General features: G+C 34.7%; 6 protein-coding genes across 10 annotated transcripts in view; 2 read left to right on the plus strand and 4 right to left on the minus strand.

Moving 5' to 3' along the window:
* LOC144446143 (myosin regulatory light chain 2, smooth muscle major isoform-like) overlaps positions 1-6,676 on the minus strand; it is a 9,549-nt gene extending 2,873 nt beyond the window's left edge. Inside the window, exons 1-4 of the mRNA XM_078135864.1 lie at positions 6,521-6,676; positions 4,860-4,970; positions 2,035-2,110; positions 1,248-1,349 (exon numbers count right to left, since the gene is read on the minus strand). Coding sequence (XP_077991990.1) covers positions 1,248-1,349; positions 2,035-2,110; positions 4,860-4,970; positions 6,521-6,523 — 292 coding nt within the window. The 5' untranslated portion in view covers positions 6,524-6,676. The remainder of the gene's footprint in view (positions 1-1,247; positions 1,350-2,034; positions 2,111-4,859; positions 4,971-6,520) is intronic.
* A 20,630-nt stretch (positions 6,677-27,306) lies between these two features.
* Positions 27,307-54,303, minus strand: LOC144446197 (uncharacterized). The gene is made up of 8 exons (XM_078135951.1): positions 54,041-54,303; positions 47,022-47,081; positions 45,133-45,369; positions 38,670-38,810; positions 33,485-33,584; positions 31,727-31,873; positions 29,736-29,797; positions 27,307-27,834 (listed from the first exon to the last, which is right to left on the minus strand). The coding sequence occupies exons 1-8, from the start codon at positions 54,287-54,289 to the stop codon at positions 27,307-27,309; spliced, it is 1,524 nt and encodes a 507-aa protein (XP_077992077.1). The 5' UTR covers positions 54,290-54,303.
* On the plus strand, positions 54,255-75,287 carry LOC144446634 (nucleolar complex protein 3 homolog). Of its 3 annotated transcripts, none has more exons than XM_078136442.1 (17): positions 54,255-54,323; positions 56,610-56,922; positions 57,477-57,754; positions 58,409-58,572; positions 60,370-60,531; positions 62,453-62,546; positions 64,660-64,850; positions 65,467-65,595; positions 66,234-66,356; positions 68,371-68,451; positions 70,382-70,555; positions 71,571-71,706; positions 72,430-72,611; positions 72,876-73,004; positions 73,774-73,871; positions 74,217-74,307; positions 74,992-75,287. In XM_078136442.1, the coding sequence occupies exons 2-17, from the start codon at positions 56,684-56,686 to the stop codon at positions 75,223-75,225; spliced, it is 2,505 nt and encodes an 834-aa protein (XP_077992568.1). In that variant the 5' UTR covers positions 54,255-54,323; positions 56,610-56,683; the 3' UTR covers positions 75,226-75,287. The 3 variants fall into 3 exon arrangements, with proteins under 3 accessions (XP_077992568.1, XP_077992567.1, XP_077992569.1); XM_078136441.1 differs by lacking the exon at positions 54,255-54,323 and adding an exon at positions 54,601-54,626; XM_078136443.1 differs by lacking the exon at positions 54,255-54,323 and adding an exon at positions 54,601-54,626 and having other exon boundaries at positions 56,610-56,914; positions 57,481-57,754; positions 58,433-58,572.
* A 1,326-nt stretch (positions 75,288-76,613) lies between these two features.
* On the minus strand, positions 76,614-79,858 carry LOC144446570 (large ribosomal subunit protein mL43-like). The gene is made up of 3 exons (XM_078136364.1): positions 79,678-79,858; positions 78,868-78,977; positions 76,614-78,061 (listed from the first exon to the last, which is right to left on the minus strand). Exons 1-3 carry the CDS (start codon positions 79,806-79,808, stop codon positions 77,778-77,780), a joined length of 525 nt encoding a protein of 174 aa, XP_077992490.1. The 5' UTR covers positions 79,809-79,858; the 3' UTR covers positions 76,614-77,777.
* Positions 79,859-80,355: 497 nt separating this feature from the next.
* LOC144446511 (coiled-coil domain-containing protein 125-like) lies at positions 80,356-106,011 on the plus strand. 3 transcript variants are annotated; one of them, XM_078136287.1, is made up of 11 exons: positions 80,356-80,904; positions 85,344-85,426; positions 85,702-85,788; positions 90,263-90,334; positions 90,553-90,638; positions 91,393-91,475; positions 93,158-93,273; positions 95,189-95,299; positions 96,852-97,050; positions 99,851-100,005; positions 100,577-106,011. In XM_078136287.1, the coding sequence occupies exons 1-11, from the start codon at positions 80,466-80,468 to the stop codon at positions 100,688-100,690; spliced, it is 1,545 nt and encodes a 514-aa protein (XP_077992413.1). In that variant the 5' UTR covers positions 80,356-80,465; the 3' UTR covers positions 100,691-106,011. The 3 variants fall into 3 exon arrangements, with proteins under 3 accessions (XP_077992413.1, XP_077992414.1, XP_077992415.1); XM_078136288.1 differs by having other exon boundaries at positions 95,192-95,299; XM_078136289.1 differs by lacking the exon at positions 95,189-95,299.
* A 4,367-nt stretch (positions 106,012-110,378) lies between these two features.
* Positions 110,379-116,138, minus strand: LOC144446198 (metabotropic glutamate receptor 3-like). Its single transcript, XM_078135952.1, has 2 exons — positions 114,153-116,138; positions 110,379-111,278 (listed from the first exon to the last, which is right to left on the minus strand). The coding sequence occupies exons 1-2, from the start codon at positions 116,136-116,138 to the stop codon at positions 110,775-110,777; spliced, it is 2,490 nt and encodes an 829-aa protein (XP_077992078.1). The 3' UTR covers positions 110,379-110,774.
* Positions 116,139-144,179: the final 28,041 nt, after the last annotated feature.

Raw genomic sequence — 144,179 nt, forward strand, 5'->3', positions numbered from 1 at the left:
TTTCTTCCACCATAACGATAATAACGTCATCTGGACGGTGCCGTAAAAGAGGCTGTGGTTTGCAACGATATTCCCCTTTTAAGTACACTTTGTAACCCAACAAGTAGGTCCTATAAACATTGTAAATACAGAGAACCTGTGTTTATGTGTAACCTAAGGCAAAAAAGGATAATTCTGTCTGGTCATCACTGAAATACCCTCGGTGTCGGTCTTTTTTCTCCCATGTTTTTCCAGCCCATGCAGTCTGCACATCCAGGAGGAAACACACAAATACCCCCCCCCCCCACGTCAGTGAAGACAACTGCAGAATCAATCATGAACAAGCAAATGACATCTGCCCCCACATACACACTTGCTCTAAAGTACTAAATAAAAAGAACAGAAAATGTCATAATATAGTAGATTAGTGATGGGTTTGTTGAGAATAAAAAATCGCGTCGTCTAGAGAGAGAGAGAGAGAGAGAGAGAGAGAGAGAGAGAGAGAGAGAGAGAGAGAGAGAGAGAGAGAGAGAGAGAGAGAGAGAGAGAGAGAGAGAGAGAGAGAGAGAGAGAGAGAGAGAGAGAGGGAGAGACAGCGAGAGAGAGAGAGAGACAGGGAGAGAGAGAGAGAGACACAAAGAGAGAGACAGAGAGACAGAGAGAGGGAGAGAGAGACAGAGAGAGACAGACAGACAGAGACAGAGACAGAGAGAGGGAGAGACAGGGAGAGAGAGAGACAGAGAGAGACACAAAGAGAGAGAGACAGAGAGAGAGAGACAGAGAGAGGGAGAGACAGGGAGAGAGAGACAGAGAGAGACACAAAAGAGAGAGAGAGACAGACAGAGAGACAGAGAGAGGGAGAGAGTGAGACAGAGAGAGAGACAGAGAGAGGGAGAGACAGGGAGTGAGAGACAGAGAGAGACACAAAGAGAGAGAGAGAGAGAGAGAGAGAGAGAGAGAGAGAGAGAGAGAGAGAGAGAGAGAGAGAGAGAGAGAGAGAGAGAGAGAGAGAGAGAGAGAGAGAGAGAGAGAGAGAGAGAGAGAGAGAGAGAGAGAGAGAGAGAGAGAGTTCTAATACTGAAGAGTTAATTCGGGTAAAGAATATCAACTTTGTTGTGAGTGCCACCGAGTCGAGTAGGCATAGTGACACCTAGTCCGTTTATCTCTAGAAGATGATATTCTTTATATTCGAAATAAATAACAGGAATCGTGATAAAATGTGTTGTCTGTGTCTTTATGATATATACACAGGTAGTTATTATACTTACCGTTTAATTTTTCACCAAAAAGCGTAAGGAACATGGTAAAGTTGATTGGACCTGGTGCATCTCCTACCATCTCTGCGAGGACGGCCTGTTGTGGATCTTTACCTATATACATCAATATGTACAGTCATTGGTTACTTATTAAAACACAAAGGTATTTAAAAACACAAGCAAACAAACAAACAAACAAATACACACACACTTCGATCGATGAAGTTGATGACGTCAAACAAGTTATTGTTTTAGGATGATAAATGATTTTGAGATCATAAATTACAGAGAAGATTTAGTTCTATTCTAGCAAAGAGTTTTGGTTTGTAAGCTTGGCACTGTCAGTCCCTAGAAAACGACATTAAAACGTTACCACCAAATAAACAACAACATGATTGTGAATGCCAAGTCTCTGGGCTAGTACTATGCCTTTCAACGTTTTGTTTAGCTTTAAACTTTGACTACATACCAGCCCACACTACCACATCATGCCACAGGGAACTAGTTATGTTTATGAAAGCAAACAAAGAAACAAAGAAAGAAACAAAGAAACAAAGAAACAAACAAACACACAAACAAACAAACAAACACACACACACAAACAGCAGCAACAACAACAACAACAACACATACATACATACATACATACATACATACATACATACATACATACATACATACATACTGACAAACATTAACGTCGTTGTTTGTTTGTTTATTTTCATAAATATAACTAACTAAGCCTGACCCCCTGTGGGCATGCTAAGTCTAAAAGTATACACACACTCTGTCAACTTACCCATGGATGCAAACATGTCGTGCAGATCTTCTTTGTCGATAAACCCGTCTCTGTTCTGATCGATCAATGTGAATGCCTGGAGATTACAAAGAAAAGACAAAGTGTGAAGAGTCGAAATGGTTGTCGTGCTCTGATAGAGAAAATGACAAACAGAGGAAGAAAGATAGAAAAAACCATGAACCTGTGTGTTTTCTGTTTCATCATTATTCATATATCGTGTGTAAGAAGTCTCCACTGAATACACACTCCAAAAGAGAGTAATTATAATAGAAGTCAGATATGAAACCTTAAATAGTGTGGCCACACAAAGTCTTACCAACAACACATTTCACCCTCTGGCACAACGTATTGCCTCAACTTTGCTACATTTTCTTTGGGTGATCTACGCACTCGTTTACAAGAATTGAAATGTAAATACTTAATTTTTTGACCATAAAATGTAGTAATGTTAGTAAGATCGCTTCCACAAGATAATGAAATATTAAAATATAGCAAGATTTTTGTTGTCAAACAATAAAATATAGCGATAACAGTAAGATTTTTGTCGTCAGTCATCAAATGTAGCAATGTTAGGAAGATTTTTGTCGCCAAACGATAAAATGTAGTAATGTTAGTTAGATATTTGTCCCCAGTAGTGAAATGTAGCAATGTTAGTAAGATTTTTGTCGTCAAACGATAAAATGTAGTAATGTTAGTAAGATTTTTGTGGCTAGACGATAAAATGTAGTAATGTTAGTAGGATTTTTGTCGCCAGACGATAAACTGTAGCTGCCAGACGACAAAATGCAGCATTATGACTGATAGCAAGATTTTTGTCGTCAAATAATACAATGTAGCGATGACAGTAAGATTTTTGTCGCCAGACGATAAAATGTAGTAATGTTAGTAAGATTTTTGTCGCCAGACGATAAAATGTAGTAATGTTAGTAAGATTTTTGTCGCCAGACGATAAAATGTAGCATTGTCAATAGGAGTTTTGTCGAGTAACGCGACGTTCGGTTACATGATACCTGGCTCCTATTGTATAGTGTACGATATCATTAGCTTTTGCTAGACAAATATACAATTCTAAAAGTACATCGACCTTTTGAAATCCAACCACCCTTTATACGTAGAGTAAGTTCAAAGTTGCTGACTAAAAACATGGTGCAATTTAATCTTGGGTTACAGGGTCATATCCTTCCCGGGGTCATCCTTATGTGTGCAAACATGCTGTACTCGCACATTTGACCTTGATAGGAATGTCAAAAATTCACATCAGTGCCTGTCTGTGATATGTCATTTGGGACACGTGCTCGGAAAGCAGTCTAGTACATTAATTGCATCTCTCATGGCATTATATTATGCAGAATATGCAAGGAATGTGAAAAAAATGTGAAAAAATGTGGGAAAAATGTGAAAAAAATTTCGAAACTTAATGAAAATAGTAAATTTAAATTTAAATTTCAAATTTTGCTAAATCTTGAAGTCTGACGATGGAAAGTGATATTTTCAAAAAAAACCCCGTATCTATTACAAATTGCCTTCAATGTATGACGCTGTTGTTAACCCTTGTAAGTTGTCATTTTCAATAGCGACCGATATTTCTATCTCACCAAAATGTGGCATTTCACTTGGAAAGGTTCATATACACGGACTGTGGTTTACGCGGAGAAGTTAAATGTTATAAAACATCGAGAGAAAGCTTTCCTATCATAATTGCCACCACTCAAAAAAGGTGTGATCTAATAACGTGTGTGTATATTTAAAAAAAATTTCTAGTATCCTATAGTTAAGTATCAACTATTAAATAAAATAACACGAACTCTACAAAAATACGGGAAACGACTGTGCATAGCCACACTGACGAAGAGAGTGCGTTTTAATTATTCATGTGGGTAGTGCCAATGAAACTAAACATTCACCAAGAAAGAAACGAACTTTTCATGTTCTATTTGTTTATCACAATTTAACAGGAAATACCGTTTTCTATGAAAACAGCTTGATAAATATCAATTGACAGGTTAATCTCATTTTTCACGGATAAATGCTGAACATTTTTTCTCACGGATGGTTAAAAATATCGAGCGCGGATCGGACGCCTTTTATTTTCAAAGCTTTATTTTCAAATTTAGAGCGCCCCCTATAGTTATGACACAGTCGAAGCGATGACCTACAAAGAATGCATGGCATCCGGAGATTCCCTGCTTGGCCTCTACGGCTAAATATTGAATACAACAAAACTTCGAGTCGAACATATATATATATATCCATAAATTAAAATATAAAAGAAATAATTAGGTCGTATCGCCACATGAAAATAAATAAGATTTTTAAATTTTATATGATTGATGGTTTTTTTTTCACAAAAAGGTGATAAGTGATGAGAAGAGCTAATACTGGCAGCTGACCTTTGTCGATATGTCATTATGATGAAAGACATGCCTTTACTGGAATGGTATTCAAACTATCTATTATCTTCGTACTCGTACCCTTCTTTGGTTTCCTTGGCTTAATTTAGCTGGTGGGCTTATCAAGTATCACTCTGCATCTGTTACAGACCTCATAGCGGGAATTTGTTGCATGCGTTTACCTGTTCCATGTCATTTTATCAGAGGGGGTGATACCAACCACTAATATACAGTAAATAGATAGCAGACACTAATTTGCCATGGAGATGCCTACATACAGCTAACACAGCAAGAAACCAACCATAGCGCAGAAATATTTTGCAAACCACTACAACACACACATTTGCAGATTGACATTATGTACACACATTTGGAACTTGATAGTTTAATAGAAAATGACATTGAATTCAAATCGTTATGTTTTGACTCTCCTACCTCTTTAAACTCCTGGATTTGTGACTGGTCGAACATAGCAAACACGTTACTCGTCGCACGCTGTGCTCTTTTCTTCTGCTTTCCACCAGACCTGGCTTTCTTTGCTGCTGCCTGCAAATATGAATGATATGATATATTAGTTTCACTTTAACTTACCCTCCTCATACAATCCCTCTCCTCAATCTTACTTAGCAATTATTATTATACTTATGCCGTCCTCGAATGGTTACATTTATGCAAGCGTTAAAGTTGGTGGATTTTAGTGGCCTGGTTTGTGTATTTTGTTAACAACTACTAAATGGTCCCCACATGCTGTGAGACCTCATCACTGCCGACAGTGTGGCAACCTTCGTCAGTATAGACTTCTGGTACAAAACCTTTGTCATCAGACTGATTTTTGGAAATGTTAACCATTTGCTTCAAGTTCCCCCAAGTTGTCTTTATACAACCTTATAATTTGCGTGGTTCATTATCAAATGTTATCGAAGAACAATCCTTTTTTTCAGGATGAAAATTGGTAAGAGCTACTCACCGTGAAATATTATTCCTTAGTGCAATTTAATTCAAAATTCATGCAGTATACTTTCGTGTGAAAATGATGGCAACTGATCTGTGATATGTCCATAATATCCGACATCAGATTTTTTTTATACGACAGAACTTCCATAACCTGATCAGGACATGTACAGGCCAACTCTTGTATACTTTTAAAAACTGATAGAAGATAGGAAAGTGGTGCAGTGAAACTAAGTTTGTTTTACTTCATAATTTCTTTGACGAGAATCTATCAATATCAAGATGGCGGACAATTGGAATTCACAGGATTTTTTAAGAGAGCATATTTTGTTTTCACTATTATCATCATTTGAAATCAACTTTAATATTGCTAGAGACGATCTGCCTTTAAAACTATACATTCAGTTATGTATCTACGCTTCTCAAATAATTAATTTTGTGATATTTTCTAAATTAAGAGTAGAAGTTAGAGAAAATATTCCAATAGCAACCAATGTTAAGAAATATCTTGCAAAGTATACCACGTTGGGGGCGCTGCCTATATAGTTCCAAAGTTAAATTCGCGATTCATAAAATATCTGTAAACTCTTAAAAAGTTTTACAATCCTGCAAAAAGCCTTAACTTTTTTTAATTATAACATACCGACTTTCATTTAAGTTGGTGAGCTGATCTGAAATTGGGTGAAAGAACACACTTAACTAGATAAACATAAATTGCGGTCCGTGTCAAGAGTGAAACACCCCTAGCAATCCCATGACCCTCTCCAGAATTCCATACATACCGACACGAAGAACAGCTTATGTTTCGAGTTGACTTTTAGATAACTAAGGAATATTTACTCAAAATGTACAAATCAATTATCCGCATCACTAAACAAGCGTTCAGTCCACTAAATCGGGTAAAATTAAAAACTACAGAATATCACTATGGGTTGTACAACTCCGGCACCATCATCCTGTTAGTTGTGGAAGGGAGAATGCTCTCAGGAATTCCAACTATGGTTTCTACAGTCTTTTGACGCTGTATGTGTATCTTATCTCTCGTACAAGCGAAAGTCAGACCTAAAAATCACCAAAAAACTACACCCTTGACATCGCTATTCTTTAAGAAAAAAAGTTAGAAGAAGAAAAAGTTCAAAACTTACCATTGTTACTGTCTTTCTTCAACAAAAATCCAAGAAATGGGAAAGCGGATCAGATAGAGACGGGCACTGGGAGTCCGATCTTATGCCAATGAGGGAAGAGGTCTCGGTAAACGAGGGGGGTCTACTCTGGAAGCTACCATTTTACACAGGATGGGTATGCATACTTCTACGGAGGGGACTTTATGGTAATATCCGAGAATGTTGTAGTTTTAGTCGCGAAAACTAGATTTGCTAACGTTTACATCTACATCAAGTGATTTGGTATACAATAAAGAGTGGGAAAATGGACAAAGAAGGAACTGATACAAAAAATGTCGCCGATCCCCCGTTCTTAAAATCCACTAGCCCAAGTTATAAGGCCAGAATATTACGAATGGTTTATGTCCTTATTTAGCTATGGATGGGTAACTTAATCCCAGGACAACGCCGCAGACACAGTGTAGTAAGCATCTGGCCTACCAAAACGACAGCAAAAAGATGGCTGGCGAGCAATAAGGCCTTGCAGCTCTTCAAGGTCGGGAAAATTTACCCTTTGGCAACTTTGCCCATCACTGGAAAATATGTCTGCAAATATCGTGTTAAAGTGGCCTTGGTATGATGGATTCTACTTATAGATACCCATTTCATGTCAGGAGTGGTGCATATATTTTTATGTGGTTTCCGTGTTAAGGAGCGTTAGTATGCGAGCAATGAAAGAGCTGTGTAGCTCTTTAGTTTCTTTTTTTAATAGAATGTGATGTTGGTCGTTCAGTGGCCTGAAAGTGATATCAGCAAGATAATAAACCTAGAGAAAGAAAGACTTGTTTGGTGGTTTCTAGATGTTCCATGTTAAACATACAACTCCGTGTAACTGAAGAGGAAAGGCCACTCCTTTTTATAGGTCAATATATCACTTGGTTCATTTCCTACATTGAGTCAGGAAAAGGGAAATCGCGTTTGTATTTCATAAAAAATGACCAAAGCTATAAATAATAAGTGCCATACGTCAAAAATTATCACCTATAACTATGATGATTATAGTTCAAATGGATGTCAACAAAAGACCAGTACCACTTTTAAGTTCGTACCCCCTCCTCCAACAACACCAACCTCACTACACTGTCAACTGTATAACACGTAACGACATGTGTATCCCTGACATGACCCTAGACATCAGACCACTAGTGTGTGATGATAGTAATCTAAAATTTAAAGACTTTACATATTTATATCCCTGACAACTAGGACAGGTACGAGTGATGTTGTTATATTTTTGCACCAAGAGCAAAATGGTGGGTATCTTGTATCCATGCAGTTAAAATTATAATTAAAAAAAAATCGACAGAGAGACAAATGTAGATAAAACTACATACATACATACATACATACATACATACATACATACATACATACATACATACATACATACATACATACATACATACATACATACATGCATGCATGCTGATTGCTTGATTAATTAATGACGATTTTGCAGTAAATATGAAATTCGATATGGTACCCATTTAATACCGCAACAGTAAATAAAGCTGACCTGGTATCACCCGACTGGGTCACCAGGTCATTCCAACCATTCTAATGTTGCGCTACGTCATTTGTCGATTAAAATGTCTGACGTCTGTGATTTCAATGTGTTTTCAACAGCGAAGTAGAGGTTGTTGCCCAGATGGTCATTCAAGTGGAAAGGACGCTCAAGAGACAGAGGAGGATCAACCATATGCAGGATCACGATTGAAGCGAGTGGCGGAGGAAAACAGTCATTTACAACTGTATTTTTACGTACATTTGTATCATCCCATAAACGATATCATTCTAGAATTCAAGATTCATTAAACAGTAACTTTTTATACTTTAAATATCATTCATCAACCACTAGCGATAACACCCCTTTGCGCATCAAGAAAACTTGCGGCTCTTTAAAAGCACATCAAGTCGCAAATGTTCTGTTCCCATATACGGCCATACACATAGACACCCTTGACGTCAGACGTTCGGCAAAACCCACTACGCATCGGGTTCACGCATCGAGCAATGACGTGACCTGATCGTTGTGAGTGAGTGTGTGTACGCACATGATGTGTGGCCAACGCGTCGAACTCACGTACGTTTATGACGTCATTGACGACAAATATATTTTCTACCCAAATTTTAATAATTTTGATATCAAAGCAAAATGATTTTCGAGGAACACAAACGTCAGAAAAGAGATCGAATGCTGAAATTACAAGGGACCCATGCTTAACTGGTTGGTTTATTAACAACCAACCAACCAACCAACCAACCAACCAACCAACCGACCGACCGACCGACCGACCGACCGACAAACCGACCAAACAAACAGACAAGCAAAACGAGCAAAACAAGCAAGCAAAACGAAACAAACAAACAAATAAACAAGCAAACAAACAAACAAACAAACAAACAAACAAACAAACAAAACAAACTAGCAAACAGGCAGACAGACAGACAGACAGACAGACAGACAGACAGACAGACAAACAAACAAACAAACAAACAAACAAACAAACAAAAACTAAATATTAGTCAGCCGCATAGAAAAAAATGTATCAGCACTCGTATACATAACATACATGAACAGTAAAGTTAATACCACAATACATAATACACATCAGTGTCATCTATACGTTCCTATCGTACAATGGACAAAGCAATGCATTGCGCTCACTATATACATTGTGTAATGGCCAATTATTGCGAAACAATTGCATGAACGCGAAATCCTATCGTCCATAAAAAAAATGTCTTTACATAAACTAAAAAGTGCAAAATATTAAAAAAGATATTTGAGACTAAAATATCTGGTGCCAGTCCAATACCCTTTTTTTGCATAGACCATTTACATATATGTTGATATAGTTGACGCGGTACTAGTATAATGTTTGTGAGTGTTGCTATATTTTATTTGTTGTTGTCAGACTTGTTATGTTCGTTTTGAACAAAGCAACCAACTGAGCCTGGTTCCTCATTGATGATAGATTTAGGACCAGGATTGCCAGACTATATGTAGCATTAAGGGTATCACGATTTGTTCATCAAATTGCAAAAAAACAAAAAAAAACGGGCAAAGGAGTAAGGAAGAAAACAGATGAAAGCAAGACAAATAACAAGGTAGAAACATCTTGAACCCCTTCAATACAATCTTCAATCTTCTTTGTCACTTATATCAGATGACAGTAAACAGAAAGGCATAGTGAATCACAAGGCGCTCAGGCTCAGTTAGTGTTGTTTACAAAAACAAACAAACAAACAAACAAATAAACATACAAATAAATAAATAAATAAATAAATAAATACAAACAAACAAACAAATAAATAAATAAATAAATAAATAAATAAATAAATAAATAAATAAATAAATAAATAAATAAATAAATAAATAAATAAATTAAACAAGTAAAGAAACTGAATTGATAGTGCGGGGGCATATGGCAGATTTTTGGGTTTCGTGTGAAATTCATGTTAATTTTTGCCAACATATCTCATTGTGTTCCCAATCATCTGAGCAATTAAAAAATATATGTTGGCAATTTTTATTTCAATATTAAGGATAATTTTTGCAGCAGTTTCATAAATGATGTAAGATCGTGGTTTTTCTGTATATTGATGGCAAATTAAAATATGTGAACTGTACGATTGCTTTATATCTGTATACATGTACTTATGGGCATCCTGTAGACTATAAACTTGTAGACAGTTGTATAATTTTGCATTTTAATCACAAAATGATAAATTCTGGCTTCTTTATTTGCATATCATGTGCATATTATGTATGATGCTTCCAGTTTATTTGATTTCCTGTATTGTTTGATGTTGGTGATTGTTATTCTTTCAAAAATGTATGCCAACCATGAATTATTTCAGTTACTATGATATGAATACTTTGGTTGGTTTTTATCTTTTAAAGCACTAGTAAGTCCACACCTTGACTATGCTTCCCCAGTGTCTTCCCCACATATATACGACTAGGGATATTGCATTTTTGGAAAAAGTGTAGCGTCGTTTCACCAGGATGATTCCGCAGCTTGGTGGCTTAAATTATGAGGACAGTTACGCATATTGAAACTGACAACTTTAGAAACTAGATGAATTAGAGCTGATTTGCTTGAAGTGTATAAACTTTGCCATTTACATATTCTCCTTGATCCAGTTGTATTTTTCAAAGTATCTACTTCGACAACAAGGGGATATAGATTGAAATGATTTAAAGACAGATCCGGATTGGATATACCAAAATATTATTTCAGTCGACATGTTGTAAACATTTGGAACAGTTTACCAGAAAGGGTTATTGTTATTACTACACCAATTAAATCATTGTAATTACTTAGTAATTCTTTTAATCCAGATTGGACATACGTAAATATTTTTCCAGTCAATATGTCGTAGACATTTGGAACAGTTTACCAGAAAGGGTTATTGTGATTACATCAATTAATCATTTTATAGTGTACATTGATAACACCTCAGAACAGTAAGGGGTCTATAAAAGCATCAATGGCTTCCTTCCCCATGTACATTCATGGGTACATGCATCGTAAAAAAATAAAGGCATTCATTTATTGCATAGAACGACCCTTGCCAAATTATCTGTCCTTTTGACCAATTTCGGCGTATTGGTGTGACTTGTTATCAAGTGTACATACACACATTAAAAATATTCCTTTTCAAATCTGGCATCTGGTTTTAATACGTATCTACACATGTAGTATTGAATCCTGGACAGGTACATTCTACACAGGATATAGAGTCCAAGTTTAGGTCTACACAAAATTGAAATTTTACCTCTCAATATTAGCATACAAGTTACATAAATTGGACCTCTTGCAAATATTAGATAGAAAAGAAACATCACTCAGTAAAACACCTTTAGAAACCTTCAGAATGTTTTACCCCCACTTTGGACCAATTGAGATACTTTCTAGAGCAATGGAAAAAGTCCATATGGCAGTTACTTTAGAACGTTTTTGTTTTTTGTTCTGTATGCAGTTCTTCCTCTACGTTCTGTAGAAATATCATATTAAAAAGTAAATGAATCGTTGTTAAAGGCATTTCATGAGTGCTTATTAATTTCCCACTTTGCAATGGTGTCAAAATGAGATAGGCTTAGTCAGCAAGTTGGCATGTGACTACTTATTCCCAGCAATGAAGGTTATTTGTGTATGAGACGTTTACGTTGAGGATTTGAATGTCAGATTTTCTTTGAGTACTAAAACACGTGGAATGATAGCTAACAATGCAATAAAATTTGATTTAAGATACTATTTTCTGGTGGGTTGGGGTTGGGTGGTACATTAGAATCTGTCTCTGCTGTTACTTTCAACCTTTATTCATGACTGACCAAGAGGAAGTTCGTTGCGTAATCGAATGTAAGAGTGCCTTCACGCTGAATAACTAAACTAAATATGCATATATTCATATTGTTCCTTTGAAATATTATAAAAGAAATTCTTCAGATACTGAATTTATCATCTTTATTTTATACTACATTGTCCTTGATCTTGTTTTATTTTAGAATTTCGATGAAATAACGTAATCAAATGTAACAGCGGAGAACACGTCTATTCATGTTGTTCCTTTGAATTGACATGTAACGCCACCCAAATAGCTATACTAGTAGAAACGTAGACAATGCATACGACATAATGGCGCGAGTAGTTTTGAATAAAAATAATTGGGTCTATTCACTCGAATACATAACTTTGTATAGTAACAATTCAATTGATGCTATGCTATTGATCAAAAATATGTTTATATCAGATGTAAACTGAATGTCTTCAATAAAGGCAAAACTTTAGATTGTTGTTCCTTCACGCCTTGTCGAAAGAAAAATTCTGCGCTACCAGACATGATATTGCATATCCATTAGTTACTACATCAATAAATAAAACGTAGCTTTGGAACTCATTTTTCATATCCTCTTCTGTAAAAGTTGAGTTTGCTGTATTTTCAACCCACTGTAACTTTCACTAGAGTTTAGTTCACTATACGAAATGTCATATTTGACCATGTCTTTCCACCGGGGTAAATCTTTAGCAGAGGATGTGTAAATGTGGTGAATATGAGACGAAGTGACACTTTTGACTTAATTCACCTCCAGTGACCTCTCCCCTGGGGCTGTGAAGTCAAAAGTGTCACTTTGTCTCGTACTACCCCTTGACAGAGATGGTAGTTAGGTGGGTCACAGGTAGGGTAAAGGTTGGGTAAAGGTGGGTAAATTTGACTTTTCGTATAGTTAACCTCAACTGAATCTCTTCTTTCGTGCCAGTAAAATCAGGCAATAATTTTGAAAAAAAATATTAATCAGGTCTACCACTCAAGTAGTTGTTTTGTCAACTATTTTTGTCCTTGTTACGACGTCTACTCAAATAAAACCTACCTAAGAGTACCCATTCATTCTCATTCAGGCTACTAGCCTACCATCCACAGATCTAGACACCACCACGATCTAGGTTAGTGTAATCTGTTCACCTTATGAGATTCGCCAAGTTTTATTACAAAAGGGCGATGGATATATTCACTTGTTTCAAAGATGGTAAATGTAATTTGCTAGTTAAACTTCAGTAATTGTACGTGTATTAATGTCGTACAGCTCGGTGTAGTTTTAGTGGAGATTCGACTAACCCTGGGCTTCGCATCACCGTTTCATAGCTGACCCCCACAGGCTACCTGTTCCGAATATATGCATGAACCGTTTATTGTTTCGATACTGAGAGGTATGACATGCAAAAATATACATGTACTAGTATACAATGATATTTTCTCTATTTTATCGATTAAATAATATATCTATTGCGATCAGAAGTGCTTATTTTTAATCAGCTCACACATCCATATAACACCAGAGGATGAGTGCATCCTTAAGTGTGCATTTTTAAGATCTAGCCTAAGTACTGAAAATCACTAATTATCACTAATAACTCATTACAATTACAAGCTATACGGTATTATCAAACTTGATCACACATGCACCTTGTTATCATTAATGTATGTACTAAATTACATTTTATTTTAAGTTTGCATTCTTAAGATATAGCCTAATTACTGCAAAACCATTAATTATGTAAATAACTCATTAATATTGCAAAGGATAACAATAGGGTTGGATAGGTAACTGGATAAACATTCTGCTAATGAACACCTATACATAGTTTATCCACTTGCCTAACCATCTTTGCAATATATATCCTCATTTGGAAGTTGCTATGGGTGTGGCCTTGTTGCTAGGGCCAGGCATATGTAACACTGTCCAATTTTTGTATGTTTATCCACATATGGCCCTTAATTCTATGTTTGCCATTGTAAAATCTTTAAAATGGTTGGTCTGCAAGTCTGTTAAAAATTAAAAATAATTTTTTTTAAAGATAGTAAGTTTATGAGTACCTGTTGGTGATACTTTCAATTCATAATCATATTTTAATATTCTGAATGACTTAGAAATGGCAAGTAAAGTCAGAAGGAACATTTGAATTGTTTGTTTTATTGAATTTGCCCAAATTTCAGCGATAAACAAATAATTTTCATTCAGATATGCACTCATGGGTTTCCTAACCCTGCCATAGAGGGCGTCAATTTAATTTTTTTCATCTAATTGAAGACATTTAGGGTCGTTTGGGTCATGAGAAACAGAATTAAGGCTGCCCTTATATATACATACCAATTACTGTTATCTTTACAATATACATAATGTCAGATCTTGTGTTGCAGTAGATGGTTTTATATCAGATCATTTTATAAGTAAAGTAGGTTTAATGCAAGGGGAAGTTTTATCTCCTATATTATTTTCTATGTATATTAACGACTTAGAAATGGGTTTTCTAAACAATGATTGTATACCTCTAGAGTGTAAATCTCTAAGTTTATTCTTGTTGATGTATGCTGACGATTTAGTTTTATTTTCGGAAAGTGTAAAAGGATTGGAGCAACAGTTAAATTACCTTTTGGATTACTCGAGAAACTGGAATTTAGAAGTCAATATTGAAAAGACAAAGATTATGGTTTTCAGGAATGGTGGTAGACTGAGAATTAATGAGCAATGGGTTTATGATGGACAATTTGTTGAAGTTGTTGATAAGTTTACTTATTTAGGAATGTTGCTGAGTTATAATAACAAGTTTTCTTGCACGGAAAAACAATTTGCGGACCAGGGTAGGAAGGCACTTTTTGCATTACACCGTAACACCTCTTCACTATCCCTGAACCATGAAACTTTGTTATTTTTGTTTGACTGTTACGTTGGTAGTATTCTCTCATATGCGTCAGAAGTTTGGGGATTACACAAGGGTCAAAATATTGAAAGAGTTCACCTTGATTTCTGTAAACGCATTCTTGGAGTAAAAAAGTCGACATGTAATGTTATGGTATACAGTGAGTTTGGTAGATACCCTCTTAAATATACCAGAACTTACAATATGATAAAATATTGGAGTAAATTGTTAGTTTCCAGTAACTGTATTTTGAAATCTTGTTATGAATACATGTACGTTGAAAACTACAGAGAAGTTAACTGGGTTTCGTTCATAAAGCAGGAACTGCTATCTCTAGGTTTTAGTGAAGTTTGGATAAATCAGTGTACAAATAAAAGTCATCTTCAAATTATAAAGCAACGCATTTTTGACCAGGCACAACAAAATATCAGAGCTCAAATTAAAGCTTCACCAATGTGTATATTATATAAGCATTTAAATGATTTGTTTTGTATTCAATATTATTTATGCAAATCCCTACCACTGCATTTAAAGAAGTTAATCGCTAAATATAGATTGTCGTCACATAGTTTAGCCATAGAAACCGGACGCTATCAAGCTACAGCCAGGAATTTGAGAAATTGCCCAAAGTGTAACAATGACATTGAGGATGAGTACCATTTTGTTCTTAAATGTCCTTTCTACACCGACCTTCGCTCCAAATACATTAAACCATATTATTGGGAGAAACCATCTGTGTTCAAACTTGTACAGTTATTCTCTGTCCGTAATGTAAACCAAACGTATAACTTAGGACAATTCTTGAGACATGCAGGAAATTTAAGAATCCTGTAAGGTGTTATTTGCAATATATATGCTTTTGGGGTTTTTGTTTTTGTTTTTGTTTTTTGTTTTTTCATTCTCCAGATGTTTTCCTGTGTACAGTCATGTATATTTTTCTTGTTTTTTTTGTACGTTACTAATGAGCAGTAATGCTCAATGTGAATAAATAATGTTCTGACTGTTGCTGTGGACATGGTCTTGTTGGTAGGCATATTTGCATACATGTTTTGATATTTTTTTTTGCCTGACTAACCAAAAATGTTGTTATCTTTACAAAATATACTGGCATTGTTGGCTGTTGCTAAGGCCATATCAATGGAAGTTGACTATAATCACGGATTCATGGGTTTTCAATGCCTAACCAATGGTTAAGAATAGGGTCTTGGGGCCAAATTTTATTTTAGCTCCCTCAGACTAATTTCGAAGTTAAAAATTGCCAACATGTATTTTTTTATATGTGGTCCTATAATGAACGTAACCATATATGTTTCATAAAATTAACATGCATTTCACACGAAAACCCATATGCCCCTGCACTATGAATTGAATTGAACTGAATTTAATACACTAGCTGCGTGTCTACCGATGTTTGATCGTTTTCCTCCAACAAATAGCTGTATATATTCATAGGAGTCAAAAATCGATGTCTCGATGGATAGGTCTAAAGTCAGTCTCGCAGCTTGCAGTCTGAACAGTGAGAACACATTAAAAAAAGAAGCGATGTCAACTCACACATTAAATATAGAAGCAATATATTAAAAACTAACATAGAGCCCACAGGCTGCTGGGACTGGGTGACTCCTTGATAGATCATGTTATATATATATATATATATATATATATACTATAGTAAATATATATATATATATATATATATATATATATATATATATATACACACATATACATATATATATATATATATATATATATATATATATATATATATATATATATATATATATATATATACACACACACACACACACACACACACACACACACATACACACCATATAGTATATAACCGGGTAGCTTTAAGGGAGCCTTCAGTAATTACGGGGGAAGGCGGTCCGTTGCGTCAAATATGGCCTTCCCCCCTTCTGTTTTCTAAAAATGGCCATCATTTGACCTCCATTGTAAAAAAACATGACCCTCCCTCTGTTCAAATGTTTAGAAATGAATCCAGACGTGAAATGACATCAATGAAATTTCCTCGAAGGTTCATGTTGCAAAGATGAAATCAATAATCAAATGTATCGATTACCGTTGTTGTTATGCCACGAATGTACGGAACAGGATTATGTAGATTTTGCGAGGAAAAGTCATCCAAGTGAACGAGAATTATTAGAATTATTAGAAGGAAGAATTTACGATGTTTTGAATTATTTCGCATTTTTGGGAAAGCCTATGGAAAGTATCTAAAAGATCTTTTTGTGTACTTTTTTTACACGATTTCTGCATAGGACTTGCATGCGTTGCTGTTTGATATCCACAATGGTCGTTAACCTGGCAAACTGAGGCATTGCTAGAGTCACTTTGCTTATCTCGATCATGCGACGGCACCCCTGATACTTTGTTATCAAGACAGCAAATTAAGAGACCGTAAATTCCCAACTGATTCTACAGCCACAATATCATATATTTTTTCTGTATTTTCCGTTGATAAAGTTTGTCAATAATTATTCAAATGCTTACTTAGGAAAGGTATACATACCAGAGACGCAATGCCTCATTATTACAGAGTTTAAATAGCTTAATTTCTACTTCTGAATTCTTTGTCACAGTGTCAAATCGGTAGCTTCAGTTTAAGTGTAGCACTATGCACCGCAAATTTATACATCCATTTCCCAACCTCTTGACCGCATTTTATACAATTGTTTGCACTTATATATACATACATGCATACATACATACATACATACATACATAAATACATACATACATACATACATACATACATACGTACATACATACATGCTTACATACATACATACATACATCCATCCATACATACAAACAAACACATTGATGCTTTGTATTGTTCAAAGTACAATTAATGCATACATGTAGTATTGTTTGCTGTTGTATTTAAGACTTTTCGAAAAAAAAGCGAAAGGAAGATGAGTCTTGTTTTTAAATGTTACTCATTATTCTGCCATCAGAGTTGTGTAACCCTACAAAGTCTAACCCTACATCTAACCCTAAACTGTGTTTTACATGTAAAGGTTGAAATGCTGCTACATCTTAAAATACCACACTACTTGAGACAAAACCTTGGAACAAACAACATCACATTTTATGATGTCCTCTATTAACTTTTATTCTAAGCTATTTAAAAGCACATTAACGGAAGGAGAACAACTTTGTAAGAGTTAGAGGTCAGGCTTTCTAAATTTCTTGTACGAGGGCAGTGGTTTAAGCTAACCGATTTTCTCTAGAAAGACCCCTCCCATATTCAATGGTCAATGCTAAATTTAATGAGTGGTTAGTCTGACTTCAGTTGCGAGAGTGACCCACACTGCATGCACATGTGACTTGCACATCACTGGTTGTGTGAACGTATTTATGAGCTGATTATAACGCTGGTAAAAGGTTATGGACATATTTGTGGCCGTTGCAGGGTCAAATGAAATCTAATGAATCTACCTATAAATTTTTTATAGCTGTGTAGTCGCTCTGGGTTTGTCATCTCCCTACGGATTTTTCGATCATATATATTGATATATACATAATTTTTGTTATTCGTTCAATGACTGAAACAACTCGTTCTGGGTTTCGCAATAGCCTAGAGTCAATCCATGTGGTGATATTGACTATCGTTTCTCTCCGACCACTAGGGAAATGCATAAGCATAGCACTGTAGGGAGTTGGGGAGAGACGCGATAGTCAAAATCTCCACACGACTTGTTTTGCAATTGGTTTCTACGACTTTTTCTTTGCTTTGGGTAGGTAAATGTTAGAGTTCTTTCAATCGTTCTGGGTCTGTCTGCGTCTGTCTGTCTGTCTGTCTGTCTGTCTGTCTGTCTGTCTGTCTGTCTGTCTGTCTGTCTGTCTGTCTGTCTGTCCGTCCGTCCACCTGTCTGTCAATGGAAGGATATCTAAATAATTGCTGTATCAACTCACTTGAAACTTGACACATACATGCCTTATATAATTATCATTGGTACATGGTTAAACTGTGGTCATTTGCATAAATACTGAATTTTGTCACTTTGTTGTATCCCGGGAGTGCACTTGTGTACTATCATATAATTTGGTACATACGTTGAAGATATTAAAGTGCATATGGTCTAAGCATCTTGTTGATGTAGCTTTTGTGTTGAAGAGTGGTGTGCATAATAAATTATATTTCTGATTAGGTAATATTTTGACAATGCTTGTTTAGAATGATAAATCCCTTGCAACATAAGACATATCATGCATATTTCGGATGTGATATGCATATTTCATGACTTATTTGCATAATAGATGGTATTTTTGATACGAGAATATATTGTTAATGGTGGCGCAGACTTTTTAAATTTGTGTACTTTAATAATGAATTGATGATACTCTACCACATAAGCTTATGGGTGTGGCTTGCATACATATAAGACTGATTTGCATATTGAATGATATTTACCATAAAGATTATATTTCCTAAAATGAAGCACAGGATTTCATCAAACTTAGTAGATATAATGATGAGGTCATGGCATATATCAATCTTTATGTAGGCCAGATAAGGGTTTTACAGACCGAGTTTGTATGGCAGAAGGGCTTGACTCTAGGAAGGCCCATCAACCGTACTCCGGAGGTCCGCAAAACCCATATCCAGGCCCTAAATTTTTTAAATAATATACCTTGGTCATGGTTGCTATGGATTTTGTTTTGGTTATTGTTTGTCTAACCCAATAATCGCATTTTCTCTATAGTACCTCTCCGATGAATACGATGAGTATATGGCCAGTGCATTTTAACTTTTTAAAGTTGTTTTATACATACACACAAATCAAGACATGTACTTTGTCACGCTCCTAACAATTCTGAACCTTGTTTCAGTAATGCCAAAAGAAGTGCTTCAACTTGAAGAAGTCTTGGTAGAAGTCACAGTCTCCCTCAAATACTGTACTTCTATGTGATTGAATGGTGACATGATCTACAAGAAATTAGTGGCAAAAGATCTATACTAAAAAGTGTCTGTCATATGCACGAAATAGCTGGATTTCGATAATTGACCATGAAGGTTAAAGTCAAGGTCAAACATCAAGGTCTCAAAAGTTTACACTGAATGAATATGGGATAGACACTTGAATAGAGTATCTCAGTATGCTTTTGATATTGACCCTGAAGGTCAAGGTCAAATGTCTCTATGTTACAAGAAATCTCGCATGTGATTATATAGGTTAAGACACTTGAATGAAGTCTGTATGTATTGAAGTTATGAGTTATGAGTTCTGTGGTAATAATATCGATTTGTTACTCCAAATATGGCTGCCATTCGATAAAAAGGGGACATGAGCATCAAAAGTAATCCTTGTGTATATTTCTTTCCTTCCATATTACCTGTGACCATGATTGAAAAGAAATTGGCAGCAAAGAAAAACTACAAAGTGTCTATAATGGGCAAGAATGACTTGATTTTGATAATAAACATTGACGGTCAATGTCAATGTAAAAGTCTTAAAAGAATGCTTGTACTTGATAATATAGTGTTAGACACTTGAATGGAGTCTGTATGTATTACAGTGTTTGAGTTCTTATGTAATTATTGATTTTTACAACAAATGGCCACCACTCAGTCAAATTTGCATATATTGCGAAACAAAGTGATGGGCATGTGTCCCATATGACATGGCACCTTTGTGCCAGATTTGAAAGAAATTGGAAATTGCATGTCTGGGAAATGACTTATTATGTATGGACAGACAGATGGACAGACAGACACATGCACGGATGGATGGACAGAGCCAATTGTAAGAGTACCCCCTTCAGAGGAGTAAAAACTCACAATCATTCTTTAATTCCACTGAAAATTACATATAAACAGTTTTATAATTTTGCATACCAACAGCTAAACCATGGTGTTATATTTAGATGACACACGTCAACACACTTAACATTCAGCTGCTTTCTATGTACACACACACACACTCCCTGCCCTTTTATAAGTTAACTTTTAATAGGTCAGGAGTACGGCTGGCCGCTGTGGGGGCAACGACTGGTATCAATGTCGTCTTTGTCATCCTGTACGAGGGCAGCTGGTTAAGATTAACACTACATGTAAACAAACATTGTGATTATTTTACTTGTTTATTTTTCTTATAATATAAATACTGTACCCTGATTACAAAACATTGTTGTAAATACACATGACATATTCTAATATGAACTGCAACATTTTTTTTTACACAACATTGCCAATAAATACTATATAAACTGTTGATATATTAGGCAGAAAACTGCACTGACATTTGACATTCTAAGACCTCTAAAAACATACTATAAATTGGTTATCTAGGTCAGTAACATAGTCATAAATTTAAAGTTTTTAACAAAGTGTTTTTTTTAATATATATAACTTACAATAAAATGTTTGCAAAAACTATATACAAGAAAAGTCATTTAAATATAATATTAATAAATAGAACAAACGACAGATGTGTCCTTTTGTGGGTGGTGGTTTAAAGTTATGATTGGGATTTTACATTTAAAACTCAACTGGGAAGAGATTGTAAAAACTAAATTGGCTCTATTGAAGGTACCAAATGGCACCCATTCGGCTTGTGTTAATGTTTACTTTATCCTTCTCATGGAACATAAACAGTTTACAACTATTTTAACTGATGTCTGACCCTATGTGACACCGGATATTTATCATGGACACATTGAGTATTGGCACCTACACTGTTGTGATGGGGGGGGTTAACATTTTTTTTGATAAAGTGTTGAATAATTCTCGATACCTGAAATAGAGTTATACTACCATAAATGATAATTATATAATGATATAACACTCATTCAATTTCTTGGTCAACATCATGACTTCCACTCAGAGCATACATGAGAATACGTTGACCTTCTTGTTCTATTTCGACCCACTAGTATGAGGTAAAACGCTATGCAGTTACCGAGAATTGACACTGATCTTAGATATTAGTGGTAGTGGATGGAAAAGGGTGGTGGGGACAGGAAGGGTAGACACCTTCAAATTTCAAGACTGGCTTACCCCGTCCTTATCTTTAAATGAAATAATTTAGAAGAAACTGATAAGTATTATTAAAAACAGTCACAATAATAATAATAATAATAATAATAATAATAATAATAATAATAATAATACACTATGATCATGTAATACACACTTTTGGTCTGTTCTCTCATGTTTGTTTTCTGTCAAGCAACTGAGTCTAGACTTGTTGTGTGTAATTCTGCCCTCATTGGCCAACTCTTCAGGTGAGTGGTGGCTGGTAGGGCAGCATATGACATGTCACATCTTACAGACTACAGACAACCTTGTCAAGGACATGCACAAGTAGGACATGTTATGTCCGACAGGGTTAAACAAGCCAATAAAAGTTAATTTGCATGTAATGAGTTGTAACAGAGAATGTATAAACACTTATCGATACATCAATAACTGATGGGATACAATTTTTAAAAATATAATTCAGATATCACCTGCTTAATTCCATCTTACGATAAAAATTACATAAAATAATATTAGTATTCAACCCTCAAAAACAAGAAATTTGAGTAACTTTCTGAATGTTGCATGTCAGGTCTGAATGATTGATAGTGCTGTGAGAGACAGGTTTTATGATTTGTAACATATCCTCATTTTATGGAAATACATTGTAGTGCCTCGGGGGATCAATTTCATTAAAAAACCGAAGTCACGAAGTCTCTCAAAACTTAGCTTGTTCTGGGTTCTTTTGAAATTTGGGTAATCACAATCTTATGTTGAATGAATTTAACAATATATTGGACAGTAAAATATAGTTACTATGCAACGGTAAATTAGAAATGAATTGCCATATTTCGATCCGTCTACTACAGATCGTGATCACGCAATGATTTAATTATTCAGTGTTAAAGTCTCTGAAATTGGCAATATATTGGATTCTAAAATTGGGGGAAAATTGGTTCATTTTAATATCATGCATTGCAAATATTTCCAAGGTGACCTTATATTTTTTTTTCTTGGTTATGAAATTGGGTTGGAGTTTTCTTGATCAACAGAAGATAAAGATTATTAATTCTGAGGCACGCACTACCAGTACATTAATTTGGTAAAAGGTAAGAAGTGAAATTGGCTAGATAAATCAAAGAGGTTAAAGAATGAGCAGAGTTTACGAGTGGGGGTGGGCATGAGGAGAAAATGGGGTGGGGAAGAGAAAATATGGGGAGGTAGCAGTGTGTGCTATACAACTGAACATATAACAATCTCTGTAGCATTCAGTCTAAATCTCTGAATTCTTTGAAAGTGCTCTGGAGTGGGTAAGCTTATTCCCTTATATTTAACCTTCCCTGTTTATACAACTGATGACTTGACAGATAAACGGAAATGATTTTCATATTTTGCACAACACAAATGTCAAAATTAAGAACACGAAGAAATGAACATGATGGAAATTTTACAACAATTAAGAAAATTCAATATTTCTGTTAAAGAACTTTTATATGTGAAAGACATTTTAAAGACGTCTCATCCATTCTTGATTAAAATATGGACAAGCTGTTAATAAATTGAAATTTTGAAGACAATTAGATATTATTCCTCAATATTTTTCAGCGTTCAGCCAAGGAAAGTACGAGTGACCTGAGGGGCCTTTGTTACTAGAGTCGCTAGACTCGTAGTGACAAACCCTTAGGTAATGAGTATTTTCCAGCTGAATGAAGAATAATATTGGAGAATAATATAATTATACCAGCGCCAGTAACATCAATGAAAAATAGGGAAAGTAATGGCAATTTTGAATGTTTTGACTCATATTTCGAACACAGCAGAATCAGTGACATAGACATGCATTGTCGTGACATAGACACATGAATAGGTGAAGATCATTCAAAAGCTAAGAATGTAATAATGTCTCTATCTTTCTTTAGATGGAATGCATCATATTACATACAACGTAATGTGACTTTAACCTTTTAAGGTACAATGGGCTTCATGGACAAATTACCCTGCAAATCAAAATTCGTCAAATCTCTCTAAACTGAAAGCTTGTTCCTGGTCCTTTAGAAATAATAAAAATGAATTTAGGGGTCCGTCATCTTGTTTTCAAGAAAATCGCCAATCTTGTATTCTCTCATAATATCAACACAGTGTTCGGCAGTCGTATCGGATTATAAAATGACCAAATTTTGATATCATTTCAAACTATATTTAAAATATTTGTATGGTAGCCCTTCTAAGTTATAGACTCCTTTTTTATTGATTATAACTGTGAGAATAGGGTGGAATTTTCAGGAACAAACTAACAGCAAAAATTTAAACAGTTTATTTGTGAGACGCACTCTACATTAAGTTGAGTTTGGAACTGAGGTTTTAGTTTGACTACCTGAACATGAAAATGGCTAATCATAAGTATTACAGTAACAACCACAAAAAGATTTGATATGCCTTACAAGTGGCACCTTGTATGTACATCAAAAATAGCTGAAATGTCTACAACGTTTTCAAAATGCATGGCATATACATACAAAATACTGCATATGTTTACTAATGCCTAGACTGAAGCTTATCATTCTGGGTAGCTCCTTTAATCACACACTGTCAGACATGACAGTCTTGTCCCGCATTTGACTAAAGAAACACCCATATGAAGAATGATAATGATCCATCCTTGTCTACATTCCCTTAATCACTTGATACAAATCTTTTACCTAATGGTTCTAAGTAAATAATTCTAAGTAATGACATAACAAAAACCAAGGCAATGTGTGATTAAAGTGGTGAGATGTTTTTAGTGTTTTGGCTTGAAAGTATTTTTAGCATTTCCTCATGGAAGATCAGCTTTAATACACACACACAAAAAACTTAAACTAAATGTCAGGACGGATAAAGCATAAATTTCTCCTTACAAATACACAACATTGCAGATGATTCAAGCACTGTGTTCAAACTTTTTTGAAAGTGTTCTTAAAAATCTACATCCTCTCCTCTTGACACTTGCCATTCAATATATATATTTCAGAAATCCGAAATCCATTTTAAAGTTAGTCTTGAGATTTGTTATACTGTACTTACAAAAAGGACTTGAACTCCAAAGTTAAAAAATCTCTTGTTTTTCTATCAGTCTAATACTTATACTATACCAAATTTATTTAAATATGAATAAATAATTTATATATATATAATACATACATTACAACACTCCTCATGAAATACATTCAGTGCATTGAGAAGGTGTATAACTTTTTAACGTAACACTTCTTCGTAAAGCAACAGTTCAAAATTTTTTTTTTCAATGACCCTGTCAACATAATAACATAGACTTCTATTAGTGACAGCCTCTGAATATTTCAATAGGTATACAGTAATAAAATGATTAATTTTTTGCTGCCACTTTCACATCATGACAGCTGCCTGCAATTTTTTTTTCAATGTGAATGTTTCCATTTTATGCTATTTTCTTTGTTATGCAGCTCACCTTTTTATATTTGTTACTTTCTAAAAGATGATATAAATAATTGTGAATTAATAAATCTAATCCGTTTGCTTGACGTTTAAAACGCTGACGGCTCTTAGAAATGGCCATACCCCGCAAGTCCCAGACTTTTTGTTAGTTTGATTTGTCATGCTGTGAATAAGAGGCTTTTATCCGGAATCCGATAAAAAATACATGTACAAAATGTACTCCGTCCTTTGGGAGTGTAGTTACTTAGTGACCAGCTTCTGCAAGTTGTATGTATACCGCATTGAATTATTTTGCCTACTGGTTGAAAATAATAGGTCAAGGCTTCTCTCCATACCTCTCTGAAGAAGTAAAATCTCCTATATGACTCCTCACAAACACTTGAGGTAAATTTACAAAACATTCTCATTTCAAATGCAGATCTTTTTCATTATTATGTTATTAGCTATTGGTGAGAAAGTGAATCCTGCTTCAAAAATTATGGTTCTTTTTCAGCTACCTTGATACAACAATTACTTGATACTTCTTTTAAGAACCAAAAAAAAAAATTATCTACAATTTAGCCTGTCATACAAATAATATCTTTGGAATGACACCCTCAAGTTTACTGTACAAAAGCGAAAAAATATCTTGCAAATAAGGGACTAGAAAAGGAACGTAAAAAAATGAAAAGTGTGCAATATAAAAATAAAATTTCTTATTCTTCTCAAAATTTTTACTCCAAGCACCAAAATAGCTTTTTTACTTATACTCACACAAGATGAGCATCGAACAAGTTTTTGTTTACCACGGCAAGAACTTTTCTGTATCAAAAATTTGTTTTTAAAAAGAAAGAATTTTTTTCAAACTTGAAAATATCAACAAATCATTTAAATTTAGTTTTATTGTTGTTAAGCAATTGTTTTTAAATATAACATTTTATAATTCAACAATTATTCAAAAGACATGGAACAATTAGTTTAATTTCTAAAATAAAGTTAACAATTGTTGCTTAAATAATGGTTGAATATTTTGAAATCCAAACAGGGAAAGTTATTTTTAGGAAGATATCTGCGATTTCAGCCAAGCTAATTGGTTATAATGGGAACAGTTTTGTTTATTAAGAGAAACTAAGCCTTTGTGGGTTATATTTCTAAGTCAGTGTTATCTCATACACTAAATAGACAGAGCAGAAATAATGTGTTAAATGTCATCCATCACTGAGGCTTAGATACTCACAGTTTACGGTATTGTTTCTATTACCTTATCTCATGAAACATGATGAGGCTATTACTTTTAAAACTCATACTGTACAACTGGCTAAATGCACTTGGTAGCTGGAAAGACTGGTAACGAAGATGCACCCTGTTTTTCTCTCTGATTTACGAAAAAATATCCCTTTACAAAAATTTCCTACCAATCAGCTAGGAATCAACTTTAAAAAGTAACACTGCTTCCTGAGTAGGTGATTATGGGTTGGAATTTGGAAAACATTAAATAATAGAAGGTTACGATCGTAATTAAATCGAATCATACTCAATTAATTTTGTAAACTAAAATATTTACACTTGAAATAATCAAGCTTATTGCGAGAGGTTTAAAAAACAAATAAATAATCTCTCTTGATTTTAAGGTTTAAAGCGTTTAAGATGATTCAGATGGTTTATAAGACAGAGGCATGCCATATGGATAATACACCAGCAAATTATTGCCAACAGGGGTATATTAGGTAAAGCCTATATCATAGGAAAAGCACATGTTAAAACTAGAAAGGTTAGGAAAGATCAGCCTCAGATTATATTACTTTTTGGTATGAATATCATAAAGTTGATGATATACATGTACAAAAGTATCCGCTAAACATCAACTTTGGAAATTGAATTTATGAAAATATATTTTCAGTCATACTTTTTCTTTCTCATCAGTTTCTTTCAAGGTATCACTGAAAAAATACAGCTGAAAGGTTTAATAGTACTGTTCTTTTTTCTTTTTTTTTAAAACCAAAACACAAAATGATTAGAAAATAAAAGGAGATTTCCAATGGTCAATATTTTATGTTAGGATTATTAGTTACCATATTGGAAAATCAGACTCCTTTTCTTTTCTTTGTATCTGGTTAGATACTGGATATTAGCTGTCAAAATGATCGGCGTACAGGTTTCAAGTCTTCAGACATTATTTCCAGAGTCTCTGTCGTCAAATTGAGGGGATGCCCAAGTACAACTCGTCTTCTCATTCCGGCGCTGTAATCCCCATGAGGAAGTATGAACACAACGGATGTTTCCTTAGGAGCTGTCACTCTGATGTTCTCATACTGGGAAAAATTGTGCAACCGGAAAATGAACCCGATGGCAAAATAGACGGCCAGTTCCGGGATTTCAAATGTCAAGGCTTTAATCCATGTATATTCACTAAGGAAAGTAGCTAATGTCACAATGACAGCATACAGCATTGCGTATGTGGTACACACAAGTCTCAGTTTAATATACATGCCAAGTTTTTCTTTTAACTGGTCTTGCACTGTTATCTGTCCAAGATACTTTAATTCCATTCGACTGACAAAACTTTGGGCCTCAGCCAGCTGTCTTCGGAGATGTTCTATGTTGTAGGAGCACCACTTGAGACTGCGATACATGATAAACACCACACTACAGACAGCAAATGCCTACAAGTCAAACAAAACAAACAAAGTTTACATAAATACTACTGCAGGTAATATCTGCTGTTGCAAAAAGGTCATATTAATCCAAAAAGATTGACTGCGATTATAACGTCCCTTCTCATTTCATATGTACGTACATCAATTCTTATTTTTCAAGCCTTGTGATGTGTGTAATTTTGTTCTCTCAGCAATGTATTATGGTGGTGACCATGAGAAATAAACATATTCAGTTCAAAATATAACTTTATTACACTCATTGGAAGTTGCTCTTTGGCTTAACCCCAAAGAAACAAACATTCAATTTACATGCAAAAAATGCACACAAATGTACTTATTAATTAAATTACTGTAACGATACTCAATACAACTATTGTGTTTTCGATTTGGGATTTATTTTAATTTATCTTATTTTTTTTATATTTTTGAAAGATATTGCTTCGACCCAAAACCAAACCAAATGTCAGTCAGAATACCCCTTCCGTGATAGTTTGATGAAATGTGTACAGACATCAATGGGGAAAGAAAACAGACGTGCATTAAGGTTGAAGTAGATGAAGAATTTCTCATATTTTTGTTTCTAATGTTTGGCAGCTTAAAGTAGGGTTGATGGGGTTATTAGAAACACAATTTTTTATTTTATTTTACTTAATGGTTAAAGAGATGTTGACATACTGCAGTCTAGAAAGATTGAGTTTGTTTCTTCTGACTGATAATAATTTAGAAATAATTTTCTATGTACTTATACATTATTTGTACATAGTTTTGTCAAGCAAATTATCATGAAAAGGTACATTGTCTGCCACTTTGTTTTGATCACCTCACGGTGAAGACTAACATTCCTCAATGTCATATATCAAATTGATGAAAATAAACAATTTAGATGTTGTTGAAGGTGCAGAGATAAATCATGGTATGTATGGTCTATCTATAATAGAAATTAGGCAAACAAAATTGTAATATATTATATTATATTATATTATATTATATTATATTATATTATATTATATTAAATAATACTATATAATACTACATAATTATACCATATCCTATCCTATCACATTAGATGTAATTCGATTATATTGTATTGTATTGTATTGTATTGTATTGTATTGTATTGTATTATTTATATTATATTATACTATATTATGGTACACTATATAATATTGTATAATTACACCATATACTATCCTATCATATTAGATATATAATTCAATGAGCAGATTTGGCAATATACTTGTGTGACAGGAAATGTGGAAATATAGTCAGAAAAAATAACACAATCATTCAGCTTTATGGTAAAGCTGATAATTTACTTTCTGACCTGGCTAGCATTGGGCTAACTGAGTGCTAACATGGGGTCAGCAGCATGGTATTAGCTCCAGGCTGGTACTTATAATTCTCACCAGAAGTGAATGTGTTAGCAGAACTGAGATGGTAAGTAATGCCTGCACCAGCACATCATTCAAATTAGTTTGGCTACCAGACTACCAGAGGTAGTATATCGGAAAGGGAGTCTTCAGCTGTTAACAGTATTGTATCACACTTTAGCAATTGTAGTAAGGAGGTCAAATTGTGATGGGGTCATGTCTGATTTGCTAGGTTATATTTGTTTTATAAAGTGTAATACATTATACATCAAGTGTCTGTTGTTTTACACACACTACGATGTCATTTCCACTTTTGTAAAGGAGCAATCGAAACGTTAGTGATTTTAACAAATTTTGGTAACTTAGTATTGTCAATAACTTAGTATGTGACCTTATACACCAAATTGTGTCACACTAATGCTTAAAATGTGTCAATTTGTTTCAATACAGGAATTCTTTCTACTACCTACCCTGTACCATGAGATTAGGATATAAAAATGTAAGAAGAATATTAAAGGCACAAAACAGAATACTTACCAGAAAGTAGCTATGAACCCATGTCACACAGAGAACAGAGCCGGTAAAAATGAGAAACACAACTGCAATAAAACAAAGCAATAAATTGTTTCATTGTTTTGGAACTTTTTCACTTCAACCTTTTAAACAGGATTACATAATCTTGAATTGCCTTCTTTCTGTCTTTGCTATTTGAAAGTGATATTGCCAGATCAGTAATACGAGGTCATTACCCGATATCACCTCTTCACTGTTGTATCGCCATGAGAACAGTTTCCGTATTATGACTTGAGTTGCTATATCAGTATGCTTAACTAACAGACAACCTGTGAAAAAACACCGGTGTGTTTGCTTGCTTGTGATATTAAGTAGAAATGAGACAAGTTTCATGCAAAGACATACAATGTAATTAGTGGCAATAACTTATCAAAGCATAAACACTGCAGGAGCCCAGATCCCATGACTCTGTTTATGATAAAAAGCTACACATCAAAACGATCAAGTTACTGAATATACATTATAACTTTCACAGACATAACAAACTGATAAAAGCGTTGCCTGAACCTATATCATTGGCACCCACTGTTATTTTTGTATCAGTTGTATTTATTGTTTTTCTCTAATTTTGTCTTTTCTCTAATTTTGTCTTTTCTCTAATTTTGTCTTTGTGTGAAGCCTTTCCTTGGCTTCCTTCATTCATTCAAGCAAACACACTGGTGTTTTATCGTGGGTTGTAGCTCATTGACTTGTATCTAGGCTAGAAACAAACTGACAACAGTGTAAATCACATGGTATGATACACACGTAACGTGATTTCAACAGTACAGGTGTTCTTTATAATGATGTTAAACTGTTTCTGCTACTTGTCACATGTAATATTCACTGAAGTGAATAGATTCAGACAAATTGTGGGCTTTAACTTTCATTTACTGACCTAATACCTTTTTAGGTAATATTTACTGTCGGCAAAAATTATCAGATACTGTATCAAGAATACCTATTAAAAAAAGCCTTCTAAGATGGGTTCTCAATCATCTGTTTGGGTCAAATTCTACAGTCCTACTTTCTTTGTGAACCTTAGAGCATCTCTTGTATCCTACAGATCTTCCTAGCAGTGTCCAGTGAAGCTAACTACTTTGCACCTAAAATCAATGGCAATCAAGGTTTAATACTATGGATAGACACAGACTAAAACTTTTGTTCTTGATGTAGTAGATTACACATTGGTGGGTGACAGCGGTGCAACACGTGGATATAATCACCTGGTAATAAAGATAGTGAATAGCCACTTGAGAAAGACTACCTCTCTCAGAACTACCACCGTACTGAGAGTATAATTACACCAACGCCCATTCAATAGCTTATATCATATCACCATGATGCACCAATAGTTTTAGTTTGTGTCTATCTTGGTAAACCTCAAGTGCCGCTGTTGTATTTTTGCCGACACAAAACTTTATGATCATGTGCATTCTTTAACTAGTCCCCAAAGACAATTTGTTTTGTCAATTACTGGCCGGGAATATTTTAGAGTCCCTATATTTATTTGTGTGTGAGTGTGTGTGTGTGTGTGTGTGTGTGTGTGTGTTTGTTTTCGAGCAAAGTAAGCGAAATATGTCTTCAGTGAACAGTTTGAGGATTATAGTACATGAGTATCATATTCTGACTAATGCTAACATATTGAATTTAAAGGTATTACAACAACTTCTTTTTTGTAAAATAAAAGTGTTTTAATTTCTAAGAAATGAAAATGGAAAATTCAATAATTCCCTTGAAAGTAGATAGTGAAATAATTTTCCACTATTATATTTTAAACAATTTAGTGTCTTGACAAACAGATTTTCGGAATCGGTTATAATGCATATGGTGCAGCCTTTGTATTACTGCGCAATATTATGTATAATAATGGCAAGACTACAGTGTAAAGCTGCAATAAGAATAAATTAAAGTATTTAAACTTGTAAAATTGAAGACATATTGCATGAAAAAAACCTACAAAATAAGATACTCACCAAATACAAAAATCCATCGAAATCTCCTAATATCGGGTCTTAGGACACACCACCCTTCTGACGCTATCATCATGGTTAGGAACAACATTGCATCTTCAACGCTCTGACAGATTTCACGTAGTATCATAATAGCCTGCGATTCTTTACCTACAGCAATATACAACATTTTAAAATTGTATAGAAACTCAAAACGTTTATAGATGTTCTACGTAGATAAAAGAAAATTGCTTTTCCTACACACCCACCAAAAGCTACACTGCACAGCACATACAAATGTAGTTAGTTGAGTGATATTTACACATGATATATTTTGACCCCGTTAACAATTTATGTCTGGAATAATGTTAGTTGAATCCAATATTTTCAACGACGGTCACTCTGACATTGTTATTGAGTGAATTCAGTGAATGACAGCAAATGATTGACTGATCACAATACAATTACAGTTGTCAAATCTGGACATTTTTTATATATAAATGCTTCTGTTATTGACAGTTGGATTTCAATAACAGGTAAAGAGCTGCAGGAAAGTGTTTTATTGGATCCCTATACATATAAATTCAATGATGTAAATTCTGCAAATGGGTATTTTGAAACAAGAAAAAAACAATACATGATGAAGGAAAGACAAAAGATGTATAATACAAACAAAAAATAAGGACCTCCCTTTTTGTAATTTATATTAATTATAAACATTAGCTGTAAGCAATCTGAGCACTTAATTTTTATGAGGAACAATGCATTACAAATATTTGATAAGTAATTTTGATCTATAGCTTTCAGTTTAATTGGTTTTTTTCCTCTCTTTGTAAACTGGGAACTCTTTCTTATTATATGTAATTTGCTTTGAACTTGCAATAAAAACAATTTGAAAACAAAAAACAAATGCACGAACTTGCAAATTGTAAATAAGGTTATATGAAATATCTCAAATGATGTGTGGAAAAAGAGATAAATTAATCACTTGATTGGTTATTAATAGGTATTTTGGGTTCATTTATTTAGGACGAATATTAATTACAAAGGCTACAGGCAAAAAGCAGTTCAACATTTTGACATACGGATCTTGTGATCTGTCTTGTATTAGTTAATGCTCCACATATATAAATGTATGTTTGCACCTTGGGCAAAATATTTGAAATTGCATATAATATAACCATTTAATATTCACAACTGACATATTCATTCACCTAATACCTAATTAACCGTAACTTTGAAAATGTAAAAGAATTATTCACTATAGGTTAGGTGCAATCATGTATTATTTAATCGAGAGAAATGTCAAGTGTTACATGTGAATATGTTATATCTGTACAAGTCATGCACACTAATTTATCAAGAAAAATCATATATTTAACAAAGCATATGATGTTTGCATGATATCCTTCAAATAAGCTGGGAATAAACTGCTTAAAGGAAAATTGAATCTTGAGCTTCAAGAAGCATCAAAAAGTATTATGAAGTTGATAACAATTTTAAGCAAATTGTGATGCTTTGCTGATAATGTTTTGTGAAATGGATCATGCAACATATTTGGTGGTACTGAAAAAAGGAAAAAAGGCCTTAGTACATATAACATGGTATTTGCAGCTGTTCTGACTATTCAAAACTATTATCTCAGCGTTGATGTAGATGCACATATCAACCACCACACTCGTTTACTTGTTTCTTCCTGTCTTTTCATAATTAGAAATAAAATTAACTTCTTCTATTTAATTAAAGCTACATGTAGATAATAAAAAAAGTATGAAGACCTACCTCGGGTTTCAATTCCATGCCACCATAGAAAAGCAAGAACAACTAGTAGAATTTTGAAGGACGGTGCTATGAACAAGGTCCTATGCAAGGCATTGGAATACTAATCAAGAAAACAAAACAAATAGAGAAAATTAGATTCAAGTTTACACATTGACTCCATGGATGAGATGAGATGACATGCAAGGCAATGGGTCGAATACTAATGCGGAAACGCATAATTAACACTGTATTTTTCCCATTGGCAGATTCTTTTTTTTCAGTCAGATTGCATCAAAAGTCTATCATTTTGTAAGCATAACAATTTTCATAATATTAAAAAATAGAAATTTACACTGTTTAGAAATTGATTCCATAGATTGTAATAAAACAAAAAAAAATAATATTAACAACACATAATAGCAGCTATAACACAACAACAATTGCAACAAAAGCAGTGATGGATAATATATTCATGATCGAAAATATTGGGCAGGTCACATGCTATGTACTGATTTTGAGATTCAATTGCAGTGCAGTCTTCTACTAGTGTATTGCAATATAAAGGATAATTGGAGCATTTTGTATTATATTGAAAGATATAGGTCAGACAAGCTGAGATTTAAGCATGACAAGTCTATGTGTGATGAGCCTTTCCCTTGGGTAATTACTTTACTCATGGCATACCAAACATAATATCATACACTCTCACAAATCAAGCATCCCTCTACGTGGAATAGATATGGCTTGAACCATAGACGTTGGCGAGACAGAGAGAGAGAGATAGACAATGTCTTGAAATTCTAAGTCATCTGCCACAAAACATACTAATATAGGACTATGTACATGTATACATGTGACCCCATAAGGTTGGAGATATAAGGTTTTTTCTAATAGAAAAATCAATTTTCTGGACTGCAACTTTTCTCATTTTTTTTATGCAATGATTAATATGCTATCATACAGTTTCATGAGCAAAACCTAGAGAGTTTAATCACTTTTATGTCTTCAAGCTCTGTCTGCATGACATCCTGGGATACTGAAAGTTCAGCAATTAAATCATGTGACCATGAAACTAATTTTTCAATGAAAATGTTTGACAATACATTGTGTAATTTAACAAATCTCTATAAGGTCAGCGACTATGGTTGATGGTCAGGAATCAAACTAATATAATACCGCATCATCATTAATTGTAATACCATCTGTAGCAACGTTTACTAACTATGGATTTTTATGAGCCGACAAAATATTTAGCTCATGTAACAACATTGAGCAACATGTCGACTGTATAATAACAGCTAGTCAACAAGTAACCATGCCATTCTAAAAATATTGACACACACACACACACACACACACACACACACACACATATATATATATATAACATAACTCTATTGCACATTGTAACAGTCTTTCAAATATAGACGGTGTAAGAACTGCCCGCAAGTAATTACCTTTCAACATAATTATCAGCTCACAGCTCACTTGTAACTGTACCCTTTCCAATATTGATGTCATTTTTATATAGTGTGATAACAGTCCACAAGTAACCATGTTTTTTTGAATATTGATAGGTGTATTAATAACAGCCCACAATTACAAAATTTAACTGTCTTCCATATATTGATGGGTATAACAATCCTCACGTACTTGCCCTTTAATTTAATTCTCAGTCCACACACACATATATGTAACTGTACCCTTTGTAATGTTGATACTGTCAAAGTGTAATAGTAACCCACAGGACAATGTGTCTTTTCTAATATTGACAGTGTAATAACACCCTAAATATAACAGTGCCCTTTCTAATATTGATACTATTAGACAGTTTTATAACAACCCAAAAATACTGTGCCCTACACAATACAGTGCAACAACAGCCCACAAGTAACTGTGTCCTTCATAATACTGACAGACAGACAGTGTAACAACAGCCCACAAGTAACTGTCCTTTGATAGTGTAACAACAGCCCACAAGTAACTGTGTCCTTCATAATATTGATAGACAGTGTAAAAACAGCCCACAAGTAACTGTCCTTTGATAGTGTAACAACAGCCCACAAGTAACTGTGTCCTTTCCACACATATAAAGAGAACCTATTACCAGAAGAAACAATTAAGTCTTAGACTAATATATAGCGCATTACCTATTTATAGCTAAATGCAATTAAATTGTTCAGACTTAATTTGTCCCTGAGGAAACATTAAAAGGTATATATACTTTTTTCCAATGAAATAGCATGTACAACTGTACTTTCCATTGCTTTTAATTGTTTATGTTACAGCATTCCTGTGGTGCTCCCTAAATACATAGAAGTTATTTTTTTGTAGGGGTAACACAAACTCTTTTTTTTTTGTCACAGCAACATTTTGTACACACATAAAAAGTAGTTACATACATAGTTACACTGAAATGGTGTCTGTATATGAAAGATTAATAAATAAATAAATAAATAAAAAATAGTGTTTTTAAAGGAAAAGTCCGGTCAGACTTATTTTTGCATTTAGTACACCTGTATTGATTTACTTGTTTTAAAAATGATCTTGGGTGATATTAAAGTGGATATATAGATGAGAATTGCATACTTATTTTAGAATTTTAATTTTTTTACTTTAAAAAACAATGTGAAATAATATATATCAAGTCATTGTTTGCGGTAAGTCAATAAATTACAAAAAAGATGTAAAAAGTGTAAAAACCTTGTTATTGTACATGTAGTACACTAACAAACATTTTTACACATTTTTTTTTTAATGTTTTGCAATTTATAAGTTATAAACAAGGACTTCATATATGTTATTTCACATTGTTTTTTCAAGTAGAAAAACATAGTAAGGTTATTTTATAAATTAAAAATCCACAATAAATACCCCAAATCTCATCCATATGGCCACTTTAAAAAATAGTACCGGGTTGACTTGTTTAACTATGGAATCTTGATTTCACGCTGTCATGATGACATTACGAATCACCTATTACTGGTTATCTCTGTGGCTTGACAAACACTGACAGTGTCACGACAGAGATTTGAAATGCCTATGAAATGTTTCCTACTACATGTACACACTTCTGAAATCTGGCATATGTTGATTCAGAATCAACTGCTATGAATTGAAATTTGCAGAAAAGTTGTCGGAAAAGTAATCTCCACTTTAGCTTCTACATCCTGTTTTTAATATGTCAGAAATCAAAATAACATGTCACTGAAATATCCGTCACAATGCAAATTGTTATAGTTGATTGATGCTTCCTTTTAAAAAGCATTTAAAAACTGAATCTGATTTTGAATCAATAGCTGTAGATTTAATTTCAAAGAAAAGTTATCATAACCCACGTATATTTTAACTAAATCACTTATCCTAGCTTCTTCAGCTGTTATTGTACATGATTCAAAGACATACGCATGTCATATGGCTGCAAAATATACTAGGTAATTATATGTTCCTCGTTTGTAACTACTACACAATGTGATTCCATGGCAAGGACACAATGTTTTTGGTTGTTATCACAACACTTGTTGTTAGTTTTGGTTTCTACATGCACATCCTGTCTTTCATTGTTCTGGAGAATTAAAACAATTTTGAAGCTGCATTTCCGCGAGTATAGACTAATGGTGTTACTGGCAATTCAGCTCCTGGGTATGTCATTGGCTATTTTGGTAGTATCGCCGTATTCCATTTGGGGCATTTCGTAAGGTTTCTAATGATAGATTATGCCATTATCACTACAGTACAGTAACCTCATTTTGTGTGACACTGTAAACCTAACTCTACACTTTTCACTAATTTTGTCTGTTTATCTAACTGATCCATACATACTATTGATATTAATGGACAACAGAGGTGAATGATAATAATAGGCATTTTGATGACAAACCAATCTGAAATAATCACTAATAACTGTCCTAATCGCTAATGTTTGATCCTATTGCTATCTAGAGATATAGGGTCTGTCAGGAAAGGATGGAGAACAAGACAGTCCGAGACACGTACTGGCCATATACATGTATATATACAAGTGTATCGCTGACATGAAGTACATTAATTTATGTGTGTTTCGGTAACTATACACATGTGTAGGTTCACGCCTACCTCTGAATAAAAACTATACACGCATACAGAAAGCTATCATTATCAGATGTGTGTACAATGAACTGGTCATACATATACATTAATTTTGTATTTTGTATATGTGATGGAAAATTACTGTTTACACAAACTGGCACAAGCTGAATTTATAAGCTTTTTACTCAAGTGAAAATACTTAGTACACAAAAACCTTGATTAACCTATTCGACTAGCATAATGGCAATTAGTGCATGCATTCTATGACAATAAAACTGTTTTCCGGCATCATAAGAGTAGTTGATTGCAAAGTACGGATTTCCTCAAAATTTTGCGTATGTACAATAAATTATGTCACTGGATCATTTACAAGTTCAGGTTAGAGTCTAGTTATAATTGCAAGTGATCATTAAGTTATGCTTCAGTAAGTAGAATACTGCAGGGACCTTAAAAACATAAAGCAAAAATTTAGCCCCTGAAATGCATTACACAGCTTGTGCCCCTTTAAAATCATATGCCTCAACTACCGTTGATTTTAATGATTCGATTTGCCCTTTGATCTTGCCTTACACAATATATTCATCTTATATCCCTTAACCTTTCACCAAATCAATCTGCCAAGCAGTTTCTGAATTATGAGTTTTGACCCAATTTGTAAGTGGAGAGACAGATCATTTTTCCGTGAACAGCGTTTTTGTGTGTATACACACTGAGGAACACAGAGTCTCAACTGTCTGATCGATTTGCTGATTGGTTTTGGAATTAAATCATTTATTGATAACATTACTAGATAACATTTTTCAATCTATCATAAAGGTTACAACTGTATAACATGATCATATTTTGATGATTTTCACATGTATCGGTAACATCCTAATGAGATAGGTGTTTTTTGTGCACAGACACACATGCACGCATGCATGCACACATGCACGCATATGCACTGACAATGACAGGCACTTAAAATACCTTATATATACCGGTATATCAACTAAATCAACATAATCAACATGCTATTGAGCTAAAAGTAATGATTTGTAGTGGAAAATGGAATTGGATCAAGTTGAAGAGACTACACGTATACAATATTAAAACAGTAAAACATGCATGCAGAATGACAACCAGTAAATTGATTTACCCCACAGTACAGGAACCAATTTCCAATCCACAGTAAAACCATAACAGCCCATATCGCTAAGATGGCTGTGTATATATCCGGCATAGCAGATTCATCGCTGCTGAGGTGACTCCGGTCAGGGTTAAGAAGTGACAGCCGCCACTGCAATGCAATCAAATAACTGCATTTAACCTATCATGCAAAATGACATAATGGCTGAAAGAAAAAAGATACATGCAACAGACTTAACTCGATCTGTATAACTGCAAATGTGCACCTGGGCCTTATACACACGTAAGCTAATATAAAACACACCGAAAGTCCCCAATGTTCCCTATAGGTTGCCATATCAACTAGCTATTAATCTCAACTCCATGTTAACTACATGTGCAGTGATTGAATAGGGCTGTGACAGCAATATTGGCACAGATAACCCGAGTCTTTCAAACACATTGATGGAAATAGATTATCAATGAATGACTGTACATCTTTCATGATAACACAGGAAATTTACATTCCATATCTTGAATACTGACAATAAACCTGCGTTTCCAATTGTTTTCTTCAAAAAGCACCTATCTAAGTATCTTTCACTGATTTTGATTTTAAGGAAATTAATAATGACATTATAAGATATGCATGAAGCTTTGCAGTCATGGATAATATTAAACAGAATCAGAAATGTGTTAATATAATATTACTAGGTAATAACTGGAGTATACCTGAGGTATCGATTTAAATCTAGGTTAATTGCCATATACGATTTTGTTCTCTCAAATTTCTGCATAGTCACTGCTTTATAATCATGTCTGTTTACTCCAGTTTCACTTCACTGACAAATGGATCCATGTTAACACTGATTATACAATGTTACTGCTGAAGTACTCAAGTCAATACCTCAGGATATAAAGTACAGCGAACTGGGAGCAGTGAAATAATTGATTGGGGGCAGCATACATTTGTAACTTTAACTGTCTCTGTTGTCATCATGAAATACCAACGAAGGAATAATTATGTAAAGCATTTGACAACTGTGTCGTGTTATAAAACTCGACTACATGTTTGTATGTTTGTGTACATGTACAGTTAATTTTGTGACAAGAATAATTCTATATTCATTTTCATCAATTCATAATGTAGCAAGTGTTCACAACATACACAATCCCAACTATTTTAGTGTCAGACTGCATTCATATGATATCTTTTATCAATGTTAACTTTCATCAATGTTAACTTTCAAGATTAGTAATATCAGTGGAAATATCACATCTGATAATACAGGGGTTGATCCATTATCGTAAACCACAACCTCTTTTATGGCACCATCTTAGATGCACTACGCAGTGTCATGGAAGAAATAACAGCTCTGGTTTGTGAGAATGGGGTTTATTTATTTATTATTGATTTATCGGATGACAAACGGGGAATAGTCCCATTTATAGGCTCCTTTGATTCAATTTTTGTGCAGGAGGAAACTGGAGTACCAGGGGAAAACCTGCATTGTACGGTAGAGTGAAACTGAACAACACTCTTCTTACTTACAGCATGGTAAATTCAATCAAACCCAGCAGACACCTGGCAGGTTCGAACGCAGGCTGCAGAGGTAAGAGGCATATGAGCTAACCGCTTGGCCACCGCTAACCCACCATTATTATACCACATAATTATACCATATTCAAGCCAAGTTATAGTCTTTGAACAGAAAATATGGATTATATACCCTGGTTGTTCTACATCACGACAACCTGTATGTGTCTACATCTCTGGTTTTGCTGTGTACAAAACATGAATCGAGAAGTTCGAAATCGCCATTATTTTGCCTGATTTTTAATAAATTATGCCTGAGCAGGTCATACAAAATGTAGACCCTCCACCAACTGGAGGGTCTATGAGCAGGTATAATTATATTATTCCCCAATATTTTACTTCATTCAGCTGGAAAATAATCATGACCTAAGGGTTTGTCTAGCAACTTGCAGTGACAAGGCCCCCTTAGGACACTCATATTTTCCTTAGCTGAATGAAGAAAAATATCCCAATCTTCATCTTCACATGTGTGGGTATGTCTATAAAGAACAGCTCAAAATCTAGTTTCATATACTTGTTCAAAATTACTTCTTCCTGACATGCATGCTATGACCACTGTTTCCATATAGTGCTCTTTCACTTGCTAATTCGACACACTACGTTGCACATCCGTGGGGGGGCCATGAGTTCCTTCCTTTAACTATAGTGCTTTAATTTGCATTTCATTTATTATTATCTTGTTGATGATTGATAAGGTATCAACTTGTGTGCACTCAATATGTTTTTGAACTACATGTGATTGCTGAACAATCCCATTGCAACTTAGCTTGCCAACATCATCACAATCAATTGCTTCACTTCTCGTAAACCACTTGTAACGTGATCAATGTCAACCTATTAATTTTAATAACCATGGCTCAAATGGCCATTATCAGCATGTCTGTTCATTGACATAATTACATATTAAATAGCCTATATGTAAATTATGCTGCTGTTCACCCCAGTGTTCTGAGTTCTGAGTGTTCATTTACATAATGACATCATTTGAATACAGTCAAATAGGCTGATGTGGCATTATCAGGCTCTCCATTGCAACCAATCAGTTTGAGCACGTACTTTAAAACTTATCAGTTTGAATGTGTAATTTTCAAACCATAATAATGGTTTCACATTTGATAGTATATCATAAGTGCACGTGGTTAGTGAGAAGTAAAACAAAATCATAGATCATGATAAAGACAGGCTACATTGAGACATGCAAACTCTCAGAATGTGGTGACAGTAAATGACAAGCGAATGATAGTTTTGATATTCAGACAACTTTTACTAACATTTCCAGGTCAATGTCTTGAAAGAAAGCCTGTACCTGATAATAGGGGGTAGACACTTGAATGGAATCTCTCTGTCTTTAATACAGTGTTTGGGTTATGCTATAAATATACATTTTTAACTTTGTATATGGTTGCCATTTGGTCAAATTTGAATATGTTGCAAAACTAAGAGTCACAAGACTTTGAAATATGGTATCCAAAGGCTTATATCATAACAAAATACTTAGTATAATTAAATACCTTGTCTTTGACCTTTAGGGTCAATTACTAAAATCCAGCCATTTCTTGCATATTACAGACACTTGTCATATTTATTTGTTGCCAATTTCGTTTAAATCATGTTCACATATGTCACCTTTGTGCTAGGTTTGAAAGACATCGGATTTTGCATATCTTAGAAATGACATATTACAGACGGATGGACCAGATGGACGGACGGTACACATTGTAATAGTCCATCATTTGGGACTATAAAAAAATCGTGACAACCTGATTTGTTATAAGCCTTTGGATACCATATTTCATAAGCAGATGGCAGATGGAAAATGTAGTGCAGTGAATGGAAAGCTTTAAAAAGCAATATCTATCTGATCATCCATCCATCAATCATAAAATGTATTATGCATGATGTAATGTACTATCACATTGATTTTGAGGAATTATATACATGTATCAATAAACTAGATTTGAGTCTCTGGGAATACATGTATATAAGGGCCTTGTACTATTGTAACTTTGCACAGGGAGGGACTAATTAGGATTTTGAAGACTTGTAGTTTTTTTTGCTGGAAAAGTTCATGGTTATCAACTTTTACAGTATTTTCACATGCTACTAAATACATAATACTTGGTATAATTAGATATCATCCCCAAATATTTTTTTTGTTCATTCAAGTAAAATATGAGTAACCCAAGGGGCCTTGTCACTGTGAGTTGCTAGACGGGTAGTGACAAACCCTTGGGAATAATATGACTACCGGTATACCTCAAGTATACATTATTAAAAATCAGGGAAAAAAATGATTATTGAGAACATTTTGATTCATATTTTGAACACTGCATGTGGAGACACAGATTGTCGTGATGTAGAACGACTAGGGTATATAATTCATATTTTCTCTTCAAACACTATAATAACTTGTGCATGGTATAATTACCTGTAACAATATATTGAAAGTAAAATCCTTGAATGTGCAATTTTGATATCAGTTCTACTTAAACGAGTATGATGAGCCATCTGGTATTGCTGTGTGTAATGTTTCATATTTTATGAATAAACCTATAGTTTGAACATTTTTTTTGTGATGGAAATGAAACCTATAAGCTTACTGTTCACTTTTCTGATGATATTGATATTTGACATTGGTATCAGACAGTGAAATAATGCTGCTTTCGAACAGTAATTTCGAAATGAGTGCAAATTGTTTTGGTATGTCTACAATGGATCATGATTACACAAATGATTCACTCTGTGTTGAAGTCTTTGAAACTTAAGCTGAGTAAATGCTAAAGTATCATATTAATACTGATATTATTATCAGACAGTGAAATAGTGAAATATTGTCGCTTTAGACTTGTAAATTAGAATTGAGTTCAACATTTGAACATTTAGTAACTTGGATCATAATAATAAATATTCAAATTGAGTTGGGTAGACAGTCTACTCTTAAGATTTCTGTACATGAAAGATTATTTTGTCAAAATATGGTAGAACTACTAGAAGATAAATTTCATCATTTAATTCTTTGTTCTCATTATATGAATGAAAAAAAGGCACTATTTTATTCTTTGTCATTAAATAATTTAGCTTTTCTTCCTTAAATGACAAAAGTAAATTTTTGCATATTTTGACCTCAGATGATAAACTTCCTCTTGGAAAATTTCTTGTTGCTGTAAACAGTCCTTCAGCAGTCTGCTAAGGGATTGTATTCACATAATTTATTTATGTCACTTGTATTTTTGTTTTACCATTATTGCTATGGCATGTTGTCATGCAATAAAGATTGATCGATTGATTGATTGATTGATTGATTGATTGATTGATTGATTGATTGATTGAGCGATTGATTGATTAAATACATGCATTTTTCAGTTTGAATTCTAACATGAACAATTTCATGTTGGTTGATAATTCAACGGTTCTAAGTGAAGTCTTATCATGATGTAGGAAACTTATAGACATGAAGATGATGAAGAGAGCGTAGGAGGAAATTACAAGCAAGATAGGAAGAAGAGTGGGAGGAAAGATATACTGTGGTAGTTTAGTCAAACAGGAAACTGATAGAAAGGGAATGGAAGGCTAAGATCTCCTGTTACATCGATCCGTCTAGTCAAATTGGAACCCGTATCTTATCACGTTCACTTTTTCAAGATAAGCATCATTTGACACTGGCCTACTTAGCCTCAGAGAGTCTGTCTGTGTGTGAATCTTACAACACATGAACAAGCTACATCACTTATATTTGATGGCATCTTTAGTAATAACTACTAGTATTTGTACCGATATGGAAAATATATGAAATCTTATAATGGGTAATTTTATAGTGTACTATAACAACATGTAGACTAAACGACATTTACCAATACTACAGCAGCACTAAAAGTGTATTATATTTTATGTTGTGTGTCTGTGACCAACGAAATAAGGCTAAAAATAGCCACAATTGTAAATCGATAGCTGAAAGTCTAAATATTGGACAAATCATATGACTCAGTAAAGAAAACAGGGGGCAATGGCATCACTTGTGGTAATTAAAGGCTAGGCTACTAATACACCAAAATTGTGCACTGCAGCCATTTTATTTACATCGATAATGCATTATCTAAGGAGACATTTCAATGACTGCACGACACATACTACACATTGTCAATAAGATGAAGATGAGATTTGAATAGTTAGTACGCTAGTTGGTAATTGAATTTCTTCTTTCATGTCTATTGCTTAATACAATTTTCAACCTTAATGTGGCCAAAGGTCATGATCATTTCATGTCACTATAATTCAAATTCGATAACAGAGGATGATAGTAGTTATTGATACAGATGATAAGAACAAATTTTGACAATTTAGAGTAATTATGGTGTGGGTGTGAGTTGGTGTGTGGGTGTGTGTGTGTGTGGGGGGGGGGAATCTTTTTAAAATAGGAATTTCATGGTATTGTTGTTGATCAGACTAAAAAGACGCCAATGGAGTAGTAACACACCTGATTAAACTCAATTAGTTCATTCCTCTGTTGTTATCATCACAGAAACAATTCAGTTTACAATTCAGTTGCTCTATCGGATGATCACACCACATCATCTACTGTATGCTACATACACGACATCAAACCCTAACTTGACCTTGGGCCCATGGTTGAGTTTGGCATATGCAGGGTTAACGTTTTTACTTAACCATGGCTCAAAATAAATGTTATTTTAACAACTTCTAACATGCAATACAAATTACCAGTAAGTCATAAATATCTTCTTGTCAGAAATATAGAAAAATGACATTCATCAAAAAATATTTCTGAATCATTTGATATCCATTATTATTATTTCTTTTGGTGATACACACACCATGTGAAGAATTCTTCAGTGTTCAGAAATAAAATAAATTCTGAAGAGATGTGAACACCACTTACCCTACAGGATTCTTTTTGTTTAGCTCCATTTGTTTTATTTGGCTGTTTGACTGGGCATTGGAGGATAAAAAAAGTATAAAACTTGCTCTGTTGTTCTTTCCAATAGAGCCAGTGTTCACCTGGTGCTGATACGTTATATTGTGCCTTTACATGTACGCAATATGAATCGTCACTTTTGATCTTCTTCTCAAGTCGCCGGCATTCCAAACTTAACGGATTGCTGCTAAACTTTGAAAACTGTGTATGAAATATAAACAGGTACTGAAATACATATATATTTACAAATAGTATCATTCTGTTCAACAGCAATTATGTATAACAGTGTTTTCCCTATGGCCATTTACAAGGATGTCAAACAATGTTTGGAAAACAAAAGACATTCATTTGCATAACAAAACATCCAATTCTTATGCAAATTTGCCATAATGTTTGCATAAAGTCGTGGTGAGAACACTTAATACTTATTAGTGTTTGGCAGATATTCAAATAATTGTTATTTCAAATTCATTCTGTGATATTATACATTTTATTGTTTACAGGTGACATTAACCTGTGTCAAATTTCAGTGGCCATGGTAATGGTACACAGGTGTTAAATGTTCACTCTTTGTAAAGGCTCTCATTTTCAGCTACACCTAATCTTGGAAATGATGTTTAATCAATCATAGATTAAAATCTTGCCAATAAAGGTGATCTTTGTAATTACAGTTTTTTTTGCTTTTCTTTCATTGAGTCTCAAGGGTCTGGTTGCGTTACTAGCATTGAATAAATTTATGTGTGCGGATGATTAGATAGATATATGGGCAAGCATTGAATTAGTCCCTGTGCCTACATTCATAATACAAATTAGCTTCATGTTAGGGAGTCTAATCCTTAGTATACCTACCATTATTCTAACCTTAACTCCCTAGCTTTGATACAAATATGTATCTTTTGTGCAGTCAGTCACTCCACTACAATGTAAGTCTAGGTTCTTGCCAATTTTGCCTCAGCTAAATAGCTGATTGTAGTACAAATGTTAGGAATAATTTAAAAACACAAGAAAACTAACTGACTGTAGTAATTTCCCTAGTAAGTATTTAAAGACCCAGGTTTCAATCCCAAATTAGTGTTTATCTTATTAATGGAACCATACAGACTATAAGATTATATATATGTTCTAGATTTAACTTTTTTTTCTATAGCTTTACTAGACAACTACAATTTTAAATTTTAATCCTTTTTCAAACTGGGACTTAAAAAGATTACAAACAGGTAATTGAATATACATGTAATAATTAAGAGAAAACTGCCACAGCATAACTGTGAAAAATCATTTCTATAGATCTGTATTTTTTAATTTTTGTATTTATTACATTTCATCTGCCTATCTCTCTTGCCTCATTAGTTGTATATATCAGAGTATATCACTTCATGGCCAAGTACTCAAAATGGGTAAAACAATACTTTTCAAGAAAAAGATTACACACATGCATTACTTTGATACATATATCAATAATACATATTACGCCATTACGTTTACCAGGGTAGAGTTTTTTCTTCGAATGATAGCCCAGGAAGTTAACTCTCAGCAAGATTTTGTTTCAGGATCAATCTGCGCCTGAATTTTAAATTCTGGCAGCAAATTAAGCTCCCAAAATTTAAAATTTAAGTGCAAAATGCCCCTAAAAACATAAAACTTAGAAGGAAAGTAAAATAACATATATCACATTTTAATTCCATATCAACAGTTATTGTCACAAATGCTATGTTTATCTTGAATAAACACAATCATCAACTCTCCGTCAAATGCACGGAAAGTTGAAATTTCATCTTTTAAATGCCAGTACAACTTCCTACGTTGTAATGTAATGTATACAAAAATTGCAATAATTGGAACTGCATGCTTACCTCTCTGGCCTCATTAGTTGTACATAACATCAACCAAATTGCTGGGGGAAGTGCAGGCTCCTGGTGAAAATAAGATGAAAATACAAGATTTTAGAAAAGCAATATTTCACATTAAGTTGAATGGTTGTACTGTTTGTTGACAGACATTATGGCATCCCTGGGAAGTTCAAACCACCATGTTGAATATTTGGTTTACTTTGCATGATCATGATGCCTTAGTTTTAATTAAAACATGGGGGTGGGGTTGGGGGTGGTAAGAGAGTCTTTCAGTTTTCAATGTCTGCTCAGAAACATACATGTACATGTAGTTTTATTCCACAGAGCTGAAGTTGCTGGCTAGGGTTTCATAGTGTGAGACTCTGAGACATGCATGTGTGAATCTGCACTTTAAAAAAAAACAAAGTTGCATAAGAACCCTATTGTCATAAAAAACAAATTCCTCAATTTTGCACAATGCAATTATTATAAATATAATGTATATCACGTGCGTGCGTGCGTGCGTGTGTGTGTGTGTGTGTGCGTGCGTATGCGTATGTGTGTGTGTATGTGTATGTATGTGTGTGTGTGTGTGCATGTGTGTGTGTGTGTGTGTGTGTGTGTATGGGTGGGTGTCTGTGTCTGAGTGTGTGTGTTGCAATATATGCATGTATATGTACATGTCTGATTATTTGATTCAGATTTAGTATTTCAATAATTTCAAATTCAGAGCTAAGTGGGAAATTGTCCAATAAATGAAATCATTGACACCATATCACTTTCCTTGAGATACTCTGTCTGTTCAATCACTGTTGGAGAATGACAATTAACGTAACAAAGTGTAGCGCTAAAATATGTACTTTATACGGTACGTTGAAGAGGTTATATAGAACTTCTAAAAGCAGGTGGAAATAATACCATACTCTGAATCAAGTAAATGGAGAATTAATAAAAGCAGCTGGTAAATGTTGAAAACTGGAGAAAGTACAATGTATATATGGTTTTGCTTCTCATTTACAATGCACTTGTGTGATATTCACTCCCAAAAACTGACAAATAAGCATATGACCTAGCTGTTTCAAAAATAGCATTTCGGTAAAAAAAAACAGTCTCTCAAGGATACAAAACCTTATTAGTTGATTGTATGCATCAATGATATACAATACTATTCTTGATTGTATGCATCAATGATATACAATACTATTCTGGAAATATATAAACGTAAACATTAGAAAATTTGAAACTTTACATTATGTATGATTTATATCATTTGCTTATTTCTCTTTTACTCGCTTTTTTCTTCTTTTTCCTTGTCTTCCTGAGGAGGTAACACAAAAAATGTTCTTCAAAAATATTAATATTTGTTTTATAGATCATTCTGACAAGTGTGCACAATAATATATGAAGATTAAAGTTGTTTATGAACTCATTTACAACCAATATTTGTTTGATTTTTAAACGTCTTTTCTCAAATCAGTTTATGCGGGACCTGCTATTTCAGTCAAACTGTAACTGAAACATAAATCTGAAGGTATTTTTTTTAATTTCCAATTGTTTCTCCTCATTTTCGCTATAATTTCTGATACAAGGAATATATACTCTTTCGGATTATTCACGTAATGTCTTATTTAGAATTTAGACATCTGTCTGCAAGTCCTATCCATTATATATTACCTAATGTGATGACAACGAATGAGTTTCCGATCATGGCACATGTTCGTGCACAAAATCTGTAATACATAAATTCCACAAAATATCACTGAATAATTCATGTTTTTTCTGAGTATGATGATAATCTATCTATGTAAGGTCAGTGTTTGCGCACAGAGCTATATTTAGACGAGATAAGACTTTGATATATACAACCCACAAGTGACAAGGCCTTTAAAATACGTATGATCTAGTTATTAAATATAGAATATAAATTATAATACAAACTATATACATAATTTATCGGTTGCTACTACATAAAGATTATATATGTAAACATTCATAAATCATTAAATTCCTCACTTTTGTAATCATGAGAAAACATGCACATGGTGGCATAACACATTACAGTTTGATATTAATATCGGTAGTCAATAGTTTTTTATAAAGTTATACAAGTCATATAAATTCTATGGCATATTATACGTATACCATATCATAGGGGGACAGTTATCTACCGTCATGATCACACAGTGTTACACAAGCTCCATAAACGAACTTTGTTCTTAGGCCAAATCCGCCTTCCCTCTCCCCTGAATGAACATTCACGAGTGCAACATCATCATATTAAAGGAATTTACATATGATGTCAACCATTAAAACCATGGTGAAATGTTAGTGCATGGTCACACCATTACGATCGATACAATATAAAAACATGGTAATCACATCAAAACACAAATTGGTAACCTAACACTGTATTTCACATTAGCAGCAAATTTTAATCAACATCTCAGTATTAAATACATATTTTTTTTATCATTGAAGGTGTGAAAGTTTTACAAATTTGGTTAGTAGTATGAAAATGAAGTTCAGCAATCACATTAACGCTAGACCCCCTCGCCCTCCCCCTTCTTTTGTTTATTGTGTAACATTGTGCAATTGTCCCTAAATTGGCTCATTTTAAATTATTAACACCTCAGTAGTAAATACAAAAGCTGTTATCATTGAAGGAGTGAAAGTTTTCTGTTGAAATTTGGTTTGAAGTGTGGAGATTAAGTTCAACAATTGCATTGATGCCTGTACACCCCCCCCCCCCCCAATGAATGAAGTTCAATTATTGAGCTTGTGAGACATTGGGCGATCATCCCTTAGTGTTATTTTATAGCAGCATCAAATCCGTCTCAAAATGAAACTAAATCATCATCACTTGTGGGCTGTGTTAAGATAGCATGAGCAGCCTTAATGTTACCAAAATCTAGTATTTCTTATAATAAGTAAAGCATCTTTGAAGGAATATGTTACAGATGCTTATCAAGGCTAAGGCCAGTACATATTTAAATATCTGATAACAACTAATGGATCTTTAAATGGAAGATGTTACAGATATTTATCATAGCAAAGGTTGGATAATGGTTTAAAATAAAATTTTGATGTGAAACAGTTGTTTGGCAGAGATATTGAAGTGGCCGGGGGAGGGGGGGGGGGGGTCCTGAATATATAAATTATCCAATTTAATCACTATGGCTCCATCAGCAAATCCTGTAATCCAGGATCGTAGAATTCTAAAATCAGCGTTTAAGGCAATCTTGGAATTACATGTATAATTAACTAATGACTCAAGACCATATGAGTAAGATCATATTTATATTTAATGCTATCAAATAAAAGTTGAATTGTATTTCAGTCATGGTACTTGTATTAATAAATAGAGAATCTCAACTTTTTCAATTTGTTGATTATCATGATTGGTAACATTTGTCACATAAATGAAAATATCAACAATATTTAAAAGTTATACATCATTTTACAATAACAGAACTTTATGGTGTAATCTAGATAAGTGAAAATTATACTAGCTGCTTACAGTGCTAGTACTACCTAGCTCACAAATTTGCATACATGTATACATACATATAGTTACATACATTCATACATACATACATACATACATACATACATACATACATACATACATACATACATACATACATACATACATACATACATACATACATACATACACATACATATATGTATAACACACACATACCTGTACATACACACATACACATACATACATACATACATACATACATACATACATACATACGTACGTACATCTACACATCCACACACACACACACATACATATATACATACATACATGTACATACATACATGTACATACATACATACATACATACATACATACATACACATACATACATACATACATACATGTATAACACACACATACCTGTACATACATACATACATACATACATACATACATACATACATACACACATACACATACATACATACATACATACATACATACATACATACATACATACATACACATACATACATACATACGTACGTACATACATCTACACATCCACACACACACAAACACACACATACATACATACATACATACATATATACACACATACATACATACATACATACATACATACATACATACATACATACATACATACATACATTTGTACATATATAATCACATATCAATTACAAACATTATCCATTTGCACACTGAAGTATCATATCTACATACATTCATAAATACATTCCAACACTGGTGTTTACAATACACACTTTATTGACAAAGATAAATTGACAATGGAATACATTCAGAAACAAAAACAAGAATGTTTTACAGATGTACTATAAATACTCGAGTTCAACTTTAAGAGAATTAAAATGAATGGTTCCCACCTAAACTGTGTTCATTTGTGCTAGCTAGACCATTAAAATAGTGTCCCTGTTTCATTCCTGGGACATTCTGTATGTAAAGATGAAGGTAGAGGATTATTGAAAACCCTTGAGTAATTAGGTAATCGGGAAACTAATTACAAATAAGTATGCAATAAAAGACAATGATTTATCTTGATGGACAATGATGGCTGAAAAATTATATATACGCTGGCTTGATATGACATTTATTTCCATTTTATAATTAAAACATTCTAACACAACCACTAACAGTAACCATAGCAGGGTCTAATCAGTTATATAGCCTAGAGACCTGACTATCTGAATCAGCATAATGGTGAGTGCCGAATGACACTGAAGCCTGGGATAGCTGTATGTATTATGTCACTGGGGTTAGGCAAACAACACATGATGCATTGCTTCATGCACACAGACACACATGCGCGCACACACACACACACACACACACACACACACACACACACAGACAAACACACAGAGACACAGACACAGAAACACACATGCATGCATGCACACACACACACACACACACACACACACACACACACACACACACACACACACACACACACCTGCATATACATATGCACATACACACATATACATATACCGTGGTAGTTATACAGTATACACATGCACCTCAAGTGGTGAAATTACATTGACAGGGTAGTTGATTAATTGATCTGATCATAATTACCTGCAGATATGATTTATTGGCTCATTAAAATATCATGATATGACATGGCTTCAAGTACAGACATGTATAAACTCTAATTATGCATGTATATTTTCTGTTTACAGTTCATTCATTTTATACAGTTTAAAGCATACACTGTATAGGTAGAAAAATAGTGTCAGTAATACTGAGGCACAATTACTTGCACTGCATTTAATTAATTCCATGTCAATTATTACTATTATGGCAATTAATAAAAGCAGTGTCTAGTCACTTAGCCATTATTATTGTTATGGTGAGTCAGTTTTGACTTCTGAATATTTACAAGTTGTAAGACAAATCTTTGCTAGAGATACACAAGTACAAATTAAACATTACACCAGTGTTTGCATTTTTGTGTGTTTAAGTCTTAATATGACAATTTTTTTTTATTAATGACATATACAATGGTTTAGATTATCTTGCCTTGACATCCCATTACCTTATAATATTAGTATTGACTTGAGGATGAGGGGCAAGAATGTAGAACAGTTAGCCCAGAGACTTGTCTATCACAACATGCTTGCTTGTTCTGGTGAATGACATTTTCAAGCTAGCAAGCCAATTCTCTGGGCTATAAAATCAGTCACAGTGGATAGACAGTACAACATATACATTATCAGGTTAATTAAGTAATGAGTTTATGATAAGGTGGTGTACTGATTAAACACACTATGTAACAAAACAACTTTCCTTTGAAATGACTTGAAACTGTTATTAACCAAGTACTACTAGGCCAGGGAGTGTATGATCAGTGGTTGCTCCCCTATCCTGTGAAGTCTTTTTAAATCCATGGTTTTTTAATACAATATTTGGTTACTTTTTAGTATATATATAATGCAAACAAATATGTTAATAAAAAATGGGCTTAATTTGGTTGCAAATATATATCCTGGTGTTAGCTTTCCTTTGGTTTGAAAACAAACTGCAGGCTGTAGACAACACTTGTGTCTGACCGTCTGCTCCATTTAACATGTAACCTTTTAGTATTTCTACATGTATGTTGACAAAGCTATTGATCATAGTGAAGGACTCGGTGATACACTCTTTTAATAGTATTAGTAGCACAAAGTAATCTAGTGCCTACTACTGTACAGTATATGACATGATATACACGTATATGTCAAGGCAGCGGTGTCAGTTGCAAGGCAGGGGATTTGATATACATACATATACTATCACAACATACAGCATAGCATACAACTTAAGCAATTCGTTACTTTCAAGGTTGGTATTACCCGGTACATTTGTATTTGGATGCGAACACAAAGAGATTAGTGTGTCACGAATTCTGGCTATGATAAAAAACACAGAAGCAGTCTAAGTATTTGACAGGGAAATATTGCCTCGACCATGGATGGTCTACTACTACAATTACATCCATGCCTCGACAGAATAGTGGGAATAACAAAAGATACGATATTGTGTGTTATGTAACGGACCAGAAATCCTCAACGGTCACCCTAGGTTCTAACGGTAGCAGACTACGTTAATTCAATTCTTTTGTTACATCGGCAGACATTTAAATTTGAAAAGGTGTAGCGCTGTGCTCACCATCAATATTCAAATAACTTGTAAACTTTTAACACAAAGCAACACATACCCGGTAATTTGTTCATTAATCGTACAGAATGTAATCGTCATATCTCGGGTACGTTTAGGAACTATTAAATTCTGATTTGAGATTACGATCTATATTTGAAGCTACTCCGACTCGTAGACATAACGGGAGTTCTTCTGTTGTTCAGCCAAGCTGAGAATTCACTCGACAGATTATCTGTCGGTTATGTTGTCGATCTAAAATTTCTTTTTCAATTTTAGTTGATTATACGATCAAAACCAAACTCGCTGAAAATGGCATCAATTTTCCCTGTGATACCGATTAAGAATAAAATAATAAAATATATATTACCGGAACGGGACAGGAGACTTTGAAGTCGACCAGACCTTCGTTTGATTCGTCTGCCGTGAAACCGAATGCTTTCCCCTCGAGAAGATGCAATGACGGTTCTTTGCTTCCGTAGAAAACTGTAAGCTTGTTATCATACATTCGACCAAAGGTTAATGATACGAAGAATAAAAGAACCGATATGGTGCATGAAATGCTGTGGTAAATGGAAAGAAATTTCATGATTTCGATTTTTTGACAGACGGAAGTCATTCATCGCAGAGACTCCATCACATAAACATAAGAGGTGAGAGTGAACGGCAAGAACAAACTGACAAAAGGTCTTTGGGTTATGCCATCTTTTTGAGGGGTGATCATTTATGGCATTAATTGGGCCAAACTATAAAATACAACGAGTAGCAATCTTCTCTTGATGGTACACAATTATAGTTTATACCATAACATTTTATATTTCTTAAATGAAATTCAACCATATTTCCTGTATTTATCTCAGTTTATCGATCTTAAAAAAGTTGTTCGAAAAATATTGTGGTATGACCCAGTAGGGCAGCGCCATCTCTAGGTCATGACTTCAACTTCAGGAACGACGGTGAGTATGAGTGCACGTGTGTAATACATGGCCATATTATAATACTAGTTGTTCGCTGGAGTGAAAGTTATAATCGTTGTAACATATATTGTAGGATTACAGTAGACTGGTTGGTAATTTGACAAAATGGCAAATATTGTTATGGGTTAACTCGATTGACATAGATCGTTCGTCGAAGCAACTGGGGCCACACTCCTTACTCGACTGCGTTCGCTATCTTAACCCTAAGACTAAGTATTCACCTACTACTACTAGTACCATAACGTACTGTAGTACTTTGTTCCAAACCAAAATAGATGTCATTTAGTGTCGGTATCATTCAGACATTTTGCTTTCCCAGTTTGAATTTTCAATTACTCAGAATCATGTATGTATAAACGCCATATTGCCACAGTGTACATGTGTGCTGTGATAGGTATGGATGTTTGTTCACTATGTGGCCATGCACTGGCACTCGAATCAATGTGTATGATTTAAAAAAAAAATATGTATATAAATATTTACATACAATACATATTTTTTTTCTACACATTGATTTGAGTGCCTATGTGGCCATGTATGGATGAGCAGTCTAAACAATATAGTGTAACACTGTTCATATTTGACTTTATAAGTATCTTTCAAATATGTATAAATCTTTGGTAACAAGAATTTTCAATAGAATAGTTACAACCTATATCACATTGTATGGGGGACCCGGGTGAAGTTGAAACTGGTTGTGTATGGCCAAGTACATGTAATTGTTATTAAAATCATAAAGTAAGTCCATAAAAAAGGCATAACAACCAATATGAAACTATAGCAACTACAACGTAACCAGAGTAACTAATTGATTGTTTAAGAAAACAAATAGCATAATTACTGAAATTCTTCGCAATTATGCTGGTAAATGTGGCCCACGACATACAATTGTGGAGTTTCTATATTATACTAAACTTAGTTATGGCCTATCACTCTTTCCCAGCCGAGAAGAGACTCTGGCCATCTTGTGGGATATGACTAAAGGGCATACTGGTCAAAGCAGACTGACTTAATTACTTCTCTGATAATAATAATAATAATAATAATAATAATAATAACACAAAATTGATTTCAAAATTAATTATCTGTATTACTTGTGCTGCAGTCCCATTAAGTTATAATGATACCAAACCAGAAAAACTGTAGCTTTCAGTTATGTGACACAATGTTTTTTCCATCTTGCACAACTTTTTTGTTTAGGAATTAAGCAACCAAAATACAGGCACTGATGCACACACATAACATTATTTCACTGTGGATACAAATACAACAGTTTAGTGGTTGAACCTTCCTATTTGTTTCATCAGACAGTGATGTTGGTCAGTTTATGTGTTTGCTTGCTTGCTATCAGTGTCTTTATTTCGTATTATTTAATTTGTATGAAAAATTTCTGAGAGATAAAAAAGTATTGTGCTGTGTAATTGAAACTCTATAGTTACTCTGGTTTGGTAGTAAACGTCCAGATTAGAAATATTTGACAAAGATGTTCATTTATTCAGTACCGTCTTGTTATGTACACGAAAAGTCTAATTTATTCATCGTTACCCTACCTGTGACCCACTTAACCACCATCTCTCTCCAGGGGTAGTATGAGACGCAGTACCACTTTTGACTGTGTACAGCCCCCAGGGGAGAGATCACTGGGGGGTAAATTAAGTCAAAGGTGGTACTTCGTCTCATACTCAACACATTTACACATCCTCTGCTCAACATTTACCATGGTTGGAACGACATGGTCAAATATGACTTTCGTATAGTGAAATCATGCCAGTGTTTACAGTACCATCATTGAGCTGGAGACAGGAAAATTACTATAATTATAATCACAATTATGGAACTGTTTCGTGAACTTGAAAGGTTTTGTCTTCAACAGGCAAAAATGAACAGAAAGTTACAGCTATCAAGGTTTTAATACGAATGTGTAATAAATTAATCTACATATTATTCTTTTGAATTTCTCAGCAGGAACGATTTGTTGCTTAATAGCAAATAGCAGAATCAACCCCAAAACATACTAAAATAGACAGAGGACAGACATGAAGCAGAAGAAAGGATCAAAGAAGGTCAGGCAGAGGAGTGGGATCTCAACAAGAAAACCGATTCCTGCAAAGTTTCTGAAGAGAGGTTTTATAAGTCTCGATGGCCATCATGATGTAGGTAACCGAGGTGATGATGGCGAAGAGGATGAGGAAATCCCTTTAGAAGAGGAAGACTTAGAATTTTTTGGCGGAGTTGATACAAGTAAATTGAGCTCCCTTTTGAATTTGGTTACTAGGTAAGAATGACCTCCCATAAATGAAGAATGGGGTGATTGATCACAGGTGTCATACACACAGACACATAGACACACATAGACACAAACACACACACACACACACACACACACACATACACACACACATGTACACACACATACAGACACACACAGACACAGACACACACAGAGAGAGACACAGACACAGACACAGACACACGCACTCAGACACTGACACATACTGTATGCCATCATAATACATATATATTTATATACTGACACTGTCATCACACAGTAACACACACGCATACACATATATGCACACAGACACACACACCATCCATCCATCTATCCATTCGTCCATCCATCTGTTGGTCCGACCGTCGGTCCGTCCTTCCATCCATCCATCCCTCCCTCCCTCCCTCCATCCATCCCTCCCTCCCTCCCTCCATCCATCCATCCATCCATCCATCCATCCATCCATCCATTCATCCACTCACCCAGTATGTGAAAGAATACTTTATGCTAGAAAACACCATTGAACTAGGTTGCATCTATAAATCTTTTCTTCCCAGTGAGAGTACAAGTACTAGTACAAGTAGTAGGAAACCAAGGAAGAGAAAGCTTCCTGAAGGTCAGGAAAAAGAAGAGTCATTTGAGCAAGAGCCAAGGAAGGGTTTCGTAGAGGAAGCCGCAAAGAAAATGAAACCCCTACTACCAATCAAGAATAAGAAGGGTATTGAACTACAGTGGGCAGAAGAAGGAGCATCGTCGGCCAAGAAACCAAAATCTGTAGAGAAGAAATTAGAAAAGAAGGAGGAAGTTGAGGATAAAGTTGATGATAATGATAAAGGTAAATTGTTAATTTGTCTGTTTCTGTACAACAATAGGCCAGTTGTGGATTTAGCTATTGCTGCATAGCTATTTGCTAGAGGAATAGAGCAGAGAGAGAGAGTGTGTGCATGTGTGTGTCTAGTCAATGTCGTTACTCTCGCACAGAATTCTGTGCTCCTCCTACAGCGTTCATATAAACGTTATGACGTCTCCACTTGATTTTAGTTTAAGCAGAGACAGAGGTGGAGTTCGGTTGGTCATTTGCATATCATATCAGTCCTAGAAAGGTCAACAATGTTTGACCTTTGATTTACCACAATGCATTGTCAAGAAACAAAATGGCGGTCACTTGTATTGACTTTTTCGGAAGAAATAACAATCTCAATGTCTTATTATGTGCTAAATTCCCCCGATAGTTAAAACAGCTGTACCAAATTATTATTAATGAACGATGACGACAGCCTGTCAATTTGTGATGGATTAATACTGACATACGTCATTTGCGCTTTGCCCAGCTTGGGCTTAACCACATTTAACGCCTAGAGTAACGAGATTAACTAGACAGTAATGTGTGAAGATAACATAGTGTAAAATCAGAATATGGTCGTCAGGAACTAGACTACACTAGCTAAGGCTAGCTTCATTCATGAACATTTTCTTTATTTCATTTCAGCATTAGGTACAACAGCAGAAGTAGAAGTAGAAGTAAAAGTGAAAGAAAAGCTGCCAGCACTGAGTACGGTAGAATTGTTTGCAAGACGACAAAACAAACTAGCAGAGAAAAAAAGACATATAGCTAGTCTAGCTAGCAGTGTAGTTGAGGATCCTGAAAACTCTGTGAGTATGATAACATCTAGTAGATTGCATTAAACTTTACTACATCAAAAAACAAAATTGGTGTAATTGTTGTAATTGAAATGTCATGAGAACTATTTCAGAAATGCAACTATTTTTTGTGTTTGCACCTACTGGTTACATGGAGACTCCACAAACACAAATGAAAAAGCAGTGATTTGAAAGTGCTGTGTTTTCATTCGAAAACATAGTTTGCGTAAATGGACAAAAATGGAGAGCATCATGTAAACAACCAAAAAAAAGACAGAACAATTCAAAGACACTGACGCCAATGATGATATACTTGCTAATGCCCTGAACTGTTTTGTTATGTTTACACATGTACAACGGCATAGTTTTCAATTTGTTGCATCTTCAATGTTTCTGTGTAAATGGTCAAAACTTTTGATGGTCTATCTTGTTAACACATCAAAATGCTTTAAAAGGGAAATCTTATTGACTCTAATTAGCATTATTATTTTAAAACGTTGTCATGTAAACTTAGACTAAAACTGAAAGGTGGCTGATTTGTCATATTTCTGTCAGTTTATGCACAAGAGAAAGTGAATAAATTGATGTAAAGGAGGAAAATTGATATTTTCAAAAATTAAGAAAGGATTGAATAAAGTGCTATATAAAAGCCAACATTCTTACATCCCACGAAAAAACCCACCAGTGCTTTTGCTTGAGTGAATTGAGCCAAGGAAAGACTTCATTCAAAAGTAAAATTAGGTAAAAACAACAACACAACTAATACAAATACAACAGTGGGTGCCTTTGATGTAGGTTCTCAGTGATGCTTTTATCAGTTTGTTTATCTCTGTGGAAGTTATAATGTATCAGTAACAGCCAGACTTGATCGATATAATGTGAAGCTTTCTATCAGTAAACAGAGTTATCGGATCCGGGGCTCATGTGGTGTTTTTACTTTGATGAGTTACCACCACTAATTACATTGTATATCTGTGCTTGAATCTTGCCTCATTCCTGCTTAAGGCCTAATAAAACAAATAGTTTGGTTCCGATTACCCAACCCCTACCTGGTTTTTCACGCTGACCCTAAACTTTTTTTTCTATATATTTGAGAAAAAAACAATAACATCGCGAAAATTGTAAAGTATTGTCAGAAATAGTGGATGCTGAAACTGACATCAACTTAAAAGGACAATATAAAACTATTCTTCTGATCTGTAATGGCTGTACATCTGATGAGAAGAAATCAATAACACAGAGACCATTTGGAAAACAACGGAAAACATAACTACCTGGACTAGACACTCACATATGAAAAAAATACAGAATTTTTTTTTTTAAAATTTTAATTTATAAATAAAAAATCTACCTACCCCATCTATTGTAAAGTTGAGAGTAATCAGAACCACACAATTTTTTTTTTGTCAGGCCTTACCACTGGCAAGCAACTCAGCAGCAACTCATTGGTGTTTTTTCATGGATTATATTAGCTCTGACTCTTCTAATAAGCAACATATCAAAATACAAGTAAAAGGAGAAGTCAACATTAGCAATTATAATACAGATTTTTAATTTTTTTTTTGAGTAGACCATGAGTCTACTCATTGTGAAGTCTTTGTCATGTAGATACTAATGTATGAATGCAAATTTGTATTATAATTTTTATAATTCCAGGAGTGTCATATATTTGCCACTCATAAGCATCAAGCATCAATTTCTTTTGTGCTTTGGCATATGTGAATTTCAATACATATCCATGGTTACAATAAAAAATGTACCCGGTAGATAATTAGCATTTAAATTAACGCCTATTTTATGTTTTTTCAGACTCAGAAGTTGAAACAGTTACGGTTGATGTTAGATGAGAAAGACCCTGATGTCTTCATCACTGTAAGAAAGTTGGTGATGGTATCACTAATGGAGATATTTAAAGATATTGCCCCAAGCTACAGGATAAGAGAGTTATCTGATACAGAAAGAAGTCAGCAGGTAATGTCTGGATTACATTGTTTGAACTATGTTCAATCAAGTGGCAGTGTCTGTTATTGAAGCCGCAGTGTTTTCCCCACCACAGAGAAAGCACAGAGTTGACTCCATCCAGGTCGATCACCCAGATTGCCACTCTTTTAAAGGTTTCATGCTTCAAGGTGTTCTTGCCAATCTTGAACTAAGTAATTAGAGATTGACGCTACAGTAATCTGCCCACTATAGAGAAAGCATGGCGCTAGAAAATCATCCTTGCCTCCAAGGCTGTCACGTTTGACAGGTTTCTGCCATATTTATAGGGAGTTTCAATAACCTTGACATTTAGCAATCTTCCTGGAAGTTATAGCATTGCCCACACTGCAGAGAAACCATAGTGCTAACACTTTCCTTTCCATCCAGATCACCATACTTGACAGATTTCTGCTTTCCTGTGTGTTCTCCCAACTGTAAATGTTATATAAACATGTCAAAGTGTGCTGAAGACATGCATCAATTATACAGACCACTATGCAAATTAGTATGCAAATTATGTGCAGTATTATGCAAATTTGGTGTCATTCTTGGTATCTATCTGCGATGTTGTGCCATCTACTGGTCGTCACTTTCTTCGCATTCATGTGGATACTAAACTTTATGGCCTGGATATGGGTTCTGTGGACCGTGGTTGTATGGTGAAAGGGCCTGACCTTAGGAGGGCCCATAAACTGTACTACCGAGGCCCGTAAAACCCATATCCCGGCTGTAAAGGTTTTATCACATACCCCATGTAATGGCACAGAAACATTATTTGAATCACATAACCACATATATTGGCACTGAAATATTATTTTATTCCCAGAAATGTCAAAATAGTGAAGGAATTAACAAAGCCAAATCACTGAGTGAACGGATATTGACGCGCCACTGACACGCACAATTTCTAGTGATGCACCAAAATTTGGTGTTCTCCTATCTCTTACTAGGACTCACAGGAAATCCCATTCGTTCTCATTTTGACTCACAACAACAAAATTTGGCTATCATTAGAGGGCACGTTGATCTAAACTAATTGGTACCTTTGATATGGAAAATTGAAAAATTATTCCATCCAAGTATTCATAATTGTTACAGTCATTGCACTAATTTTCAAGCTATCTGTAAAATGTAAGGGCTATTATAAGGCTCATTTTGCACACGCTACTTGGAATTAGGCCTAATAAAAAAAATTGTTTGGTTTCAATTACGCTCAATTTTAAAATAGGTGGGGTAGGTAGATTTTTTATTTTATATTTTTTATATAAATTTTATCATATGTGCGTGTCTAGTGTAGGTAGTTATGTTTTCTGTTGTTTTCCATATGGTGTCTGTGTTATTGGTTTCTTCTCATCGGACAGACAGCCATTACAGACCAGTTTTATATTGTCTTTTTAAGTTGGTGTCAGTTTCTGTATCCACTATTTGTTGCAAGACTTCACAATTTTCATGATTTTATTATTTTTTTTCTCGAATACTGTAAACCTGCATATTTTCACGACTAGAAAATTTTGCGATTTTACAGTCTTCATGTAGTTCACAAAGATTAATTTTCACTAATAACCATACTGGTACATTGCATTATGCAGAAATATATATTTTCGCTACTACTTATTTTCGCATTTTCGTTTTGTAGCGAAATTAGCGAAAATAAATCTTATGCGAACATTTCCAGGTTTACAGTATGTAAAAATAAGTTTAGGGTCGGCGTTGCAAAAACTAGGTGGGGGTCGGGTAACCGGAACCAAACAATTTTTTTTGGTAGGCCTTATGCTGATTCATGTATTGAAATATGTCTTCTTACCGATAATGTGTGAGCTACATGCAAAGGTCAGTTGACATATCGTACTAATCGTGCATCACTATTTTAATGATGCTACTCTAATGATGTGTATTTCATTCTATTTCAAAGGTCAGTAAAGACGTGCGGCGAGTGAGAGACTTTGAAGAAAGCTTGTTGAAGAACTATAGAATTTATTTAGAGAAGCTAGAGAGGGCAATCAAAGGTAGGTATTTTCGCTGAAAAAAGAAATAGCATTTTCCTCTACTCTAGTGATTAAGTCTATATACGTTGAAATTCATGTTATTGAATATTTTGTGAAAAAAGGGGCATAAACTGAGTTTATGGGGGGAGTGGGGGAGGGGGGTAATTTTTCTACATGTTAGGCCATATAAAAAAAATAGTGTGTTTCCGATAACTCGACCAACACTCTAGACCCTAAAAATATTTTTGCATGGAAAATGGTAATAATTTACTTCTACATGTATTTCCTTGTACATCTTCATGCCTTTGCCTCATCTGTGGCCACTTTTTAAAAAAATCGCATTCCAGAGAGAAACCAGGTCTTTTTAGACTGTGACAGTACAGTCTGCATAACGTGTTCATCTACTTAACTTATAATTGTCTTCATTTACTTCTTTTACACCTCATCAAACTCTCATGGAAATGTTGTGACCGACAAGTATCTTATCTTGGGGTTGAAGTAATTTCTACAAATTTGAATTAAAATAAAATAAAATTCCAACCTTGCTACCCTATTTTCTGAAGTCATGTTAAACCAAATAAAAAGAATTACATGTTTCCGATAACCTGACCGACCTTAGTTTAAGCCTCCAACCCTAAACATTTTTTTGAACATTTAAAACAAAAAAGACAGGAAATTCTTTGTCTTCTTGACCCTGCATGCACATCTGTTTTCTTTCCCTAATGATGTATGCACATATTTCATCAAACTATCTCAGAAGGGGTATTCTGACCGACATTTTATTTGTTTTTGGGTCGAAGCAATATTTTTCAAAAAGAAAAACAATTAAAAAGATAAAATAAAATAAAATAAATTCCCTACCTACCTACCTACCCTATTTTGTGGAGTCATGTTATTTGAAACAGACTTTTAATTTTTATTTTGCCTTAGTCCTGTAGTAGTAACTGATGCATACTAACTACTTTTGACGATCACTTGCTCTCAGCTAAATTGAAAACTGGTATTTAAGCATAATATGTATATTTATAAAACAATTTGATAATTTGTAATTTAGTGTACATATGCTTAAAGTGGCCATATGGATGAGGATTGTGTATTTATTTTGGATTTGTAATTTATAAAACAATTTTATCATGGCATCCTACTTGAAAAATCAATAAGAACCAACATTGACCAAGTCCTTCTTTGTAACTCAATACATTGCAAAAAGCTAAACAAATGTGTAAAATATTTGTATGTACGATAACAAAATTTTACACATTTATCAATCTTTTGCAATGTATTGAGTTACAAACACAGACTTGGTCTGTTTTGTTTCACATTGATTTTTCAAGTAGGACGCCATGATAAAATTGTTTTATATAAATTCAAATTCCAAACTAAAGACCCCAATCCTCATCCATATGGCCACTTTAATGTCAAGGAAACCCCTGTTATTCTGTTCACCATGCTATTAAAACCAGGAGACGATTTCTCAATTGCGTAGAAGTTGTACAACAAGATTAAAATGTTATTCTATTTGGAAGAGATTGAGTAATGTTTCCAGTCAAATGAAGTTACCAATTTCATTAACAACAAGCCTTGTTTCAGCAAACCCGATTTGTTTTGCGTCTTCCATGGCTCATATGATAAATTGCAGACACGTGAGCCTGATAGCACACACACATGTAAAATGATACTTTGTATGTCACCGCAAAGATACATACTGGAGTTGTTGCCATTTATCAAGGAGTTATGATAGGGGAATGGTTACCATATCCGGCTTGGAATCTGCAGGTTGCGGGTTCAAGTCCTGTCGCTGTCATTTGTTTCCGAATGGCTACATTCCTTGGGGAAGATTTGAACCATGATTGTGCCACAGTCATAAACCCAGTATAATTGTGGACCTGGTAGGATTGAGATTGCAATGTGAATGCTTTAATCCTATGTGCTTATAAAGGCAGCAATGGATTGTACGCTTCCCAGGGAATTTAGGAAATATAAAGGGCCATTGTGCTGCCATTGATCCGTGCCAGGGGTATTAATTGTGAGCACCTTGAACTCTCAGGAGAAAAGACACATTATTAATTCGCATTATTATTATCCAAAGTCTGTCTGACAAGGTTAATACACATAATCATGTTTTCGCTTGCAGGATACAAGAAAAGAAAATATGCACAGAAAAATGATGAAGATAGTGAGAAATTGGCACCAAAGGCAATCCACAGCTTAAAAGAGACTGCTGCACAATGTCTGGCTTCATTAATGACTTCATTAGCACACTTTAATTATAGAAGTAACATTATATCTGTGTTTGTACCACTTGTAGTAGACAAAAATCAACAGGTAGAGTATGGTTATGAAGTATTATGTGTGTGCTGACTTTTAATACTTTCTACACGGTCGCATTAATATTGCAGATATATCATTGTAAGCAAGACTTAGTGTAAAAAGACAAACAATGTGGGCAAAACTTTATTATGTCTAGTATGAATTTCTTATTGACAAGCTTTTATCTTAATTACAGTTAATTAGCAAAAATTAAAAATCAAAATGGTAGAAGCAGAGGCATGCAAAGTATCATCACTATTAGCATTTCATGTAGTCTGTAAGGTGTGCCCTCACACATTGGTCAACCCCTCCCAGAGAGATGAGATGAGAGGAAACCAGTGAGGGCAGAATGACATGACGTATCCTACGGTCTACAGTTCCTGTAGAATCAACTGTATTATTCCTGGTTTGCCTGATTTTTGTTGGATGTTATTATGAATTTTGAATCTGATGCTAATATGATATCAGTGTCCGAGAATAAGTTTTTGCCTGACCTGTCAGTCTGATTCTGATGCCAACATTTTACATGTTTGTAACTGATCCCTTGACCTCTGACCCTGTTTGTTAGTTTGCACAGGTTAGTTTTCGTTGCTACAATATTTCATTGTTAGAATCATTTTTCACTTCTCAGATATCAGATATCTGTTGCACTGCAGTGAGGCAACTTTTTAAAGAAGACCCCCTAGGTGAGGCATCATTTGATGCAGTCAAGGTCATCACAAAAATGATCAAATCGAGGAATTTTCATGTCAAGAGTAAGGTAGGTTGTAGGATATTGAAATCAAAGTATTGATAGACCATATGCTTTTCTACTAACACCATGTTTTGCTTTCACACATGATTTTGCAGTCAATCGAGATTTTGCTGTTTATTCATGAACTTATTCAAAAGAGCACTGTGAAATTTTAAAGGTAGATAAGATACCATATGATACGATACGATACAAATGATACGATACCATACGATACGATACGATATGATACTATATACTTTTATTGTCCACTAAACATGGAAATTTGCCTTTGGCACCACGTGATAAAAATAACCACCACTTACTAGACAAACGAGTAAATAAAAAAAAACATCCACAAAATTAATAACCCGAATTTAGATAAACAGAACCATTTTTGCTATTTAACCAAGAACTGATGAAGTTGAATATAGATATTGTGTGACCACCTTTCACAAGAACATGAAATAGAATTCTCATCATATGTAACTTTTACATCATTCACTGACATCTGATGGAGGAGGCTACAAGCTTCTGAAAACTCCTGCAATTATCAGCATAGTTAATCTCAAAGTGCTACCAGAATAACTCTAATTCAATAATTGTAGAATTCTCATAAGGAAAATTTAGACGCACCTAATTCTATTTTTGTCTTCTTATGTGTTAAGGTGCTTGATAGCTTTCTAAGTTTGAAGATCAAAGATATTGATCTCAGTGCAGAAGATGATAATAAAAAGAAATTCATGACCAAAAAAGAAAAGATGAAGAAATTGTCAAGAATGCAAAGAAAGGTAAGACAATGGATAAGGTAGACAGATAGTGTATCTGTTACTTGGCATGTCATACACAGTGTTTATGTCACTACGAGGAAGTCCTGGATTATGCCATTTTTCAGTTGTTGACAGGACTAAAGCTTGTATAGTTTGTCACAGGGTGCACTGCTTCAGAGGCATCTTAGGATCTGAAGTGAGGGCCATGATAGAGAATACTGTAGCCTCCTGTGCAAAAATCATTTCCCAGCGTTATGGTTTGGTTGTACGCTTAGCCATTGAAAACATTCTGCAAACTTTATTAGCCCCAGTGGGCACAGCCTGAAAGGGGGGGGGGTTATAGGAATGACCCATGTCCTTGCATGTGCGCGATTGTGCACCTGTTTGTGTGTGTATGTGTGCGTGCATGCGTGCGAGCGTGTAAGTGCGTGTGAGCATACATGCGTGCTTCCGTGAGCAGCCATATCTCTGACACCAATGACCCAATTTGCATAGTTGATGTTCCATTTTCTTCTATAGTGCAGTTTGGTCAATCAGTATCACTTTATCTAATGAGCAAACATTGCTACATAATGTGTATATGATACTTCAGACATCGAGTAAGAGCACAATACATGTAATGTTGGGCACTATGTCTTCAAAGAAGACTTGTTTCAAATTTGGTGTGTAGGAAGTCATAGAGCTTTCGTACTCTTAACCACGCTTTGTTGCCTGCTTCATGTGCTACCATGTGGTATTAGCTTTTCATTTGTGGTACCTTCCTGTGCAATCTGATTAAAATCTGATGTGGTGAATATGGATCGATTTCTTTATTTACCTCAATTTCCTTCGTTTAGTGTCGTTTTGTTTTTTTCCTTTTGTTTGTTCTGGGAGTGATTGCCACCTTGTGGGAAGGCGACGAGCAATCCCGGAATAAACAAAACAGAAAAAATGACATTAAACAAAGGAAATTGAGGTAAATGAAGAAATCAAGCCATATTCTCCACATCAGATTTTAATCAGATTGCCTCCTGTGATACTTCTTTTGAGTAAAGACAAAACAGACTAAAGGTGGGTATAAAACAGGAATGTGATGTATTGGGAAAATCCTTGTAAATCATGGGAAAAATTTAATTTACTACAGGAAGCGCCCACCAGGAAATGAAACCTATGAAATGACCAGTTGTCAAATTGCTATCATGTTCAGGTAAATTTTCCATAGCCTGTTCGTGAGAAGAACTACAAAATACTGCTGAAAAAAGACATCGTTGGCATTGAAACAACCTCATTGAACAAGACTTATAAACAATTCAAGTGATGTTAGTATATGGACTTTGTGTATAAGCACAGACTAAAGGAAAGGACTGAGTTTCATATTTGTTGGTGACCTAATCTGCTATGAAAAAAAAAGTAACATGTAAAACTTCTCTGATTTAAGTTCAATCCTTCCTCAGTATTTTAGTAATCTTTATTGTATGTACCATACCCACACTGACAGCTGTTTACAAGATGACTTTCACTGTAAATATCACAGTTAAAGTTAGACAAACTCGGGTCACTCCCTGATCTGATAGAGAGACATAATTTTCACATTTCACCCATAATGTACAGTTGAAATGTTACCAAGGCACAGCCCCCCCCCCAAAAAAAAACAAACAAACAAACAAACAAAAAAAACAAAACCCCAAAAAACAAAAACAAAAACAAAAAACAAACAAAACAAAACAAAAAAACAACAACCAAAAAAAAACAAACAGAAGCTCATGATAAACATTTCCTTCACAGGATAGGAAATCCTTACCTGAACATGTAAAGCAGGCTAAGACATTTAAACACTTCACAAACAATTACAGAGACTATGTGAACATAATTATCTCATCACTGTATTTTGTTTGTTATTTTGCAGCCTACCTTTTACTCTGTATCTCTAAGTCACATTGTATGTTTTTACAGTTTTGTTTCTGACGTATCTAGAATAAGCGAGTTGTTTGTTTGTATATAATATATTTCATTGTTTGTCATTAATACCTGTTCACTTTGTCTTTTTTATCACAAGAAATCCAAACGAGAAGATAAACTTGAGAAGGAGTTGATGGAGACGGCAGCAACTGAAAGTAAAAAGAAAAAACAGTATCTCGTAAGTAGAGTGATTTGCAGTTATTAATGTCACATGGTACATCCCGCTTACAGTATTGTCAGTTGAGTTTTGATTGGCTTATTGATGTCACATGGTATATCAGTATTGTTACTAGAGATTTTGATCTACTTTCTGATATTGTATGATGCAGCCAGTTCATGATAAGTGAACGCAAATTAATTGGGTTGGCATTTGAGCTCTACCATTTTGAACTTTAACGATTGTTTAAGGTACGATCACACAATGTCACACAAGCGAACTTCGTTCATTTAGATGGGAGGGGGTCTGGTGTCAATACAATTGCTGAACTTCATTTTCGCACTTCTAACCAGGTTTTCAAAAAAATACACACCTTCAATGATAAAAGCTTCTGTGTTTAATACTTACTTCTAATGTGAGATACAGTGCTAGGTTTCCGGTAGTATTTTGATGTGTTTACCATCATCTCAGTATTAAAACAGGTTCATAAGGTTGGAACTTCATGTTTACAATCATGTTTTTATATTGTATCGATCGTAGTAGTGTGATTGCTACAATTTTCATTATAGTATACACCATATATAAACATGTGATGTCACACTTGTGAACGTTCCTTGGGGGGGGGGGTTGTCCTAAACGTACAATGTTCGTTTATTGAGCTTGTGGCAACATTGTGCAATCGTCCCTAATATTGGAAGCCTGTTTTAGTTCTATATTCACATCATTACCCTAAATTTGCTGGATAATGACACATGTATCCGAGCATTTCCTGTTCTGTCATATGTAGGATTTCTTTTGCTTGGAGGTAATTATTTAGCGTTTGGGGTAATAAGCATTTTAATAGTTGGAAGTACGTTGTTTTGCCGTAGACTTTGAACACTGATTACATAAAGGAAGTTATTAGTATTTTACTCTAGGTTCTGTCTTGATTGTTAAAATAGCCTGAAGACATAGCTGAACAAAAAAAACCAAAGTTGTCCCTAAGAACAGGAAAAAAACGAAGGAAAGGACAGATGCAAGTCCATGCTTTTAAAGAGAAACGTTACTTTATGTATTCACTGCGTTTATAGAAACTAGGATGTTAAACAAGTAAATATATTGGTTTCATTCACTTTTGCTTAGGCCTAAAAAAATTTTTTTTGGTTCCAGTTACCCAACCCCTCCTAGTTTTTCACTGCTGACCCTTTTTTTATGTATTTGATAAAAAATAAAATAAAATCGTTAAAATAATGAAGTCTCGGGAGAAATAGTGGATGCAGTAACTGACATCAACTTAAAAAGACAATCTGTAATGGCAGTACATTTGATGGGAAGAAATCAACAACACAGAGACCATATGGAAAACAATGGAAAACATAACTACCTGAACTAGACACTCACATATGGAGAAAACCCTACATCACCTATTCTAAAATTGAGAGTAATTGGAACCCTACAATTTTTTTTTAGGCCTTATCAGTATGGAGTTGGCAGTCGATCCAAAGTTAAACAGAAGTGATGATGTTTGAGTCTTCCATTAAATGTTGACTACTTGTATTGCTTTGCACATGTACAATCATATTACCTATAGAAACAGTCGACATTTTGTTGAACAGCAGTTGTCTGACATAGCCAGTCCATCACTTCCTATGTTTGAATCGTAGTTCCGTGATGATTAGTGAAAGCGAATGAAATAACTTATTTATACCGTTTAACATCCAAGTTTTTATTAAAACATAGCAAATTCGCAAGGTCTCCTTTCCCTGTACTATATTTAGATGTAACAAATGATAACATAATGATAATTTTTCTCTTAGGATTTTGAAATCATTTGATACTTTCAATAATGTTTAGACACAAGATACATCTTCCTAGCTTATCATTCATGGCAGGGTTCGTTATTTAGACTTCTCATAAAACTCTCTCAATGTTTAACATTATTACCAGACATCATTTGATTTGAATTTGACAGCAAACAGAAATCATCAAAATGGTGTTTGCCATATACTTCCGAATCCTGAAGAAAGCAGAGACGTCGGTACTCCTACCATCTGTCTTAGAAGGACTGGCTAAGTATGCTCATCTGATTAACATCGATTTCTTTGACGATTTGGTCCAAGTCTTGCACTCTCTCATAGACTCAGGGGTAAGTCACCAATGAAGTATTTGTGAAAAAATGCAAGGTTCATGTTCAGAAAGTGACGTCAATGCTTTTCTGTATGTTTTTTTTTTTGAGGTTGTGCATTATGAAATAAGGAATGAAAAAAATTAACATTTTGTAGCAGCTGCAGGTTGCTGAATTTGTTAGGAATAAGGAAAATTGAGTAAAATGTAAAATGGAGTCATACTTGCTGAATGTAATATTTAAATTGGTTTAGTGTTTTTCAACCTTGATGAGCACTGCTCAAATTGGCTGTAAGAATTGATTCTGTCTCTGTCTGTTCAACCGTTCATCTGTCCATATATCCGTCAGTCTGTCTGCCTGTCTGTCTGTCTTTGATGCCTGTTTGTCTCTGTCCGTCCATCTGTTCATATGGCTGTCTGTCTGTCTGTCTGTCTGCCTGCCTGTCTGTCTGTCTGTCTGTCTGTCTGTCTGTCTGTCTGTCTGTCATTTTGAAGTCATTGCCATTGTATATCTGACATAAAACTTTCTCACAGTTATATGTACAACTATAGCTTGTTTTTGGATCAATCCCATGTGTAGTACTTTGTAATTTAGCAGTGACCTTATCATTGTGGTAGTGAGGATGGGATGGGATGGGGTGGTGGTGGTGGTGGTGGTGGTGGTGGTGGTGGTGGTGGCAGTGGTCATTGTTGTCATGAGACTATACTATTACACTATAATAATCCTTATTTATAATGGATAGTTCTTTAAGTATATAAATACTTGTCTCCCAAGAAATCCAGTGAGGGTCATCCTTTGTGGGTTATATGTTAATGCAGGAGGAACTGGAGTACCTGGGGAAAACCTGCATTGTTTGGTAGAGTCAAACTGAACGACACTCTTCTCATTACAGTGTGGTAAATTTAATTGAACCCTGAATGTGGTTCAAACCCTGACCGTAGTGGTAAGAGGCAAGTGGTTTAACCACTCGGTCACTGACTACCCTGACAATAAATACACCATACCTAATCCTGTTTTGTTCTGTCATGGTTTGTAGGAGTTGAGTAACAGGGAATGTCTACACTGTATATTGACAACATTCCGAATCCTGTCTGGACAAGGCCAAGCATTAAATATTGATCCGTCAAAGTTTTACACACATCTCTATAAGATACTGTTTGAACTCCATACAGGTAAGAATCGGCTTGGGTGAGAGTTTTCATATCCTGCATCTTGATAAGATTATAATTCTGAAATCAAATGAGGATAGTCTGTGGATTTTTAACCTTATACATTGCTTGTATCATAAGAGACATATAGGTAAATAACTTGTCTTTGTTTTAAGTGGCCATATGGATGAGGATTGGGTATTTATTTTGGATTTGTAATTTATAAAACAATTTTTATCATGGCTTCCTACTTGAAAAGTCAATGTGAAACAACATTGACAAAGTGTGTGTTTACATTTGTAACTCAGTACATTGCAAAAAAGGTGTAAAATGTGTTAAAAGTTTGTTATTGTACATACAATATCAAAGATTTTACACATTTATTAATCTTTTGCATGTTATTGAGTTACAAACAAGGACTTGGCATGTGTTGTTTCACATTGAATTTTCAAGTAGGAAGCCATGACAAAATTGTTTTAAAAAATCCAAAATAAATACCCAATCCTTATCCATATGGCTGAGTCATTAAAATCTGCCTGAATTTCAATGTTTTAAAAACTATCAACTGACCTTGCTAAAAGGTTTTGTTTTGATGCAGAATTCATTGGTTCATTTAATGTGCTATTATTGTCATGGCATTGACAAATTTTGTATGCTTGTATTATAGATTTTTTGTCAAAGACACAGAAAGATACCGATGGTCAAAACTGTGTTTATCTTATTTTTTTTGTTTTTACCTCATTTCAGAAGAAAACAGCAAAGATATCCCTATTGCCTTGGAGTGCCTAGAAGTGATGATAAACAAGAGAAAAAAGCAAGTTACCCTTCAGAGGGTGCTCTCCTTTGCTAAAAAGTTGTGCACATTAGCATTACAAGTTTTGCCACATGAAACCCTGGCCTGCCTAGCTGCTGTCAAATCATTTTTGCAGGTAAGAAAATTATATTTTCATCATATTTTTGCTATTTCTACCTCTGATTGTATAATTTTATTCCATCAGAGAAAAAGCAATTGTATAGATGTAGTGTGGCCTGGAATACAGATAAGCAGAAAAACCCCATTTCATTCACTACGTATACACAAAATAAACGTTTCAAAATTTTTCAACCAAGTTGAAATAATAACATTGAATTGACTAGTTTTAATGCAGTCAACTGTACTACAATAATATTGTCCTTTTTTTTAAAAATTTCAGATGCACACAAAATGTGATATTTTAATGGACAATGATAATACAGGAAGTGGTGTTTATTTACCTCAACTTGAAGAACCTGAACATTGCAATACTCACAACACAACTTTGTGGGAATTTTATCTTCTACAGGTAAGAAACGACAAAAATTTTACCTTTGCATCTGTATCAAGTTTTAAACAACTTTTACTGCCATCTGTTGTCAGTAACATTGTTGACTGGTTTGTGAGCCTCAATAGGTACTGACAGGAGGGCTTGTAAGAATGAGCTCTGTCTGTATGTGTATGTGTATGTGTATGTGTATGTGTATGTGTGTGTATCTATTATGCATGTGTGTATCTGCAACCATTTCTCAGCCATAATGATATGCTTGTCAATTTTATTCAAACTCAGTACAATGGTGAGATACTAAGTATGCTATGCATGTCACTTTGTTTTGCTGCTCATCAATGCTGGTAGGCTGTCACTTTTGTGATGGGAGTCCATACATGTACTGATTTCAATAAACTCTATGCCATGGTAATACAAATAGACTCAATTTAGGAGTGAAAAAGTAGCAAGTAATGCAGTCCTTATCAATCAGTGTAATCCTTGACGTTTCAATTAACATTAAGATAATTGTGGACCATGTGCCCAACGAATACCTATGTCCTGAAAAAATAAGTAAATATATGATCTTTAGGCACAGTTCAGAGTGTCCACACCCATATTATCTGGGTTGTACTTTAGATTGAATATGTGGAAATATTCTGATAGAGATGAAAAGTTCATTTACGTCGACATTTCTGTAAAAGTCTGCAATAGAGTACTGAAATGTAGATTTCATGTAAATTAGTGCTGTGAAGTAGTTATTGTTTATTGGCAGTAGCATTTAATACTTTGTTGATGTGTTTGATTCTAGCGACATTACCATCCATCGGTGAGATGGTACAGTGGTCGTCTTTGTCAAGGTGCAGCTACACAGACAGCAACAGTATCCAGTGATAAACTGTTTAGGAAGTAAGTTGAACAGACAGACAGTAGCAGTGTATGTTTTAATTGTGTGTGTGTGTGTGTTTACTTTTGTTGGTTTACATGGACACTATGGACATCTGTTTGTGTGTTGTGTTTGTAGGAACTTAAAAAGAGCACTTACCTTTGTGGCAGATTTAACATAATTTTGTGAGTAGTGAAATAGAGTGTGCATGTGATTGATGATAAAATATGAGATCACATGGTAACTATACCTTCCTTCCGTCACGTTATATGATGAAATGAAAAATATCAAATTTTGAAGAATGCACAATGGTCATTTTGTAAACTTTTATTATGCAATCAATTATATTTATATTGTATTGTACCTAGATCTCCACAGACATTGCTGTCAGAGTTTGACCCTGCAGATATGATCTTCAATCCAGTTATTGCTAGACCAACACAGAAGAGCAAAAAGAAGGTAAGCCTTCTCAGAACTTTTAATAGTTAATAGATGAATCTTAAGAAGAGATACGACTTTAGTAATCAAGGCTTCCGTTTACTAAGATAGACATAAACTATAACTATTGACTATTGTTGTTGTTTGATGTGGTAGATTACACAAATGGGTGATAATGGTTCTATGAATCTAATCACCCAGTAATCAATATAGTGTAAACATCGGAAGTCCCAAAACAGTACACTGCAAGTTTATGTAACTAGCTGTTGCTTTCGGAGAGATGCTCTGCTGAGACTGTAATTAAACCAACATCCATGCAATAGCTTATCACTATTGTATCAACAAGTTGCGACAATAGTTTTATTTTGCGTCTATCTCAGTAAACCAATGCCTTGATCACCAGAGTAATAATATCTGATGTCTTGTCTTTTTGCGTCATCAATATCGGGAGAACTCCTGGCTGGTTTAGTGTACAGGAACATTTGCAAACCAAGTACATTAAGTTGTGTACTGAAACTATTGGATGTTTATTACTCTGACCATTCAAATTCTCAAAATGCTAGACATGTCCATGACTCATTAGTTTTAATCGGGGTTGGGGTTGACATTGTAAAATTTCTTTCAAGTTGCAAATCACTGCATCTTCACTTAATTCAATAAGTCATATATTGTGTCAATAACATATGAAAACTTTTTTGTTTGCAGGTCCATGCATCAGAAAAGCCATATTTACAACTCCAAATACAGGAAGCAGTAAATGTAGCTCTCGATGAAACAACAAAAATAAGTGAACTTTCAGCTATAGACTATTTTAAAACTATTCCAAATTTGAAGTTACTGAGTACGAAAAAAGTGAAAAGGAGTAAAACGAACAAAATTAAAGCAACCAGAAAAGTTATTTCTAAATCTTCAAAGGTTGTCAAAAGAAGACGGAAATGAGCACTGTAGAATTTCTAAAATCTTCAAGTAAATATGACATAAAATATAAGGATTGCAATGAAAATGAGTGATTTGTCTATTTTTATGTGTTCTCTCATTCTGACTTTTATATTATGTGATGTTGTAAGAACGTTCATTTTTACCAAATAAATTCAATCATGTTAACAAATCCGACATCAAACATGACATTGTTTAGTTTCCTGATTTGTGGATGTGTTAAGAGATTTGCTGAACCATTGAATCCAATCTGTCGTATCCTGATTAAAAAATGTATTATTTCATCGTAAGACAATCAGATTGGAATCAGAATTCTCATAAAGCTGAATGCGTGTTTCTGCCAAAAATAGCACAACTGAATTAGTCTGTTTACGGCACTCAATGACTGACTTTGATAACAATTGTCTTATTCAGCTCATCTTGATAACTAGCAAGTTGATAATTATGGTTTGAAAATCAACGCATAGCCATATCCCCCAAAAGCCTTTAGCGGAATACTTCCACAGCTGACGAGTTACAGTGGCAAGTGATGACATAATGTTGAAAATCAAACTGTCTGACATACATGTAATCACTCTCCACTGTGACTCGTCAGCTGTGGCGGTATTCTGCGAGTGGCTTTCATTGGATGTGTGGCTATGCGTCGATTTTCAAACTGTAATTATCAACTCGCTACGGTTAGCGGCTAAAGCTGAATAAGACAAATGTTATTGGAGTCAGTAATTCAGTACTGTAAACAAGCTACAACTGAATATTCTTTAAAGGGGGTAAAACCACTCCAGGAAACAATTGTATACTTATTAGATTAACACTGAATATTCATGACTATCTGCAGGAAATAAACACTTAGGAGTCATGAATATTCAATGTTCATTCTCACCATAACTTAACTGCATTAGCGCCCTGGGTGCTAACATTGTAACCTTTTGTCAAATGGAGGGTGGGCCATGATTGATGCAGCCTACCAATTGCGTCTGTAGAACTCGCCCTGGGATTGGGTCGCTCACAAAAAAAATCCTGTCTCCAGTGGAATTTGAACACATGACCACTGACTGCATTGGCTGTTCCACATCGACGTGATATAGTGTGTGCAATAATTATTATTAGCCTATCACACTGACCCACACCTGAATGAATTTCTTTAGAAATGTGTGATCGTATGTGTGTGTGTGTGTGTGTGTGTGTGTGTGTGTACTTGTCTGCATATAAAAAGAAAATAACTAGGAGCAATTCCCAGCACAAAAAAATGTACCATACGGTTCAATTTTGGTAGGTACATGTACTCTGTTCCATTGTTCATGTGGTCTTATGGTTGTTCTGAATAAATAACATGATGCGAAAGACATCACAGATAACTCAACATCTTTTATTATAATCGATATCCACAGCAAACTTCAAAATTGATTAGTACCAATTTACAAGTACTTCAAGAAGAGTATCACCACTGTTCATCCTACATGTATGATAGTTAAAAACATTCCACTTTGATCAAACATCTAACTGGCTTCACAGTCTGACAATAATGTTCAACATGTGTAGTAATATACAAGTATGGCTTAATTAATCCACAGGGTGCAGTGAGCATGTAATTGATCAATCGATAAATCAATCAATTACATGCTCGCTGCACCCTGTGATTAATCTTCTGGTTATACTTAGGACACTCATTTACTCTATCTGGGGCGCTCTCACTTGGTGCTTTTTGAAAATAACTGTCAAGTGGTTAATAGGGACTATTTATTCAAACATCACCAAACCAACAGGACAAGCGGACACTAACTAAAACTTGCAAAATCTAGTCAGACTGGATATCAGGAAATATTTCTTCTCACAGCATGTCATACATCAATGGAACAGTTTACTAGAATACATCATCCAAGCCAAAACTGTTGTGGACTTTAAAATAAGACTGGACCAGTACATGAACACTACAAGGGATTATATGAGTCTTTGAGGCTTTCTTCCCTGTTATGGCAATCATGTTAAACCTAGCTATCGCTCTTCATAACACACAACATAGACTCGCAGTGTTTTCAATCAAAGTATGAACTGTAAAGTACTGCAACATATTGATAAATTACTGAGCTTGCCCTGATGTATCCATATAGATTTAGCTATAGTAGTCACAACATTGCCTACTCAGTGGCAAAGTTGAATAACAGTTTACTTTGATAACACCACCGAACAGACAAACAATATTCATCGTTGCAAATAAACCCTGTCTATTGGTAGATGTCATCATGGCTAGATTTATAAAGTGATGTATGAGACAGCAACCTCAAAAACTGTAAGAGGTGCCAAATTTGAAATTTGTTATAACTGAAGTTATGATGCACACAATTGCAGCACTTCTTTAATCTGACCCTACTAAATTCTGTACAAAGACACAAACCCACTTTCATAACGTATCAATGTTGCAGTAGTTTATCATTCATATCAGGTACATGTACTTTGAATGGGAATCACTGTACCGGTAAATCCAGGTAGCTCTGAATAAAAATATTAATTATATGAGATATTAAATCCACAGAACAAGATCCAGATTAATTGTATTATTATGACACACTTTCTTCCGGTCTTTCCACAGGTGGGTGTAATGTTGGTCGTTTCTCAGGATAAGTCCATGTTGGGTTCTTAGTTGGGAAAGTCTGAACATTTAAATGAGTATGTTTGTTTGTGAATGGAGTCCATAGTCCCTGTATAGTAGGGTTGTCTGTATGCATAGGTTTTCTCATTCTGACAACGTCAACACCAGACTGAGTTCTCAGCAATGACACATTATCCCGGATTTGTTCCTGAGTCATCTTCTTTACCTCTATCTTGCGTATATTACCATTTACTGAAACATTAAACGTAAAGAATCACATCACTAATAAATAAGGAGAAAAAAGTTATTACATAAATATATACTAGTGAATACTTGCAAAAGTGCATACACTGGTGGTTTTTGCACTGCAGTGCAATACCTGGAAATGTATTGCATAACATGTATGCAAATGTTATACAAAGAGACTTCATGCAAATGTTATGCAAAAGAATACATAACATGTATGCAAATGATATATGCAAAAGAAGACTTTTGTGTTTCAAAATCACATGATTGCACAGTACAGTTTTACAGAAATAGGTTGTTTCACATAAAGATAACAGAACCCCATGCCCCGTAACTGCCAGTGTGGTGTTTTAGATAGAGCATAGCGCAATGCAAACGCACTCATGCAAATACCATGAGTACACCACACTTGCACTCAGGCATCATGGGGGTTCTGGGTTCTGTATTTCCATAATTAACACCCCCCCCCCCCCCATCATTCTCACATTAGTGATCTCATCAGTGGAGCCATAAAGATAAGTAGAATAATTCATTCTCCTGTTCAGTACTAACTTTTTCTAAAGTTCTGCAGTGCTTGAAATACAAGTCAAAACATTTAGAATCGCCACCACATGTACATTTTGTATTTCTATCAAATTTACAACTGTTCTGGTGTAATTTGAACCATTCTTCAATATATTTTCATAATCAGCTGGAAAATACTTGCAACATTTTTGACTGAAATGGCCATTACATCACTAATATTTTCCTTTGCTGAACAAAGAAAAATATTTCAGAATTCTACAAATGTATCTAACTACTGAAGTACTCACAATATTCTCCAACAATATTTGGTTCTCCATATTTCTTGTCTGGTGTTACATATACAACTGTTCCTGGATTTTTCCTTGAAAAATCAATCAGGTCATTTTCTATAAAATCCCTGTGAAAAAAAAGTACAAGTTCTATTTTCCCTGATATTATGGGTACAGTACTACTACAAATGTAGTTCTGCTTCCTGGTGGAGTAAGTTGAGACTTGATTCTGACTTTGTCCCTTTCCATGATAGAAAGAGACAATGTCAGAATTGAGTTCCAACTTAATCCATCGGCAAATAGGACTTGCATGCATTAGTACCACAATTATTTATTTGTGCCAAGGCAAGACTATACTGTAAATTGTAATGGGCCCATGTACATGTGATACATGTATGCTATTGCTAGCCTATTTTTAGCCCAGAGAATTGGCTATCTGGCATGACATACTGTGAATAACATTGTCAAACCAGATATTCAAGTCTCTGGGCTATACTTTGCCTGTTTTGCACTCTAAACAAAAAACGAAGGAGACATGATGTACATGTAGCCAATGCTGATATTATTATTAGCGAGTCAGAAACTGTTTATCTATAATTTAAATGCAAAATTACTACATGTGAATTTTGTGATGGACTTTTTTTTATTATATGAGTCAATATTTTTTTGTTTTCCATAAAATTACAAATATACTAAAAAGGATAACTTGTGAAACAATTTAATACAATGTAACTGGCAATACCCCCCCCCCCCCACCACACACACACACACACACCTTCCCTATTCAAATCCCCAGCTGATCACACAGGCGCTAGGCGCTAGGCTTACCTGACACCTCGACTCTGTCCATTCATTTTGCAGAATTGGAAGGTAATCCTCTGCAGTTGACTGACATATCTACCAACGCCATTTTTCAAGACGCTTTTGAGAAAGGCACTTGGTGTTGAGCTAGATGTCATACTTTTCTCATATCATTTACACAAATTTCAGAGAGACACACACTCAATGATTTCTGTGAACATGTGTGTTGTGTAGCTTATAAAAAGAAGTTATTATGTATTTTTCATAACAACTTTTCGTCAAAGCAAAGTCGTATATCTTTTGTTCAGAATGTAACAAAAGGCAAAACTTATAAATTTATTTCATATAAAATAATGATGAATATTCTGTGTTGCGTAATTAAATAATTTCCTATAAAATAATTAAAATAGTATCTGAAAACTTATACTACGAATACAAAAAAATATACTAAAATGTTTTGACCCGGAAGTGATTAGTGAACATTATACTATTGGAAATATTCATCCGCAGTTATATTCAAGTGACTGTATCTGGGTTTTAAGAGGGTTTACTTTTGTATTTACTTAACACATTATGAAATAAAATTAATATAATTAAAATCCACAAAATCCTCATCCTGTATACGTCATGATTATTTTTGTGTTGTTATTTTGTTTAACGATTGTGGCAGCAGAATATCTGATTGACCTGGGTGTTGCACGACACTACAATTATTGACGAAGGCACTTTCACAGCTGGTGATGATATGTCTGAGTGAGATATATTTATATTTTTGTAGATTTATCTATGTTTCATAACACATAATCTTTCCATCGATGGGAACTGTGCGACGAGCCCTTTCACTGCCCCTTCCAGGTCAAAATAACACGGAGGATGACGAAGAAGCGAAACTCGATGATTCGTGTTTGTCAACAGGCGATTTAGGTTTGGGATACGGATTGAGGCCGGGTGGTATACCTGTTCGCACGATAGAAAATGACAGCGAATCAGTGGAAACGTTTTTGGCCAGCCCAAGTAGTTTAAAACAGACGGCTTTGAGATGGAATTCTGCGAAATCTCCAACTCGAACGGTCAAATCAAAACGAACTAGGAGAAAAATTTCCGAAAGCGATTGTGATGCGGAAGAAGAATTTCCGATTTTTGACGGGATTACTATGGGAACGTCAATGCGACAGCAAAGGAAATTATATGAACACGGTATTGAGGAAATAATTAAACACAAAGGAAGTCTTTCTGTCGCAGGAAATTGTCCAGGTAAAGTTCGTGTTATGTGTAGCACGTCAGAACTTAAAGACAATATTTACATTTGTATAACACGTATATCATGACGTACAAATGTAAACCATGGAATTCCATGTGTAAATATACCACTGTGAAATAAGTAGTTTTACATGGGAGCAAAACTTCAATGTAATTGTACATTTGTATACTACATGTCGAATACATGTACAAGTATATTGGTGATACTCACCCCCCCCCCCTCCGTCCCCTCTCTCTCTCTCCCCGTCACACACACACACACACACACACACACACACACACACACACACATATATATACATGTATATATACTACTAATAATAAAATTATATAATATATCCAGTATGTATATCAAATTGACAAGATTGAAATAGAGTATGGTTAACATTTATTGATATATATGTATGCTCAGACCACTAACAGTATTTTTTAGTGGTCTTAGATACATATGTATATCACATAATTGTGTTGTTTTTGTTTGTTTTTGGTTGTTGTTTTTTTTGGGGGGGAGGGGGTGATGTTTTGAAACTGAACATTGATACTCTCCCCCCTTCCCCCATTACCAATACCAATGTTGAATTCCTGTAAACATGTCAGTTTCCTAACTGACCCCACCCAGTCATGTTTTGGACAGTCATACATAATCATATGAAAGTATTTATGATTTAAATATAAAGCATTGTTATTTATGATTTAAATATAAAGCATTGTTATTTGACTGCTGACAAAAGGCCAGCTTTTCAATCCAAGTTTCTCACATTACTATTATCTTCTTAGTGAAGTCATACAAATTAAATACCATGTATGATCATTCTTTTGTTCAGGGCCAACTTTTTCTTTTAGCTCTTCCGGACAACCATTTTTTCACACCTACATGTCAATTATAATCCCACTCCTAACTGGGTTTTTCAGATATTATAATACTTATGATCATAATTTACTTTTTCAATATGTAATTTGCATTCCATTGTTTCTTTATGGATAACATTTCATTCATTGTTTCCCCCAGATTTCAATGATAGTTTTTGTTGTTGTTGAAATTTACACAACAAAAGAATACATTCATGCCAATTAAATTTTAAAGCGTTAGTTGTTATTGTTTTGTAGAAATATAACAGGCTGAAACTGATAGTAAGAGACAAATGTAGAGACATGTACAATGTACAATGTACTACATGACAACTACAATAAATTTATATATTCATAGATTTATCCTATTTCATATTAAATGAGGTGAATGTCATTCCAGGAAATAAAGGTGTTTTCAGAAATTTTGGGTTCTGGAAACTCATTTCATGATTTCGCATCACATAATTTGATAAATTTCATGTGATTACGAACAAAACACCAATTGAAACTATATTTCACATTCATTGTTCTCATATAATTGGTCTGCTGTTGCATCATGGGACTTAGCAGTCATTGGTCCACTGTTGCATCATGGAACTTAGCAGTCATGCATGTGCATTAGGTGAACAATGAATATTCATGACTCCTAAGTGCTTATCGCCATCAAATAAAAAGGTTTAAAAACAGTCACCCAACCTACGGAACACAATTAATACTAATAGAGCAGATGTTATGTTTTAAATACTTGCTAGTTGTAATTCTTACTCTAGAAAGCGGGCACTGAACAGACTTGGTGGGATGAGGCATCATGGGAAATAAACAAATGTACACAATTAGGAGCTTCACATACCTAGAGTCATTGTGAACACCTGCCCAAACAATGAGAGGCAGTGTTTCAATATAGGTGACTGTAGTAAGCTTCTGATTTTGTTTATTTCCCATAATGCCTCACTCCAGTGTACTTATACAGGCCTCTGCTAAACCAGATATGGCCATAGAGAGGTCATGTGATGTAGGAGTGATGAAAATAATAGAAATGCAGCTAAGATAAAAATCAGCTTCACCTTTCTTTTAAATTTAGTTTCCAGATGTAACATTTCTACAACTACATTCAGGATAGTATGCTCTTTTCATGACCTTTACCAGATACATTGAAAGTATTCATTGATCTTAAAGTGGCCATATGGATGAGGATTGGGTATTTATTTTGCATTTCTAATTTATAAAACAATTCTATTATGGCGTTCTACTTAAAAATTCAACATGAAACAACCTTGACAAAGTATGTTTCTGTAATGTAATTCAATACTTTGCAAAAAGCTAAAAAATGTGTAGAAAGTTTGTCATTGTACATACAGTAACAAAGATTTTACACGTATGTCATTTCTTCCACTTAATTGTTTGCAATGTATTGAGTTACAAACAAGGACTTGGCATATGCTGTTTCATGTTAATTTTTCAAGTAGGAAGCCATGATAAAGTTGTTTTATAAAATTAAAAATCCAAAATAAATACCCAATCCTCATCCATATGGCCACTTTAGGTTCAAAGTCCTCTGGTGAAATATGTATTTTAGGGAGAACATGTCAGTTATCTACTATACATTTGTACTTACAGCTATATTTTGTACAGCTCAGCAAGAATCTTCTGATCTAACACAAATTATAAGTGTAAAATTTGAGAGATGTGATATTGAATTACAAAATTGATATTATCAGGAATATATTGTTGACAGTAAGCAGACATGTACTGTGCAGTAGGCAAATAACAAGACAATATGACTTGATTCTGACTGTTATTATTATAATGATTGTTATTTGGTTGTATTACATGTACACATGTAGTAACAGCCTGTTCTGAGTGTTCACAAAACTTGTGAACTACATGTTGTGTACAATTTAATGACACCACCAGATTGAGGGGAATACATGGTGTAAATGTTATATGTATACAACGTCGTAAACCACAGCCTCTTTTACTGCACCGTCCAAGATGCACCGCCCAGAGGTTGTTTTAGCAGAAATACGTATTCTGGTTTGCGAGGGTGTTTTTTTAAAAATTTCGTTGCTTCAGCAGAAATACAAGCTCTGACTTGCGAGAATGTAGATACAAGAAATGAGAGTAACCACAGCTGTATAAACAAGTATCAGTGCAAAATATTGAAATATGGTGGGTATGACATATTTGATGTATGTGTACACTGTATTATATGACAGTGGAAGCTGAGCTTTTGGCTAGCTAAGATAGATACCAACTAAAACTACGATATTGTTGTGATGTGTTGATATAAGCTATTGAATGGCTCAGCCTGTTGCAAAAATCCCTGGGTAAGATTACATCAAAAACCACAATTTTACCTATAAAGTCAGTCCAGGTGTACATTTGTATGAATGGGCACCTGGTGGAACAGCAGTTGCTATGAAAAAAATTTAACCAGATAATGATAATAATGATAATAAAGATATTTATATAGCGCCTAGTATCCATCAATGATGCTCACTGAGGCTTTACAATAGAACTGTTACAGATAAGCTCTCTCAAAAAGGTATGTCTGCAATAACGGAAAAATAAACAAAATGTGATAAGAATAATTGTTAAAATATTGCTTTGCATGAACGAATACATAGGATTTACAACAACAACAACAACAACAACAACAACAACAACAACAACAACAACAACGATTATTCTCACAGCACTCGCTGATACTATACACGTGTTAACAGTATATGCTATTTGTTTAAGTAATCTGCATATGTGAATACATTGATGCTACAGATCTGTACATGTACAGTAGTAGTAACAATACAATATTGATCTTACCTTCAACTGGATGTTTGTTTTCATCATAATCAACAGATGTGACTTGTTTCCATGGCTACTGATATATACCTGTTTATGATATTCCTTAATAATCACAAAGTAAAAAAAAATCCATGACCTCTTAGCCTTTTCAACAAAGTCAGTGGTTTTGCATATATTTATGACTGGCCTTTGGATTAATGTGTTTTAGTACTTTCAATATTTTGGTTTCATTTCACTTTCACATTTTTATTTTAGTTTACAATTTTCTATCACAATTTCTATCTGTATTCTTTAATTTCTATTGTATTGTCCTGTAGTGTGCTGTAGTGTGCTGTACTGTACTGTGCTGTATTGTACTGTACTGTACTGTGCTGTATTGTACTGTGCTGTGCTGTGCTGTGTTGTGCTGTGCTGTAGTTTGCTGTACTGTACTGTGTTGTGCTGTGTTGTGCTGTGCTGTGTGGTGCTGTCCTGCACTGCACTGTACTCTACTGTACTGTACTGTACTGTATGCATTGTACTGTACTCCATATAAACCATATTGTAAATTGTATTGCAAGTTGTAAATTGTATTATGCTGTATTATAATTGCATTGTCAGGTATTATAATTGTATTATACATTCCATTTTAGTACTACATGTACTATTATGTCTCCAAGATGTCACCATTGATCATGATTTTCCACTGAATTTTTGTTATTCTATACATGGATTAGCACAAACGTGATCTGTCTATCCGTTGTTAATGTTAATGGTCTGTTTTTATATATTATTTGCAGAACTCGGTCTAACCAAGACAAATGACAAATTGTCCAAACTTGATCAGCAAATACTTCATCAAAAACTAACACTAGCACAAGAGGTGAGTTACTACATTGCATAATTTGTTTGTCAGTCTTACTCTTACATGTCAGTTGGATTGAAATAGTTTGTTTATCTGACAAACAGTGGACACACACACACACACACACACACACACACACACACACACACACACACACACACACACATTATACAAAAGTACATGGTTAGAACATGGACAGTTCTTCTTAAATGTCACATGACCAATTAATACATGTACATCCCATAATATTATACATTTTGACAGAGACACATTTTCACCGTTTGTCTTTCCAGGAAGTTGAAATTCTTCGCAATGAACTTGAAGCCTTCCAAAGACAATTAGATAGCAAGTACCGGGCAATAAGAATCCTTCAAAGTCAGGTAAGCTATCATTTCCAATATTAATAGTTTCATTATATTTGATGATATGTATCCAGGTAGACTGAAAAAACGATTCATTGTTGTGGACACTCCATTATCACTTAATACAACATGTATGTGTGAGCAAGTGATTGAAGGAACACCATGACAACAATATTTCAGTCTACATCACAAGATATATAATATCAACCTCACAGAAAATAGTATATGCTACATGTGTACATGTACATGTACTATAGTCCAGTCAACTTGAAATAGAACATCATCTGGTGCAACAAATCGTCACGTCAGTGCAATAAGGTCATATCTGCCTATACAATTACATAGCAGATACGACCTTTCTGCACTGATGCAGCGAAATATGTTACTGACTTTGCTGATGACGACAAATATAGATATCCTTGATAGGGTGACATCACCCTACTGGCTAGAACCAAAATAAGCCAGTGTTCTCCTTTATCTGTATACCATTGTATAAATACAGCATGTACAATCAAAATATGTACTTTGAAATTTATGTTTAGGCAGATTCTCTGATGGATGCCTTTCGATCCTACTACAACATTGTTGAGTACTGAGTCTTATACTCTGAGTACAGTGTTGGAATGACAGCCTGTCTGTCATATTTTGATAAATTAGGGAGTTGTAAAAGTGAGTTATAAAATGTGTGGAAAACAAATTGAATGGCTCTGAAATGTTATAAAGTGACAGCTTTCATAGGTTTGTAAAAGGTATGTTTCATTGTCTGTTTGAAAAGGTCAGTTGATCCTGTCATTGTGTAGAAATGTAACAGCCTGTAGATATCATTTGATGAGTCAGACACATTTCGTAACATATTTGGGTATGGATTGTCAACATGTGTACAATGTATGTACATTATACAACTGTTGACATGCAAGCAGTAACTTGTGTTCTCCCCACTATGGAGAAATCATGGTGCTACCACCAACACCATCCTTGCCACCCAGGCTGCCATGCTTGCCAGGTTTCTGCCACGCTTCAAAAGCGTTCTACCGTCCTTGAGCTTTAGTAATCTTTGAATGACAATATTATAATACTTTCACATGAAGCAAATTGTTGATTCCAATGTCTATCTGTGTAATTATGTAAATATAAACATGTCAGAGTATGTTTCAATATTGAAGACATGCATATTATATGTTGATGATTATGCATATCATTATTCAAATTACCATACTATTGATATGTAAATTATTATGCAAATTTATTATGTCAACCTTGCAATCTAACCTTGGGAGAGCAGTTGTGACAAGCAGAACTTATTACAAATGGGGATAGTAAATAGACTGTAATGACGTGTTCTGGGCTTACATGTATCAGCCTGCCTAATATTTGGGGAAAGGGAGATTAGACTGCGCCCTCAACGGCTGATCTGTCAGTCAAGGATAGTAAACTAATGAATTGGAGTAATAACACTTGGCACAGCATGATTGAAGCACAGAAACATGTTTGAAATATTTTCAATGTGTTATACATTTGGTACATGTACATTTCATGTGTATGGTGTATGATTGGATATATTGATGATTTGTACAGTCATCATACAAATTAATTACATAGCATTATGACGTAATAATCCAACATGACATTGTTGCATAAATAACCACATGCAACTGATTAATATCAACAAACATTTTTTGATAATGCCGGTATAATATATTATGAGTAATAATAAGCTCTGTCGGTGGGAATAACATGATCAATACCACAAAGGTTTGTGGACATTATTAATGTGCCTTATTTACATACAATGCAAGTGAAAGTAAGCATGATTCATGTGTTGGGTTGTTTGCATTTCATTCTCTGTGTTTATAGTATATAGATTTTGATGGTGTCCAACCAGCATGATGGATAAAACATTTAATGGCAAATTTTGATAACATTTTTGGTCGACTGACATATTTCTGTTTCTTCTGTTATATGAACTGTATGTATTGTGTTTATATCAATGTAAACACCTTGTTGGTCGCTTCTTGTACTACCAGGCATTTGGCATACAATAACATAATGAAAAATTTAAACCTATGTATTCCCTGTGTATAGTTAGTTTAATGGGGGAGTAAATATACACTAACACTGTAGACCTGGACAGTTTCACTGAAGACTTATTTTGTAGGAAAACAAAAACAGGAAAAATAAGTAGTGACTGAAATGTCTCTTTATACACAGGCAGATTGTTAGGCTTAATAATTCTGATTATTAAAATAAGTCTTTCTGAACTAGTTGAAGTCAGTAAAATCACAAAATTTTCCAGCGGTGAAAATGTACTGAAAGGTTTACAGTATACCGAAGTTGTCATACAAAGGGAATTTGAAGTTTACAGTCAGCAGTAATCAGGAACCCCTTCACAAAATTAGGAATCACTCACTGCCTTATTAGTGTATCACCCCAAATGTAGTAAGTGAAATATCATCCCATAGTTGTCTGAAAAAAATGAATTGTGACCAAACTTAGTCTAGTTACTATACAGGTAATCGTTCTCTATAATTCTCGCTATCTGCAATACAATTCTATGCATCGCTAAGGAGTCAAATGGAACGCAGTCTCGCGACCGCGCTTGCATTTGTCGACACCTACACTTCTGGTCGCCTATGTCAATACACGTGAATGTTTCTTCCAAACAGTTTATTTGTAACAAATAAGATAAACGCAAGTTTTAAGCTCATATAATTATGGAGGTGGGAAATTTAAATATGTACAGTATCTTTCCAGAGCAAAATTACAAGAGATGTATACAACTGAAAATGGGAAAGAAACATTCCTGTGTATTAGCATAGCCGACCGGAAGTGTAGTTGTCGACATTAGAACAAGTTAGACTTCGTTCCATTTGACTCCACAGTGATGTGTAGAATTGTATTGCAGGTAGCGAGAATTGATCACTTTCCAATGTATAGTCAAATGGACAAATTCTATCTCATATCTAGCTAACTCTCCTGCTGGGGAAGGGTTGAACAGTGCATGCCAGTAGTAATCTATCACACACTGATAGGCAGATGTACTTGGTTACTTTATTCAGTTTACTACGAACTCAACCTCCAGTTTGAATGTAAGTCACATGAGGATGCAATAATGTCATCACACCTATATATCATTGCTTCAGTAGCATAAATTATTTATTAGCATAAAAAATTCCTAGACTTATACAATGGAAATGATTGTAATGCATATACAACTAGACAACATGTATACCAAACTATGTAGTGAACATGATATGATCCTCAAATAACTAATCCTCTATTGACATAAATACTAACAATCCAATTTCTTTCTGTGGTGTGTATATGTGTGTATAGACAACTCAAGTAAGTGTGTCAATATGTTTTTTTCATGTAAATATCAAGTGCATCTTTCATTCATTTAGAAAATGCATCATCCATATGGTGGCAGAAAATATTTAAAAAGTGGGATTTCATATCATTTCATATCTATCTAAAACTCTTCATCTACATCTGTATTCTGTGATATACAGTTAGTACCATGGTATATTTGTTGCTAAATTCATGACAGTCATCTAAGCTCTTCTTTACATCCTTTTGTGAATGCATACAATTATGATAAATAGCGCCCTCGTGCAGGGTGTTAGTCATCTACTCTTGTTTTTCAGTGCGTTTTTCTATTGACTATGTAAAGTGCTGTTTACTTTGCATGGGAAGTTATAAATTGGTGTTAAATTCTCACTATCTCTTGTCATAACCTAGAATGTAAGGTATGTCTTATTGCACTGCCCTCAACGGTCTTGATCTATAAAGGGGTTTGTGTGAGGGCGCCCCAACATGGTGTTCCTTACAGATTACTGGTAGTTGTGACCAAATGTAAGAATTTATTTTTAAAGCTGGGAAACAAGGATTCCGATATGCATTATTAAACTGGTGTAACTTTTTCCATCTAGACTGCAGTGAATAATTGATAAAACTTGTAAACTTTCTATGTGTAGAGTTGATGATATTATAAGAGACACTCATCACAGCATACATGTATTTCTTCTAACAAACTTTCTACAAACATTTCCAACACCCCTAACTAACAGTCTTACTCTCAATGTGTGTTTGTGTGTGTGGGGGGGGGGGGGAGATGGGTTCGCGCATGTGTGCATGCATCCTGCATATATGTGTGTGTGTGTGTGTGTGTGTGTGTGTGTGTGTGTGTGTGTGTGTGTGTGTGTGTTTATGTTTGTATCTACATTTGAATGTATGTATGTATGTATGTATAATGTGTATGTGTGTGTGTGTGTGTGTGTGTGTGTGTGTGTGTGTGTGTATGTGTGTGTAAATGTCCATATTATTAAATATGTGTCAGCTGTTGTGAGAGGTGGGCTTTATAGATGTTGACTTGGGATTAAGAACTGACAAATTTATGGTAAATGAGGTTAGCTGGGGTACAATGGTCCTTTCATGTAGTTTAATATTTATGTTTGCAAAGTAAGTAACTGATAAATGTATTCTTTTTGTACAGGCTCTCTTAGCTCAGGCCAATCAGCTTGAAACAACTGTGTCAACAGAGGCTGCAAAGAAAAAACTTGAAACGGTAAGTTCCTTAAAATGAATATTATATGTACTGTATGCCATATCTTTGTATAGGATGTCAACTCTCTATAGTTTGAGTGAATGTCTTTGTATAGGATGTCAACTCTCTTCAGTTTGAATGAATGTCTTTATAGTTTGAGTCAATGCCTTTGTATAGGATGTCAACTCTCTATAGTTTGAGTGAATGTCTTTATGTTACTATCCCATATCTTTGCATAGGATGTCAACTCTCTACAGTTTGAGTTGGAGGCACAGAATGGCTCCATGATGCTGAGTGAACAAACCTGGGCTGACAGATTTGACCGGTAGGTTGATGATACACATGTACAGTAGTGGCAATCAAAGCTTCAGTTTATAGATGGACACAGACCAAAACTATTGTTTGGACATTAGGGTGGTGTTTCTGATAGGTACAATGTAGCTTTACTCAAGTGGCCACACACTATCTTGGTTATAGGGTAATTATATCCACGCAACAGAGGCACCACTAGCACTCATCCAGTTGTGTTAATCTACCACATCAAACAACAATAGTTTTTAGTCTGTGTCTGTCTTGCTAAGCCGGAACCTTGGTTGCCGCTGTAGTACATATATCAATTGAAGACAATCAGTCAGATAAACCAACTACTGTACTTAGCTATCTAGCTATCATTTAATGACAGATGTGTGATTTATATACATGTACAGGTAAACCAACAACTGTATCTAGCTATCTAGCTATCAACTATTAACTAATGACAGATGTGTGATGTATAAACATGCGCAGGTAAAACCACAGACTGTATCTAGCTATCAACTAACGACAGACGAAGTCACTGCTCCTGTAGAATTTACAGTGCTATGCATTATTAAAATTCCTAGTGACAACAGCAAGGCTCAAACTGTCAACTTGGACATTCCAAGCTGGCCATTTGACTATTGTGACTCAACCCCCCCCCCCCCCCCCCCCCCTTAACATGCATGTATTGTACCTGTTTGATACAAAGTGAACTATTTGTGAATCAGTCATAATTCTAACTAATAATACATGAACTGTAATGTTTTTTTTCTCACTGGTAGGGTATGCTTAGAGAATGCTGCACTGATGGCCACTCTGAGAGCAAAGGCAGATGAACTCAGCAAAGTACACGCAGAAAAAAACAGTAAGTCCACATGCAGTGTTCATTCAAGAGTGTGGAATTTGCACGAATTTCCTTCAAAAAGCCCCTAGAAATATGACAAATGAGGTCCAGACGCCACATTCAAAAAATGGTCTTTGGTGTCGTGTTTTCAATGAGTTCATTAACAACACAAAGCAAAATATTCTGACTTGTTTTTTAACCAAAAGGCTACCGACAGGCGTCTAGAATTTGATACATGTGATCTAAATCTGTCACATGTTTACGGGGTAAATTGATACAAAGTCTAACTTTATGAGTGAGACTGTTAATGTTGCCAAATGCTTAATGTTACATGTATGACTCCAATGATTGGTTTATTTCCATAATGGTGCCAATCAAAATATCTCTGTTACCAACTGGCCAACAAGAGAACCAAAGATCATATATATTGAAGAATACTATTTACAGCTGTGAATGTTACCAGTAAGCTTAATCCAAATTGCAAGGTCAAAGGTCAGGCCATCACGCTATCCCAATTTGATGTCAGAGCAATTTCTTCCAAAACTTGTTTCCCTTGTTTCTTGTGAGACAAAGTATGATGGGTTGGTAGGACTTTGAAAAAAACAACTTTTGAAAATGGAAATCTCACTTGTATATTCATATGCCTGTAAAACAAGAGAAATACATCTCATAGCAGTGATAAACTTTAAACATGTTAAAGTGACTTGTCGTAGCAGCTAATGTGTAGTGTCAGTAGAGGTCTTTCTCAAATTACGCCATTAGTGTGACATGTGTAACACGGTGAGGTCAATAGCCGGCATGTAATGTATGGAAGCCATATGTTGACACACATGGATGAAACTGATCCTTTTGTCACTATGTTTTGAACCCCTGAGTAGTGGTTTCTTAATCAATGACTTGAGATTTCTTATCTTGTCTATTTAAAAAAAAAAAATGTTGACTCTTAAATTTGTCACAGAGACACATTCTACCTTAACTTTATCATGTGAAGTTGTAAAAGGAAAAAGGCAATTGTTCCTGAAGTACCATGATGACATAGTTTATCAGTATGTCTATAGCATAAATACAACCTGCAAAAGAACACCGGTGCGTTTACTTGAAAGGAGTGAACCAAAGAAAGATTTCAGACACAATTAGGTAAAAACAACAATACAATTGATATGAAAATGACAGGGAGTGCCTCTTATGTAGGTTCGTGCAATGCTTTTAACAGTTTGTTTATATCTGTGTAAGTTATAATGTAACAGTAACAGTTGGACTTACAGGGTATAATAATTTGTAGTCGTTCTATGAGTATTTTAGAGTTATGGAATCCATTCTATCAGCAAACAGAGTTATCGGATCCGGGGCTCATGTGGTGGTTACACTTTGATGAGTTACTACCACTAATTACATTGTATATCTTTGCTTGAAACTTGCCTCATTCCTGCTTACCACAAGCAAGCAAACTCATCGGTGTTTTTTTGCTGGTTGTATATAACTCGTATATTTACTGTTGTCTATTACACTTTATGTGAATCAATATTATTAGCCCCCCCCCCCCCCCCCCCACACACACACACTTTGTAGTGTTTATTTGTTGCCACCAATTTCCTGCAAGTTTGCTAGACCCCCAAGTCGTTTCTAAACTCTTCAATACTTATCAGAAGTAATGTAAAGTTTATTGAAATGTATTGAGATAACTTTCACCATTTTTTTCCCAGGCGTTGCAAGAGAACGAGATGAATTGATAGCAATGATGGATGTAAAGGAAAGACTGCAATATGAAAAACAGAAATCAACATCTTCTGATAACTATATGGTCAACAGCGTTGCCGAGGTATGTCATAGTAGTAGATACAACTTTATATCATTATTACATATGTACCAGAGATAACTGTACTTGCACCGTTGTACGCACATACTGTATTAGCATCACAGTGCAACACCGGAAAATTATTGCCTGTCTGCAAATGATATACAAATGATATGCAAATGAGGATGCAATCATTTGTTGTACATGAAAGCATGGAATAACACAGTATCATATGTATGGAAATTTGCATGTTTTGGATAAACAGATTTGATAATAACAGGACCCCATTCTGCGTTATTCCAGTGTGGGTGCTATGGGTTACATGTATATACACTTGTGCTTGCAGTGTCTTCTGCTGCACTTTCAAGAGCGTCGCGAGTGAAAGTACTGCCGCAGAGAACACTCCAAAAAGTCATCATTAATGTATTGAGTGGAAAAGTAATTTTGCTTCCACATCTGTCGTTAGTTGATAGCTAGATAGGTCAGTGGTTTACCTAGATAGGTCAGTGGTTTACCTGCACATGTATATGTATATAAATCACACATCTATCATTAATTGATAGCTAGATACAGTCGGTGGTTTACCTGTACATGTATATAAATCACACATCTGTCATTAGTTGATGGCTAGATACAGTCGGTGGTTTACCTGTACATGTACTATGAGATTGCCAGATTGAATCAAATAGCCCACAGTCCTATATTCTGTGTATCATATTTCAACAACACTGAGTATCCTCCTGTAAATAAACCTTGCGGCGTAAATATATTAGAATTAGGTTTGTTTGAGATTCTCTCTTCTGTCTGGTATTTTGTGTGAATGATAATTATGAGAACATAACAATTACCAGAGTCCCTCAAGTATGTTTTACTTACTATTGATAAAGTTTATCATGCACGGTTTTGTGTCTCCCATATACATTGCATATGCCCCCTACAGCTGAAGTGCTTATACAATACTATGTTGTTCGTTTGAAATTCTGTATTTTGTCTGAAATGTGTTTTGTGTTTACAACAAAATTACCTTTATTAACTTTTAGAGTAGTTATTTTTTGTGCGTGGGTGATACATTGAAGGGAAATTTCTTTTAGCCTTGAGATTTTTTTCTCTTCTCTAGAAATATGAGCTGCTATATATCTTCTTTTTTCTACAAATTAAATTGCATGTAGATATGTACATATGTGTAATATTTGATCCGAAAAGCAGCTTACATTGTGTAGTTTTGAGGAAATTTGATATCATTTGCATATTGTTGATTTACATACATGTTCATTTGCATAATTTTAATGTAAATTATAGTCATCATTTGTAACATATGCAAACCGTGCCATATTGTTTGCTAAGTGCACAGGCCGTGTGGGGAGAATACTTGCCAGGTAACCCACCTAGCCTAATACAGAGGCTGTGTAATAAAGCTGACATTATGTCTTGTCTCTCAATTTGATTAAAATCTGATGTATTGTACACTTTGTGATTTCTTTTTAGCTTATACATTTACTGTTGTTTGTTCTTTTGTGAGCGCTCATTATATCTGACACGACGCCATAGGCATTCCCGTACCAAATCTCATACTTACAAGTAGCCAATCAGAATCTGTCTTACAATATATACACTCAACGTTCAAAATAGAAAGAAAGAGAACCACCAAACAATAATGATAACATCGTTGTCTGCGCTCTGTGCTCATGCTCTTTTCAAACAGAGTGCTCTGAAGTACTGTACCCATATGTTTCGACGCATTACATGTTCTCATTCGTTAAATGAATTCACTCAGTGATGAGATTTGGTACGGGAATGCCTATGGTGTGGTGTCAGATTAAGTAACGAGTGCTAAAAAAGGACAAACGACAGTAAACGTAACAGCCAAAATGAAATTGTGAAGTGTACACTACATCAGATTTTAATCAGATTGCTTGTCTCTTAATACTATAACTTTCAGCAGCTATCAGTACTTGGTGCATGTCATTGTCGGGTTACAAGTCCAGAACCATGTAGCTGTGCCAGAGCTGCTGCAAATCTTAAAAGGGAAAATAGCAGACTCCATGATAAGGTTGGTGTTATCCCAATAATTCTGTTTTTACACTAGACTATAGAGATATCTATTTAGTAATTAAAGGCCTTCTTTGGGTTTCAAAACTGGTTGTTGGACTGGGCGATAGAAATGGTTGGTCCAGAACAAAGGAATGATCCTGTGTTACCAATAGTGAGCAAACACTAATACGGTGACCTGGGATTCAAACAGCCCTTTAACCTGGTATAAATGAACCAGATTTGATCCGAATTTGTCTCCTGTAGGTACTCTTATGTACCATTATGAAGAGTGCCACAGCATACTAATATTTGGACTATTCCATTTTTACACGGGGATAGTTACCACTTGGTTATGCAAATTATGCAACTTACCTTGCACAGATCTTGCCCAAACACTAATCACTTCTAGCCATTACCCCAAAGAATATGTGTGTACATATATTAAAATTTGTTTGATTTGGTGAGCAAGCCGTTTTTGAGAAAATGATGACACAGATAGACAGACCAACAGACAGACAGACACACACTACCAGACAACATTTAAAACAAAAACCTCCTCCTTATGAGAAGTAATGCTCAAAGAATTAAAAACAAAGTAAAAAAATGAACCTCATAATTGTCAAGAAAATGAAAAATCACCTTCATGCAGCAAAAAAAAAAAAAAAAAAAAAATTCTACCTTAATTAGGCGTAAAAAAAAATTGTGTGGTTCCGATTACATTCAATTTTAAAATAGGTGGGGTAGGTAGATTGTCTATTTTATTTTATTATATATTTTTTTTCATGTGTGAGTGTCTAGTTCAGGTTTTCCATTGTTTTCCAAATGGTCTCTGTGTTGTTTATTTCTTCCTATCAGATGTACAGTCATTACAGATTGGAAGAACAGTTTTATGTTGTCTTTTCTAGGTTGATGTCAGTTTCCGCACCCGCTGTTTCTGGCGAGACTTCACAATTTTTGTGATTGTATTATTATTTTTCTCGAATATGTAAAAAAAAATTAGTATCGGCATGAAAAACTAGGTGGGGTCGGGTAACCGGAACCAAACAACTTTTTTTATTTGGCCTTATGGTTTGTTGGAGATATACGGCTTGATTCAAAGATTAGAGACAGCTATTTTGTGACATTTCTAAAGGATGTCACTTCAATGACCTCATCAGCTTTTTTAGTATCATTATCATCATCATCATAATACAGAGTTCATGCTCGTTACTGAAAGGTTAGTGCCTTGGGGAACGAGGCTATAAGCTTTAAAGAAAGCAAAACGCAAAAATAGCGGTGAAAATGACAGCTGAGATGTATCATTTTAATGGTTATAAGGGAGGTTTGAAAAAAGTAGTGGTTTTAAACGTGATTGTCTCTGACATATGAAGTAATACTAGATAATAAAGTTAGTGTTTATAAATAGCGTTTGCCCACACTGTGCTCCAAGCACTTTTCTATGCATCTCGAATGTACTCTTTAGTACTTTTAATGTTCACTGTGTTAACTTTTTCACCTCAAAATGTCATTTTGAATTTTCAGATTGAATAGACAAGTATTGAAGGTTTGTCACTTTTGGTTTATATTTCCAGATAGAACAGGCTAATAAGAACGTCGAAGAGAGCCAGGTTGTAGCTGATGCATACAGAATAGCATTCGAAGAACAACTTGCTAAAAATAAGACTTTGAATAAAAAAATTGCTGAGTGGCTGCAATCTAAACACAAACCAAAGACAAGAAGGAGGGGTCTGAAGTGGATTGACAAACTTGAACAACTGACAAATGGCAACGGTAAGGAAATTTAATGACGTTAGAACCTGCCACTTTCATGACCTCTATGTAACCCTCAAACAAGCATTTCTGGAGACATTGTATCTCAACCGATAGTCTGGCAACAATCTCCTAGCAGATTTTTATTTCCTTCTTTTATTTTGTACTTCGTTTCAAATTTCGTGAAGGAAAATGTGTTCAACTTGCTTTTTATTTTTCTCACTTTACTAGTAGTAGTCACCCAGTGTGATGATCTCACCTCATCCATAATTGATAGCATGCTGCAGGCCCATCACTGAGATGAGTCAAGGGATATACACGATCTCACCACTGTTTTGCACTCACCCACTCAGGCAACTATTTCACACAAAAGAAAAAAAACCCACATTTCCGTTTCAAAATGCATATTTAACATTTAACATTTAACATTCATTTCATTTCTAAAGCGCTTCCTCTATTTAAAAGAAAATATTCAAAAGCGCTGCACAATAAGTTAAAAGAGACATTTAATAAGTTAAAAGAGACATTTAAGAAATACTGTAAAAAAAAAATAAAATAATAATAATAATACACATCAATAGCATATTAAAACCATTCCTAAAAGTGTTTAAAACAGAAACATGGCTAAAATCAACAGTTACAAGTTGTAAGAAACTTTAAACAGGTATGTCTTCAACCCTCTTTTAAATTGTTCTTTAAAAGAGTACATATTCAAATAAAGATCGTGTGTAGACTTGAATAAGTCTACTCAATGGTTCCTTTAAGTTTAATCCGCACAGCAACAGTGATGGTTTATGAAGAATGACTCACTTATATTCCATTTTGTGTCGTAACTGCCTTGACTCCAATTACGATCGAACTCTATCAATGTCATCAGATAGTGCAGGTTTCTCTTTTTAAACTAATAAATATCAGCACCATGATTTCAGGATGTTGCACCATCACATAGCAAAATGTCATTGACCTATCGCAAGATATGAATGTACATGTATGACAATAGAGCTAGGATCAGCTATCAGATTCTTAAAGTAATTAATGCCTTAAAGCTGCTGTGAAGGTCGCTCACTATCAACTCAAATCTTTTGTACATGTAGGTGTAAGTACTAAATTGAGGAAGTCGTTTAAGTGATATGGGTGCACAAATTGAGTGAGAATTCTTTAATAAGGTATAATGGACACCGACAAATGAAATAGGTACTTATTTTGTAAAAAATACTTTGTTGTGCATAGACATATGCTGTATAATCAATTAGGGGTAACCTTCCAGATGGATTTTCGTGGTTATTGAGTCCAATATTGTATTTAATCTTTACAATCCAGATATGCATTTTAGTACAACTGAACAGAGGTTCCAATAGTAATACATACATTGCATACATACATGTATATGTGTGTGTGTGTGTGTGTGTGTGTGTGTGTGTAGGTATGTATGTATGTATGTATGTATGTATGTATGTATGTATGTGTGTGTGCATGCATGTGTTCATGTGTGTGTGTGTGTGTGTGTGTGTGTGTGTCTGACTGACTGACTGTCTCACTGTCTCTGTGCACGTGTGCGTGTGTGTGCGTGCGTGCGTGCGTGCATGCATGTGTGTGTACTTGTCTGGATGTGCATGTGTGTGCAGATGTGTATGTGTTTGTACTAAATGACTTAAAGTCTATAATTGCCTAAAGTTTGTATTTGGTGGGGCCATTACTTCAGGGTGTTTAGAGGGGAAAGTGTTCAAATGAAATGATCACAACACATGATACTGGTAACCAAATGTGAATTTTAGGTAAAAAAAAAAGCTTTAACGTCAAAAAGTACTGGGCAGATTGGTCTGAAATTATGTGGGTATGTGAAATCATGAACACTTCAATCAGATTGCAACCTAACTTTTCATGATTATTTTGAAATAAATTTTCAATACTCATGAACAGAATTCTCTCAAAATTTAGAAAAATGATGTGTGAGTAAAACCGACTGGTTGACTGGTAATAACTTCCATCCTATATTAGCATTACACTGCTTTAAACCGCAATGTTAGATCTTGGATTAGTACTATTCTCTCATTGGAATCATTACGATTAAAAATAGTAAAATTATTCTTTTGTTGAGGGCCACTTTTTCTAAAGTTGTACCAGACAACTGTTTGTCACACGCAATATTTAACTTCATCAGATTGTCAGTGTCAGTAATAAATATTTCAAGCTCTTTGCATTTTCTTATTGCAAGCTTACTTGACTCTGTGTGTGTTATAGTCAAATGTCAAAGCAGTTTAAACCAACCTAAACCATTACAGCGATTCTTTAGTTCCACGTAAATTACCAAAATTTGTGTGATTTTGTTTTCCATTAGGAATTTGCACTAAAACAGGGTTTGATTGAGTCACGTTTCTGAATTAGGTTTGTTTTCCCCAGTGATAACAACTTGACATGCTGAAGTGGCCTTGCTAAAGGCAGTGAAAATAACATGTTGTTGGAGTGTTGGTAGCTTTATGCATAAAAGTCGATATTGATTGGTAAGACATCTACTGATAAGTCACAAGACAGGAAACAAAAAGGTTTGATGACTCCAGGTAGATGTTGATCAGATGACTGACTTGCCCATTTGCGTCTGACCATCTCTAAGACTATCTATCTGTCTGTGTGGCTGTTCGTCCTTTCGTGTGTGTGTGTGTGTGTTTGTGTGTGTGTGTGTGTGTGTGTGTGACACTGTGTGTGTAAAGTAAGAGAGAAATGCTGGTCAGATTTCCATAATGTCTAATAGGAATTTCATTTTGAATGCTCATTTTGGGAGATTGGACAAATATTTTGATATGTAGTGTTTCTTATCATCCAGGCAACAAACTGGAAACCAGAAATGGTACAAGTAAGGAAAATGGCTCTGCTAATGATTCTGATACCAGTGGTAGTAAATCATATGACTGTAGTATACCATTGGCAATACCAGAAGATGAAGATTCTTCCTGTGTTGTAACAACTATGACAGAACTTGTAAGTAAACATATAGCAAACCACAAATCAGAAATTGAATTGCCAATCATCTTACCATTGTAAGAATAAATTGCAAGTTTTGGTACAAGTTTCATTGTGAAGGTTGGTGCAATTCTGTCGAATTTGATACAGAAGTTTGATACCATTGCTGCATATACATATCATAGTGAATGCAAAAAGCTAGAAAAAGTTGATTACAGGCTTGAATTTTAATACGCAGTAACATTGTTAACTTGTCTTCTGAACCAAGGATATAAAGGATTTAGTATCCTAGAAACATCCAAATTGTAATCCCTAGCAACCATAACAATAGCTATAGCAACTGTAAACTGTAAAGTTGCTTTTCTACTAATGACAAGATGGATTTGAATAATTTTGTTACAGTCTGTTGTGTTAAAATTAAATGACTGCTGGGTGTTTAATTTGTTATGTTCAAACATGTAAAATCTGATTTAGTTCAGTCATAATTCTAATGATTTGTGTTCATATGTATCATTGGCCTGTAATATGACAGCTGTACAGAAACGTTGATTAGAAAATAATTCCTTGTTTATGATTTCTTTTTTTAAAGTTAAATGACAAGTGTGAGGCATTAGCCCATCAAAAGATGGTTGCCAGAATGTTAGCCAGGAAGACTCAAGATTTGGAGGAAAGCATGAACAAACTTAACCCTAGTGACAAATAACGAATATGGTCAAAGGGAAAAGGACATACTTAAAGAAGAAGATATGGATTTTGGTCCTTCTGAAGCTCTCCAATTCAAATCTCAAGACTGGAGTGCACATAGAAATTTTTAACTCAAGATCAAGTTCAATGATTTCACCTGGATAAAATGTCATTAGAGAGAGAGAGCTTAGAAGTTGGCATACTTACTGAAATTCAAATTTTTGTAGCTTTATGTACATATAGAAGTTACAATCTATATTTGATACATAGAATAGAACATTTACATTTAGTGCTCCATCTACATTATTTTTCAAAATAAGTTGTACTACTTGCCACAGCAATTTTATCAACTCTTAACGATTAAAAAAAAAGAAAAAGAATTTTTTGTTTCACTCACTGCCTTAAAAAAATAACCTGAAAGGTCAATATATATCTTCTGTCGATGTGAAAAAACTTTCAGAAAATATTGATCTTTGCTTGGAAAGCAATCTTGTTATTTAATATTTATTTGTTTTGAAAGATAGTCTTGCCAATGAGTAGGCTTCAAAAGTTGAATTTCATTTCCAAAGATTTAAAACAGTGTCTGAAAGGTGTGGATTATAGCTGATAGCTGATTCAAGGAGTAACTCTTGAGTCCTCCACTGTTAATTATTTATTGCCATACTCACAAAATCTTATATTAAACCATACATGAGCCAAGCTTCCATGTTTATTTGTATTGCTGTCGATACATAGCACGATGACAATGTGTTCTCATTATCACATCAGATTTATTTATGTCTATTAGTACATGTATTTAGTAACAATTCTTATATATTTTACTGAAATATTAGGTAAAAAGTATTTATTAAGTGTTTTTATTTCCTGAATACTTGTTCTATTCAGGAGAAGATTTACAGCATAGATTGTATCAATTTGAGAAAGTTTCAATAACCCTATTAAAACTGCTGTGAGTTCGATGACATTGCAATAATAGTAGAGAAGACTGTGCAAAAGTCAAATATTGAACACATTTTGTTTGTTATACAAGTTTGCATATCATGTGCAATAGTGACAAACTTGTGTCTGTATTCCTATGTTTTAGCTGGAAGAATCACAATGTTAATCTCTGTATACTCTTGTCAGTGACATTGAAAAATGAGTCTAAAAACCTTCTGTATAGTGATTTAGTAGTTACAGATACAGACACCATTCTAGATATGCATTCGTGCATGCAATCTTTGCTATTTGTAGCAAGTAACAATTCATCATGTCAGTGCAAGGTCATACCTGCTATACAAATTGACTGATTCACTGACTTGAAATCATATTCAGTCCATAAGTGGGCAGTGAGATGATGATTCTATCTGTTGATCCAATAATTTAGCAGTTAGTTTCAATGACTGTTAAGATGCATTACTGTAACTGGAGTATTTTTTTTTTCAATCAGATAAATTCACTGAAAATTCATTCACTGTTCAGATACCAATAAGTAGACATTTTACATGTTAATTAGGGGTTGATTGTATCCATATGTTGTACAGTAACAGTTTGGAATGGTGATCATATTGGGGTGCTGATTTTTAGGTGACCACCCAAAATAGATTGATGGGATTTATTGTACCATATTATGTGTACAGCTGTACAGATACATTTGCCCACAGGCGGTGCAATACTGTTCAGGGTGTACTAAATTATGAGTATAAAGTCATAACATCCCACAAAACAGTTTCAAAAAATGTTCCGGTCACAGCTAGTACAGCATTAAGTTACATGTTGTAGGTATAACTTTTACTCACACCTGTCAAAGTTATGATTCTCTGTATGTTGTTGTAACAGTTTGTAGGGTATGTGAAGTGCTATATACTCTAGCTGATTAATATCAGCATGTGTCAATTAGATAGTTGTAGCCTAAGGATAAAAGACCGATAGCCATTCATTGCTATCTCATGAGAAGTTTCAATAAGGCATCATTACTTACAGGTTTCCTTTTTTTGCTTGTGTTCTCTGAACATGTTTCCATAGTGATCATTTCATTTCAAATGTGAGGGGCTGAAAATATGTATTCGACTACTTATTTTTTTTATGAAATAGGATTTAAAGCTTACTGAACATGTTGTTGCAAGTTTCTGGTTTATTTACACCCTGCCCAACTCACCACTTCATTTGGTGCCATCTAATTTCTGCGACATTCACATCAAATATCATTTTTTAATTGTGCATTAAAATTAACAACTTATTTCTGCCTTAAGGATTAACTCTTTGTGTTTATTGTATAGATTCTGATCATCAGCAAGATTTCTTTAAAGTTCATCCCCTTATTAGAACCATCTGTAGGCTTTGATGTGGCTGCTTTGTCCTGCTCAGTGGGTTGAACAGGATCAAATTTCTTTTTCCAGGAAATAAAGTTGAAATCTTGACATTTACTGGCACGTCTTTCAAGGATTAGCCCTAATAATGGTAACATTGAATGAAATGAATAAGTCATAACTTCTTTAGTTATGTTGTAATTGGTTTTGTGGAAAGCTGTTGTAGAATAGAAATTCATACTTATGTAGTAATAAGGGTAAAGCTACCTTTTTGGAATCTTGTCTTGAAGCAACTATATATCTTTCATTTGAATAACTCAACTGTCATCAGCATAATGATGTTTAAGTGTTTGTTCAGGTGACTTTCTAGTGGAGTCACTTGACGACAATAGACTGTTGTAATTAGCAGGAAGGTGTAACCACAGTAACAGTTGAGGGATGGATGATGTTCTCAAATTTCGATGGATGTGCATATTTTCTTAGGTCAATATTTATCCTGTTTGCATAGGATTTTTGAGTTTTACGTAGAACAGAAGATTGTATGTGTTCTGTGATATCTAAGTAGTCGCTTCTAAGAACAAAAAAGGTAACCTAATCACTATTGCAAGTTATGCCAATGTTTCAAAAGATAACATGTTTAAGGTAATTGCTTATCAGATATACATGCTTACATGTATTGCTCTTTGTGTGGTGACAAACTCGATGCATCACATTGCAATTACCACATTACCAATCCATAAAATATTATCAATTCCAAGTTCTGGCCACACCAAATTTGGCTTATTTGCATGATACTAGAGTTCACTTGGGTAAAAAAGATTTTGTAATTCATGTAAATTTACTCTCAGAAACAGAGCACAGTCCCTCAAAGGGACTGGTTTGATTGTTTCTAGTTACTGGTTAGGTATTTGTTAAATAAGAACCCCGAAGGTATGTATGTATCTGAATTGGACAACTTGTGTGCTTTGACAAAATGGGAATACTCACAGAGAATACTTCACAGACTATATATTTACAATGTTTCAGTGCACAGCATAAATGAAATCTCGTGGATATTCAGTACATTCAATTCACCCTCTACTTAAAATATTAGTTTTGATGTGATGTTGTGCTTGCTTTCTCACATCTAATGGCTTGGATGAATTTCTCAACATGTACAAAGTAAGCTAGGTGTTAAATTTTGTAAAGATAAATTACTTTTACTTTCACAGAAGTGTAGTTTAGATGTCTTCAATATGCTGGCATGAAATATTTGTGCTATCGCTTGATAAACATCAACCCTACCACTAAGTCACCAGTATTCAGCTGTGATATGATATATCAGTAGTCTATTAATATCCAACATTAAGCTATACCTTCATTGGTGTTGTCGATGTATTCTAATTAATGTCTGTTTCAAAATTGTTAACTCACTGGTAATCATTTTATTTGGTGCTGTTGATGTATTCCATTAATGTCTGCGTCAAAATTGTTAACTTTTGATCATGTCATGAAAAATTGATACTTATTATCAACATGTAAATTAGACCAGAAGCAGCAGTATTTATATCTTTAGTTGTGTTTATTTTTGCTGCAGAGTAAAATGTACCTGTTGTATTCTACTTAAGTTAAAAACATAAACCATCACTTAATATTGACAGAATTCGAACTCAAAGCTAATATTTAGGTATAGCATACATGTATATAAACAACTCAATGACATAATTTAGTATATTTACTTTGTATTCTAAAGTGTTAAGGAAACTGCTATAATTATGTTATAAACAATGCAAATATGTTATTTCAAATATCATTGAACGCATGCATTACTTTAATGTTATGCTAAAACATTTTAATCTACCGGTAGTTTTATGCTAGTATTTTCACTTAAGGAAAAAAAGCTTGTACACTCGCTATGTGCCACTTAAATTAAATGGTAATCAAGTATTAGAATCTACATACATTTAAATATGAATGAATTGTGTGGTGATTTAATTAATGTACAATTATGAGTATGGACTGATAGTTTGAATGTAATTTTATTCTGTTGTGGCAAATCAAGTTTATCAGTTTCAATAGTAACCAATCAGATCGATATGATTTTGCAGTAACCAATCAAAATTATGAAATGCTGTAATGTACAGTGGCCAATCAAACTAATGTGATTCTGCAGCAGCCAATGACATTTATTATATATGTAATTCTGTATGCAGTGACCAATCAAAATTATGTAATTCTGTAGTGTCCTGTCAGATTTATATAACTACAGTGACCAGTCAAATTATAGTGATTCTGCAGCAGCCAATGAGATTTATGGGGTTCTGCATGCAGTAACCAATCAAAATTATGTGATTCTGCAGCAGCCAATGACATTTATTATATATGTAATTCTGTATGCAGTAACCAATCAAAATTATGTGATTCTGTACTGTCCTATCAGATTTATGTAACTACAGTGTCCAATCATATTATATGATTCTGCAGGAGTCAATCAGGTGTATGTGATTCTGAAGTAATTTGCAAATAAAATTGCATTTTTTACACTAATGTACGGATTTTTTATGTGCTACCAGGTTATTGTGCCTAACAAGTTAATGAAATTTGAACACTCTTAAAACACATTACATATTATTTGTAGAGAAATACTGTGATTTATTTGGGATGAAGGACTTTCATATAGAATGACTTTTCGACCTTTCTTGGATTGCTTAACATATATTTTGATTTGCGTCTTCCTAGTGTTCAACCCATGTATTATTATTTATTCATAGTGCATAAAATGCAAAAATGTTCACATAATGTAATTTATGACAGTGAAAAAGATGAACTAAACATAAATTAATACTTCTTGTGCCTTACAGCATTTTATTTTTGAGTGATAAAAAAGCTCTTTGTTAGCTTAAAATGTCATTTTTTTTCATAATGTGTAATACTCTTAGTAGTATGGCTGTATTTTTAAAAAGGCTATTGTATCTTTTAAAAGAGTATTTTGATGTTGTAAGAAGACTGTCATCCTTATATTTTCAACAATTGCTTCTGAATACTTAGCAACCTTATAGTCTAAAGTTTCTCATATGCTGCATTATTTAATACATATTAGAGTATGACCTTCTACTTAAGTTACTGAGCAATAAAGTTTATCTTAAAGAAATTGAAGAGTGTGTGTGTGGGTGTGTTTGTTTGCAAGCAGTGATCTTTTATGCTTCAGATAAATCCCTCAAACTTTGATTACATGCCTCGATACACACATACAATCTTTACGATTGATTCAGATAAGAATATCCGGGATACTTGCAAATTAGGTGAAGCTTATTTTTAGTTCACCCCAGGCTATTATAATGAGCTCTGCCTTTACACCTATGTTTATGTCTGTAATATGTCATTTCTCTGACAAGCAATAGCTGATTTCAATCATACCTGGTGCAGCAGTGACATATGATGAGGGACATAGGCACATCCCTTGTTTCGCAACATGTCCACATTTCATAATATGCACAAAAGAATGATGTGGTAAGACAATGCAGATCATGTTGTTGTGCAAGGATGTTGATGTCCAGGCAATGTCAGTAGAGTGCCCATCTAGTTCTCGTGGCTCTGGTGCCTTCAGCTGTGCCATTCAATCCAAACACACACAAACTAACTGTGTGGTGGTATTAGAGGGGAACAACAAATTGCATTAAAATTATCTATGTGGTGGCAGTGGTGGGACACCATTGAGTTGGTTCCCTTTTTATTTCTGACAATATTTTAACCCAAATATTTGTCAATGAATATTGGAAAGGGTCATGTTTTAGAGAAAGAAACTTGAAGAAGGGTCAGTTGCCAGAAATAACCTGGGAAGGCACTCCACATGCTATGTAACAGATGGCCTTATTTTCCCGGGCCTAACCCATAGGCTTCCAAAATGCAGATAATTTTCACACAACTGTTTCTGTATGCTGCGGTATTTATCAGCTCTGCATTTCATTATTTAATATGTATGAATTATGAATTCCTAATTAAGGCATTGAGCAATAAAGTTTATATCCAGGAAAATGAAAATGTTTGTTTGCAAAGAAGTGACCTCTTTTACAGCTTAGTGTAAAGCCTTAGATAGTGTAACATGTTGTTCATACTCGACTATTTCACTGTCAATACATTACTACTTTCCTGGGAGCTATTGTCAATTGCTTTACAATAACAATAAACAGTCGACAACACGTTTAACGGAAGTTCCCTGGCAAGGCCGATACGTCATTTCCGCCCAAGTTCAGATGACGCCAACCCTGAATGACACATTTTATCTCGTTAACATCCAAATTTTTATGAAAAATTATGAATTCACAATTTATCCTTCCCCTTGCCTGGGAAAGCCCATACGTCACTTCCGCATAAGTTTTGATCGATGCCAGCCCTGTAGTGATTAGTGAAAGAGAATTAAAGAAATGCATTTTATTTTGTTTAACATCCAAGTTTTAATTATACATAGTAAATTCAAAAGGTCTCCCTTCCCTTTTACGTTGGCGTATCCAATCTTTTCATCGTCTTTCTTGTGCTAACAATATTCTACTTTTAGTGGAGATGGGGATAAAAAGATTTGATAACATCGCATGATTGCAGGCGTGATGAACACTATTACCTCAAGGCATTGACAACGAAGTTTCCTTATAACAATGTACTAAACAGGAATATCGCACAGGATTTGGTTAATTCCTAGTGGAAGAATTGTGAACTAGACTTCAAGCATACAAATAATTGGAACGTACATAGTTAATGAAGACAACGAGGTTTTGAATGAAGCAAGAATTATTGTGAACATATCATACCTGGGCTACTATACTCCCACGAGATCTGACCGTTAGACGTACATTTATTAAGCGAGATCGCCAAATGATATCTGAGCATTTCACAGGCTTCTTGCCATTCTCTGTTTGAATAAAGTAACTTTGTAAAAACACAGATGTTTTCTCGTGTCTGAACACCAAATGATTACCTGGGGAGTGAATGATTACGAAATAGTCGGATGAACGTGAAGGCCTAGCCGTATAACTGGGAAAGTAAAAAAAAGGTGAAAAATAACAATTGTACTTTCATAAACTAACACATGAATTACACATTCAAAAACATGTGAAGATTTATCAATCATGAGACTAAAATATCCCCGAAGGGCTAGGACTGGTGCATGCCGTTCTTCGTTGTTTCATTGTACATTGTACTGTAACAATTACATACTATTTAGGCTATCATTTCATATTATCCTGTTTCCTATATTGTCACAATAATTTTACATTATGCAAATTTATGTTAATTTTCCTTTTTGCTTTACATTGTTATTTAGACATTTACATTTATTTTTACCATGGTGTTACAATATGTCTCTCATTTAATGCATTATTTGTGTTACTATTTTCATATTATGAAATTATACATACGTATTATGGTAGATTTATCTCCCTTGGTAATAAGATCATATTCATATCTTAATTGACGATATGACATGCATCTAGCATTTGAAATCAAACTAACTTTACATTACCAAACAATTTTATATTTAAAGTTCACTGGATTGGACAAACCTAATCCACATACCTACTTAATCTAGACCTGACCTCTAGGCACGTGCAATTTGCTAATTGAACGTCAGACGTTTCTATGGAGATATATCATATTATATGATATTAGGTAGGTTCATATGGTTTACTACATTTTCTACTCTGTGTATAATAGATTGGGATATTTAGAAAGCCCATTAATAAAATTATCTGTGACATATAACATTCACAATATAATTGTCTCAACTGTCCATTATCTTAAAAATTACAATACTTTGAATTGAACTGATGAACTGAACTGTTGAACGGAACGGAATGGAACCGAACTGAAACGAACAGAATGGAACCCAACCCAACCCAACCTAAACCAAAACAAATTAAAATAAACTGAAGTAAAGTAGAATAAAGTAAAGTAATGTAAATTAAAGTAAAAAGTAAACTAAATTAAAGTAAAGAAAACGAAACAAAGCAAAACGAAACAAACAAACGAGTCGCAACAACACGGTCCCAACAACACGGCACAAATCTGTTTAGTTGAATATGTACACTGTTAAACGTCTAATGACCACAATAATATACATACTGACAGTCTTACCTTACAGCAAGCAAAATGACATACAAGCAGTAAAATGTGTTAAAATGTGCATTGCTCTGTCTTCACACAGCATATGGCATATCACTCTCTTCTCACATGGGAGCATACTTAGATGCTTTAATAGGATCATTTTCCTCTGAGACCGACGTTAAAAGGTAATATGTCGATCTAATGAGACTAATAATGCACCGGCTGTTAACACTTCAATGTGATGGATAAACCAGTAGATGTGTTAGTTGATGTGGTCTCTTTCCGCGTTTGTTGATTGATAAACCTGGATCGGTTATGTATGATCTGTCCATCAGATATTCGTGCGTGCATCAGTTAAAAGATAACTTTGTGTTTGTATTAGTATCTAAGTTAAATGTCAGATATAATACATAAATCCTATATTTGTTGAAATCAACGTTTACAGAAACACAAATGATACTAATTTTCTGAGAATTTATTATGATAACATACTTGGAGTCAGTAGTACTGTTTATTATGTAGGCTCATTTGAGAAATTATAGCATTGTTACTGCATAATATTGTATTGTATAATATTGTATTGTATAATATTGTATTGTATTGTATTGTATATTGTGTTGTGTTGTATTGTATTATATTGCATTGCATTGTATTGCATTGTATTGTATTGTATGACATAATTTATATTTGTTTGCATCGAATTGTACGAAACTGCGAATTTATAGTTGTAGTGTGTAATAATGGCCGAAATATCAACTTTAGAATGTATGCAACATTAAAACTGTTTATGTTGTGCCGTGTGTATGAGTGTTTGTGTATGTATGTATGTATGTATGTATGTATGTATGTATGTATGTTTATATGTGTGTGCGTGCATGTGTGTGTGTGTGTGTGTGTGTGTGTGTGTGTGTGTGTGTGCAAGCTCACATGTACACTACTAAGCCTTGCAAAACGACTTACAATACCCTTTCATTTCATTTCTAATTTTCAGCGTCAGTCATTTGACAGTTTTGAAGCAATATGTGCTGGTTATAATTGCGTGTTGCTAAAATCAACATGATGTATTAAACTGGGGTAATCGATTCTATGTGAACTCTAACAACAATAAACGTATAATATCAAAGTTCTGAAATAACAAAAAATATACCGTTGGTCAGTGATCCATGAAAACATAAATTTATTATTTAAAACTTGAAAAACACATACATCCAAAGGAACGAAAATATAAAGATGAAACATGGCACACATCATATTCACTACATGTACTTGCTTTTTCTTTCTTTCTTTCTTTCTTTCTTTCTTTCTTTCTTTCTTTCTTTCTTTCTTTCTTTCTTTCTGTCTGTCTGTCTGTCGTCTTTTCTTTCTTTCTTTCTTTCTCAAACCATAAATATTCATTTTAAAATATTAAGAAACATTTATTAGAAAATATATGGCAAGACATCGAGGTTTAAATCGGTAACTTGAATTTTTATGACATGATTCGTTAAGTTTCGATTCTTTTAAAAATTATTCGGCAAGATTCAGATTGTTTTACTTTATTGCCGGGTATCAGTGTTAAATCAGTGTTAGCTAAGGAAATACATCGAGTTGTATTTCCTAATAATACCACGCTTGACCGTGATCATTATACCACGTCATCCTCGTCTCTTAATTTCGTACATACGTTTCCGATTCCATTCATACGACAACCAGGTCACATTGGCCGGTTGTCAGGGGATACGGGGTATTATGCATTCGATGTTATGAGCGTGATGAGTCTACTGTTGAAAGGTGTGCGATCATAGGAGACACCCTGTTCCCTGCTGCAGCCACGTAGGCGTTAATTGTCGTTCCTGCCGCTATAGTGTGATCATCTTTTACGAAGTAAACAGCATAGAGTTTAGGAACGTACAGGCAAATTAAAGTAACCGACGAATTTAGAAGTGTGGCAAGAGAGATTATTGCGACTTTGAACGATGAGTTGTCAATAGTGAGGTAGGTAGGGATGAAAGCCAACCAAATGACCAGGGTTGTGTAGACACTGAGAGAGATAAATCGAGATTCGTTGTAGTTGTCTGGTACTTTGCGGGTCTTGAAGGCAAACCAGCAACACAGGGTAATGAGGAGTAGATTATAGGTGACAGACGTGATAACTTCTGGCGCTTTGATGTTACAACTCAGTTCCACTCTTTTTTCCTTGGTTAGGGGTGATACCAATCGGGCAGCTGGATGAACAACCATTGCAAACCCACCGCTAATCAGCAACTGAAAGATCAAGCCCATGAGAAATAAATTTACAAATATGTGTTGGTTTGCCTTTTTTATTTTACTTTAAAATTTGTGTATGGGTTCATTAGTTGTGTCATTAAGCATTTGTTTTACATGTATCAATCAGTTCGATGATCAGGTTTCCTTGGGTTGTGTAGTAAGTTCCTTAACGATTCGTTTGACGGAACATTTGTGTGTGTGGTGTGGTGTGGTGTGTGTGGTTTGTGTGTGTGTGTGTGTGTGTGTGTGAGTGTGTGTGAGTGTGTGTGTGCGTGCGCGCCCGTCAGTGTGTGTGTATGTATGTATGTATGTATGTATGTATGTATGTATGTATGTATGTATGTATGTATGTATGTATGTGTATGTGTGTATGTATGTGTGTATGTGTGCATGTTTGCATGTGTGCATGTGTGTATGTATGTATGTATGTATGTATGTATGTATGTATGTATGTATGTATGTGTATGCCTGCCAGCCTGCCTGCCTGCCTGTCTGCCTGTCTGTCTGTCTGTCTGTCTGTCTGTCTGTCTGTCTGTCTGTCTGTCTGTCTGGTTGTTTGGAGGTATACAGTGGCGGTGGCGCTATTTACTGTGTATATCTGCGCAATACATCAAACTCTTAACCAAATGTTATGAAACTATACCCTTAACATATATGCATTGTGTCTAATGGGGATTTATTGTTAAGGAAAAACATACGGAAAGACATATCTGAACTCTGAAACGAAAGTAATAAATAATGGAATGTATATTTTCGCAGGATTATGGATTATACAAAGCATATAACACATTATTTTTTTTTTTACAATTATTGGTTTTGAAATACCACTCAATACATTAAGATATTGCTTTACATACATAACTAGAGTGGAAAAACATGTCCAAACTTCAAGCGATGTATAGAGTCAATGCATATGCTACGATGTATCTGTTTCTCTATGTTGATCTTTGAGTCTATAAATGTATAATCAATTTTGTTCGAAAGTAATATATGAATGCAACGTTGGATTTCGTAAGTGTATAGAAAGTGTATAGTATTTAAATCCATTCATAGGCTTGGACCAATTTATCTTTCTTACATGATCAAACTATATGTTCCACATCGTAATTTAAGGTCAGTTGATCAGTTCAAACTCTGCCCCATTCGATCACGTACTAAGACATATGGTGATCGTGCTTTTAGTGTTGCTGCTCCCACTCTCTGGAATAATTAATCTCCCACTCAACATCCGTCAGTCACCTAACTTATCTGCTTTAAAACTTTACTTTTTAAAACTGCTTTTAACTGATTTGTATTGTATGATTTGCTTTCAGCGTCTTTGATCACATTTTTTGTGGATACTGACGCTTTATAAATAAATTATTATTATTATTATTAATAGTCTAGACAAGTATGTAATGAAGGCACAACTGAGTGCCAATCATCAGTGCGTTAGCGTCAATTGTGGCGTTTTCTCAGTTTCTAGAATCCTAAAGAAAGCTACCGATCTCCTCTGTTCGTCAATGTCAAAATAGTCAGGTTTTCTAATCTTGTTACCCTAAAATAATTGGGAAACAGCCCGTTTTTGTATTGTGCAAAATTATGCCTCCAACATGAGTGTGAGGACTAGATATGACACACACATGCTAAAAACATTCACATCATCTAAGTGTCACAAATACCGTCCCTGGATGTCTTCATGAATTCAGCAAGTTACACAAATTGTCACATTTAAAAAAAATGGATGTCAGACCACATATAGAATAAATATTCACATTAAAAAAAACACCGGATGTCCGACCACAGATATTATAGAATACAACGTTAACATCCATGAAGAAAATAGGAAAAGCTCTGGTGACCAACATACATGGAGAATATCTGAGAGAAATTTCAGACAGACCACTACATATTTTATTATGTGAACAAATGGATTATTTAGGTATTGAACGTAGGCATATCAAATGACATGCAACAGATGCGTCAACACCTTCTGTATGGTCTAATACCATAAATCTTTAACATGGGGTATTGCATATATAAAATGAATGTATACTAAGGAATATATATATATATATATATATATATATATATATATATATATATATATATATAACTCGGTGAGTATCAATCTGCTAAGACAGTGCTCTATACCGCAGTGGCAGAGCGTAATATATATATATATATATATATATATATATAGTTATAGTTATAGTTATATGAATACGAGAGATGTCAGCATGTTACAATGAATTTGGCCTCTACTAGACAAACAGTCAAATCCGAACACTGTTTTGATGTTATGCTATTCCATTATATAGCATTCAGATATATAGTCGGGTTGTTACCTGCTGTATATCGTCCTTGATAAAGAATTTTGATTCGAGACGTCGGATTGTATTTTATTTATTTATTTATTTATTTATTTATTTATTTATTTATTTATTTATTTATTTATTTATTTATTTATTTATTTATTCATTTATTTATTTATTTATTTATTCGTATTGTAAAATTCGTTTCTTACGCATTTCCAAATATTAACTCAGTCCCTTATAGTTAAGTCCCAAAACCAATGCCTTGACCTACAAATGTTTCCATAAATCAATCACAATTAATATCATATATTGACAATTTATTTTTGAAGGTGTTAATTGTTTTTTTTTTTTTTTTTGTTTTTTTATTATGTTTTATTGTATTCAAAAGAAAGTGACAAAACAGACAACACAGAGCACAAAAAAGAAAGGTGTTAATTGTTGATGCTTTCAGCTTTATGCAGTTTGCATGGCAAAAATATACATCTCCTATTTAAAACATGAATACCACAATCATAATCACCCCCTCCTCCCCCCACACACAACACACAACTACGGAAATTCTTGCCATACATACCTGGATTGCGATAATGACTGTCGTTATGACAACCTGTGAAGTAGCCCCAGTCATACGTGGTCGTTTGGTAGACTTCTTACCTGCTGTAAAGATTCTATAAATACGGATTACTTTGGTTAACATGGGTCCGTATGTCATGGTAAAACACAGCATAAGTGCGAGTCGTACTACAATACACGTTGCTAGTGTGGGCTTGGCTACGAATATAAACACCATAATGTAGGAAAATGTAACACCAAATAACATGATAAAACTTAGTTCACGACTTGATGCTTTGATCAGTGGTTTATCACGGTATTGGATGTAGCCAGCGAGGGTGATGATGGATCCTGCCAACCCAACGAAAGAGACTGCTAATACGGTGACAGCTATCGGGTCATTCCACTGGATGTATGTCGGTGGAATGGGTTCACAGGCTGTAAAGTTTTCATCAGGCCAAAATAGTGGATGACATGCTTCACATTTTGAGTTATTCATGATCGGGATTTCGTTATCTCTGCATTGAAAACAGTCCCAGCAGCAGGTATCACCGTGCGGTATCATGATATGGCCAACAGAGCAAGGGTCACTGCATACCGACTCTGGTACCACATCGCCGTTATCTGAGACTGCCCACACTACAAGACCATCGTTCATCGTAAGTTTATCTTCAGCCAATGCGTCCCATAGCGCCACGGGAACTTTTGTATACTTTCCATCGACAAACTGCAAATTTTTGACAACGTATTTTCCCATTAGATCTCCGTTTTCGTCGAATTGGACGAGTCCGCGTGTTCCATAGAAACTTGTATTACGCAGAATTTGAAGAAGATTGTTACCATCAGCGTTTTTGAAAGCTGTGCAGTCACCGCTGGTAGTATTGCAGAGCTGTTTCCGAAGTTCTTCTAGAGCGTAGCTGTAAATATACACGGCATCTATTACGGCTGAAATACTCATACGTGCAGAAAATCCGTCGGCGTTTTCAACTTTACATCTCTCGTCCTCGGCACTACTACAGTTTAGATATTCATTCCAGTACTCAAGAAACCATGGATTGGCGGTGGAACTTTGAGGATTGAGAGTTCTGAAGTATTGTTCATAACCCGAAGAGTTCGTATTGTACAGTTCAACGAAAAACCCACCTAAAGCAACACGTTCGTTATCGTGCGCTCGCAGGTTGTATCCCCAGCCGTCACTGGCTATCCAAATAAATTTGTCCGTGGCATTGGCTCTCTTAACTGCATCTAAAACGCGATTTGCCATGTAAGTGACGGCAAACATTATTACAACCTTCGCTTTTGGGTATTGCAATAATGTGGCCACGATGCGATCAATTTGGGCATTTGTTGAAAATCGAGAAACCTCTTGCGACGACGCGATGCAGATGCCGTACATATTGGTCTGTCGCTTAAGTTCTTTTTCACCATTCCTTCCATACGACTCGTCGGTATTGACTATAGAGACATACTTCCATCCGAAATGTCGGACAACGTCGATCATGGTGCTAACCTGTAGGCGATCGGGTGGAACGGCACGAAAGTAGAACGGGAAGGCGTTTTTGTCAGATAGCTCGTCACTCGTTGCCATGTATGTTATCTGTGGTACATGGTTCAAACCAAAGACACGACTCACAGCTGCACTAACAGAACTCCGTCTCGGACCGACAACGCCTTTTAATTTGTGCTCTCTAGTTTCGGCGCACCCCGTTTCATTACGTAGTATCTCCATCGTAGCTGCCAAAGTTACGTCCTCGGACACACAGCTATCATAAATTTCGAAGCCGATAGTGACATTGGGCAAAATGTCGTCTCTCGCGTTGACTTCCTTAATCGTGTAAACCATTGCTTCAACTCTGTGTAATGCTGCTATCGAATCTAGCCTAACGCATTGCCTGTTAGAATCAAATATATGTAAATTGAGAAGTCCACCTAAAATAATGTCCCCATCGTTGGCATACTTCAAATGGGTCAACTCAGGAACGTGATTACTGGAAACCATTAAAAGCATCGCGAGGAAAATAGACAAACAAAATACCGATTTTTGAAAGCCTTGAACGAACAGAACACCTTGCATCGATTGCATCATCTCCGCTCGTTGTATGTTATGCCCATCTACGTACGTACGTTCGTTATTCAGCGGGAGCAGCCTCTCAGGTATAACATGAGCATGGTGCACTTTATCTTGTCATTTCTTGATTGGTTTTTATCCGATTACCCAGGCTCTCTGTTTCAGTGAGTGTTTTCATATTAATACACCAGCCTCAAATAGATATCTAGTGCAACCAATGATCTCTCAAAGCTATTGTGGATGGCGTCGCCAGTGAAATATCATATTTCAAAACAGATCCGTACAGTGAAGACGTCGACAATAGAATGACTAGGTTGTTGGCGGCAGGAACTTCAAAGTTCTTCTGAAATCCAACGGTGATGAAGGGAACTTTAGTTCTACCCATACTTTTATTTCATTCCTTTTCTTGCCTGGTCCATAGAGTCACCACGCTATATGTATAATCTGCAAGACAAGGAGAAATTTACTTGATTGTTCTGTGACAGGTGTCGCCTCCCTTAAAGGGGAACACCACTCCAGTAAATTAAGGTAAACTTAAGGTTCCGAAGATTCATTTCACCGTCATTGTTCTAGCAATGGTCCATTGTTGCCCATGGGACTTAAAAGACAAGCATATGTATTAGATGGGTAATGAATATTACCGATTCCTAAGTGCTTATTACGTACAGATTAATATAGTCATGAATGTTGACGGTTCATCTAGATCTAATGCATATGCATGTTTAAATCGCATGAGGCAACACTCCTAATGGAACAAACAAGGTGAAAAATTAGTTTCAATTTTGTGTGGCTTTGCAATCATGCGCATATATATTTTATGAAATTCATGAAATGACTCCATAATCCAAAGTTTATTGAAATAACTTCATTTCCTGGAGTGGTGTTCCTGTGATTGAGTTGGTAAACGTTCTCGACACACAGCCTGCGGACTCAAAAATTCAAAATTTCGTATTTTTAGGGCATACGTGTCTCCTTATTTGTGACAATGCGGAAGAATAAGTATACAATTGGTATACTACCTGTTCCTTATCGGTTATTTGCACAACGGTCATGTTTCCGTGGATGGCAGTAAGACTACATCCGGGTAACTTGACATAAAATGGACATGATAATATAATCATCATAAAAGCATTGTATGGCTACCCCATGGCATCCATCAAACTGCTAAATTTGAATTAGGCTGTATGGATAGGTTGACCAGACTTCTAGAGAGGATCTAAACGGTGGTGACGAATCAGTGAATGCCCCAAAGGTGAAACTTAAAACAACTTAAGATTTACTCTGTGTACATGTACAGTGCAGTTTAAAGACAACATTTTGACATTTGAAATGCGATACATAATTGCGTGTAATTCTCTGATCGACTTAAAGTTCATGGAATCGGGTCACCTGTCATGGCGTCATACACAGTCACATCCTGCCCATGTTGTTCGGAATTGGGGTATATGTCATGACGCCAGACTGAGATCCTGGTTATGTTTTGTTTGTTTCTCCTGTGTTTGATACTGTTCAGTGTAGTGGTGATGGCACTGTCTGACAGTGAATATAGAATAACGACGTAGATGTAACGTTAGATAATATGACTGTGATTTGTATGGTAGAATACTCCAGTTATACAATATGGTTTGGACAGGAGGCATACAGGCAACAGACGAACGGATGACCAAACGTGCACAGAAAGAAAGAAAGAAAGAAAGAAAGAAAGAAAGAAAGAAAGAAAGAAAGAAAGAAAGAAAGAAAGAAAGAAAGAAAGAAAGGAAAAAGAAAGAAACATACATACATGTACATACATACATACATACATACATACATACATACATACATACATACATACATGTACATACATATATACATATATACATATATACATACATACATACATACATACATACATGTATACATACATATATACATACATGTATACATACATACATACATACATACATACATACATACATACAGACAGACAAACAAACAATGAAGGAAAATGTAGAATATATGAACGTGAGCTTGTTTTTAGAATTAAACCTGATGATATATTTCGGGTTTTTAATTTCTTAGCAAATGTGATAAAGTTTACATCATAATCTTCAAGTTTTGATTTAATTTATCTCTTTCAAAACTTATAACAATATAATTGTTATGCATGGTTTTTGAAATGTTGCATTTTTATCAGCAAAATATCAATAAAGTGTAAGAAAATAAAACTCAAAATATATCAGAAGAGATTTATGATACGAAACCAACATTCAAATTTTGTATAACGCCGTCTGTGATAAATTACTAAAAATGGAAATAAGAAAAATAATATTTTGGGTGTCGTGAGTTATACAATATGTTGTTCACGATACCCTCTTCACAGAAAATCAATTGTTTCAAATTGTGCAGTATTATATGTGGAACACAGACTGATATAGCTTCCAGGCTTAATAATAATACTGTTCGGTAAACAGAAAGGTCGTCAATTCTAGGTCTCTGGAGTTATGGGGTATTAGTAATCTGGCGTACGAAAATTCGAGATTATATTTTGAAATATACTTTAGTAGAAATAAGGTTATGATATTCGATCAAAGATAAGGTTAGAGTATTGCTACTTTTTTTTTACAACAGGTAAGCTGATGTCAAACAGGTGTAATTAATTCACATCGACATACAGAACATAGGAAAGTTTCTGTTTCCCTAAAGTATAGACTAGAAAGAATTATGATGAAGTCATTTCAACATACTAGCAGGAAATAAGGTTAGAATAACCCTGTCAAATAAACAGACTTTAACAAGGTGGAAGTAAGGTAGCCGTGAGCACTCTACTCAACGTTTACTTGGGGTACACTAACTAATCAACTGTTGTCTGTAAAGAGCAACCCTTACAGCATTCGGCAAAACCAGTCTACAGCTATTATCATTAGTCGTACGCAAACAATTTACGTATGGAGACGACAAGACCAAAAAAAACCCACAGAGAAACAAGTCTCCGATATCCTCGATAGACTTGTATATCTGGATTTGTTATGAAAACAACGTAATCTACAGTAAAAGAACGGTGTATGTTTTCATAGCCAAACAGAAAAGTGAAGTAATCACTAAGAAACCTTGTATTATTGTGCACTTTGTATCTTCATTATCGATGTCACTAGTTTTGAAATGACTTTAAATGAAGCTAAAACCTGATGCTTCTGTGTAATTAGGTATTTATCACTCTCTCAATATAGTTGACTTCCGTGTCATTGTTCAAAATGACCTCCATATCAATACAAAATCAAATTATACAAGTATAGCAAGCTGAAATCACATTTCAATTTGGCAAATAATCTGTTGGTAATTTTATCACAGCCCAAGAAATGTGAAATGTTGATCGGGACGAAAGTCGTATGTCGTACCGGAAATTTAATAAAAAAAATGTCACGTTAGTTTCGGCGGAATACAGGACTTTAATAATTGTGATTTATTTCATATTATCACAGAAATCAATAAGTACAATACGAAAGTTTGTTTCAGCAAAGTTCATTATTGATGTCCATGACATTTAGTCGTAGTACTTTATATGACGAGTTGGGACTTTGTCAACGTACAGGTATATCATCATGAGTAATGAAATTCGCAGAACATTATTCGTAATTGTCAAATATGTCTTTTTCTGCTGAGGTCAATCTTGGTTACATTGTATCTAATATCTTTTTTTCTAGTCCTTAATGTGTGTTCATATACTGAGATAGGTCTGTTGATTAATTAGCATACTGTGACAATTACAATTAAAGTTGAACCACACATGCAGTGACATGGTTCATGGGATAAGGTAGGGGCTTTCAGTAAACATGTAAATAAATTATTCAATCGATCGATCAATCGATAAATCAATCGATAAGTCAACCAACCAATCAATCAATCAATCAATCAATCAATCAATCAATCAATCAATCAATCAATCAATCAATCAATCAATCAATCAATCAATCAATCAATCAATCAATCAATCAATCACTCAATCGATCGATCAATCGATCAATCGATCGATCGATCGATCGATCGATCGACCGACCGACCGACCGACCGACCGACCGACAGTCAGTTAGTCAGTAGTCATGTGGTGGTAACCCCTATTCGTGATTTTAATTGTTAATTTTCAATTTAAAAAAAAATAAATATTTGTTGACATACTTGTGAATTCCTGGTTAAAACTATCAATTTGTTATGTTATATTTCAGTGAAAAAGAACTTGATTATTTCAGTTTAGTAGTGACTTACTAAGCAACGTATAATATGATTTTGACAGTGAATCCAAATGTGGGTAACAGACGTCCAAAACGTAATCTGCCTATGACTAATCAAAAGAAATGGAAACAAAAGAGCTGATAAGCAAAGATGTAAAGAGAGCTTTAATCAGATTATTCAAAAAAAACTTTGGATTATGGACAATTTCTCAAAGTAAACGAAGCTTGATTGCCTCAAGGGACACATCTAAGTTTATAGTCTAGCTTGCCGGATTGTGAACGTGCGAATTATATGCCATTTGAATTTATCCCTCAGGTCTCGTACTTAAATACTTATCTGCTAATTCTTTGTATTATTCAAGTGAAATTTTATAGCGGGGTATAAACGTATCTGTTGTACGGTATTAGATTACTATACATAGATTTGACTAATCAACAGAAAAGTTCTTATGTATAACAAGCATGAATGTATAAATAGGTTGGTTCAGTGAGTTTACACTAACATGAGATTATCAAGCAAAGTCAACGCCTGTGATCTGCCATGTATATATGTATACATCGTTACAAAAATAGAATCGAGGGTAATAGGATCGAGGGAACATCCGATGCACTTTCTTTCTTGATCAATGAATGCTTAGAATTAAGTATAATTTGGATGTACAGTGACAGTCGAATAATTGTATCACATTGAATACGTATTAAGATGCAAATATTTCTCATTTACAGTGGCTTTCTATAATGACGTCCGTTGTATATCATCGCTTCAAAATGTCTAAAAACCTTAATCTAACTATATAAATATATACGGAGAACGTAACCAAAATGTTTCAATAAAGAATAATGGCTTATAGGGGTCTCCATTTTTTGTAAAACAACGTAAACTTGAGCCACGATATTACTTTTTATCGAAATCATAAGAACTGCCTTTGAACCTGGAACAGATTATATATATTAAATGGAGGGGTGTATATATATCTATATTTTGGATTTTGTCTAGAAGGGTACACGTAAATGACATGTGTTTGATATATATAATTAGCAGCAGATATATATATATATATATATATATATATATATATATATATATATATATATATATATATATATATATATATATATATATATATATATATATATATATATATATATATATATATATATATATATAGACCTGTTGATGTTGATATATTCTATTCACTTCACATCCTGGACAGCGGAAGTTATTATTATTACTTAGCTGGGGGCAAGTCTTCGCCCACGCAGCTCAAAAGTTACGTTGGGCAACAAGGTAGGTAAATGGTCGTAAATTTCTCTTCTGTTTGCTTTCGCCAACAGACAATATTGTAAATCTCGACTCGTACGAAGAGCCAGTTGACTGACTCTAATAGTAACCAGATATATTAGTGAAAGAACTCCCATAGGATAGCTTCTAAAGAGGGAAGACGGAATTGGAGAGAAGTAGGTTAATATGTCATTTAAAACGCAGGCATTTGGCCAACAAATTTATTTCATGTTGCATACACCTGTCACGTATGCCGCCGTCATTCAAACCAATTCCAAGCAAAATGCAAAATAACATTGCGTCAGCCATTAAGCAAATTAGCGCAACTGATATACAGCGCTAGACCTTCATAGACAAATATTTGTACTAATTTCATTTCGTTTTTAACGAGGAGTTTTAGGGGAAAAGATGTTTTAAAGACATCAGTTATACTATTTATACAAGATCTTATGCAAGATTTCGCTAATTAAATAAATAAACCTTTGGCAAGTATATACAGACTTTGGTAAATGTTGTCACCCCCCCCCCCACACATGCACTGTTTTGCCAACATATAATATATCTGCTAAGTACATTCGAACCCAACTCAGCAATTAGCATTTATGCAGGGAGGCAAGCAGGTAGAGTGGCAGAGCCTTACAAATTGGGGCTACATCACTGGAGAAAGCAGGCATGTAATTGATTGATCTATCGATCGATCGATTTATTGATTGATTGCTCATTTGGTTGAATGATTGATCGATTGAATGATTAATTTTTTGGTTAAAATATAATTTTTGTGTTGATATTGATAAATTGACTTTTAATTGATATAAAACTTTTTTCTTCTTTCCCTGGCTACTTTTCTCTCTTTCAGCTGTATATAATTCCCTCTTTATTGACTAAATAAAGACATCCCGTCCATTCTTCTCCCCATATCTAAAAAATAGCGCAAATATTGCGTTGCCGCACAACTTCATGTTCAGGGCAATGATAGATATATAATTTTTTGAAGATTTAAAGTTGTAACCAAAACAAAATTTTCATACCTAATTTCCATCATCATAATCCAGCCATCCTATGTTGGAAGTGTACAAGACAAGTATAGCAACATCCTAATCAAACTTTAAAGGGATGTGTCTACAAGGTTTTGTACTTCTTTATTTTCGAAAATCAATTTGGAACCAAGTCATACCAATGTAACAGGTTTATCTTTCTTGGTTATCTTATTGTAATATTGTAAAAGCCAGCTACATTCAGTTTATATCGGTAGGTGATGAAACAGCTGTCTTACAATATATTACATAATCCAGTCATAAACCAAACTGGCCATGCTACAGGCTTTACCACCAGAGGAAATAGTAAAGTAAACATTATAGTTAATTAACAATGTACTGTTCTCACTGTGTCAGCTATTAATGAGGACAAATCTACACATTCTCAACAAAGTTAAGCTCAATCTACTGGGTAATTTCAGAGTTGAAGATTTTTGAGGAAAAGCAATGACAAAGAATAACACTTCTAGAAACATCTCACCAAGTTTCAAACTCATTCACTTAGTATTTTTTGAGATATAAGTTTTTGACCAAAATTCACATTTTTACACCTTAATTCCATATCACTCATGGAATCATGGTATGCTTAACATATCTTCGTCCATACATCCCTAAATGCATTTCCATTAAATTTCAGCCCAATCTACTCAGTGGTTTTGGAATTATAGATTTTTAACCAAAAAGACACATTTTCAGCCCTAATTTGCATATCACTGATGGAATCATCCCGTCATGAACAAATCTTACTTTACACCCCCTTAAGAATGTTCCCACCAAATTTCGCACCAATCTGCCCAGTAGTTTCTGAGTTTAAGTTTTTGGCCAAAAATCACATTTTTTGACCCAAAACCAACATCCCTAATGCAATCACTTTCATTTGAACAATTTCCCAACTAGACACCAGAAGTAACATGACCACCAAATATCAAAGCAATCGGTCCAGCAGTTTTTGACTTTAAGTTGTTTACACACATACACACACACACACAGACAGACAGACAGACAGACACTTTGCCATGCCTATAGCACTACTGAACCTTATCAGTTCAGTTGTGCTAATTAAAACACCCCTAATCTCATAAATACCAGGGAAATGGGTTACCGCGACAATTTGTCTTATATTCTTGGAGAATATCACGACAAACAAACAAACAAACAAACAAACAAACAAACAAACAAACATGTATGAAAGAGACTACACATACACTGAAGATAGCTATGTCATTGGAGTCATAACCTTTAGATATAAGGCCATTCTTTTCTTTAGGACCAATTTCGAATTCCTCACAACTGTTTTTTTACTCCTGAATATTAATCTTGATTCAAACTTGGCCTTTACTTTACCTTTTTACAACAAAAATGGTGACTGTATTGACGGAAATGGGATAGTATTGAATTAACCATTGAATACATAAACGGAAAAAAATGATCGATGAATGTCGTTCATCATCAATGCATATCATTACCCCTACCTACGTAAATACATACCAAGGTCATTGCACTTTTTAAAAGAAAGATTATGAGAAGTAATCGAATGAACTAATACGCGATTATTTTATCAATAACATTTACCTGACGAAAAAAGTGAGTAAAAAATGTACGGTCATTTGACGCTACTTTTCTCTTATTTTTCTGCTTGAAGTGAGCACGTATACACCACTTAAACGTTGGTGGGATTTGCATGGTTGTTGTCAGAACAAAGAGACTACTTAACTTGAATGTTTAAAGAAGCTACTTAACTTATTATATATTATATTTACTTATTGAGATCAAATTATCGGTAAGGAATCTAAATAACAGGGCATGCCCTTTGAAACTTCAATCAATGGCCGTCTCTTAGGGGATATAGCAAGATTAATTTGAAATGGACGACTCGTCACTTCCTTTGATTCATAATAGACTAACAAATCGTTGTGTGAATAACTTAAACAACTCTCCTGACATTCACATTTTATCATATAATCTTTTTTGCTTGCATCGAGATTTTCTTTCACAGACTGTGTCTAATACTTGCCGTCTTGTGCGTTAGTACTCAGCCCAAAACAATCAATCCAAACAAGGCTATTTTTTTAAAGTATAAAACGACATTATCTTTGTGTACTATCGATCATATAATGTATACGAAAGTAACTGACTAGTACACAGGTTGCACGTCTGAAGCTAGAGTGTGTCTCGGCAGTAAATTTCTCTGGGAATGAAAGTTTTTTTCGATTCTCTTCAATTTGCTTTATAAAAGCTAAAAATATAATTTTGGAGATTATTCATTTGTTTTCAAGAAAGTTGTTAATCTTTATTTTTCCATAGAGTTATTAAACACAATATTTTGTGGCCATAGTGAAAGACTAAACTTTCATATTATTGTGATATCTATTTTTAAAAAAATGTGCGGTGATCCCAGATTATTTTTCCTTGATTTTAACTGAGAATAGTGTTGCGTTTTCTTGAACAAAGTAACAGCCAAGGTTTAAAGAATTTAATTCCGAAGTGCATCCTTCCTTAAAGGATTCATAAGCATGTAACGCATTCCTAATTCTAATTAGGTTAAAATTGAAAGAATAACTCATCACAGGAATAAACATTGCCAAATCTAGAAAGAAGCTTCGTTGGTAAATTCAAGAGGACCTTTGATTACGTACGTATACCTCAGTATGCGCCTCTCGGGGAAAGAGTAATGGACGTGCATACGAACAGAGCAGAAATTGAAAGAGATACCAAGTCTGTTCACTCCCTTGTGATTTTTGTAGATGTGGCAGCCGGAAGCATACGCATGGAAGAGTCTAAATCCTTAGTGCTTTCACTCGATTGTTTACACAATCTTGTGGAAAATCCCTTGGGATAATTCTCAAATGTTCTATGTACATCACAATATGTTGTCAATATTGAGAATGTTGCTTTTGTATGATGTATGGCGCCAAACACACGTATAAAAACAAAACAGGCATGTTTCCCTGCTTCCAACATATACCAACATAGTCGATGTCAACGGGAAACTGCAAACAATTCAAAACTAAATTGCTTATTGTACAGATGAGGAATCAAAGTATGATGTGTTTCACAGATTGCAACAGCTGTAGTGAAATGACTGCTGTCAGAAAGCTAAGGGGTCAGCTAACACCAAAGGCGTTCCTTCCAATGTGTATGATAAGCCGTGCACCAAGCATATGGATTTCAATAAACTGCGAATATCGATATACATGAACTTGAGTTAATATACGTATGGCTGGAAAGATCACAGCAGAGCAACCTTATTCCCTAATGACCACATACCAATCGTTGAGTGACCATGACAACCAGACTGGCCTTATACATTTTTTTTTCATTTAACTAACTATAATAAATTTGTCTATGATCAATTCCATATTGAATGCAAATTTTAATATTTCTTAAAAAAAAGGAAATGATTCTGAATCTAACTGAAGACCTGGGAAGATAATTAATCAACATTGCTATGCATGAGATCTGTACGGTGGCCCACAATGACATTACAAACTCTTGCTTTTGAGAGTAAACTAGCATTAGAGTTTGTGGTGTCATTTGTGGGCCACCGTAGATGTCTATGTTTACATTTTTAATGAATGGTCTAATTGTAAATAAACTTATGTTCCTAGTAACATTAGCTACGATACATATCTCTGAAAGTGTGTCTGTAAGTGAAAAAGGTCTGTTTAGACCTTCCAATTCCGAGATTAATTTTCAATCCAGTGTAATCCATGGGTTAGCACAAATCGTATTAAAATAACGTTTTTACCACAGGCAATTCTACTCTTGATAATACTAAGTCTTTTGATTTTTTTCTATTAGCTACACAAAGATAGACCCAACTCAAAAATAGACTAACAATTACAGAGACACAGAAAACACAACATGATCCTTTTCCTAGTCACATTGAAAAGTGACAAAGCATTGCTTTTTCAGTGCAGTAGAAACGGGCTTCTGCTGACAGACAAAAAATACACAAGGACTTGATAATTTTAATGGCTTCAACTGTTGACCTCCTAACTGATAATCAAAATGTTAATTTGTCTATATCCCCAATATGCGCGGCAGCTCTATAATTGTTTATATATATATATATATTGTATTTGAAACTTATCTCTGTGTGTAAAAGACACCGTGTCTCATGAGTGAAACACCAAGGCATCTTCAATTCCCCTGTAGTTGTACTTTCTAAGTAATATTATCAACGGTCAAAAAAAACTAATTCAAGAAGAGTTGTAATAATGTTAACCTATTACCTTAATCATGACTACCCTTTGTTAGTTTCGAAGAAGTTGGCCCGCCCGTATATACTACATGTTGTTCCTATTATCTCTACCCGTGCATATGACGACAACATACATTTAATTTACAGCAATTTCGTGAAATAGGTAGGCAGAAAATAGCTTAACCTGCCTCCTACACAATACCTCTTATTATTACATCTTAAATATTACAATTTATTGAAGTAGCTTCCACTAGCACAATCACACGCACACATCAAAGTAAATGTACTTTTCAAAGTTCATGCACGTCGTGTACATTACTGGAATTAATAACTTATAATGATGTCGATTTCAGGTTCACCATCATTAAACAAATTATCGTTTCCTGCTTTGCAACGGACAAAATTTGTACAAGGTACATCAAGAGCCAATTATTTGCTTGTTTGGAAAGTGTGTATTCTTTCTCTGTGAATACAGCGTGTATCGTATATAAAGTGCCGAAAGATAAAAATCATCTTTTAACGCAGCTGGTGCTACGGGCAAACGATGTGTATTATACCATACCGTCCGTTGAAATTGTAGTAAATGGCTACCTTTGCTCTTTGCCGCGTATTGTCGTTTTTTGATAGCAGAATCACGAAATAACGCAGGAAAGGAAGTTCTATGGATAAATATGGTGGTTAGCGTACAAGTGTGTTGGAAATAACCGTGGAGAGTTCACAATTTGGAACGTGGGATACAGCAAATGATAGTACATATATAAGAACGTTACATGAATACACGATACAATAAGAAAGTTACAAATAATACAAAATTAATGGCGATATAACTTAGTTAAACTTTATGTCAATGAAAATGAGGGTTAAGCAAGCTAATATCGAAAGCTCGCAGATGGTAATAAACAAAGGAAACCGCTTTCCAGGTGTTATCGTGAGATACGTATCACATATAAATAAAGCTTTTTATTACTAGTACTGTGGTACCTGTAATGTCTTTCACAATTACAAAGACTCGGCCAATTTATCAGCAAGTTTAATATTAAATCTAAAAGCAATCAACCTCTTATAATTAGGTTTCTTGGGCCTACAGCTAGCCCTGAGTACAAACATACATTTAAATACTCGTGTTCATTAAATGCTGGACTGGGCAGGAAAGTTGTTTTCTGATGAAATGTCGGTTTAATTACGAAGATGAATTAGTCCATTAAGTGGCGTTCTGATAATGAACCAGGGATAGAGGTCTAAATTGTTAATATTGTCGTTAATGTTATTAATGTATAATTTATCTCATTGATCATGAAACCCATTACTCTTTCCTTCAAAATATATGTTGCTCAGGTTTTCACAGTCAATACCTGATTTATTTTTTGGCTTTTATTTTCTTCTAATAGCAAATATGATATATTTTACATCATAATATTCAAATTTTGGTTATCACTTTAAAAACTTACAATTTACAAGTGGTAATACTACAAAACAAGGTTAATTAATTTTTTTGAAATGTTGCATTTTTGTCAGCAAAATGTCAAAAAAGTGTACGAAAATAAAAACCGAAAATAGATCAGGTGTTGTGACCATAAAATACAACAGCGACAGTCAAGGTTTCAACATACTAAGATATGCAAACTATTGTTGCGAAATGTTGATATAAGCTGTTGACTGGAGGTTGGTTTTAATACTCTCAGTAGTAGGGTGACGTTTCTTTTGGCCACACACTATGTTCAGTACAGGGTGATTATATCCTCGCAACTGGTGTACCACTATCACTCACTTGTGTAGCCTACCACATCGAACGTACAACAGTAGTTTTACTTTGGGTATCTTGGTTTGCAGATACCTCAATGGTAACTATAATAATAGCAACACTTTCACAAAACTTAACTGTATATGGTAATGTCGATACGGTGATGGATACAATTATATAATGTCAACGCACCATTTGACAAATTGGGCAGGTTAACTCGATCTTATCTACTTGATAGCCGATACCAATTCTTCAATTACTCAGGTTTTGACTTGTTCGATCATATCTACTATATAATCCCCAAACCTTCTATTTAGTAAATTAATCAATCGCAAATTGAAAAGATCATATGATTAGGTAAATACCAGACGGGAGTTCTAGCAAAGTGCTTAGATTGTTCAAAGGTAGTAAATATAACATTTAACGCTGCAACTAGAAAGTTTTCTGAAACTGTTTTGTTAGATGAAATGACCTACTCATAATATTATACACCCTGCACAGTATTAAATCAATAAACACATTCGTGTAGCAGTACATATAGTATAATACGATATCTAATCAAAATTGATTTTTTTGAGTTTGCACTGAAATGAATCATAATTTTAACTTATTACTATACCACTTATTGATAAAATGACCTCTAATTGACATGTATAATGTCTAATTATTGGTATTTTAACAAGTTATACTTCATGTAATTGTTGGTTCTGTGATCGAAAAATGATACCCCAGTTACAGCTAGTGCAGCCTTAAAACGCCGCAACAGGCGGCCAATTCAAATATGGCCGTCTAGGGGTCCCACGCTACGAAAACCTAGCCAGTATATATCTAAGGACGCTCAAACAAAACTTTCTTATATTTCTGAGCAGATATTTAAGAAAGCCCTTTCTGCACTCACGTGAACTCTACTATTAATTTAAATAAAATAATTCAAATTCAACGTATTAATCGGAACTTGGAATTCAACAAACAAACAAACAAACAAACAAACAAACAAACAACAAACAAACAAAAAAAGAAACACATATAATAAGATTTGACACCTTCACACGACACAAACAACAGTAATCCTTAATCTGTTACTCCTGTGTATATAACCCAATGTTCCAAAAAGACTGTTTATTACTTTTGGCAACTAATATTACCTTTATAAACGTCATAAAGTCTTCCAATATAGGTAAATTGCTTTTTCTATATTACTTCCGGATCAAACGTATTGAGCAAATGAAGCTAAACATTTGCAAATCGTTCAATAACATCGTACGTGTACACACTGTGTTATATGGCTGGGTTTAAACTTAGGTGCGGTGTTCAAAATTTCTTTTGCCTTGATTGTTTGTTATCTCAATTTACTTTACTATTTAACAGAAGACCGTTTCCTGATATATTGCCACGGTGACGTCAAGTCCTATTTTCAGATGTTTTTTCCTAGGTTTCGACGTAAATGAGGTAAATTCCTCGAAGCCTCGAAGCCTTGTCAGTTAGCCTTTGAGCAACCCACCTTTAGTACCACTGTGGTTAGTGACGCAATGACATATAGACATGGTACTCGATCTCAATGGCTTAACAAAAAAGCATCTAGTCATTTGTAATTAGTAGAAGTAGAAAGTAGAAAGCCAATCATTCAACCAATCGGTCAGTTAGTCAGTCAGTCAGTCAGTCAGTCAGTCAGTCAATCAATCAACTACTCAATCAAATCAAATACTTCAGCAACCAATGACCAGTCAGCAATGAAACCGACCTACTGATCCATAATACATTTACTAACCAGTCAACCAACCAACCAACCAACCAACCAACCAACCAACCAACCAACTAGCCAGCCAACCAACCATCCAACCAACCAACCAACCAACGAGTCAGCCAGCCAACCAAACAGCCAGCCAGCCAGCCAGCCAGCCAGCCAACCAACCAACCAACTAACCAGCCAACCTACCAGCCAGCCAGCCAGCCAACCAACCAACCAACCAACCAACCAACCAACCAACCAGTCAGTCAGTCAGTCAGTCAGTCAGTCAGTCAGCCAGCCAACCAACCAACCAACCAACCAACCAACCAACCAACCAGTCAGTCAGTCAGTCAGTCAGTCAGTCAGTCAGTCAGTCAGTCAGTCAGTCAGTCAGTCAGTCAGTCAGTCAGTCAGTCAGTCAGTCAGTCGTCATGTGGTGGTAACTCCTATTCGTGATTTTAATTGTTAATTTTCATTTAAAAAAATGAATATTTGTTGACATATTTGTGAATTCCTGGTTAAAACTATCAATTTGTTATGTTATATTTCAGTGAAAAAGAACTTGATTATTTCAGTTTAGTAGTGACTTACTAAGCAACGTATAATATGATTTTGACAGTGAATCCAAATGTGGGTAACAGACGTCCAAAACGTAATCTGCCTATGACTAATCAAAAGAAATGGAAACAAAAGAGCTGATAAGCAAAGATGTAAAGAGAGCCTTAATCAGATTATTAAAAAAAAATTTGGATTATGGACAATTTCTCAAAGTAAACGAAGCTTGATTTCCTCAAGGGACACATCTAAGTTTATAGTCTAGCTTGCCGGATTGTGAACGTGCGAATTATATGCCATTTGAATTTATCCCTCAGGTCTCATACTTAAATACTTATCTGCTAATTCTTTGTATTATTCAAGTGAAATTTTATAGCGGGGTATAAATGTATCTGTTGTACGGTATTAGATTACTATACATAGATTTGATTAATCAACAGAAAAGTTCTTAATGTATAACAAGCATGAATGTAGATATAGGTTGGTTCAGTGAGTAAATACGGATAAAAGAATAACATTAGCACAACGACAGAATACGAGAAAAGTGTCCACAGGTTATAGTTAGCTCATCCATTCTTACAATTCTTTTGAATTAAAAAAATTGATTTAAAAACTTCCTCAAACTCGTACACTATCTAATTGACAACAGTAAGAGATGTTTTTCAACCTTGGAATAGAGTGACTTGTTACATATACTCCTCTGCTTAATAAAGTAGATATAAATATACTTCTGTTTGTTTGCAGATCTAACATCACGAATTGGTTTATATGGCCTGACGAAATGAGGAAGGTAGCTTGTTAGGCGATTAATATTTACAGCTTTGAACAGAGTGTCAGAAGAGGAATCATGTAATTAATGCTAGTAGTTGGGAAGAGGTGTACGTGTAAGACGAGGTAACGACACGATTACGTAATATTGTGTTAATGTTGTGACGCAATCATTAACCGATGATCTGATTAGTACATGTCTGGATGATCTTGCATTAGAGAATGTCGTGCGATGACGTAATATGTGTCTCTCATTATGATAAATGCAGTAATGTAAATGTAATGATTAATGCAGTGGACCTCTGCTGAAAGAATGACCTCATTTCTCACGTACGTGCAGAATTAAATGTTCAATTTTGTGTATTTAAACTCAAAAAGATAACTTGAAATACTATCTATAGCCGTGAATCCTTCTCAAGTTTAAATGCTAGGGTGGTATGAAAATATCTCTTCTATGTCTTATATTGTGAAATTTTTTAATGGTTTGTGACACGAAAGATTGGTAAATATTTACTCTTACGAAGTTATTAATATAGGTATCGATTGCCGACATTACTGACAAAATTCAATTTGATTAATACAAAACTTCGCTCAGAGCCGACTATAGCCGATGATAGACGATGACAACCGACTTCAGCTACAAAGTAATAATACTAACATAGAAGCACATCTTCAAAAGGTCATAACTGATACCATTTACGTAAAGTTATCTATTTATACATGCTAGAAGCATTACTACATTTGTTGTATATCTAAAGGAACTGGTACGTATATTTTATGCTGAACGTAGAATCAGCCTTGAAAATAAACCCTTCAAACTTTAGTTGTTACTTTGCACAAGAAAACTTCCTCCTATCCGTAGTTAAATTCAAAGAAATAAATCAGGGGTCACCACCATACGAATTTTAGAAATAGTGGTCAAATGATATTTAAATTGAGTCATTTTAGAATCCAATACAACCGGCGAGTACTGTATTCACTCTGTGCGGATTGCCGGATGACTTGAATATAGGACTTTGAGCCAGAATTTGTTTATTAGGAACACGTTTAGCTTTCATATGACAACGTTTGCAGAGAGATATTAAGAACTTTTGAGTTTCACGGAAATTGTTCTCTAGGTGCAGTCTACCTTAACCTGACGACTGTGTTTGTTAAGAAAATGATTGAAGATAATATACATGAAATTTATATTATGGCTGGCTGGATATTATAAATTTGGATACGTAGAGCAATATCAATTTGACCAATATCAATTTGACATAATTATGTAGTAAAATTTCCATATAGTATATAACGCTTTCGAACTGAAAGTAGATAAAAAAAATCTTAATTGAAAGTATATGTGTGGCGGTACCTATTTAAAACATATTCGATTTTTATTTTGCATTTAACTGCTTTGAAAAAAAAGAACGTTACCTCATTTATCATAATTTAGCTTCAATAAGAGTCTTGAACGCATCAAATAAAGCGTATCCGTGCGTCCAATATTGCAACAGTTGCTATGGTTACCTGACGTAACATCACATAAATGGTGAAAATGATTAGTGATTCAGAAAAAAACATCGTGTGTTTGCAAAGTGGAACAAATTGTGTCTTATCACTTTCACTCATATACTATGCACTTTCAAAACATAATATGTAAATGGAATAACTTTCAATAACACTGGAAACATCATTCTTGCGAAAGAAATGTATTACATAAAACATATTATCTGTCTTGATATGCGTTTGTAGTTCTCAGTTTCATTCCAGAAATAACCGACCAAGTTACATCGCAGGGACATAAACATGTTCGAGTTTAAATTGCATTTCTCGTTGGATTTGTTGTTGTTGTAACACAAATGTCATCAATTTGTTATTGTAAGATTGTAAGTCATAACCCAAGTCGGATTTGTTTGAAAAAATAATTTAACGTGATTCCCATGACAACAAGCTGCTTTAGCAAGACAGGGAAGCAAGCCCTGAAGGCCCATGTAATCGCCTGTAGTGTTAATGTACTGGCCCAGTCTAATTTCAAAGTCCAAAATTGAAAACTGTTTGGGTTTGGATAGCATGTTCTGGTAAACAGACTAGTGAGATATGATGCGTTGTGAATAGAAATATAATAAATTAAACCATGCACGAGCCAAGTTAATCAAAAAATATGGAATATATACTCTGATTGTATTACGTCACGACAACGCGCGTCTATCACACGACAACGCCTGTCTACGTCACTGGTTGTGCTGTGTTCGAAATATGCGTCAAAATGTTCGAAATTGCCCTTACTTTCCCCGATTTTTCTTTGATATAACTATATTATTCCCAAATATTTTTCTTCATTCAGCTGGAAAATACTCGTGACCTAAGGGTTGTCACTACTCGTCTAGCGACTCGTAGTACCAGGGGACCCTTAGGTCACTCTTATTTTCCTTGGCTGAACGAAGAAAAATATTGGAGAATACTATCCGATTATCCAATGGATTTTGCAAGTTTTTTTTGGTGAGTGTCCTCTTTGCTCTGTTGGTTTGGTGGTGCTTCAATACTATTATTCCCTGGTCAATTTTATGAAAATTAATAAAACGAAACACTTCACTAGATGATGTAATGTACTTAAACACGGTACGCTACTAGCTATCTCCTGTGAAACTTTTGTGGTAGAACTTTAACGATACACGCACTCGAAAAGAATACTCGTCGAGTTTTACTATACAGTGGTGAGAAGAAGTCAATCTACGACTACTGGACTCGAAGCGACTGCAAATTTCATGAGTGCCGGCAATTATGAAATATCTCTCTTACCTTTCAAACAGTATTGTATTCCACTGAAATGCTGAGAGAACTATTCAAATTATTGAAGTAGAAATTGGTAGATAGCTATACAGTTCCTTCGATATATAGCTCCGTATCTTCAACCAATATGCTGCTGGCAGACTTCATCCAAGCTGTTAGCATGTGGTCATGTCTATATTAACAAATGAAGTCACGTTTATGGCACAATTTTTTTTTCTTCGAATACTGCTAGCACGACTTCTGAATGAGGACAGTTACTTTGGCACTACTCGTGATATATCGCCGTCGCGTTTCCCCGTTTTATCTCTGTACGCGAGAAAGCCTTCAGCAACATCTGTGATCACTGTTGATCACGAAACATGCAACACGCTAGTATAGTGCTTTTCAGGCCAACGCAAGAGGAAACGTGCAGTGTGTAATCAGATCAGTTCAAACCTAGAGAGCAGCAATTACAAGGGGGTTCACTAAAGGTCACCGCCTCTACGCAAGCCTTCCAGGCAACCAGAGTTTTAATTGGATGTGACAACGTCGTTTTCAAAAAGTGGGCTATTAATTATGAATCTGTTGAAATGTCCCGTCAAGACTGTATTTTCAGTATAAACATACCCTGACTGCACCGTATGTGGGTATCAAATACGCCAAACGTTGATGTGGTATAAACAGAAGAGCTTGGATAAACACTCTGTTTGACATCAAGCAACGCATATATATATATATATATATATATATATATATATATATATATATATATATATATATATATATATATATATATATATATATATATATATATATATATATATATATATATATATATATATATATATATATATATATATATCACAATATCAAGCAAGATACACAGTAGCCGTTATATAGTGTTTCATGCTGTTGCGATCATCAGACGACTTACGGCATATATCTAGGAAGTTCCAAATTCAAAAGTTCAAAAATTCCATTTCACGTGATATATACATTTTAAATGTATTAATTTGATAACAGTCGATAATTGGACCTGATGTGGTGCATTTGACTGTGACACTGGACTTGACGGTATGTACGTTCATGTCATGATGAACACAAGAATGTGAAGATTGTTGTTGTAACCTGTCAATGTACATCTGTGCAAACAACGCAATTTATAAATTATCCGACCACCAAGTACAAAATACGCAGCAGTAATTAGCCGAAACTAATATCGAACACAAGTCAAGATGAACTTTGAACTTGCTTAAAACTCTGGAATAGTTTTGAAGGCAGCTATAAAGTGGAACGCGTTAAACACTTAGTAAGTCAGGGTATGCCTCGGAGACCAAAAAATCAAAATTACTTGCATCGATCACAATGTTGTCATACGTAAACATATTTCTGGTCCTTCTGGAACAATAAGTGTGTGTGTGTGTGTGTGTGTGTGTGTGTGTGTGTGTGTGTGTGTGTGTGTGTGTGTGTGTGTGTATGTGTGTGGAGGGGGATGGGGTGGGGGAGTTGGAGGTGGGGTGCACGGGGGTGGGATGGGTGGGAAGTTGGAGGTGGGGGTGGGGTGGGGGAGGTGGAGTTGGACTTAAATTTAATATGATTTTGACCTCAATTCAAACAATTTGGAAGGTGATTTCAGATTTGTTTTCTTCATTTTAAATGAGAGTTGATTGAATATTCCTCGAGGAAAGTAACTGCAACAATTTTAAGATTTTTTTATTTTCAAAGCACATTCGGCGTTAAAAGTGATATGTTGTCAACAAGTAGACTGCAACAAGTAGTCTAAGAACGAGTGTCTCCTGAAAGACGAAGAACACTGAAACAGAATTGTTGTAAAATCTAACACACACTGAAACATGAAGAGTGGGTAAATAGTACGTCATTACGAAATTATGGATACTTCAAATTTTGATATTTAATCATTGTCATGGTAATGTTTCCAAAAATTGGTATTTTGGTTCAAATGTTATCTATTACCACAGCTGTTTCTCCGAACGCAAACTCAATATATCTTTCACAAGAATGTATTTGTATGGATTACACAATGGAGTGTTAATATCACAGCTGTTTCTTTGTGAAGGTAAAACTCGATTTAACAACACCTCTGTCGAGTTTTTAACACTTAACTAGTAATTTTCGATAATGAATAATTTCCTTCCCCTGCAGTAACGGATTCTGCTGCCTGGGAGATGTTCATTCAGTCCGCTAGTTTTTGTGTGTCTGTATTTTTTTAGCAACATTTTGAACGAGTACAATAATTGAATACTTTTTTATCCATGCAGACCAAATTAGTGCATCGTGTCGAAGAATTGCTTAATTTTAAGGGTGGGGTGTGGGGATACGCGTACACCAGTTAAGCAATAAACCACCCCCTGGGGATGGTATACCAAGAGGTTTTGACCAGTGAACGAAATATATTGAGTTCACTGGTCAAAACCGAGTGGTATACCATTCCCAGGGGTGGTTTATTGCTATTATATTATACCAGTATGTTGAAAATGTCGGAAACAAGATAAGACGCAACATTTTATGGTTTCATTTGCGCCCCATCCCTGCACAGACTACAACGTTCGTAGACGAACAGTCAACATCAAAATTTGGACGCGTGCCAACTGTGCATTATCGCTCATTTTAGACGCGCTAGTTCGATGTCTAGACCAATCATATCTCAAGATTTGCGCCATCAATATACTGGTATAATATAATACACAATACTGCAGACTGCCAAATATCACGAAATGTTATGTTTCGAAATCTCTTTAGCCTCTACATCACTAAGTTATTACGCAATACTGCAGACTGCCGAATATCACGAAACGTTATGTTCTGTGTATGTTACAAACCATTATATCGTCTGCATCACTAGCGGCCATTCTAAAAGTCAAAATATCATTTGCCTATATCACTTACGATACATATATATCCTTTAATATCGTAGTATTTTTACAGTGCTGTTTGATGAAATCGCCCTTTTCTCGTTTCCCTCTGTTACGTTTAATAATGAACTTATGAACAGTGATATAAATTTGATACATGTTTACACATTTCTGGCAGTGTTCACATCAACTGAGTGTCATATTACGGTGTCGTAATATCAATATATGTTATGACGTCATACCATTATAGTCTTAGTCTATACATACGAGAACGGCATTAAAATGAGTCTGCTTAGTAAATGTTTGAAATGGTCACCATGACAACGTCATGCACCTCAAATGTGTTTAGTAAGTTAACACTAAGTCGAAATTCACATGGTCAATGTACAATTTTGTTAGTGATATTATGTATCGGAATAAACTTGACTTGGGAATTCGATGTCTCTTGTTTCAAGAATATCTAGGATTTGGTTTGAACGGAATAAATAAAACCAATTTACGTTCGTTTTTATTAAGTACACATTGAATGAGACGCTCAATTACTAAACATTGCAACGGTGTTGTCATTTCATAACATCGCTTGATGCAAACATAAGACGTATTGGTGCTTGGGATTATTTTACTCAGTTCCAATATTTGCAAAAAAAAACATCTATAAGTTCTTAAACGTCGTATACGCCTCAGCAATAAATATCTTAAACTTTCGCTGTAACTTTGATCAAGAAATTTCAAATCCGTTCTCAGTTATAATCAAGGAAAACAAGTTAGGGGTCATCGTACATTTGCTTTTAAAACAGAGGTCAATCTGAAATCAAAATTCAGCCACTTTCTAAGTTGAACGGCTCTATTGAACATCATTCTGTGTAACTTTACATCGGTTTACTTTTATGAAATCATACTTGTTGGTAGCTACGTTTAAAGCAATGATGAGGTTAGGAAGGTATTTTTGAGTTGATTAGGAAACAAGCAAAATGGAGAGGAGTCTGAAAAAGAAAATAATGGCAATGGCGCGACAAACTATGGGTGTATATATGTGTTTGGTGGGGTGGGGTGGGTCTTTAAATATTCTGGTGGGCTGGAAGTGGCTTTGGTATTTTGGTCATTGACGATTCATGATTTGTTACTCTCTACTGGAGCATTCGATTCATCATAATGCAGATCTGCAAAATTAGACTGAACTATTTCTCCTCAGTCCCCCCCCCCCTATGGTAAATTAGGCTCGTTTCCTTAACCACATTATATTAACTGCATACCTGACCTATTGGAACTACTTTTGATACAAGTGGCTACTTTTGGCCGGGTTTTAAATGAAACACACAACAAATTAACCGATCAAGGTAATGATGCGTGGAACAGGTTTCTATTTGATTGTTCGTGTTGTGCAACCCTGAGGAGGAGACGTTAGGTACACGTACTTTCATGGTTATAACGTGAGATCTGGTTGGTCGATAGACGGTAATCCTACATTACGTGCAAGGTTGTTGTTTACGCTTATATGCAAGTATGGTCCTCAAAGAAAAATCGCGTGCGTTCTTTATTCTGTGCAAATAAGTGACAAGACTTGAGGTTCCGTTTTTCATTTCTATAACTGGGTAAATATCATGACAATGTTTCAAAAGATTGATTGAACAACAGAAACACACCATTTCAACAGGCACCGATACATGACTTGTACATCAGTCACAAACCGTGCTCAGTCTGTTCAAGAGATACATGTGGACACTGGTCGGTAGTAAACGTTTGTATTATATTTAGGATGGCCATAGTTTTTTTCTCTCTACGTTTTCCAAAATAATGTTAACAAGTAAGTATTGTCTACATGTTGGTTAGACTTTCAATTCATAATTATACTTTTTACAGTTTGATTGAATTAGAAATGACTTTTAATGTCAGAAAGAAACTTGTTTTATTAAAGGTCCCCAAATTTCACTAATAAGCTACAATCTTCGCTCACTAGATCTTACAGAGACGTTTGCGAATTGTTTCTAAGCCCGTCGTAGAGGGCCTCACTTTTTAAAACATTATTTCGCTGGATTAATGAAATATGGGATCAGTCGGGTCATGAGAAAACATATATAAAGGCAACTCTTACGTCTTTGGCCAAACGTGTGTTTTAGCAGGGAATAACAAGCGTAATCCGGAAAGTCAAAACATGCACTGAGCCAAAATAAAGGCTTTAATATTGTTTATAAGTTATCTAAGCTTGCTGATTCGTGAATCATATATCAGTTTCGCTACCCTTAATTTTTTTGTTCATTCTTTCCATTTTCTCCTCCATCATAGTCAATTATTTAAGCAGAATGACAATTATGCTATAACTAGCTAGAATTTTTTTCTAATGCTTATCCACAGCCTAACTTAAAATAAACAGCAGGAGATGGATTGTGAGAAGTCACAGAGACTTGTAGCTCGTGCTAAGTTAATGTGGCCCTCTTGTGACAGATGGATGGACATAAAGAGAGCCAGGAAGTTTTCAGCATGATGTTCAATTAGAAAGAGGATGTTTCTATCATGCTTCGATGGTTGGAGTATGGCTGCTAACACTATGTGGAATCATATAGAGGAGATATATTGCTGCAACAACACACTTTCTCGACGTCAGAATGATATCAAAATATCTGCAAATTATGTAGAATTAATATTGTTTGAATCTCTCTTGCGTATTTGCCTATGATGATTTAAATATCGTTGTATGCTTCGCTCTTTATATTCGAGTATTAAAACTTAAAATAATATATAGAAGAAAGAATCATTGCATTCGGGCGCCCCTCCCCATACGAATTACATTTGACATTACATTACATTACATTACATTACATTACATTACATAACATTACATTACATTACATTACATTACATCGCATCGCATCGCATCGCACCGCACCGCACCGCACCGCACCACACCACACCACACCACACCACACCACATCACATCACATTACATTATGTGACAGTTCAAACAAAGATTTCAAGGTATGATCCAATGTCAGAAAATGGACATCAAGGGACACTAAACATAATCTATGCAAATAATTGCATAGTCAATACATTGAATATAAGGAGACATTACTGTGAGTTTACATTGTAAAATTGCCCTTACAATAAATGTAGACACAGCTTTTGATCGAGCGATTGTTTAATAACTTTTATTTCCCGAGCAAAAGACACTCTGTAGCGACGTCCAGATAGAAGCTTTTCAAAGGGTGTTTGTGAAGGATGCATACGATCATTGACAACCTTCCTTTTTAATTGCTGCGTGATAGTGATGCGCGCGCCAAGATAGTTTGACGACAGCTAATGATTTGCTCTGCTGTGTTTACTCGAGAGAGTTTACTCCTCTTTTTAGCACCTACACTGTGACAACCGCGAAAAAACAACAACCGCCGGTGCTTTTGCTTGCATGTGGTATTACAGCAGGAATGACGCGACGCCATGTTTCATGCAAAACACACTTATATAGTGTTTAATTAGCATCGGTAACTTATCAAAGCATAAACGCCACAGGACCCAACAATTGTGTTTTATTGATAAAATGCTACATGGTACAAAAATCGAGTCCGACTGTTTTGTGTTACTTAGTAACTACCATGGACAAATGAAAATGATGAAACCGCCTGAATCTACATCAGAGGCACCCGCTAATCAGTTGTATACCGTTATTTTTACCTATTAATATTTTTCACTGCCTGAAGTCTTTTCTCAGCTCACTTCATTCAAGCAAACGCACGGGCGTTTTTTCGCGGGTTGTAATATCGGTGTCTGATCATAACGTTAACAAGCATTACTTTCCACGATTTTCGGACACGAATGAAATTCATAACAGTGTAATGATTCTAAAAATATCCAACTAACCAACCAACCAACCAACCAACCAACCAACCAACCAACCAACCAAACAAACAAACAAACAAACAAACAAACAAACAAACAAACAAACAACCAACCAAACAAGCAAGAAACAAACAAACAAACAAACAAACAAATAAATAAATAAATGAATAAATAAAGAAGCCCTGAAATCTCACTTCCTACACACAGAAATTCAAAAATGGGAATAGTACACACAAGCTAGGAGAAACTTCATTTTGAAGAAGAACCAAATGCAGTTACGTAGCAAAAACGAACTAAGAGACTTCTATACTGTTTATACATGAATTCCAGGACAATATACTAGACGCCAAAGACACTATCTTTATGGTAATAACCTACATTATGCAAGTTCTTCATACAGCCTTCCTTACATTCGTTACTTTTCTCTGGTTTACCAATTTTATTCTTTCGTTTTATATTGGAGATCTATAAAAGCACTAAATATAGCTCGGCTGTACCACAGACAAGTAAGTGGATGTACGTAAACAGATTTGTGATTTGGTGTACAAAATGGCGGCATTCTCCTACACGGATTGCAATAACACAGACCATCTACATACCAGCATAATGAATATGAAAATTAAGTATATATAATTTTCATATATATATATATATATATATATATATATATATATATATATATATATATATATATATATATATATATGTATATATATATATATATATATATATATATATATATATATATATATATATATATATATATATATATATATATATATATATATATATATATAACTCGGTGAGTATCAATCTGCTTAGACAGTGCTCTATATATATGCTATATAATACTATATATATATAATAACCGACAAAGTTTTGGACTAACCGTTGGTTAACATTGAACGTGCTAAACATAGTTTAAAATATGCCTGTAGAATAAAACCATTTTGTTAGCTGCATGGAAAGATGACATAAGAGGGGATTCACTTTTGTATGTTACATATTGCATTATTGTACCTCCTCCACGTGGAAATTTTCAGTGATGGTGTTTATCTTTCTTTTTACAATAACTCATATGGGGTGTTAGAGATATCCATGACAAATCAAATCAATCGTCAATTTTTAGATTAAAATGAAGTGCAAATTTTCAAACTCATGACAGGTGACTATCTTTTAATAGGGAAATGATGCATTGGAAACGTCCATGGCAAATTAAATCAACCGTCATTTAAAAAAAACACACATGCAAATGCCTTTTTGACAACATGTCGCACCTTACTCACACACGTTGTCATATTAATTCAAAACATTCAGTTATTTAAACATTAAAAGATGTATAAAACGAGACCGTGTATACAGAAATCGTTAATTAAAATCAACTGACTCTCACTTTTTTTTTAGGGAAAGACGTTTTTTTATAAATAGTCATCAATCTTTCTACGGTGACCGTCGTAAAAAAGGAGAGAGACGTCTATCCTTCAGTTGAACTAATAAAGCAAACACCGCAGAACTAATTAAAGTATGTTGATAACATGAAAGGAGACTTTTCATAATTTTAGAGGCAATATGTAAATTTTATACATTGTCGAAAATGGCAATAAGTTGAATTTGAATAGAGGATTCAGAGAGATAAAATATTGACATCTCAGTAATTTATTCACTTCTTTAATACATAAACCAACGTTACAGTCTCGGTGGCATGTTAAAACTGGTAACTAAATGTCACTCTAGTATTTCTAGCTGGATACAAAACCATACATACTGTCGGTGTCAATCTTTTAAAATATCCGTTTTGGTAGTAATATGAACGTGTATATCTATCAGACCATCTGAGACCCTCCACCAACGTCGGTGGAGGGTCTATGATCAGGCAAATCTTTCCCGAATAACTTATTGAACAAGGGATTGTCTGTTTGCAGTTGTGATGAGAATGCAAACAGCAAGCTAATCTGCAAATATTGCCAAACAACCATGACCATACCCATAGCAACAGTCAAACAACATTGTTAATACCAACTCAGCGTCAATAATGAGGAGCTTCGTGTAAGAGTACTCCAAAACTTAACACAGATGTGCCTAGAAACCTGTCACCATGGAGATTGTAAGATACAAACCACATTGAATAACAACAGTGAATAGATCTATATATTTACTTCTGTCCGTTATAATGCTTGCATCCTTGTAATACTGAGTACAAGTTTACAGGTTATTGTCAAATCTACAGATGGGCTGTTTTTGGTTTTTCTATGAGATGTCTCATAGTAATACATGTAAGTATCCAAGGAGATTTTAAGATAAAAACACTTGTTAACTATAAAGGTGTCTGGGTCCAATACGGTTAAAAATAACTGATAATAATGTCAGGCTTGTCAGCGTTTAATACAATTGTATTTTTCGATAATAACAGTAGTTTTCCATTGTTGCAGTATGTGAAATGTCTATTTATTATATCCTTGGTTGTTGAACAATGTAGTCGAATACTTGTCCTAGTAATAATTCATAAGTGAACATTTCAAAAATATCAACAATATCATTTTCCAAATTAATGTATTTTGGTGCCGTCGATGAACTACAACAACTGTAACTGCTCAAAACTTTTATTTTTTTCTATAGACCATCTTCTATTATAGTTATTAACAAACTAACAAAATAAATGATTCCATTCAGTAAAGAGCCCTCTATTGTCGACTATTGACATCACTCTCGTTTTCACCATATCTGTCAATCACTTCACCCAGTACCTCATATTGTACCACACGTAAATCAGGTTGAAAAAAACATGGGTTGTTATGTCCTTGTTTAAATATTGCGTCATGACAACTCGCGTCTACGTCATTGCTAGTCAAGACTTTCCAAATCACCGTTATTTTTCTCGAGATCTCATAAATGTATGCTCGAAGAGATAAAATAATTTTAGTCCCTCAGTATTTGTCTTCATTCAACCGGCAGATATTCGCGACTTATCAATCGATTCGTAATGACAAGCAGGTGCAGTCAACGAA

Source organism: Glandiceps talaboti, chromosome 15, assembly GCF_964340395.1.
Source record: "Glandiceps talaboti chromosome 15, keGlaTala1.1, whole genome shotgun sequence".
NCBI lineage: Eukaryota > Metazoa > Hemichordata > Enteropneusta > Spengelidae > Glandiceps > Glandiceps talaboti.

Bases quoted from the DNA above. Each gene is read 5' to 3' on its own strand.
- LOC144446570 (XM_078136364.1), bottom strand. From the start codon at position 79,808: ATGACATCTAGCTCAACACCAAGTGCCTTTCTCAAAAGCGTCTTGAAA. The intron at 78,978-79,677 runs GTAAGCCTAGCG...TTTTTTTCACAG, and splicing joins GGACAGAGTCGAGGTGTCAG to GGATTTTATAGAAAATGACC. The intron at 78,062-78,867 runs GTGAGTACTTCA...TTAATGTTTCAG, and splicing joins AAATATTGTTGGAGAATATT to TAAATGGTAATATACGCAAG.
- LOC144446198 (XM_078135952.1), bottom strand. From the start codon at position 116,138: ATGCTTTTAATGGTTTCCAGTAATCACGTTCCTGAGTTGACCCATTTG. The intron at 111,279-114,152 runs GTATGTATGGCA...TTGATCTTTCAG, and splicing joins CAGTCATTATCGCAATCCAG to TTGCTGATTAGCGGTGGGTT.
- LOC144446634 (XM_078136442.1), top strand. From the start codon at position 56,684: ATGAAGCAGAAGAAAGGATCAAAGAAGGTCAGGCAGAGGAGTGGGATC. The intron at 60,532-62,452 runs GTAATGTCTGGA...TCTATTTCAAAG, and splicing joins ATACAGAAAGAAGTCAGCAG to GTCAGTAAAGACGTGCGGCG. The intron at 66,357-68,370 runs GTAAGACAATGG...TTTTATCACAAG, and splicing joins TGTCAAGAATGCAAAGAAAG to AAATCCAAACGAGAAGATAA.
- LOC144446511 (XM_078136287.1), top strand. From the start codon at position 80,466: ATGGGAACTGTGCGACGAGCCCTTTCACTGCCCCTTCCAGGTCAAAAT. The intron at 85,427-85,701 runs GTGAGTTACTAC...TTGTCTTTCCAG, and splicing joins AACTAACACTAGCACAAGAG to GAAGTTGAAATTCTTCGCAA. The intron at 85,789-90,262 runs GTAAGCTATCAT...CTTTTTGTACAG, and splicing joins TAAGAATCCTTCAAAGTCAG to GCTCTCTTAGCTCAGGCCAA.
- LOC144446197 (XM_078135951.1), bottom strand. From the start codon at position 54,289: ATGACTTCCGTCTGTCAAAAAATCGAAATCATGAAATTTCTTTCCATT. The intron at 47,082-54,040 runs GTAATATATATT...TATTTTCACCAG, and splicing joins AAGTCTCCTGTCCCGTTCCG to GAGCCTGCACTTCCCCCAGC. The intron at 27,835-29,735 runs GTAAGTATTCTG...TTTGACTTGTAG, and splicing joins GGGTTCATAGCTACTTTCTG to GCATTTGCTGTCTGTAGTGT.